Consider the following 144,179-nt stretch of genomic DNA (forward strand, 5'->3'; position numbering starts at 1 on the left):
ATAAGACTCATCTGTGTCGGTGCGACGTAAAGCAAAAAAAAAAAAAAACCTACCTCAACGAAAGATAGAGTGAATATGGATATTTCAGCAAGCACCGTATTTCTTCACAGAATGGGCGCCACTACACAATGGGCGCACCTTAATTTCCCTTTTAAATTGTAGAAAAAGACAATTCCACGCTTCATATACGCATTTAATTTTTAACAAAAATTATCTCGGTATACTGGAAGGATTACAGTCTATATTACAACTAGAAATCGAAGGTTAAAGGCTTGAGTCTCGGTTCTATTGACCACACAAAGTTTCAGCGAAGGATAGCAATTATTTCCACAGCATGTGTGCAGAGGAGCGACAGAGTGCACTATGTTTCAAGAGTATGTAATATTTATTGACAATGGCGAAAATGGAGGACGCGATGATCATGTTCAAATTCACGATTTTAAACGACAACGCGTGAAAACTCCAATTGCTATTGGTCCTTTATGAAAATGAAAAACCACAGCCTGTTCCAGTCATTCGACCGGTTCAGGAATGGAATGAATGAAGCTCCCATCCAGCGGCGAGGATAGGAATTGTGCCGGCTGCCGAAGCCTGTCGCACTCCTATGGGGCAATGATTAATGAATGAAAGATGAAATGAAATGATATTGGAGAGTATTGCTGGGATGAAATATGACAGGGAAAACTGGAGTACCCGGAGAAAAACCTGTCCCGCCTCCGCTTTGTCCAACACAAATCTCACATGGAGTGACCAGGATTTGAACCACGGAACCCAGCGGTGAGAGGCCTGCGTGCTGCCGCCTGAGTCACGGAGGCTCCTTGGTCCTTTATAAGTCGCAAAACACACACAACGGCTAATATATCAAAGGTACTGTGTATGAATAAGGAGAGAGAGAGAGAGAGAGAGAGAGAGAGAGAGAGAGAGAGAGAGAGAGAGAGAGAGATATTTGTTGCTATTTGCTTTACGTCGCACCGACACAGATATGTCTTATGGCGACGATGGGATAGGAAAGGCCTAGGAATTGGAAGCAAGCGGCCGTGGCTTTAATTAAGGTACAGCCCCGGCATTTGCCTGCTGTGAAAATGGGAAACCACAGGAAACCATCTTCAGGGCTGCCGACAGTGGGGCTCGAACCCACTATCTCCCGATTACTGGATACTGGCCACACTTAAGCGACTGCAGCTATCGAGCTCGGTGAGAGAGAGGGAGAGAGAGAGAGAGAGAGAGAGAGAGAGAGAGAGAGAGATACATCACGAGAACCGTTATTTACTTTGTGGGGAAATAATGGAAGAGGTGCATCTATTGAGAGTTTGTAGGGAGACAGTGCCAACTAGAGTAAAATATATAGGAAGAGAAGCTGAAGAAAAACTAGAACGAGAGAAAGAATTCTAAACAATCGTTAAATTATTAAATAAGGAACGGATTGCACCTGGAAGAACTGCAAAATTTGTTGTATTCTGAAGAGTATGTGGCAAAAGAAAATAAGAAAAATAAAACAAGCATTAACAAAAATATGAAAGGATATGATATTTAATAGAGAATATAATACTGTATTACATCTAGTGCCAAAAATTGCGGGGGGAGGGGGGTACAATGAGGGAAATTATTATTATAATTACTAGTAGGTTTACATATAATATTAAATGTAGCAATAGATAAATTGTTGTACTGTTGTATCGTCATTTTATTAAGTTAATTTTCAAAGTGCATGCGAACTGAACGAGAACACTCAATAATTCATTCATTCGTTCATTCATGTAACTCTCTCCTAAGTTAGGGGTTGTCAGTGACTGGGAGGGAGGGCTTTTTACTTTTTTTATACAGTTCATACATTCATTCATGCACGAGCACAATTCAGTCATGAAATAATTCACTCACTAATTCATTCAGGCACTCAGTCATTCTTTCAGTCATTCAGTTCATTCAAAATGTATGTTGTAATTGTGGTTCATTCAAAATGTATGTTGTAATTGTGGGATAACTCTATAAAGACCGATGAGACAAGAGTAAGCACTTATTCAACGCAGAGAGGGTAAGATACGTGTTTGTTCTACACTATACAACTCTGTTAACGTCTGGGACGTAATAAATAATTTTAAAGAAAAAACTATAATTCATAAAATGGATTGAAATAGTTAAAAAGTTTGATAGTAATGTTTAATGTAGTAATGTCAACCAGTCACTACTGATCTGCGTTTAGGGCAGGCGCCCAGGTGGCGGATTCCCTATCTGTTGTTTTCCTAGCCTTTTCTTAACTGATTGCAAAGAAGTTGGAAATTTATTGAACACCTCCCTTGGTAAGTTATTCCAATCCCGAACTCCCCTTCCCATAAAACAATATTTGCCCCAATTTGTCCTTTTGAATTTCAACTTTATCTTCACATTGTGACCCTTCCTACTTTTAAAGACACCATTCATATTCGTCTACTGATGTCATTCCATGCCATCTCTGCACTGACAGCGTGGAACATACCACTTAGTCGAGCAGCTCATCTCCTTTCTCCCAAGTCTTCAGAGCCCAAACTTTGCAACATTTTTGTAACGCTACTCTTTTGTCGGAAATCACTCAGAACAAATTGAATTTATATTCTTTGGATTTTTTCCAGTTCTTGAATCAAGTAATCCTGGTGAGGGTCCCATACACTGGAACCATACCATACCATACCGTACCATATCATACCATACCATACCATACCATACTATACCAGAGACTTATATGCCCTCTCCTTTACATTCTTACTACAACCCCAAAATACCCTCATAGCCATGTGCAGAGATCTGTACCCTTTATTTACAATCCCATTTATGTGATTACCCCAATGAAGATCTTCCCACCGAGCTCGATAGCTGCAGTCGCTTAAATGCGGCCAGTATCCAGTATTCGGGAGATAGTAGGTTCGAACCCCACTGTCGGCAGCCCTGAAAATGGTTTTCCGTGGTTTCCCATTTTCACACCAGGCAAATGCTGGGGCTGTACCTTAATTAAGGCCACGGCCGCTTCCTTCCCACTCCTAGCCCTTTCCTGTCCCATCGTCGCCGTAAGACCTATCAGTGTCGGTGCGACGTTAAACAACTAGCAAAAAAAAAAAAAAAAAGATCTTCCCTTATATTAACACCTACGTACTTACAATGACCCCCAAAAGGAACTTTCACACCATCAACGCAATAATTAAAAAATGAGAGGACTTTTCCTATTTGTGGAACTCGCAACTTGACTTTTAGCCCCGTTTATCATCACACCATTCTATACTATCCATCTTACAACATTATCAGGGTCATTTTGCAGTTGCTCAAAATCTTGTAAATTATTTATTACTATGTACAGAATACCTTGATTCCACTTCCTTACTCATATCATTTATATATATAAGAAAACATAAAGGTCCAATAATACTGCCTTGAGGAATTCCCCTCTTCATTATTACAGGGTCGGGTAAATCTTAACCTACTCTAATTCTCTGAGTACTATTTTCAAGGAATACAGCCATCCATTCAGTCATCCTTTTGTGTAGTCCAATTGCACTCATTTTTTCCAGTAGTCTCCCATGCTCTATCCTATCAAATTCCTTAGGTCTATCACGATACAGCCCATTTGATCTCCTGAATCCAATATATCTGCTATATCTTGCTGGAATCCTACAAGTCGAGTTACAGTGAAATAACCTTTCCTAAACCCGACCTGCCTTCTGTCGAACCAGTTATTCAGTTCGCAAACGTGTCTAATATAATCAGAAAGAATGCTTTCCCAGAGCTTACATGCAATGCATTTCAAACTGTTTGGCCTGTAATTTTCAACTTTATGTCTATCACCCTTTCCTCTGTACACAGGGCCTACTATAGCAACTCTCCATTCATTTAGTATAGCCCCTTCATGCAAAAGTATTGCCATTTATGGCGTAGTGTTGCTCAGTAACAGTTCCCAGATCATCAGTGTTTTAAAAATGCAAAAGGCGGCTATTCGCGTAATTGGAAATATCCTCAGAAGACTCACTTCTGCTCAATTAATCAACGGAAGGAATGCTTGTATCAAAACACATTTTGGATTACAATAAATTATTACCCTCTCCTCAGGTGAACCGAAACTAGGGGATGGGAGTATTCTATTCTAATGAATCACTGTAGGCTGCAATAGTCGGTTGTGTTGACGAATAGGGTTTTGAGTGAATAGAAATAGATCGAAGTAAGTCATTCGGTTTTTACCGTAATAGTAGCAATGAAACGCTGGACATTTTCTTTACCAGTAATTACTACTGTAATTTATTTACATAAGTTAAACAGCTTATGTTACTTATCGATTGATTCATCGATCGTAGATTAGTTTGAAATGCCTCCAAATACAGTAGAGACAATACGCGACATTTCGGATTTAGCCTTGTTGAAATGGGAGACAAGTCGCAAGTGGCGCTCCTAGTGGCTTGACCTGAAAATTCGTGCTAAATTCAAATATCAATGGAAATGTATATACGGAAATAAATAATTTACGTTTAGAAAGAATGTGTTACTAAGATTTTAACTTCAAAGTTGCTAAAGCAATTCTGGATAAATGAATGAAGAATTATTTAACAGGTTATTATTTAAAGACTGAAATTAGACATATAATCATGGACTGCTGTGAAAGGGCTTGATCTTTCATTTATGCATTACATTTTTAGCTGTAGAATTCCTGTCTGAACGTTCACGGCTAGATTTTTCTTTTTTCTCATTTAAAAGCATTGTATCATCATATTAAAACACTTATCAACAAAAATATCGGCACATTCCTTACACACATGATTCAATGAATTTACATTTAAGAGCTGGACAATTTTCCTTTTAACTTGAAGCCTACTAACAGAAAGAAAATCTATAAATTTAGCCTCAAAAACATTCAGACTTTCCCTATAAGCATTACTTGCCATAATGCATTACATTAGGGTAAGGCAAATTTGCATCATCATATTGTTTCAACAAAATATGTACATTTCTTAAATCACCCACATTTTCTTCAGTGCTTGACAACGCATTACGGCATTCCAAATGGGGTAACTTGGAACACAACCAGCCACACTCATATGCATATGTATTTTCCTGAATTAAATCAAACCCACAGATCACACCTACAACAACACATCGGTATTGAAAGTTAACTGCTGCACTATACAATAAAATATGTGCATTATATTTTAAGTCAGTTAAAATACGGGTCGAGCAGGTCAGAAGATTATGAAGTACTATAAAAATCGCTTTGTCACTGGAAGAATATGCATGCAAACACAATATTACTTACATTTTCTTGTCACGAGGCAAACGGAAGAAAGACCGCGCATTCTTCTCTACTTCATAGTTACTGCAGCCAAACACAGCACATATCTTTCCCCTCATGTTGAGAGGAGATATCACCCTACTTAATAATACTATATAATTATGTCAACTCACTGAAAACGCGTAAATAACACCAAAAACTTCACACACAAATACACGCGCTCTTATGACAGAATCAGTAGTTCTCAGGTCAATCCGCTAGAGAGAGCTCCAATAGTTGTCCCTCCATATCTCGCTGAGTGTCGCGTATTGTCTCTACTGTATTTGATGCAATTATTTAGTGTCGCTGCTTGGTTTGATATATCGCTATTCACGCTGTCGACAATATCACATTGAAGTTGGTGCATAGCTTAATACTTTTAATTTTTTCGTTACAGATTATTCCTTGCATAAATAATGAAAAGTTTTTGTTATAAAATTGGGGGAAGGGAAGAGTACATCCGTTACGCGGATACGGTAAATAAAATGGTGAAAATGGTGGGAATAAGTACAGATTTTAAGGAATGAACTAGATGCCTTTTAGCAACAGATATTCTTTCAGACCTCATTGGATTGTGGTTTCTTAGAACAAGATCAAGGGCTGTGGTGGTTCCTATTATAAGAGGAAGTACAACTGGCCACCACCCTCTCTTAAAATTAATCACCGGCCGGGCTGAGTGGTTCAGACAGTTGAGGCGCTGGCCTTCTGACCCCAACTTAGCAGGTTCGAACCTGGCTCAGTCCGGTGCTGAAATACGTTAGCCTCGTGTCGGTTTGCTTACTGGCACGTAAAAGAACCCCTAAGGGACAAAACTGCGGCACTTCGGCGTAAAGCCAATAACATCTTAAAAATAATAATCGTATGGCCTCAGCTATCGTGTGCTGACATTTCGATTTGACGCCGTCTGGCTGTCTTTTCGTCAATTTCGACGTTCCGTTTTACTCTAGGGCCACTAGATGGCAGACAGAGTAAACCGGAGCACTTGGGCGTCTCTGGCTGAGATTTAATGAATTTTGTCGGGTGAACACCAAATGTGTCACCAGAAATCTTTTACATGCCGACATCGTACGACATGGAGTATCGAATGGACTTTTGTCCGGTCTTCAAAAATCCGACTGCCTCTGCCGGGTAGGCCGACACTCTACCACTGATCCACAGAGGCAGTCACATTATAGAGATGAAAGTGAGGAGCCTGATAGATTGAGTGGAAGCAGTGGCAGACTCAGCTAGGTGATCCGTGGTCGTGAACACAAGTTAAGAGCCCCTCGTCATATGATACACAGGCGGGTAACGAAAATCCTCAGCCCGTTTCCAGTCATTCGAACGGGCTAGGAAATGAATCTAGCGGCGAGCATAGGAACTGTGCCTGTCGCACTCCTCGGCGGTAATGATTAGTAACTGAAAGTTGCAATGAGAGTGTTAGTGGAATGAAAGATGACAGGGAAAACTAGAGAACTGGGAGAAAAATCTATCCCGCCTCCCAGCACAATTCTCACATGCAGTGACCGAGATTTGAACCACGGAATCCCTCTTCCTTTCCTGTCCCTTCCAATCTGCCCATCCCCCCACAAGGCCCCTGTTCAGCATAGCAGGTAAGGCAGCCTGGGCGAAGTACTGGTCCTCCTTCCCGGTTGTATTTTCCGACCCAAAGTCTGGTGCGCTGCCGCCTGAGTCACGGGGGCTCTCATAGGCGGGGAATATCGTATATGTACTCCACTGCCACCCGCCCACAGGGGTTGCGACGGAAGATTCAGTGAGTGTAGCCCTATGTGTCGCAACAAGTAAATACACTAGCGTAGGGAGAGGGAACTCGTTTCGTGTGTGATGGTAACTCCACGGGAGTGATAACACAATGAAGGAAGAAACTCGATACGATTTAGTAACAATATTCCATTCCTGAATACCCTTCGGACTGTGATTACTTACTGTACAATAAGGTCAGAGGTTCACTGTAATGTATCTGATGCAACATTAATTGAGATATCATACCTTGCAAGTGCAAAATGATACTACTGAGATATTTGTAATGTAAGATTTAAATTAAGTTTTTAATATATTTTTATACATGTCATATGTTTGTATATTATGTCCTTTTTATATTTTTACATTGATATATTGCAATTTTCTCAGAAGTATCATTTTTGCATTTGTGGCCCTCTTCTTGCCATATGAGATATATTCATTTGGCAGTGGTGATATTGCTTTAATGGGAAGCACAATGAGATAGCTATCCTCTCGTAGCACACATCAGAGAAAAGAATGTGAGAATTTCGAATCCTAGAAGAATGAAGGTGTCGAAAAACACCGGGAAGCTTTACCAAGGCCGTGAGAATTAAAGACACTGATGATGTTCGTTATTGTCTTGAGGGGGAGTTTTTGTTAGTGGTTTAATGTCGCACTAACACATGGAATGTATACGGCGATACTTCTTCATCTGTTTACCCTCCAGGGTCGGTTTTTCCCTCGGACTCAGCGAAGGTCCCACCTCTACCACCTCAAGGGCAGTGTCCTGGAGATTTAGACTCTGGGTCGGGGGATACAACTGGGGAGGATGATCAGTACCTCGCCCAGGCAGCCGCACCTGCTATGCTGAACAGGGGCCTTGCCGGGGATGACAAGGCTGGAAGGGATACACAAGGAAGAGGGAAGGAAGCGGGCGTGGCCTTAAGTTAGGTACCAGGGAAAACCACTTCCAGGATGGCTGAGGTGGGAATCGAACCCACCTCTAATCAGTCGTCCCCCCGAGGCTGAGTGGAACTCGTTCCAGCCCTCGTACATCTTTTCAAATTTCGTGGCAGAGCCGGAAATCGAACCCGGGCCTCCGGGGGTGGCAGCTAATCACACTAACCACTACACCACAGAGGCGGACTATATAGTGACTTAATAACAAATTTTGGGATAGATAAGTTGCATACTAGGATAACAATAACGAGTGTAAAATACCTACATAGAATTCTCAAAGGTAAAGCAGATAACCAAGAGTGACTCCACCAAATAAAGTAGCATGCACCGTTTGGAAGTAATAGAATTAATTTAAATTTCTTTATTATAGGGTCAAACATAAATCACCATATGAATTCACCATAAACCAAATATGTCAGTCAATTAATAAAACCACGAACCTACTACGCTAGCGTAGCAGGGGGAGAGGTGATACTCCCACGTGGCGCGTCCCCAGGTGGCGGATAGTGGGGTCCTAACCGGCTTGCCGGCGGACTTGAGGGAAATAAAATACCTCTTGCGGGCCAAACACACTACCCCCTGCGGGTGGGGGACGCACGTGTAGAATATACCCGCGGTATCCCCTGCCTGTCGTAAGAGGCGACTAAAAGGGGCGACCAAGGGCTGACTGAATTAGAACCATGAAACTAATTTTGAATCGTACCATCACGCGGGGAACACCATAGGTTGCCTGTACCTGCGATTAGTACCACTAAATTCTGTACGAAATAGGTTTGTGATTAGTTGCAGTAAAAGCCTGGCCTGGTGGATTCCAGTACCCGTGCGTCGTACCCATGTGAGCTACACCGCGGGTCTGGGCGTAGCCTGTGAGTTGTACCACTATATGAGCAGCACCGTGGGTCTGCGTTGCCTGTGATTAGTACCCACTATGTGAGGAACACCACGGGAATACCGGCGCCCGTGTTTAGTACACCTAGGTGGGGAACCTTCTCGGTTTGCGTTGGCTATGAGTTGCGCCATTGTGTGAGACACACCATAGGTCTGCGTTACTTGTACGTATTGCAATACTTGTGAGTAGTACCATCTTTTGTGGACCACCGTGAGTCTTCGCTACTTCTGATTAGTACCCCAACATGACACATACCATAGTTCTATTTTACTCGCGACATGTGCCATTCTGTAGGGCCTTAGACGTGGATTTTTCACCCCTTTAGACACCAAGCATCATTGTGCTTTATAAGTGGTTCCTTGGTCGGTAATAATGTTATTTTCGATCTGTTTTGAGTCTGATCCACTGTATTTTTTTGTTTTTCGTTGGGTTCCTGTCCATCCATTCATTCTTCATGACATATTTTATTTTTATTTTGGTCAGTGGATGCCTTTGAAATTTTTGTTATTTCATTTCGTACTATTAGGGGCCGATGACCTTCGATGTTAGGCCCCTTAAAACCAAAATCATCATCATCATCATCATCATCATCATCATCATCATCAATTAATAAAATGCCAAACGTGAACATATTTTACGAGGAGAGTGCCTTGTTAAGGTCAGTCAGAGGGGAGCTCACACAGAGACAAGATATAAATTAAATATAGTAGCATACTTGTGTACCATGAATAATTTGGTCCTTCGATTAATTTAGATTAACAATGTACATTTGAGGAGAAATTAAAATAATAAGTTGAAACACACACTTACCACTGTCGATAGTTCGTAAGTATAGTATTAGGTTTCATATTTTAATTTTTATTGTACATTTTTATAACATTAGAAATAAGAAATGGAAAAGTTCTGTAAGTGGGCATAAATGCCCGTTGAACAGTAAATAAATAAATAAATAAATAAATAAATAAATAAATAAATAAATAAATAAATAAATAAATAAATAAATTCTGGAGAAATTGCTGAATTGTATGGACAGAGTCTTGGGTAAAGTGTACAAGATGAAGATAATTAAGTCCAAAAGAACAGTAATGGAGTGCAGTTGAACGAAGTCAGGTGATGCAGGAAATATTAGATTAGGAAATGAAGTCTTAAAGGAAGTAGATGAACATTCTTACCGTACTTGGGTAGTAAAATAACTATGGCAGAAGTAAGGAGGACATAAAATACAGACTAGCACAAGCAAGGAAGGTCTTTCTTAAGAAAAGAAACTTACTCGCTTCAAACATTGGTACAGGAATTAGAAAAATGTTTTTGAAGACTTTCGTGTGAAGCGTGGCATATATGGAAGTGAGACATGAACGATAAGTAGCTCAGAGAGGAAGAGAATAGAAGCTTTTGCAATGTGGTGTTACAGAAGAATGCAGAAGGTGGGATGGATAGATCGAATAGACCAAGGTACGAATATGACAAGCATATTCGAGCAGATGTACAGTAGTTACGTGGAAATGATGGGATAGGCTGGCATGAAGAGCTGCATCAAGCCAGTTTATGGACTGATGACGGAAACAATAACATACTTGTTCAAACTTTCAGTTTCTTTTATCGACCTTAAAACCTTTTCAGTTCTTTGCCAAGCATAAAGTACTTCTTGCAACAGAGTTCTTATCGGTTTCACCTGAAATTTTCAGAGAATGTTTCAGTATATACAGGAATTAAAAGTAGTTTTGCATTTTCTTATCAGTTGGATATTACTTACGTATTTTTACTCATGAATTAGCAAGAAACTAGAATTTTGCCTATTGAACGAATAATGAAGAATTAAAGAAATAAACTCCAATAGTTTATGATTATCTGACTGAAAACCTCGATTTGTTCGTATAAATATGAGTATTTTTGACAAGTCTGCCAAATTATAACCCAAAAATTGAAAACTTTACCACAAGGAGAATTTTCCATGCAACATATAAATATAGAATACATTTGTCAATAACTTTGCAACCAACAAACTTATCAACTATAAATTTTATGTGAGGCTATATCCTATTAATATATTCTTGTGTTTTAAATTTGGTTTCGACAAGAGGTAAATTGTAGAAGTTCAACATTTATATGCTTTTCGCAGACACCGAGGTGCCCAAATTTTGTCTTCTTTTACGTGCCAGTAAATCTACCTACACGAGACTCACGTATTTGAGCACCTTCGAATACCACCGGGCCGAACGAGCCAGACAGAAATGACTTTAGCGTAGTAGAAACTTATTCACTAATTAGAAATTGTTATAACTGCAGTGCAATTATTGGTTTACTGTTTGAGAAAATTTTAAGTGGTTGTTGATGCTCAAGCGGGCGGCTAACCAGCAAAACGACAATTTATTGTCACAGTGACTAGCGCAATAAACATCGTGACTCGGTGAATACACGACTCACTAGCTGACTCACTCTATATAAGAATTATTTTTATGAGGAATGTATTCAAAGAAATTAATACAAAAAAGTACTATTTTATCCGGTAGTAACCGGTGGATTGATATGCCAATCCTGTATGAGATTCTTCTTTTGCGGATACGTAATATCTATGTACCCTCAAGGACGGTGCTATACGAATATAATCAGCAGAGTGTAGAGGTGGCACCGAGGCCAAGGCCGCAAGGAAAGGTCTTCTTGTTATCCTGGCCCGCTGCGAGCAACATCTTCACCAGACCATACCTAACCTTCTTAGTGCTCACGTGTGGTGCGTTCTCGATCCTCAGTGGGTCGTGAAGTTGTTGTTTTAGTGGTACCGTTCGTGTGGAAAGCACCTGAACAAATAGGAACCCATGGCTGAGGAAGGTAAGGCTTTCACTATTAAAATTCTACGTGTAAATATTCATACCTGACTGCAGTGCGTGCAAATTTTATCTTCTATTTTTAAAATGAAACGTTAAACAATACACAATAAAATTGTTAATCCAAGACTAAGGCGAGAATTGAATGTGAGGTCGGGAACACAAAAATGGAACAGGTAGATCATTTGAAGTACTTAGGATGTGTGTTCTCTCAAGATGGTGGAGTGGAAAGTGAGATTGAATGAATATAGTGAGCTCATGTGTCACGAGCAATACTGATATACTGTGACATGGCGGAATCTTACTGACCATACTAGAGGGACAACACGAAGAAAGAAATAGTAGAGACCAATCAATCAATCAATCAATCAATCATGGCCACAAGATGGGCTAAATTTTGTAATTAAATATTCACTTATACTGTGCGTCCAGTATCCAGTATTTGGGAGATAGTGGCTTCGAACTCCACTGTCGGCAGCCCTGATGATGGTTTTCCGTGGTTTCCCATTTTCACATCAGGAAAATGGGTTGTACCCTAATTAAGGCTATGGCCGTTTCCATACTACTCGTAATAATTTCTCGTCCCATCGTCACCATAAGACCTATCTATGTCGGTGCGACGTAAAGCAACTAGAAAAAAAATTGTGCTTCAGAAACTTTGCATCTTTTCTTTGACCTTAGAGATCCCAGAGTCTTTAACTGTACTAAGCGAGTTGGCTACACGGTACAGCCATATTACTGCAAGCTTTCATTCGGGAGGTGGTGGATGGAACACTTCATCCTCCAGTCGACAGCCCTGCAGATGGCTTACCGGGTGAGTTGGCCGTGCGCGTAGAGGCGCGCGGCTGTGAGCTTGCATCCGGGAGATGCTGGGTTCGAATCCCACTGTCGGCAGCCCGGAAGATGGTTTTCCGTGGTTTTCCATTTTCACACCAGGCAAATGCTGAAGCTGTACCTTAATTAAGGTCACGGCCGCTTCCTTCCAACTCCTAGCCCTTTCCTATCCCATCGTCGCCTTAAGACATTATTATCTGTGTCGGTGCGACGTAAAGCCCCTAGCAAAAAAAAATGAAGATGGCATATTTTCACTCCAGGTGAATATTTTTTATAGAAAAAAGTGGGTGGTGATTGTTGATGAAGAAGGTATCTAATTCAGAGAGCTGGATACTCAAACACAAACAGTAACGTACGTATACTGCTAACGATTTTCATCGCTTCCTCACGGAGTTCTAATAAAGTCAAGAAACAATATTATAAAATACGTAGACAAAGTGAATCCGGCTTCTTGGCTAAATGTTCAACGACTTGGCCTTCTGTTCGAAGGGCCCTGGGTTCGATTTTCGCTCGATTCGGGGATTTTAGCTGCGTCTAGAATTCCTCTTTCTCGGGGACTGAGGGTTCAAGTTTGTTTAAATACACATCTGTTTATTTATACAAAGCGCACCCAGTACCTGCCACTACAGAAACAGGTAATAGTTGAATAGATACCTTTCGTAATTTTGGCTTTAGGAAGGGCACCTCACAGTACAAGAGGGCCAAGTTCGACACAGTGCATACCCACGACTCAACCACTATCTTACGGAACCCAACTATCGTCAGGAATAAATCCAGTATAAGAAATACTCAAATAAGTAGACAAGGGACATTAATAAACAAGAAGACAAAGATAAAATGCACACAAGGAAACACATTTGAAGACCTCCCGGAGTAAGGATGTAACCAAGAAATCAATTTTTCAGAAGAGAGGAATTTTTTTTTTTTGCTAGTTGCTTTACGTCGCACCGACACAGACAGGTCTTACGGCGACGATGGGACAGGAAAGGGCTAGGAGTGGGAAGGAAGCGGCCGTGGCCTTAATTAAGGTACAGCCCCAGCATTTGCCTGGTGTGAAAATGGGAAACCACGGAAAACCATTTTCAGGGCTGCCGACAGTGAGGTTCGAACCTACTATCTCCCGAATACTGGATACTGGCCGCACTTAAACGACTGCAGCTATCGAGCTCGGTGAAAATTATTTTTGTTGTTTATTTTATGGTATAAACTATTTGAACCAATTGCATATATAAGTGTACAAATGAGTTCATCTAGTAAAAACAACATGGTATTGTTATACGTTACGGTTTTAAAAATAATGTATGAATTGGAAGTAATGCAATGGAAAATAATCTGCAAATATGTCTTACGTTTGTTTATAACACAAGTGAAATCCTGTACATGCACTTGAAACAAAAATGATGGCAAATAATATTAATGTAATAATATATTTTTGGGTAGTGGCTTTACGTCGCACCGACACAGATACGTTTTATGGCGACGATGGGATAGGAAAGGCCTAGGAGTTGGAAGGAAGCGGCTGTGGACTTAATTAAGGTACAGCCCCAGCATTTTCCTGGTGTGATAATTGGAAACCACGGAAAACCATCTTCAGGGCTGCCGACAGTGGGATTCCCGGATGCAAGCTCCACAGCCGCGCGCCCCTAACCGCACTGTAAACTCGCCCGGTAGTGTAATAATAAAAATAAAAACAATAACAGTAAAATGCCAAGAGAATATTTACAAATATTGTGATTTCGTCTACGGCCTTCATTAAAAAGATCTGTCCACGAATCTACTACGCTGGCGTAGCAGGGGGCGTCCCAGGTTGCGGATAGGGGGTTCCTAACCGGCTTGCCGGCGGACTTGAGGGAAATAAAATACCTCTCGCGGACTAAACACACACTCCCCTGTGTGTGGGGGACGCAAACGAATAATTCACCCACGGTATCCCCTGCCGGTCGTGAGAGGCGACTAAAAGGGGTGACCAAGGGATGATCCAATTAGAACCACGAGACTACTTGTAATTAGTACCATCACGCAGGGAACACCATGGATTGCATTTACTTGCGCGTACTACCACTATGTTAGGTACGCAATAGGTTCGTGATTAGAAGCGACAGTGTGTGAATCAGGAGGTGGGTCCTACAGTACCTGTGATTCGTACCCTTATATGAGCGACACCATGGTTCTACCTTGCCTATGCTTGGTACCCACCATGTGAGGAATACCACGGGATAGTTCGAGTCCCTGTGGTTAGTCCACTTATGTGAGGAACGCCATAGGTTTGCGTTGCCTGTAAATAGCGCCGCAATGTGCTAAACACCATAGGTGTGTGTTACATGTGCGCATTACATTACCTGTGAATAGTACCATAATGTGTGGAATACCGCGAGTCTACGGTACTTTTGATTGGTATCGCACCATGACACATAGCATGTTTCCACTTTCCTAGCAATAAAAACCATTATGAGGGGCCGATGACCTGGATTTTGGGCCTGATTCGACTATAAGCATATTCGATTCAGCATCGTGCTATAAAAGCAGTCCCTTGGTCAGTAATACTCTTGTTTTGTGCCAGCTTCTGTGTATGTGAGGCACTGTGGGTCGGATCCACTGATCGTTTTAAATTCATATCCGTCCATCCATTCATTCTTCGCTCTCACGCTTTGAATTCTGGTCAGTGGAGGATTTTGGACTTTTAAGCTGTCACTTCATTTTGTCTCATTTCGTACCATTAGAGGCCGATGACCTCGATGTTAGGCTCTTTAAACAACAAACATCAATCAACAATCAAAAAGATTTGTTACACCTGGTGACGAACCAACATAAGCACTGTCCACCATGTTGACTGATGTTTCATCCTCACACCACGCAGCACGAAGTTCTGCTACCTGTAAACGAGCTGGAAGTTTAAATGTAGGATAAGACATAAGATGACACCACAGCATAGAGGAGCAATGATACACACTATTTCCACTGAAATCCCACAGTTGACCAAAAGAGATCGGATAGGGAAGTTGAAAGGGATGTGTAAGGCACAAGGAAGTAGAAGCAATATTAGATTTACGCAGGGGCTCTATTGTTGTCACTCCACGCTTCTAGATTTGGTGCTCATGGGGGCAAGAAAATACTGTGCTATGTTACAAGTAAAGAAAGACGAAAGAGAGAGCCTAATCACTATTGTCTAAGTCATCATCATCATCATCATCATCATCATCATCATCATCATCATCATCATCATCATCATCCAGTTATCAGTCCGAAGGTTTGTTTCCAGCACGGTAATCATTGTGTCACGAGCAAGTCCTCTCATATCTCCATTCTTCGTAATGCCTTTTTCGACATTATTCTATTAAATTCAAGGTTGTTCGTTGGGTTGAAGGCGGAATACCGATGGAGGTTACAATCGTCTTCGAATAGCAGTAAAGGGGGGGGGGACTGTTAATATTTGAACAGTACCGCGGAGTGTAGCGCATCATTTCACATCCTAAGGTGTTTTCTGGCATTTGCTATAATGTTTACTGTATTTTTCTTCTACTTTCGCTTTCTTGTTTAATTTCTTGCCTTTGCCTTGCCTCTTTAAGCTTTAGTAGTAACACAATCCTCGAAATCGGTTTCCGTGGTTTCCCACTTCTCTTCCAGGCAAATGCCGGAATGGTACCTAATTTAAGGCCGCGGCCGCTGTCTTCCCTCTTCCTTGTCTATTACTTCCGATCTTCCCATCCCCCCACAAGGTCTCTGTTCAGCATAGCAGGTGAGGTCACCTGGGTAAGGTATTGGCCCTCGACCTCAACCAAATGTCTCACGCTCCAGGATACTGCCCTTGAGGCGGTAGAGGTTGGATCTCTCGCCAAGTCCAAGGGAAAAGGCAACCCTGGAGGTTAAATGGATTATGAAACAGAAAGAAAGAAAGAAAGAAAGAAAGAAAGAAAGAAAGAAACGAAGTCATTTGTTGAAGAATACTCTGTCTCTTCTGCTGCCTCTAATCTCAACTAGATGGCATTACTGATCCAGTTACAAAATCTAACCCCTCAACGACGGATTCACGAGAGCTGCAGTAGTTACTACTACTCTACTGAAGATTTATCTTGATAGCGACCTTGGGTATGGTGCAGATCTGAACCCCAAGGACACCAATCAAATGAAGCTTATAGACGGGAAAATAGAGGCGACCGGTGTTGAAAGCAAGTGATCGCTTGTCGTTGAAACCTAAAGCCAGGCAGTTTACTTTGAGACACTTGAGAGGAAGCTTAGCTTAGCGAGCGGGTTGGCTGTGCGGTTAGAGTCGCGTAGCTGTGAACTTCCATTCGGGAGTAGTAGATTCGAATCCCTCCGTCGTGTCGTCAGCGTTCAAGATCTCTAGTCACTTAAACATATTTGTTAGAGGAAAGGTAGTGATATTTTAAGTTTGAGGTCCATTTATTAAAAAAGATGTTAGATACTTTTTATTGTTTGATAATATTCTACTAAAGAAAATATTTTCGCAGAGGATCCACAGCATTAATGTGCAAAAATTAATTAGACATATAACCAGTGGTTTCTTAGATAACGGGATATTTATACACAAAGGTGTATTTTGGAGTAAATTGAGCTTAAAATATAAAATTGCCACATAAGCTCACTTTGTGCAGAATAAAAATCAAGAACCCCCTCCTGGTTGGTAGTCCTCAACTTCGTTTCTATCTTGTTGACCCAAAGCTGCCCTTCTTCTCTTAGATGGAGGTTTTTGGTTATTTCTTATACTGCAATCTCCGTCTTCAAAATTTGCATTACCGGACGAGTTGTCCGTGCGGTTAGGAGCGCGCATCTGTGAGCGTACATCCGGGAGACAGTGGGCTCAAGTCCCACTGTCGACAATCCTGAAGATGGTTTTCCGTGGTTTTCCATTTTCACACCAGGCAAATGGTGGGGATGTTCCTTAATTAGGGCCACGGCCGCTTCCTTCCCACTCCTAAGCGTTTCCTATCCCATCTTCGCCATAAGACCTATCTGTGTCGGTGCGACGTGAAGCCAATTATAAAGAAAAGAAATTGTACAAAAAACCACTTTGTCCAACTCCTTCACACTCTTCATAGTATCGAATCCTGATGGCACTCAAAGGTGCTCCTAGACCCGTATTCTTTCAGTGGCATTATTAATTGTCAGTACAACATCAAACACACCAAGTTGTAATGATGATGTACCAACAAACACATTTTTAAGAACTCTCGACCGCACAATCCTAACCTTCCCTCAGTGACGTAACATTAGGACTTGCAAGGCCAGCAATACAGGCGGGCCCGCGGCTTAAGGAGCCCGCAGACTTCCCCACAAAAGTAAATAAATAATTTTAGCCGATTGCCACTCTGTACGGGAAAGAGGATATTGTGATATGTTTTAAGAATGGGCCTAAAAAAATTCGGTTTTCTTTCATAACACATGTAGAGTAATTGTGGAGCCTTCATGGCTCAGGTGGCAGTGCGCTGGCCTCTCACCACTGGGTCCCGTGTTTAAAATCCTGGTAAAACTCCATGTGATATTTGTTCGGAGATGGGACAGGTTTATATTCGGGTACTCCGGTTTTCCCTATCATCTTTCATTTCAGCGACACTCTCCAATAACATTCCATGTGTCAGTCTTTAATCATTGCTCCAGAGGAGTGCGACAGGCCTCGGCAGCCGGCACAATTCCTTTTATCGCCGCTAGAAGGAGGCTTCATTCATTCCATTCCAGACCCGATCAAATGACTGAAAACGCGCTACGGATTTTCATTTTTCATGTGGAATAATTGTCGGATGTTACAAATTATTGTAATTGTGTTGAGTCTATCTTTCGTAACACGAGTGGCACGCCATCTCACATATTAAGTCTGTTGCAAGTTATTTTTAAAGAAACAGTCAAAATGGGCATCAAAATACCAAATATTTAGACTAAAATATTAATGTTCCTGTTTCTTCCGCGAAACTGCAAATTACCTAAGATATATCGTGATCCAAGACAGATTTTGCAAACTCAGCCTCTTCAACATCAATACAATCGTCAATGACTTTGCATCCTACAAATAATTGCGGCCAGTATCCAGTATGCGGGAGATAGTAGGTTCGAATCCCACTGTCGGCAGCTCTGAAAATGGTTTTCCGTGGTTTCCCATTTTCACACCAGGCAAAAGCAACTAGCAAAAAAAAAAAAAAAAAAAAAAAAGCATCCTACAAAGTACGATACATGGTCCAGTGTCTTTAGAATCACTCACGTTTTATACAATTTACTTGGGGGGGGGGGGTAACAATTTTGTTTCCTGCAGACGGGCCCCTATCTTGTTCGTGACCTCTCTACCTGTCCCTACAGTTGCGTCGTCGAATACCTTCGATGTGTTAGTAAGACGTTAAACCACTAGCAAAAACAAAAACGAAAACTTAGGGAACGCTGTACATGTGTCGAGTTGAATGTGTAACACCGCATTCCTCATCTCATTGCTCGCGGACTGAGAATAAATTACCGTGGCAGTTTCCTTCGAGTCTGCCTCAAGCAACACGCAAGTGCACGAGTGTGTTCACCTCCTTCAATTATGCTCTGTACAGAATAAATACGGAGGAGTAAGATGGAGCCTTTATCAGAAATACATACACTGAGATGGAGGTGGTTTTTATCTTTAAGTAGTCTTTGTTGTTAATTGTTTCTTTTTTTTTGCTAGTGGCTTTACGTCGCACCGACACAGATATGTCTTATGGCGTTGATGGAATAGGAAAGGTCTAGGAGTTGGAAGGAAGCTGCCGTGCCTTAATTAAGATACAGCCCCAGCATTTGCCTGGTGTGAAAATGGGAAACCATGGAAAATCATCTTCAGTGCTGCCGACAGTGGGATTCGAACCCACTGTCTTCCGGATTCAAGCTCACAGCCGCACGTCCCTAAACGCACGGCCAACTTGCCTGGTAATTGGGTTATTAGTCCTTTGACAGGTTTGATGCAATTCTCCATGGCACCCTTCTTCTTCTTCTTCTTCTTCTTCTTCTTCTTCTTCTTCTATCATGGATTAAGCCCAGTTTTAGGGCCAGATGCCCTTCCCGGCGCCAAGCCAATGTGAAAGGATGGATTCGCTATTTCGATTTTCTTTCGTTGTAGAGAGTGTTAGATTGCGTGCAAAAAGCCTGGATTAAATTCCAAACCTCTCCGCAGTGCTCACATGAAGTGAGGGCATATGACGCTGTTGATGGTGATTCGTCAGTGGGATGGGGACGTTAAGCCTTTAGCAGACCCCTTAGTGCTATTCGACAGGAGTAGGCTATGTGCCGGCACCGGGTTTCACCCTCTCTCTACTATCATACATCACATCATTCATTTCATCTCATTAACTCCTCTAATGAGGTTGACGTCAGGAAGGGCATCCGGTCGTAAAAACCCGCCACGACAGATTCATCTCACCTCATACCCGACCCCGTAGGAAAACGGGACAAGCGTTGGACAAACAATTTGGTTGTAGAGAGTGTAATGTGTTGCATACAGTAAAGGAGGCGGTGATCATTGTTTTAATAATAATAATAATAATAATAATAATAATACAAGAAATACCATTTAATTTAGCACGGGGAAACGAAATAAAAATCGACACTGATCACTTCTGTTTCGTAAGTGCAGTTACTTCAAATCACATCCGTCCGACTCTGTGGTGTAGTGGCTAGTGTTATTAGCCACCCCCGTAGGCCTGGGTTCGATTCCCGGCTCTGCCACGAAATTTGAAAAGTGGTACGAGGGCTGGAGTGGGGTCCACTCAGCCTCGGGAGGTCAAAGAAGTAGAGGTGGGATCGATTTCCACCTCAGCCATCCTGGAAGTGGTTTTCCGTGGTTTCCCACTTCTCCTCCAGCCAATTGTCGGGTTTGTTCCTAATTTAGCCCACGGCTGCTTCCCTGTTCCTTGTCTATCCCTTCCAATCTTCCCGTCGCCCGCTAGGCCACCGTTCAGCATAGCAGGTGAGGCCGCCTGGGCGAGGTACTGGCCATCCTCCCCAGTTGTATCACCTGAAACAGAGTCTGAAGCTCTAGGGCACCGCTCTTGAGGCGGTAGAGGTAGGAACCCTCTCTGAGTCCGACGGAAAAAGCGAACCTGGAGGGTAAACAGATGAAGAAGAAAAAGAAGAAGAAGAAGAAGAAGTAAATCACATCCTCCGTCAGTAATGAAAATGAAGCACTAAAATGAATGTCAAGACTTTTTTATAATGCAATTAGCAAATAATAGCCTAGTTTTCTTATTGTGTAACTGAAACACAAAAACAAATACTAATCACTTCAATGTTTCAATTGTTCTGTATTGTACCCTAATGAATTGAATAATAATGATAATTATAATAATAGTGGCCTTTTTTATTTTATACGAGAGAGTAGTAGTAGTAGTAGTAGTATGTACAACCCTTATTCCGTTTCTCTGTGGGGTGGGGTATGGAATGGGATGAATCAGCGTAGCGAGGTTTTACGATCGGATGTCCTCCTCATCAGAGGGGTTAGTGAGGTGAAATGAATGACATGATATGTATATAATAGGAAGGGGGAGTGGGAAACTAGCTGCCGGCACATAGCCTACTCCTGTCGAATAGCACCAAAGGGTCACTTTTAGGCTTAACATATCCATCGGACGGACGGATCTCCATCAACCGCGTCATACGCCCTCACTCCATTTGGACACTTTGGAGAGGTTTGTCATTGAACTCAGGCTTTTGGCACGAAATCTAGTGATTCGAAATTATGTATCACCCTGCTGGCCAACATTCTGATGGTGAAAATCGACCAACGGGACTCGAACCGGCTAACCACGGTGTAAGACGCCTTGGTGATCATGAGCTCCAGGCCGGCTATTTTGTACGTGAGTGTGCTATGGAATCGATTCTCCCACCGGGAATTCAAATGTGTAGGCTACGCGAAGTAGGAGATTCCGTTTCACTCGCATTTACAGGCTGAGACGCAGTCATTAAACATGTCGTGTCCATCTCCACTTACCAGGTGAAAGCGTAAGGTTTTGCCCGTTTTTGTGGTAAAGGAAACATATAATTTTCAAGGGAAATTCATTTTTTGTTTATTCAAAATATTGGCCAACGGCTTTTACACACATCACCCATCTTTCAGTTAAGTTTTGAATACAATGCCAGAAAAACTGCTTGTCTTTTGCGGCAAACCATTCGTCGAGCCATTTTACAACTTCCTCGAAATTGCTGAAGTGCTGATCTGCTAGCGCGTGCCCCATTGACACGAAGAGGTGATAGACGGTGATTTCAAGGTGTCTTTCACTGGTTTTGCTGTGTGAGACGGCGGATTGTCGTGTAATAAAATCACTTTGCCATGTCTTCTGGCACATTCCGGTCGTCTTTCGATCAATGTGTGATTTAAATTACGTAATCATTTGTAGGCGATAGCTTTGTGCAATAACGGTTTCGCCGGGCTTCAAGGGTCCCCGCATTTTTGTGGTCTACCAGAGCGCGCTCTGTTTCTCACATTGAAATCACTACGTTTAAATTGTCGAAACCATGTCTCACACGTTCTAATCGATTGAGTGTGTTCAGCATATGTTTCTACCAGCAAATGATGACTTACCACATCATTTTTCTTTTGATTAAATCAGAAAAGCAATGCGTGCCGCGAATGTTGTTTTTCAGGTACAAATGTCGACATGATCAGTGAATGATACAAATTAGACGCTAGTGTTTGGCGGTCTCAACTTGTTCGTGTTGGTAGGTTAATGTCAGACGAACAAACTGACGTAGGCCTATGTGTCAAATTCATACGCTGCGTGCTGTTCGCTGGCGCCATCATTTAGTGAAGCCGGAAAAGACTTGCGCATACACCTGGTACTTTCGTGACGAGAGTTCTGGTTGGGGACCAATGACCTAGATGTTAGGCCTCTTTAAACATCAATCATCACCATCATCATCGTCCCGATCATCAGTTCTGGGTGGTTAAATGAGCGCGGAAGCTGCCAGCGGTCGTTTTTGACAACGTTGCGCTATCGAATACCAGTTTGTCGCATCGTTTCAAAGGCCCAGAGCTATCAATTGGCCAAAAGATCTAAAGATCTGAGGGTACCCATACTTAGTGGGCTTATTCAGTTGGCCGTACAGTTGGGGGCGCGCAGCTGTGAGCTTGCATTCGGGAGATAGTGGGTTCGAACCGACTGGTAGGCAACCTTTAAGAGGTTTCCCGTGGCTTCCCATTTTCACACCAGAAAAAATGCTAGGGCTGTACTTTATTTTAGGCCACGGCTGCTACCTTCCCACTTCTAGCCCTTTCCTATCCCATCGTCACTGTAAGAACTATCTGTGTCGGTGCGACGAAAAGCGACTTCTTCATTCATTTTGCTCCATGAAACTCCTCTGATCACGAGAAGGACCATAAATCCAAAATATATCCGAGACGTCCGTGCTGTACCTCGTTTCTCGACTCTGAGGTCCACTCACGATATCACCCAGCCGTTACTTATGACTCACAAAGTAAGACGGGAGTAGAGAAAACCTCACAAAAATATAGAAAGAGGAAGAAGAATTGCAGGTAAAATTTGAATCTAAAAGAAAAGTGCTCCATTCTTTAATATTAACACCACCACTAATGCCAGCATGCCTGTATATGCAGTATAGAGTGATGTTGATATATGAATAAAGGATCTAGGTACGGAGTGTGTGCCGTATGTGCTACAGTATATTGTCGTGGTAGATGCGAGGTCTATGGACAACAGAGAAGATGCATCTGGTATTTTCGCTCAAAAAGTTCTCAGTTCGCCGTCGCGCCTGCCTCTCACCACTGGGTTCCGTGGTTCAAACCCCGATCACTCAATGCGAGATTTGTGCCGGACAAAGCGGGGGTAGGACATGTTTAACTCCAGGTACTCCGGTTTTCCCTGTCATCTTTCATTCCAGCAACACTCTCCAGTACCATTACGTATCATCATCATCATCATATTCTTATTCTTCTGCCGCTTTTCCGACACTTGTGGGATCGCAGGTGCGAACTGTGTAGCACACGTGTGTTTGGCCCTGTTTTACGGCCGATGCCCTTCCTGACGCCAACCCTGTATGGAGGGATATAATCACTATTGCGTGTTTTCGTGGTGGTTTGTAGTGAAGTATATTGTGCGAATATGAAGAGGAAAGTATTGGGACAAACACAAATACGCAGTCCCCGAGACAGAAGAATTAATCAGACGCGATTAAAATCCGCGACCTTCCTGGGAATCGAATGCGGGACCCTCTGAAGCGAAAGCCTCAACGCTGACCATTCAGCCAAGGAGTCAGGCACCATTATATTTCATCTGTCAGTCGGTAATCATTGGCCCAGAGGAGTGCGACAGACTTCGGCAGCCGGCACAATTCCTATCCTCGTCCTTAGATGGGGGCATCATTCAGTCCATTCCTGACCACGTTGAAACTGGAAACCGGTTGGGGGTTTTCAAGTTCTCAGTCCGAACTGGAACATCGACTTCAGAGCTTTGTTTCTAAACTTAAAAATGTAATATTTTGAAATTTATGAATAAATTTGAACATAAATCCGTTTACCTTGGAGGGAGAAAATTGGTTTTCAATTTCTGGAATCATATACAGTACTAGCAAGATACCCGTGCTTCGCTACGGTATTATACTGAAATTTATAATTGAATGCTTATTGTTTTAGATATATAATCCGCCGAAATTCGCGATCTGACCCGTTTTCTGCGAGAATCCGCCAAAATTCGCGATCTGACTCGTTTTCTAATAGATTACGGCAAGTTTCCTCCCATTTTTCAATCTTTCTTTCCAGCAAACGATTTCGTACTTCCCGGGCTAGGTCCAGGTATTCCACCCAGTTAGTTGGGTCCCTAAATCTTTGCCATCTTTTCCTATAAGCATTTTTAATATGGATCAAATCCTTCAGGGGATCTGTCGTGGTGTCGTCTTGGGTGCCTTGGCGGTAGCCTACTGAACCCGCGGCCGAACTGCATTCTTAGTCATTAGCCGTCCAGGACCCGTTTCCAGCGTGGTCCGCACATGTGACGACGGTCCAGAACATTATTATTATTATTATTATTATTATTATTATTATTATTATTATTATTATTATTATTATTATTATTATCATTATTATTATTATTATTATTATTATTATTATTATTATTATTATTATATGTTCTGGACCCCACAGCAATATGCAAGACCGCTACTTGGCGGTAAATTACATCTGCTGCCATTGTCATTGTTGACAATGTGACCAGCACCATTGTCGCGCCTAGGCAAGTGTGAGGGATTTCTATCGATACGAATGACATACCTCCGTGTATTAGTGACCTTATTATAGAGGTGAACAATTTGACGGTCAATATCATTCCTATCGTTTATTTCAAATGTGTTTAAATTTTTATTGATATGCCAGGAGAATCTACTCTAATCTAAGAACGTTCTCCGAAGGAAAAGATGGCTGTTGAAAAAGAACCCAGGAAAGATTAAAAATGATCGGTTTATGATCAGAATAAGTACATCGAAAGTCAACAGCCTGTTTCCTATCATTCGACAGGATCAGGGATGGAATGAATAAAGCCCCATCTAGCGGCGACAATATGAATTGTGCCGGCTGCCGAAGCTCCCCTCTGGGGCAATGATCGATGAGTGACAAATGAAATGAAATATTGGACAGTGTTGCTGGAATGAATGATGACAGGGAAAGCCGGAGTATCCGGAGAAAAACCTGTCCCGCCGCCATTTTGTCCAGCACGAATGTCACATGGAGTGACCGGGATTTGAAACACGGAACCCAGCTGTGAGAGGCCGGCGCTCTGCCGCCTGAGCAACGGAGGCTCCTTATAAGTACATTATGAACAGTAAAATCAATTTGTCACACCGCCTTTTACACCCCACCGCCGTTAAGTTTATTTACCCCCACCCCCCAAAAAATTAAAAGAAGGTGTGTTTCTTTATGTTTAAAGGAGATTCCAAATACCAATGTTCACGTTTATTACCTTCAGTTTTGAGATATAAGTATCCCCTTAAAAATAATTCACTTTCTTTAACTTCCTTTCACACTTCCCCCCCCCCCCCCTCAAAAGTGATATTAAGGCAAAAAATACTTGTTCCTTTAATAGTAAAGGATCTTCTAAATACCAATTATCACCACTCTAACCTCTTTAGTTTTTGATTTATGTGTCCTCATGAAAGGAATTCAGCTCCTTTTCACTCCCCCGCCCCCCAAAACGCGCTTTTCTTTGTTTTTAAAAGAGATCAAAATACCAATTTTCACGTCTGTAACAACTTTAGTTTTTATTAGATGTATGTATTCTCATACAATTAAGTCAATTAATTTTTTCAATCCTTTAACCCCCAAACCCCCTTTTCCGAGAATACGTGTTTGTTTACGTTTAAAGCAGATTGCAAAAATCAAATTTCACGTGTGTAACATCTTCATTTTTGAGATATCAGTAGCCTAATTAAAAGAATTCAACACCATTTTCAGTCACTTTTACCCCCCCCCCCCACTTCCCAAGTGGTATTTCCGAAAACTAAAAATACACGTTTCTTTGTTTTTAATAGAATTAAAAAATTACCATTTTTCACTTCTGTAACATGTTAAGTTTTTTGAGATATACTGTATAAATTCTCATTTTAAAATTTCACCCCTTTTTAGTTCCCCTTAAGTGGAGTTTCCAAAGACAAATCACCTGTTTCTTTACACTTAGAGGAGATTCCAAATACCCACTTTTTACGTCTGTAACATTTTACTCTTCCCAGATATTCTGTAGATATAGTCTTTCAAAAAATTCACCCCAATTTGCCACTCCTGTTTAACCGCCATGAATTGAATTTTCCAAAATCAAAAATATACGTGTTTCTTTATTTTTAAAGGAGATCCCGTTTACAATTTTTCAGTTCTGTAATATGTTCAGTTTCTGAGATATATGTATCCTCATTAAAGGCATTCAACCCATTATTCACCACCCTTTTACACCCCTCCTATTGGGATTTAGAGAAAACAAAGAAATACGTGTTTCTTTATTTTTAAAGGAGATTCTAAATACCAAATTTTACATATATAAACTTTAAAAGTTTTGAGATATAGATACACTCATTTTAAAAATTTCATCCCCCATTTCACCCCCCCCCCATTATTTGGGTTTTCCCAAAACGACAAAATACCTGTTTCTTTATTTTTAAAGTAGATCCCAAATACCAATTTTCAGGCCTGTAATATATGTTTGTGGGTTACTGTAGTCACGTCCTAGTTCGTGAACCATGGGCAACGGCTGAGTGGCCTAGTAAGTGGTCCTGAGAGTCGGGATACCAGTTGCTATGGAATGGGAGTGGGCATCTCGGACATATTCTGAGTCGTGGCCCTCCTTGTGCTCAGGCGGCTAGGACTACACAATTCACCGGTGGTCCATAACCCGTTAGAGGAGAGATCCTCACTTGGACTATGTGCAAGTAGGGCAGCATCCTGCTTCATGAATTTACCGAGCTCAGAACACTTTAAGCAAGCCTCGGACCTATGGGAGTAATGGAGTCCCACTCCCATTTGACAGGCGAGGGACTCCTTGGAAACAACTTGGCGAACGAAATGGAATTCGATGGGGAGCTATCAATATTAATGGGGCTTATGGAAGAAAGAAGGTAGAACTTGCTGAGTCAGCAAAGAGGATGCATCTGGATGTGCTAGGAGTAAGTGATATTCGGGTAAGGGGAGATAAGGAGGAAGAGATAGGAGATTATAAAGTGTACTTGACGGGTGTTAGAAAGGGAAGGGCAGAGTCTGGGGTAGGGCTCTTTATCAGGAATACCATTGCACGCAACATAGTTTCTGTTAGGCACGTAAGTGAGCGAATGATGTGGGTAGATTTGTCTGTGGGAGGAATTAGGACAAGAATTGTGTCCGTGTATTCACCATGTGAGGGTGCAGATGAGGATGAAGTTGACAAGTTTTATGAAGCATTGAGTGACGTCGTGGTCAGGGTCAACAGCAAGGATAGAATAGTGCTAATGGGCGATTTCAATGCGAGAGTTGGGAATAGAACTGAAGGATACGAAAGGGTGATTGGTAAATGTGGGGAAGATATGGAAGCTAATGGGAATGGGAAGCGTTTGCTGGACTTCTGTGCTAGTATGGGTTTAGCTGTTACGAATACATTCTTCAAGCATAAGGCTATTCACCGCTACACATGGGAGGCTAGGGGTACCAGATCCATAATAGACTATATCTTAACAGACTTTGAATTCAGGAAATCTTTTAGGAATGTACGAGTTTTTCGGGGATTTTTCGATGATACAGACCATTATCTGATCTGTAGTGAACTAAGTATCTCTAGGCCTAGGGTAGAGAAAGTGAAATCTGTCTGCAAACGAATAAGGGTAGAAAATCTCCAGGACGAGGAAATTAGACAGAAGTACATGGATATGATTAGTGAGAAGTTTCGAACAGTAGACAGTAAGCAGGTTCAGGATATAGAAAGTGAATGGGTAGCATACAGGGATGCTGTAGTAGAAACAGCAAGGGAATGCCTAGGAACAACTGTGTGTAAAGATGGGAAAAGGCGAACATCTTGGTGGAATGATGAAGTGAGAGCAGCCTGTAAACGTAAAAAGAAGGCTTATCAGAAATGGCTCCAAACAAGGGCCGAGGCAGACAGGGATTTGTACGTAGATGAAAGAAACAGAGCGAAACAAATAGTTGTTGAATCCAAAAAGAAGTCGTGGGAAGATTTTGGTAATAACCTGGAAAGGCTAGGTCAAGCAGCAGGGAAACCTTTCTGGACAGTAATAAAGAATCTTAGGAAGGGAGGGAAAAAGGAAATGAACAGTGTTTTGAGTAATTCAGGTGAACTCATAACAGATCCCAGGGAATCACTGGAGAGGTGGAGGGAATATTTTGAACATCTTCTCAATGTAAAAGGAAATCATCATGGTGGTGTTGCAAACAGTCAAGCTCTTGGGGAGGAGGAAAATGATGTTGGTGAAATTATGCTTGAGGAAGTGGAAAGGATAGTAAATAAACTCCATTGTCATAAGGCAGCAGGAATAGATGAAATTAGACCTGAAATGGTGAAGTATAGTGGGAAGGCAGGGATGAAATGGCTTCATAGAGTAGTAAAATTAGCGTGGAGTGTTGGTAAGGTACCTTCAGATTGGACAAAAGCAGTAATTGCACCTATCTATAAGCAAGGGAACAGGAAGGATTGCAACAACTATCGAGGTATCTCATTGATTAGTATACCAGGCAAAGTATTCACAGGCATCTTGGAAGGGAGGGTGCGATCAGTCGTTGAGAGGAAGTTGGATGAAAACCAGTGTGGTTTCAGACCACAGAGAGGCTGTCAGGATCAGATTTTCAGTATGCGCCAGGTAATTGAAAAATGCTACGAGAGGAATAGGCAGTTGTGTTTATGTTTCGTAGATCTAGAGAAAGCATATGACAGGGTACCGAGGGAAAATATGTTCGCTATACTGGGGGACTATGGAATTAAAGGTAGATTATTAAAATCAATCAAAGGCATTTATGTTGACAATTGGGCTTCAGTGAGAATTGATGGCAGAATGAGTTCTTGGTTCAGGGTACTTACAGGAGTTAGACAAGGCTGTAATCTTTCACCTTTGCTGTTTGTAGTTTACATGGATCATATGCTGAAAGGTATAAAATGGCAGGGAGGAATTCAGTTAGGTGGAAATGTAGTAAGCAGCCTGGCCTATGCTGACGACTTGGTCTTAATGGCAGACTGTGCCGAAAGCCTGCAGTCTAACATCTTGGAACTTGAAAATAGGTGCAATGAGTATGGTATGAAAATTAGCCTCTCGAAGACTAAATTGATGTCAGTAGGTAAGAAATTCAACAGAATTGAATGTCAGATTGGTGATACAAAGCTAGAACAGGTCGATAATTTCAAGTATTTAGGTTGTGTGTTTTCCCAGGATGGTAATATAGTAAGTGAGATTGAATCAAGGTGTAGTAAAGCTAATGCAGTGAGCTCGCAGTTGCGATCAGCAGTATTCTGTAAGAAGGAAGTCAGCTCCCAGACGAAACTATCTTTACATCGGTCTGTTTTCAGACCAACTTTGCTTTATGGGAGTGAAAGCTGGGTGGACTCAGGATATCTTATTCATAAGTTAGAAGTAACAGACATGAAAGTAGCAAGAATGATTGCTGGTACAAACAGGTGGGAACAATGGCAGGAGGGAACTCGGAATGAGGAGATAAAGGCTAATTTAGGAATGAACTCGATGGATGAAGCTGTACGCATAAACCGGCTTCGGTGGTGGGGTCATGTGAGGCGAATGGAGGAGGATAGGTTACCTAGGAGAATAATGGACTCTGTTATGGAGGGTAAGAGAAGTAGAGGGAGACCAAGACGACGATGGTTAGACTCTGTTTCTAACGATTTAAAGATAAGAGGTATAGAACTAAATGAGGCCACAACACTAGTTGCAAATCGAGGATTGTGGCGACGTTTAGTAAATTCTCAGAGGCTTGCAGACTGAACGCTGAAAGGCATAACAGTCTATAATGATAATGTATGTATGTATGTAATATATTAAGTTTCTAAGATATAAGTATTCTCTTTAAAGGCATTCAACCCAATTTCACCCCCTTTTCACCCCTCCTATTGGGATTTTCCGAAAACAAAAAACTACGTGTTCCTTGATTTATAATGAAGATTCAAAATACCAATTTTTACATCTCTAAACTTTAAATCTTTTGAGATATAGATGCACTCATTCTAAAAATTCACCCCCCTTTTCACCCTCGCAATAATTGGATTTTCCAAAATCAAAAAAATATGTGTTACTTTATTTTTGAAAGCGATCAAAAGTACCAATTTTGAGGTCTGTAATATCTTCAGTTTCTGAGATATAAGTATTCTCTTTAAAGGCATTCAACCCATTTTTCACCCCTTTTTACCCCTCCTATTGGGATTTTCCGAAAACAAAAAGTACGTGTTCCTTTATTTTTAATAAAGATTCTAAATACCAATTTTTACATCTCTAAACTTTAAAACTTTTGAGATATAGATGCACTCATTTTAAAAATTAACCCCCCTTTCACCCTCGCATTAATTGGATTTTCCAAAAACAAAAATATACGTGTTATTTTTGACAGCGATCGAAAGTACCAATTTTGAGGTCTGTAATATCTTCAGTTTATGAGATATAAGTAGCGGTATCCTGATTAAAGGCATTCAACCCATTTTTCACCCTTTTTCACCCCTCCTATTGGGATTGTCTGAAAACAAAAAAATACGTGTTTCCTTATTTTTAAAGAAGATTCTAAATACCAATTTTCACATCTGCAAACTTTTAAAGTTTTGAGATATAGACACACTCATTTTAAAATTTCACCCCCCTTTTCACCCCCTTAGCGACGGAATATCCAAAAATCCTCTCTTAGCGAGCACCTACATTATAATATGAATATATCCCCAAAATTTCACTTCTTTATGTCCAGTAGTTTTGGCTCGGCGATGATGAATCAGTCAGTCAGTCAGTCAGTCAGTCAGGACAAGCTACTTTATATATATAGATAATATTTAAGTAGTATAGATCCGTTTTGCGGTGCTCACAAGTAAGCGATCGTGACAAATGAGCACAAAAGAAAGAGAATATCATTAGCAGTGATTAATTGCACTCTGATTTTATAAATATAAAAACAATCTTTAAAAATGAGTTTAAAAAATTGTACGAAGTGTGCGATTTGCAAATACTGTTGCTGTAGGAAAATACGCACCATCATTGCTGTTCACTTCACATTTTGGCCGCTGGGACGCTGGTTTTATGTCGTTATAATATGCTGTAATTATCAGTTAAGAAAAGAATGATAGTAAAACCAAAAATTACTTCCGGAACATTCGTCAGTATAATAACGTACTTGCACTTGCTTCCATTTGCGATCAAAAATATTAAAAATTCAAAGATTACGTTATGTGATAAGTAAGACTGTCTAATATTGTACTGATTTGTGTATTCGTTAGTTCACCAAGGGGCTACTCCACCACATACTTTATGAACATGCGAGATTTCTCGCACAGGTCCGCTAGTCATGTAAAATTAGTCGCAATTAATGAACTGACGCTCAAGTTTCTTCATGCCCTTTAATTTAATATTAATTCTTTTCAATAAAATCAATTCTTTTTTAAAGTTCGTGCTTCCTTTTCTTTCTTACTTTTACTTCCTTTCGTGCCGATTCTAGCTCATGAAAAATCAAATTTGTGTTTTGAGGCACTGGAATTCTCTTTCTCCACAAAATATCGAAATCTACCTGGCCCTTTCGAAATTTCTTCGGTTCGATACTTCGTGTATATTTTGCCCAGTTTTACGTCTTTTTTCGGACTCAGCGAGGGATCCCATCTCTATCGCCTCAAGGGCAGTGTCCTGGAGCTTCAGACTCTGGGTTGGGGATAGAACTGGGGAGGATGACCAGTACCTCGCTCAGGCGACCTTAAGTTAGGTGCCATCCCGGTATTTGCCCGGAGGAGAAGTGGGGAACGATGGAAAACTACTTCTAGGATGGCTGAGGTGGGAATCGAACACGGACCTCCGGGGGTGGCAGATAATCACGCTAACCACTACACCACTGAGGAGGACAGAATATCATAATATGAAGATAAATTTGTAGTTCAGGGGAACAAACTGTGAAAATACTCGTTTATAGAAAGATAAATTAGGGATTAGAATAATTTACCAAAGATGTTCGATAAATTTCCAACTTTTTTGATATCATATAAGAAAAGATTACGTAAACAAACGATAGAGAATCTGCCACATGAGTGATGGCCCTAAATGCAGATCAGTGGTGATTGATTGATTGATTGAAAATTAACAGTGTTTAAAACAATTGTCTAAGATTGAGAAACACAAGATTACGTGTTCTGAGCCCGTTGCGGACTCCTCCAGGAAGAAAGATGTTAAGATAGTGGTATTTGTGGAAAGGTGAAGGTTAAAGGCGTTAGAGATACGTGATGCCTTGGAAACAGTAGAGAGACTTGATTGTTCGACTGAGTGAGTGAGTGAGTGAGTGAGTGAGTGAGTGATATTTATTTATTCTGATAAAATTAAGGCTACATGGACTTCTATTACATCTATTGAGGCTACATATTATCTATCTCATTTTCCATTTCTCCCTCTTTAAAAAAAATGCTTTACATCGCACCGACACAGATAAGTCTTATGGTGATGAAGGGACAGGAAAGGGCTAGAAGTGGGAAGGAATTGGCCGTGGCCTTAATTAAGGTGCAGCCCCAGCATTTGCTTGGTATGAAAATGGGAAACCACGGAAATCCATCTTCAGGGCTGCCGACAGTGGGGTTCGAATACTGGATAATGGCCGCAATTAAGCGACTTTAGCTATCGAGCTTGGTAATAATTAATGCCTTAGAGCGATTACAGATCAGATTCTCAAAATGGGCCAGTACGATGTGTGAGTGTATCAAACTGTCAGCATAGATTAGGATCTGTTTTGTATAAAGATGCACATTGAGTCACTTTAGAAGTATGCACGTTTCGGACACAGTTGTATCGGTAATTTGCTTGACTGTCTTAATTTACTCCAGTTCCTGACAATTCGTGTTTTTTCCCGTAAAACTAGACAGTCTGTCACTTTTCACTTACCCAGGTGTAGAACTGAATCACACAGGAACTCTTGGTTTACGCAGGCCATAACATTCCCGAATGAATTTAGTGGAATGGTGGATGTATTCCACACGTCAAAGAGGGAAATTCATAGATATCTTATGGTCGCCTCATTCCTGTATCCTATTTTGCGTATTTGGTAAATTAAAGTTAAATCTCCCTCTTTCTTCTATCGGTCATTTCAAGTGTATAAGTATTTTTCGGTTTCATGTTCTCTTCTTCCGTGTGAGTTTTGTTTAGTTATTATTATTATTATTATTATTATTATTATTATTATTATTATTATTATTATTATTATTATTATTATTATTATTATTAGTTGTTGTTGTTTGTTACCGAGCAAGTGCATGTGTGGTTTGGGTGACGTAGCTATCAGCTTGCATTCGGGAGATAGTGGATTCGAGCCCTACTGTTGGTGCCTCTAGGATGGTTTTCCGTGCTTTCCCATTTACACACCAGGCTTTACCTGGCCACCACCACTTCCTTCCCACTACTAGTCCTTTCCTATCCCATCGATGTCATTAAGACCTGTGTGTGTCGGAGTGACGTAAAGCAGAATGTAAAAAAATAAAATCAATAAAAATAAAAACTTGTTGATGGCAGTATTGTTATTATTTGTATTTATTATACCATCTGTATTTGGAGAAGTAAAAACTCTGTTGATAATCAAATCAAATCAAATCAAATCAAATCAAATCAAATCAAATCAAATCAAATCAAATCAAATCAAATCAAATCAAATCAAATCAAATCAAATCAAATCAAATGAAATGAAATGAAATGAAATGAAATGAAATGAAATGAAATGAAATGAAATGAAATGAAATGAAATGAAATGGGGGAAACTACCGTTCAGGGATAATTTTCCAAAATTCTTCTTCATCACGCTCTTACATCGAGCGTTTATTTAATACTGTACTTCCGAAACTCTCCCCAAACAGTTATTAATCCATTTCACTCAAAATTATTTTTATTATATGTTCGAGGCTTAACGTTTCCATCCTTGACGCTTTAACGATCGTGGCCACCAGGGGTCTTATGGGGACTTTTTATTTTTTACAATAATTTGCTTTACGTCGCTCCGACATAGATAGGTCTTATGGCGGCGAAGGGATAGGAAAGGGCTAGGATTGGGAACGAAGTGGCCGTGACCGTAATTAAGGTACATCCTCAGTATATGCCTGGTGTGGAAATGATAAAGCACGGAAAACCAACCTAGAGCTGCCAACAGTGGGTCTCGAACCGACTATCTCCAGAATGAAATCAGGTAGCTACGCGACCCAAGCCGCACGGCCATCTGCTCGATCTTATGGAGATGGTAATATACTAAAGCCTATTTTTCTTTCGCTCTCCCTCAATATTGTTGTAAGTATTACATACTCTGATGAGCTGTGAATTTTTGTGTGTTTCTGTTTTTACAAATTTTTGTCCTGAAAACTTGGTCTTGACGGTGGTGGCACATTGAGATTATCCTTGGATAGAAGTTCAGAATTTTTTGCCAATATATTAATTATTTGATATAGAAATTTGCCTAATTAGCTTTCCGCCTGTTCTCTAGTGTGTCACATCTGAAACCTACCTGTAATTTAATATATGTTATTTTAAAGGGAAAGGAATCAGTGACTTCAAAATTTGGTGGTGTAGAAGGGTGGTACAAACACCGTGGACAGCTAGGCGAACAAATGATTCTGTCATCCAGGAAGTTGGAATACAACACAGTCTATGTCAAGTTGTGTACGAGAGAATCCTGAAATTCTTTGCCCACATTATGAGGAGAAAGGATGACAATCTGGAAAAAATAATTGCCCAAGAAAAAGTTTATGGCAAGAGGTCAAAAGGACGAGTCGCAAAAGGATGGGCTGATGAAATCATGGAAATCACTTAGTTGCCATGTACGGAGGGCGCAAGATCGCACGGAATGACGTCTACTTATAGGAGCAACCAAGTCCTTACGTCACGATACTCAGTCATGAGTGAAACGACTGAGGAGAGAGGGAGAGAGGAAGAATGTTTAAGGGGGCAACTATAATTTATTGTATAATACAGAAATCTTGAAAAAGACTACGGTAGACAGTTTTATGTATGTGCTTATTCCTACCACGTCTTCATTTCTGCGTAACAAGACTCGAGTGATTAAAGAATAAAATTCACTTACTGAGATTGCGAAATGATTTTTTAAAAAATAATTATAATCCACAGCCTGTTTTCTAGTCATTCGACTGGGTCCGGAATGGAATGAATGAAGCCCCACCTAGCGGCGAAGATAGGAATTGTGTCGGCTGCCGAAGCCTGTCGCACTTCTTTGGAGAAATAATTGACTGACAGATGGAATGATATTGGAGAGTGTTTGTGGAATGAAAGATGACAAGGAAAACCGGAGTTCCGGAGATAAACCTGTCCAGCCTCTGTTTTGTTCAACACAAATATCACATTTACTGACCAGGATATGAACCACGGGATGCAGCGGTTAGAGGCCGATACCTTGCCGCCTGAGCCACGCAGACTCCTTTTATTTTTAAAATACTTTTAAAAGCTGTCCTTAAAGTAGGAAATTGTTGAGTAAAGGAGAAGTTCTATAGTAGGAGGCAAAATACATGATCAGTCGCACTAAGCATCCTTTCATTTCTCCTCGGAGTATGCCGACAGCAGTTTGTGCGGACAGAAAGGCTGATGATAACAGGTTACGAACTTTGAACTGGTGGGCCTTGAGGTTATGCGTTTTCTGAAGGTTGTAAATAATGACCCTTACTGTAGTCATAAGGTGCAATCTGAGAAGATGACGCAATGAGAATTTATACTAACCTGGACTATTAAGAGTCACTTTGAGATTTGTACTCACTGATTTATATTAATTAAAGGATGTTACTGGGTTTACGTCCAACTAACTACTTTCACGGTTTTGGGAGACGCCGAGGTGCCAGAATGTTTGTCTCTCGGTGGTTCCTTAACTTTCCAGTAAATCTACTAACACTGGGCTTACATATTTGAGCACCTTCTAAAACCACCGCACTGAGCCAGATTGAAACCGCGAACTAGAGTTGAGATAACCAGCGTTGTACGCCTGAGCTATATAGCGTGGTTTAGCTGACCGGTTCACTCATGTGCGGCGATTAGATCGAGATGTTGGAATGTTCGCAAATTGGTGGTGGTAGTGGTGGTGATTTGGAAGAAAAATGCAAGAAGGCAGCCACCTCCAAGGGGTAGGTGCTTTAAGACGTATCATTCATTAACCACATTTCTTTTATGAATATTTGTTTTACCATTAAACTAATTATTAGGCTGTACCTCACGGTAGCTCTTGAATAAGGGCAGCTATCCTATGAGTAAAGAGCTGTAATCAGACATAAGGAATTTTGTGGGTGATGTTATTCTGTATAGAGTAATAAATAAGTTACAAGATTGTGAGCAACTGCAGAAAGACCTCGACAATATTGTGAGATAGCAGGAAATGGTATGAGGATAAACGGGGTTGAAAGTCAGGTTGTGAGTACGTGGTTATGAGGGTATTTAGGGGCTGTAGTAAGGATATAAGTACCCAGAAAATATCTTCATTGGAGTAATCACATACGCGGGATTGTAAATAAAGGGTACATATCTCTGTTTATGGTTATGAGGGTATTTAGGGGCTGTAGTAAGGATATAAGTACCCAGAAAATATCTTCATTGGAGTAATCACATACGCGGGATTGTAAATAAAGGGTACATATCTCTGTTTATGGTTATGAGGGTATTTAGGGGCTGTAGTAAGGATGTAATGATATGGTAAGGTAAGGGTGTTTTCTGCCCGAAGGTAGGTCCGAACCTCCGCAGAGGTGTGCCTGAGCCGGAGTTTACTTACGGTAGGGCGGCCAGTTCCTTTCCACTCTTCCATTCCCTTACCCCCCACCAACAGCGCGTGGCAACCCATCCAAATCATGACCACGCTCAATGTTGCTTAACTTCGGAGATCTCACGAGATCCGTTGTTTCAACATGGCTACGACCGATGGTGATATAAGGATATGAGTACCTAGAAAATATCTTCATTGGGGTAATCACATATGCGGGATTGTAAATAAAGGGTACAGATCTCTGTACATGGTTATGAGGGTATTTAGGGGTTGAGTAAGGAAACTAGAGGGTAAGACGCCAAGTAGAATATGGTTCCAGTGTATGGGATCCTCACCAGGATTACTTGATTTGGAAACTGAAAAAATCCAAAGAAAAGCAACTCTATTTGTTCTGGGTGATTTCCGACATAAGAGTAGGGTTACAATAATGTTGCAAAGTTTGGGCTGGGAAGATTTGGAAGAAAGGAGACGAGCTGCTCGAATAAGTGGTATTTTGTGAGCTGTCAATGGAGAGATGGCGTGGAATGACATTAGTAGACGAATAAGTTTGAGTGGTATCTTTGAAAGTACGGAAGATCACAATATGAAGATAATGTTGGAATTCAAGAGGACAAATTGGGGCAAATATTCGTTTATAAGAAGAGGAGTTAGGGTTTGGAATAATTTACCAATGGGGGTGTTCAATACATTTCCAAATTCTTTGCAATCATTTAGTAAAATGCTAGGAAAACAACATATAGGGAATCTGCTACCTAGGCGACTGCCCTGAATTTAGACAGTGGTGATTGATTTATTGATTGGTTGGTTGGTTGATTGATTGATTGATTGATTACTTTCTCTCAGTAGTAAGACGGAAAAGCTAGAAGAGGTCTGACACTTCTAAGAAGCAAAAGAAAGGGAATTACCGTGGAGCGTGTGAACGTGAAACGCTCCGTTGACCTCACAAATATAACGCCGTCAGGATCGAAAGAGAAAGAGAGTTGCTTAAGGGAGGTCGGATTGGGAAAGATTAACGGTAGGAACATGGAACAAGTAAGTGGAAGCTATACGAATAACAGACTCAGAGGTCCCGTGGTCACTAGTCCCTGGCACTGACCCCTTTTTAGTCATCTCGCACGACATACAGTGGATATCATGGGTATATTCTGTGTTCCCACCGACAGTGTGAAATAGCATCCTTACCACAGTGAAAGTGGAAAATAATATGCCTATTTAAAACATTTGCTTTTCTACCTTGTTAATAAAGATCTTCACCAGGAAAGTAAAAAGAATGAAATAAAAATGGCGGCAGCTGTCACTATTGTAAATGCCACATGGTTTTGACGGTTTCGTAGACTATTAAATTGTTTTCGTTGTTTCAATTCCTCATAGTAACGTCTATTACGCTTTTTTGGTTACATTTATTTTACTCCCTCATAATTCACTTTACTCGTTTCACCTATTACTTTGTCCGACTCGTTGGCTGAACAGTCAGCGTACTGGCCTTCAGTTCAGAGGGTCCCGGGTTCGATTCCCGGCCGAGTCGGGGATTTTAAACTTAATTGGTTAATTCTAATGGTCCGGGGGCTGGGTGTATGTGTTGTCTTCATCATCATTTCATCCTCATCACGACGCGCAGGTCGCCTACAGGGGTCAAATAGAAAGACCTGCACCTGGCGAGCCGAACCCGTCCTGAGATATCCCGGCACTAAAAGCGATACGACATTTCATTTACCTATTACTTTTGCACGTTTTTACGGAATCCTAATCAAATCTTTCTTTTCCATTATCAAATTTGTTATTCTATAATTCACAAGGACAGCAAACGTCCAACTGGGCGCACGAGTGAACACAGCGCCATCTTATAACAGAGTATGCGTGTGATGTCACGTAGTTAGTACATATTTTGCCTTATTTTGAAGCGCTATTTCATGAAAACAATTTTTTAGGTTTTACATTATTTTTTGATACTGGTTGCCTCCTTTATTTTCTGTCAGTTGAGACATTAAACATGGTCGTAAGTTTAATACTTTGGGTGATATAACTTACGCGTTCCACCCAAACACTAAAAGTGACTTAAAACTTTTTCTTATCGAGGAACGTAAGTCAGTTGGTAATGTTTTATTTTACCTGGCCTTCAGGTCTTCTCTTCCATCTAACCGGGCACTGAGGTATACAGTACATATATTACATTGTATTACTGTACACTAATTAAATACAAATTTAATTATATTAATAATAATACAAGAGTGATGAGTGATGAGATTGAATTAAGATGAAATAAATTAGGTATAATAATGAAAGGAAAGATGAATAAATCTAATATCCTACATGTAAAAAAGAGGTGGTGCATATAATTTAATAACATTTGAAAAATAAAACGATTAAGAATTTTAAACTAACCTTCTACCAGTCAACGTTAAAAGAAACCACTTTTCCCTTTTCGGAAATTAAATAATCATAAATATGTCTTCCGGTCGTGGCCATGCATAAACGTCTGCTAATTTCAGATGAACACACGCTATAAGACGTAGTCTGCACGGTTGCTATGGTTACACTTCTGTCACATATTTTGTGACGGTAATTTCGTAACGCACATTTTCAGATTACTCCCAGCCATAAGACATGACATAACATCTTCCATTAATACTTGACACGAGAAGGCCACGTGAGAGATGTAATTTGTTACTCTATGGTGTGCGGGAAATTCTATCACCTTTCGATGGTTCTACAAGAGCCATATTTCTACTTAAATTAACGATAGATGTCTCTTCAAACATGATTTACTTCAATGGCCATTAGGCTGTCACTGCCTTCGTGATGTACAGGTCGTACTGTAGAAAGCGCTCCAAGGCCATCAGCTTCTAGTTGCTTTACGTCGCACCGACACAGATAAGTCTTATGGTGACGATGGGATAGGAAAGGCCCTGAAGTTGGAATTAAGTGGCCGTGGCCTTAATTAAGGTTCAGCCCCAGTATTTGCCTGGTGTGAAAATGTGAAACCACGGAAAACCATCTTCAGGACTGCCGACAGTGGGATTCGAACCCACTATCTCCCAGATGCAAGCTCACAGCCGCGTGCCCCTGACCGCACGGCCAACTCGCCCGGTGGGGCCATCAGCTGATCGATTGGGGCGCCTGAACGAATGCTACGAGTTGTATGTGCGAATGTAATACATAGTGACTGAGAGCAGTTTTTCATTTTCAATTGTGGCTGTTGAGAGACAGACCTTTATTTTTAAGTATATTGCATGCCTTCTCTATATTTTTAACTTCAGGATTTTACGTAAACAGCTCTTATTGAGATAATGAGACCTCGTAGTTTAGGTTAGGTATGTTGTTTTCACGTCGTGAGTAATGGAAATTCAACGAACGTAATGCTTCTCGTGGAATTTATGCAGTTAATTGTTATTGTATATCACGTTTTTGTGGAAATATATACCAAACCAAACTAAACCCCAAGGCACTACAGCCCTTGAAGGGCCTTGGCCTACCAAGCGACTACTGCTCAGCCCAAAGGCCTGCAGATTACGAGGTGTCGCGTGGTCAGCACGACGAATCCTCTCGGCCGTTATTCCTGGGTTTCTAGATCGGGGCCGCTATCTCACCGTCAGATAGCTCCTCAATTCTAATTACGTAGGCTGAGTGGACCTCGAACCAGCCCTCAGGTCCAGGTAAAATACCGGGAATAGAACCCGCGGCCTCCGGGTAAGAGGCAGGCACGCTACTCCTACACCACGGAGCCGGCGTGGAAATATGTAGTGTTGCGAATTTAAATTTGTCACAATGCCAAGAAGTTGTGTGCACCCCGACGAAAATTCAACTATACAAGTGACTATACAGCAATATTCTCACTTCCTTCGAATGAGGGCAGGAGACAAGTATGGATGAAGAAAATCAACCGAAAATGTAACTATTACGAGTTTCACTCATTTTTCCGAACAGATGGTGAGTTCTACTTTTGACTTTCTTCTTCTTTTAGGTATAGATTTGTAGTTTTATTGTTGATACACCAGTCTAAATGTAACCCCGATGATTAGTAACCAAATGAACCTATATTTGTGTTCCTTCTTGCATTAGTGAACATTGAGAACGTGTGAAGTAAAAGCAAAACCCAGTCTAAAATGTGGATATAAATGCAGTTTATAGAACCCAGCATTCGATTAAACGATTTTGGCATTATTATACACACACTTTACCGAGCTCGATAGCTGCAGTCGCTTAAGTGCGGCCAGTATCCAGTATTCGGGAGATAGTGGGTTCGAACCCCACTGTCGGCAGCCCTGAAGATGGTTTTCCGTGGTTTCCCATTTTCACACCAGGCAAATGCTGGGGCTGTACCTTAATTAAGGCCACGGCCGCTTCCTTCCCACTTCTAGCCCTTCCCTGTCCCATCGTCGCCATAAGACCTATCTGTGTCGGTGCGACGTAAAGCAAGTAGCAAAAATAAAAAAATAAAAATAAAATAAAATAAAATACATACACTTTAAACAATTTAAATTAAACTATTGCTGGTGGAGGTTGTAGTGGTGGTGGTGATTATTCTTTTAAGAGGAAGTACAACTGGGCAACCATCCTCTATATAACACTAATCAGAGAGAAAATGGAAGGGATCCGACACTTCGAAAAATGAAGGTATAGGCCAAAGAAAGACAAGGGCCACGAAGGGCGTGAAAATAAGACTACCTAGGCCTCGAGTGTTCTAATACCGTCGGGGTCAGACAATATTAGGTGTAACAAGCTATGCAATGCAACTTAATTCCTTGAAGGATAGTGCCAGAAGTTCCAAGAAAAGAAACCCACGAATGTTGTTGTTGTTGTTGTTGTTGTTAGTTGCTTTACGACGCACCGACACAGATAGGTCTTATGGCGACGATGGGACAGGAAAGGCCTAGGAGTTGGAAGGAAGCGGCCGTGGCCTTACTTAAGGTACAGCCCCAGCATTTGCCTGGTGTGAAAATGGGAAACCACGGAAAACCATCTTCAGGGCTGCCGACAATGGGGCTCGAACCCACGATCTCCCCGATGCAAGCTCACAGCCGCGCACCTCTTCGCGCACGGCCCCACGAATGTTGCACTGTATTTACTGTATGATCATCTGGAGGTACGGTGGCAAAGCCTTATTGTTGTCTCTATTTTTGTACGATCGTTGTCTCCATTTCTTTATTGATGTACAATAATTATGAATTGTTGGGCACATGGTGGAGGAAATTAATCGTTATCGTTGATCACATTTTAAGCCTACTTCTCCTACGATTACCTAGACCTAACTTACGAGATGTTAATGGTCTCACGTGTTGTAAAGACACAATATTTGGGAATATTTCTTAATTATAAGGCACGGTCGTATCATGTGATTGTATTGTGCGGGTCGGACGGAGGAAACTATTCGCCTTGTTGCGTGACGTGTTCGGAGCTACAATACGGCCATTACGTCATGAAGGCAGTGCCATTATGTATAGTCATCAGGAGGGTATTATTCAAAATAATAAATTTACACACCCAACGATAGTGGAATTCTCTTCCAAGAAACATCTGTCAATTGTTAGGAGGAGCATTTTACACCTATATTCATCTGAGAGGCAATAGCAATTTTTAATCACCCAAATAACTTCATCAGAAGTGACGCTTATATTATACAGAGTGACTGGAAACAAATTAATAATAATAATAATAATGATAATAATAACACCTACTAATCGATCTCGATATTTTCACTATGTAGGTGCCTACCCATGGGTTGCCAACGCCCGTAGCCATGTTGACACACCAGATCCCGTGAGATCTGCGAAGTTAAGCAACATTGGTTGTTGTGAAGATGTGGATGGGTTACCACGCGCTGTTGGTGGGGGTGGGGGGGTAAGGGAATGGAGGAGCGGAAAGGAACTGGCCACCCTACCGTACGTAAACTCCGGCTGAGGCACACCCATGGGTTTAAAGAATTGTTTACTAGTCCATAACACACTTTCAGCATCATGATATTACTTTTTTCCTTCGATTTATTGAAACACTTTATTTCGCCTGTGGGTGGAGTCGAAGGATGTTTTATCTGTACCCCTTGTATGTTGTAAGAATTTCGTAAGAGGGGAACACTCAAAGAATATGTCTTCGCTCTCTCGGACCCCCGTCCCCTCCCCAGCCCCAGGGTTTTGGGGGTGGTAGAATAACACCCACGGTATCCGCTGCCTGTCGTAAGAGGCGACTAAAAGGGTCCCCAAGTGCTCTCAACTTGGGAGCGTGGTTTGGCGACCATGGGGCCCTAGGCTGATTCCCTGGCATTTTTTTTACTTATCTTGTGCCAGGCTCCTCTCTTTCATCTATCCTATCCGACCTCCCTTGGTCAACTATTTTTCTTTTCCGTCCTAGACGGTATTAGGTTGCGAGGCCTAGGGAGTCTTTCATTTTTACCCCCTTCGTGGTGGTTCTTGTGTTAGCGAGCTCGATAGCTGCAGTCGCTTAATTGCGGCCAGTATCCAGTATTCGGGAGATAGTAGGTTCGAACCCCACTATCGGCAGCCCTGAAAATGGTTTTCCGTGGTTTCCCATTTTCACACCAGGCAAATGCTGGGGCTGTACCTTAATTAAGGCCACGGCCGCTTCCTTCCCACTCCTAGCCATTTCCTGTCCCATCGTCGCCATAAGACCTATCTGTGTCGGTGCGACGTAAAGCAACTAGCAAAAAAAAAAGGTTCTTGTCTTCCTTTTTTGGAAGTGTCGGATTCCTTAAATTTCTTTTCTCTCTGATTAGTGTTAATAGAGGATGGTTCCCTAGTCGTACTTCCTCTTAAAACGATAATCACCGCTACCACCACCTCTCTCGTTTCCCAAGGACCCCCCAAAATTCATCGTTCTATGCCTTTTGGTGTAGCGGAGACATTTTCATGAAAATATCCACAGCCTGTTTCCAGTCATTCGACCGTGTCAGAAATGGAATGAATGAAGCCCTCATCCATCGTCGAGGATAGGAACTGTGCCGGCCGCCGAAGCCTGTCACAGTCTTCTGGGGCATTGGTTTATGTCTGTCAGATGAAATTAAATCATATTGGAGAGTGTTTCTGGAATGAATGATGACAGGGAAAACCGGAGTAATCGGAGGAAAACCTGTCCCGCTCCCGCTTTGTCTAGCACAAATCTCACATGGAGTGACCGGGATTTGAACAACGGAACCCTGCGGTGAGAGGCCCGGTGCGCTGCCGCAAGAGCTACGGAGGCTCAGGGAAATGTATGTATCTATCTCTCTTTTTGTTTGAGTCCTGATGACCGGGCGAGTTGGCCGTGCGCGTAGAGGCGCGCGGCTGTGAGCTTGCATCCGGGAGATAGTAGATTCGAATCCCACTATCGGCAGCCCTGAAGATGGTTTTCCGTGGTTTCCCATTTTCACACCAGCCAAATGTTGGAGCTGTACCTTAATTAAGGCCACGGCCGCTTCCTTCCAACTCCTAGGTCTTTCCTATCCCATCGTCGCCATAAGACCTATCTGTGTCGGTGCGACGTAAAGCCCCTAGCAAAAAAAAAAAAAAAAAAAAAAAGAAAAGAAAAATGAATCCTGATGAAGATCTTGGTAAGAAAATGGAACTGTTGGTGTTTGAAACATTATGACATAACCTAAAAACCCCATCATTATTAATATGCTTTGTTGATAAGTGGAAAGCTGTGTACGTTATCAGTACAATTGTATCATAATCATGAAGTGTGGACAGTGTAATCTTTCTTTCTATGTAAAGGCAACATCATAATGGAGTGACCTTTCCCTCGTTGTGTGTCCGCCAAAGCTCCGACCAGGCGTAAGGTAGCTTTGATCAGTGGCACGTGCTAACCCGGCTCTGGAACAAAATATCAGAGCCTTAGCCACGCCACCACCTTTTTTGTTTCAATACAGACATAGTAAAAGACGACAACTTGTGGAAGATCCACAAAATGTCACGCAAGTTGACATTTTCATACAGGTTGTCAGTTAGCAGCTCAACGAATATTATTTTGTTTTTAAGATGGAAATTATTACTTTTATACCTCTTTTACCGGTGAATGGGGGTGGTAGAATACATCCAGAGTATCTCTTGCCTGTCGAAAGAGGTGACTAAAAGGGGTCCACTAGGGGCTTTCAAGTCGGGTGCGAGGGTTCAGACCACGAGTCTCCTAGCTACCGTAAGTCTGACTTTGCTTTCACTTACTCGTGCCCGTTTACTCTTTTTCAGATTTTATATTCGACCTTCTTTGGTCAAGTCTTGTTCTCTTCTCACCCTGAGATGATTAGGTTTCAAGCCCTTCGTGGCCCTTCTCTTGCTTTTATGGATACCTTCATTCTTCGAATCTTTTATCTCTTCCACTCTTTTAATGTTGAAAACAGTCATTAGCAGACAAATTAGAGGTCTCCATACTACGAAAGACATAAAGTTAAGCAATTTACTCAATTGTGCCAAACTTTGAAAGGTTAAAGGATAGCTCCATCAAAGTAAAACAATATTCAAAAATCACTTCTGGCCTAAATGTAGTTCCGGAAAAACAGCCTAAAATCACTTGTTTCTTTATTCGTTTTCTTTTTTATTCAAATCCTAGTCAATTTAGCTTATTTACATAATTCTTTATGTAATGCGTACCGAGCTCGATAGCTGCAGTCGCTTAAGTGCGGCCAGTATCCAGTATTCGGGAGATAGTAGGTTCGAACCCCACTGTCGGCAGCCCTGAAAATGGTTTTGCGTGGTTTCCCATTTTCAAACCAGGAACATGCTAGGGCTGTACCTTAATTAAGGCCACGGGCGCTTCCTTCCCACTCCTAGCCCTTTCCTGTACCATCGTCGCCATAAGACCTATCTGTGTCGGTGCGACGTAAAGCAACTAGCAAAAAAAAAAAAAAAAAAAAGTAATGCGTTCCTTAGTTCAATACCCGCAGTGATTTTTTGATTTTTGAAAAATGTCCATACCGAATGTAAGGGCTAATGTGAAACTCTGCATTGACTCACAGTAGCGCTCGTAGTGGTGCTTAAGTGAAACTCTGCATTGACTCACATTAGCGCTCGTAGTGGTGCTTAAGTGAAACTCTGCATTGACTCACATTAGCGCTCATAGTGGTAGAAAAAGGCAAATTGTTAATCTGAAACCAGAACTTTTACATACGGAAATACGGTGTTGAAATGATAACTGTCTTACCATGTTAACAGCTGAGATTCAGACAGGCTGATGCTCGCCAGGTGGAACACGCGCAGGCTGGTTGCAAGGTGAGGAACTATGCGCTCCCATACTGCACCTCCCTTAGCGCAGAGTAAAAACAGAGTGCGTTCGGTCTGGGTTTATATGAGAGACCACGTATTCTGTAGATAACCACCGGACTAGTTTTTTGCTATTTCATGATGGGTGTCGTATTTTTCATCTGCCTCTTAGTGCAGGCCAGTGTAAACTGCAGAGTCGACCGAAGTCTCAGTCTCAGTTTAGTGCCAGTCTTGTTTATAGCTGTGACAGTATAGCGCGGAATTCCATCTCACCAAATGACATATAGCACCTGTACGACACAGTGCATGCACGTTTGCATGGTTGCATTCAAACAGGGGCGACTACAGCGTTTATGTTTGGAGAATATGTATGCGTGGTAATGACGTAGAGTCCGGATTGTTAGGTGCTGATAGGTTAGAATGAAAACTTACTTAAGCCAGTAACAAGTATACCCTACACTGTACAACGGTTGTGCTATGAGATTTACATATATATTAGGGGTACAGTCTATAGAACTCCTTGAATTTATGCTACTCTTCCTACATTATGGTACAACGGGTTGCATCACACTTCGTACAAACCAAATTACTTTGCATTCTAACCTATTACTACCTAAAAATACGAGGTATAGGAGGTAGGGAGCGGTTCTCCATCCATTAATACTGTTGGTTAGATTTCAACGAGTTGAAGACATCCTCTACCCAACATGAAAGTTAGTAGGAAAAGTTGTATAAACATTAGGTTTTTAAAGTGCTGGCCTCTGATGATTACGCATACTTGGAGCTATGATGTGGAAACAGATACATTTGGACTGATAGGAGAGTGATTTCGATTTGTAAGTGTTAGCAGATAGTCTGAATGTTGTCTCTATCTTTCTCGCTCGTTCTTCAGTCACTAATTTTCTATTATTATTAAAGTCTATAACTATTATTGTGATGATTGTTGTTCAAGTGTGAAAACAATGGGATGATCAGGCTATGCAAAAACTGATGAAAAAAATGGGAAAATTTGTGTAATGAAAATGGAAACAAATTGCGTGAGTGAAGTCGAAAGTGTTGTTGTCTGAACCCTGTAACTTAAAAGCAACGCTATAAATAAAGATTCGGAAAATGCACTTGGGATATTTTAGAACATAGTTATAACCTTCAGTTCTGTGACAAATAGGCTACACATTTATTACAATGTAGACGAGGCTGTGAGTCCAGTGCTAAAGCAATCGTTCCCTGGTTTATCCTCCAGCTATGTGAATTTACTGTGAAAGCTCCACGTCCTGCGAGTGATCTATGTAACAGTGCAGGTGTTGCTATAACATACGGGTGACTACATAAAGTGTCACCTGCGGCACGAGCTGGAATTTAACTCGCATGAACTGTGTGGGAATGAACCTCGTCGCAGAGTTCAAATTAGGAATGTGAGTAGAGTTGTCAGGCTCTTGAGGACTGCAATAAGGGTAAGTCTAAATTCCCACCCCCTGTGATGTTTTATTAAAAAAAAATCGTAATTTTAGTGTTGTTATCAAAAGTGCAACTTTAACGTAATACCATTCAGAGGTGATATTCTACACCATTCTGCTTTCTTCGAACAATTGAAATTGTCTTGTCACAATTTTCTGGCGATGTGTAGTGTTTATAGTGCACTATGTCTTCTGGTATGGGCTGGAATAAATGTGTTACTTTCACTCACCTGTCTCAGTCTCATCCTTGGCTTTGACAATATGAAGGTGACCGAGGAGTGAACGATGCTAGTAATACCATTCCTTATGCAGCCAGTCCCTGTTATGATTGGTGTAAAAATATCGCTCATAGGGTGGGTTGGTGCATGCATTTCAGTGGGCTTGGCAGACTGATATGTAATGGCAACTTCTGGCTCAGTGAGGAAAGCAACGGGAAACTATCCCATTCCTCATTTCCCTAGTATGCTTCTTCAGTGACGCCTAGGATATGTATGACAGCTGTTGGTGGAACTGTGGAGGATCAAACCAGCCTTCGGGCTGAATATCCAGCATAGGAATTGTGTCCTATGGCGGGAAGCCAAGAACTCAACACAGAGGGAGCAATCTGGTTACTCCCCTGTGGGTGAGGGCTGTGAAACAAATCCACGTCATCTCCTGCATGTCCGGCTCCGGTGGTGGTGGTGGTGGTGGTGATTATTGTTTTAAGAGGAAGTACAACTAGGCAACCATCCTCTATATAACGCTAATCAGAGGGAAATATAGAAGGGATCCGACACTTCGAAAAATGAAGATATCGGCCAAAGGAAGACAAGGGCCACGAAGGGCGTGAAAATGAAAGACTCCCTAGCCCTCGCAAACCTAATAGCGTCGGGGTCGGAAAAGAACAAGAGTTGACCAAGAGAGGTCGGATAGGATAGATGAAAGTGAGGAGCCTGGCACAAGTAAGTGGAAGCAATGCCAGGACTCAGCTAAGGGCCCCGTGGTCGCCAATCCACGCTCCAAAGTTTAGAGCCCCTGGGGCCCCTTTTAGTCGCCTCTTACAACAGGCAGGGGATACCGTGGGTGTTATTCTACCGCCCCCACCCACAGGGGGATGTCCGGCTCCATGGTTAAATAGCGTGCTGGCTTTTGGTCACAGGGGGCCCGGGTTCGATTTCCGGCAGGGTCGGGAATTTTAACCGAAATTCGTTTATTCCCCTGGCTCGGGGACTGGGTGCATAATCATTCCATCTCTCATTACGACGTGCAGGTCGGCTACGGGCTTCAAATCAAAAGACCTCCATCAGGCCTCTTCGAAGGACACACGCCAGTATCTCTTGCTTGTCGGACGAGGTCACTAAGAGGGTTCTGGAAACCACGGGGCGTATTGTTAGGTCTGAAATGGCTCGTCACTTACAACTTTCTTATTCGATCTCCTTTCGTCAACTCATATTCTTTTTCGATCCCGACGGTATTAAGTTTTCGAGGTCCAGCGTTTCTTTCATTTCCCACCCCTTCATGAACCTTCTCGTTCTTTTGCCGACACCTTCATCTTTCGAAGTGTCTGGCGTATTCCAATTTTTCTTCTGATTAGTGTTAATGGAGGATAGTTATCCAGCTGTACTTCCTCTTCCTCAGCACCACGAGATAATAATAATTTCGTGTGGCTATTACTAGCCAAGTCCAGACCCTCCGATGAGGGTGGGCGGCATCTGCCATGTGTAGGTAACTGCGTGTTGTTGTGGTGGAGGATAGTGTTATGTGTGGTGTGTGAGTTCCAGGGATGTTGAGGACTGCACAAACACTCAGCCACCCGAGCCATTAGATTTAACCAATGAAGGTTAAAATCTCCGATCCGGTCGGGAATCGAACCCGGTGCCCTCTGAACCGAAGGCTAGTACGCTGACCATTCAGCCAATGAGTCGGACCACCACCACCATGATATTGTTATTTTATCTGAGTCTGCAGTAAATCTGGACAAAGTGCTGAATGTATGATCACATTCTTGGAGAATAATGCAAGATGAAAATAAATATATCCAAAAGTAATGGAATGCAGACGAGGTGATACAGGAAATATTAGATTTGGAAATGAAGTTTTAAAGGAAGAGATGAATATTCCTACTAAGGCAGTAGTAGAACTAAGGATGGCAGAAGTAAGTAGGTCATCAAATGTAGACTAGCAGAGGCAAGGGTGGCTCTTCCCAAGAAAGGAAATGAATCCATTTCAAACATTGGTATTGGTAGTCATATAGAAGATGAGAAAGGTATTGAAAAGTCTTGTGTTTAGCGCGGGATTGTATGGAAGTGAAGCATAAACAATAGATAGTACATTAAGAAGTATAACAGAAGATTTTGCAGAAGGATACGGAAGGGGAGACGGATCGAGTCAGAAATGAAGAGATCGAGTTGGTGTGAGGAAAACTAATAAGCAACATTTTGAACAGAAGAAGAGACCAAAAGACTCTCGAGACTTGTTCAGTTAACTTTATAGCCCTTGGACTGTCCTTCTCAGTTGATCTTCTTCACATTCCAGGGAGGTGAATATAGCTCTGAATGAGACTTCTAGGATTGTGTCTGGATGTATTAAATGTATTTAGAGGATCTGCCTTATTGTTAGAATTTCTCCACCTCATACCCCAAGAATGGCAGCTGCGGCATCCGAGAAGAACCGGCGGTAAACTGACCCAAAACATCGACTTTTTCGCCATCAACCAACCCGACAGAGAGTTAAGTCCTGAGCAGCTTTTTGAGCGGAGTAGCAGCCTAAAGATTCACAAGAAGCTACCCTTGTGAACATATGGAGGACATAAGTCAGAGATGCCATCATCTATTTCTCAGAGGAAATGGCACCAGGCCACAACTTGCCATATTTAATATAGAAATCGTTGAGTACATGGAGGACGTGAGTTTTACTCTGTAGGACCAACATGAAGAAGTGGAACATTCTCAACAAAAAATTGATGTCAAATTTCTCTATGGGAAAATCAAATGATAATATATGTCTCCCGGTCATGGTCATTCATCAATGACTGCTAATTTCAGATGGCCACCATCCATAAGACATAGCCTGCACGGTTGCTAGATTACACCACTTTCGTCACACATTTTGTTACACAAATTTTCGGATGACCCGCACCTCTAAAATATATGACAGCAATGGGCTGTACGATTGCGGTATCTTACAGGAGGCAGATCACTTGCTGGTCTGCCCCACCATGAAGGGCAAATATTCAAGTTAAGACTGTTGATACTCACTTGTAAAACGTTATGAATCAATAGGGAAGTTTAGAAGTTAAGACCAATATGGGAGACAAGGCATGAATATGAGAAACTTATTACCGGGTCATTATAAATTAGTTACCTGAACTACTCATCGAATATTATTCAGATGTTTGTCAAATTTCATGCCATATCATTAAATTTTAGACCTAGCCAACTGATTTCGTTTCATACGCTCTCATCGCTCGTCTGGCGGCAAAAGCGACGCAGTCGTCAAGGAGGTGTACAACGGTGCGGAGCACGCGTCGTGTTGTCTGTGGTTTCATGAAACGAAATCGAAAATTACAGTACAAAGACGTTTCAGAGCGAAAGCTCGGCGATATGTGAAAACTATCAAAGCATGGTACAATCTGTTCGTGGAAACAGGTTGTGTGGCACACGGAGAGGAGGGAAAGGGACGACCTCGTGCAGCAGACCACGCTGTGGAAGCCGTGAGAGGAACGTATGCTCGAAGTCCAAATATGTTTGCACTTAGAGCAAGTTTGGAGCTGGCCAATCCACAATCTACGGTATGGAGAATTTTAGACGACGACTGCAGTAACGGGTATAGATTGCAACTGGGTCAGGCATTCAATGCTTATGACAAGCAGAATCGCACCGTTTTACACCTCCATGGCGACTACGTTACGATTCCCGTCAGACGAGCGGTGAGATTGCTTTGAGTGAAGCCTGTCGGCTAGGCCTAAATCTTGATGATATGGCACAAGGTTTGACAAGTATCTGAATAAAATTCGATCACTAGTTTCAAATTTATTAATTTATATTATCAGGTAACTAATTTAGGATAACCCTGTGGATTAGATGTAGGATGTAGTAGTTACGAAGGAATTAAAACGTTAGTACGGCATAGAATGGCTACATCAAGCCATCGATAGGATGAGGAGACAAACAAGGAGGAGAAGAAGAAGAAGAACCTTCTTCCGTAAATTGTTGACAGCGAATCACGCACAGATTAGGGCAATAAGGGCAGGCACGCGCAGTAACTCTACAGGTTTCACTCCCTGTGACGTGGTGGGAGCGATCGATTGCGCGCTTCAGTACGCGCTGAGAGGCTCTCGGAGGAGGAAGCTGCGTTACGTCTTCCACTGCGGCATTCTGCGATCTTATAATGAGCCGTTTCCGGGGATTAAGTTTCAGTTAGCTATATATAAAATTAACATTGTTCTTTACCATTCTCCTAAAATAAATAAATTGGATTTCTTCTAACGGCGAAATATAGGATCACTCGCCCAAGATATTTCACCAAAATAATTTCTAATATTCTGAAGACAATGACATTCTGTTTTAATATTGTTAATGGTACTAGCAGTTTCAAGCGTTTACCTCACGCAATGTATCATATTGTTTATTAATATCTTCACGGATGTATTTGAAATTCCGAGCTAATGAAATAATCCACATAAACTGTTGTGGTAATAGAATGTAATATTGTATCAACAAACACTTGGAAATACATCACAAATACGAATAGGTAGTTAACTCTTTGAACTTATTGCGAATTATTGATATCAATTCGTTAACTTTGTACAACTTAACTAACTGTGAAACGATTAATCCAGTGCCATAGGATAAACAATATTACTTGTCACACTATTAGGAGCGTATATATGTACAATGCTCAGAGTCCTAACCCTGGAACAAGGTTCAAGAAATTGATCGTGAGGGAAACACAGAGTTTTCAAATTAGTCCTTGCTACTTCCAACGATTGTCCTTGAGCCTTATTTACGGTCATGGCAATCTCAATCTCATAAACCAGCCACAGTTTCTGCTACTAAACATGTAGTTATGATTTCACGCAATAATGAAGTTGAGGTGGAAGACTCAGAATAGACTTCCAAATTGCTTCAGTCTAAGACTGAAACGAAGTCTGTACAGATTGGATTAAATAGTGTCAAGAAAATACGTAATAAAGGCATCGTTTCAGAAACAAGAAATGAAGATGAATGCAAAACTATGGTAAATACGATTGGAGCAAGTAATCTGCACCTGAAAGCAAACATTCTATACTCATTCATGAAATGTAGCTTAATTTAAAAGAGAATGAATTGATAGATTCTCTCATAGAACAAAATGCAGCTGTAAAGTAAGCTGTCACATCAGCTTTGAAGACTTACAGAAGCGTTTTTTAGCACGTTGAAAGATGGCACCACAAAATATGAAAGTTGTCGAAGTTAGCCTCGCCATTCATGGACAGTGCCTCTTGCGGAGCTGGAGGGAAAGTCGAATGGGACATCTTGAGGAGGCGTTATTAATCTATATAAATAAAATCGTAACGACCGTGTGTCTGTACATTGATCATTTTGGCAAAGTTTCCGTACAGTTATCCGTTTCAGGTGTAATAATGACCATCTGCATAATTTTTAGCTTTGGTGTTTGTTTGTCTGTCCTTCTATAACTTGACAATTACTGGATATATTTCCACCAAACTTCATATTTAGAATCCACCTGTCCTTGGGTAGGTTTTAGCGCAAATATCGTTTCTAAATCCCTGAACTGAGTGGGGAATTTTACGAAACCGAAACCGTGATTTTGCACTCCCTCAAAGTATACACAAGCGAACTTAATGGAAATCTACCTGCCTTATTTAAAATTAATTTCTAAAACTTTTCTCATGTGTATCATTTCGATAACAGGATTTAATAAGGGAGATATCATTAACGGGCCGTTTTTCGGTACAAATCCCAGCGGACTTAACGCAAGAGCGAGTGCGTGTAAAGCGTATTTCTTACAACTTGAAAACTACTGAAGATATTTGAACCAAACTTCATATATAGACTCCATCTGCCCAAGGGTAGGTTTCCTTGGTGTCAGTTAGTTAGTTAGTTAGTTAGTTAGTTAGTTTGTTTGTTTGTTTGTTTGTTTGTTTGTCTGTCTGTTTGTCTGTTTGTCTTCCTATAACTTGAAAACTACTGGATATATTTCCGCCAAACTTCATATTTAGAATCCACCTGTCCTTGGGTAGGTTTTAGGGTAAATATTATTTCTAAATCCCTGAACTAATTGGGAGTTTATACGAAACCGAAACCATGATTTTGCACTCCCTCAAAATATACACAACCAAACTTAATGGAAATCTACCTGCCTTAATGGAAATTAATTTCTAAACTTTTTTTTCTCATGTGCATCATTTCGATTCCAGGATTAATAAGGGAGATATCATTAACGGACCGTTTTTCGGTACAAGTCCCACCGGACTTAACGCAAGACCGGGTGCGCGTAAAGCGTATTTCTCACAACTTGAAAACTAGAGATATTTGAACCAAACTTTATATTTAGCATCCACCCCTCCAAGGGTAGGTTTTAAGGTTTATACCATTTCAAATTCCCGGAATGGACTGGGGTTTTATAGGGAACCGAAATGGTGATTTTTACTCTCCCACAATATATAAAGTACAAGACCAACCTGACTGGAAATCGATCAAACTGTTTGGAAATCCAATTCTAATTTCTTTTTCTCATGTGCATTTTTCAACGGGAGGATTAATAAGGGAGATAACATGAAAGGTCGGTTTTCAGGCTATGTCTAGCGGACATAGCCCAAAAGGTGTTATACGTGGAGCAGATTCCTTATCTATCTAGATAAATCATATCGTAACGACCGTGTGTCTGTGCATTGAATATTTTGACGAAATTTTCGTACAGATTTCCGTTTAAGGGGTAATAATGACCACCTGCATATTTTTTAGCTATAGTTTCCTGGAAGTCCTAAATTTTACCCCACCCCCTCGCCCAAAATCAAGATTGCCTCACAATCTGCCACATGAGCTGAAAAATTGAAATTAAGCAAATTTAGCCGGTAACCTACAAAAAACTTCCAAGATCTTTAAATATTTTACTTTTTATGCCGAATAATATCGAAATATATGCAATTTAATGACGGTGCAGACCTTCGTTTCGAGGTATTTCGCGGCTAAACGGTAAGTCCTATCACAAAACGGATGGCACGATCTCCGTTCGATTTCGAGTGATCTACAACTTTGGTCCTGTGATATTTTGTCGTCTCTCTCTCTCTCCCTCATAGGGTTGATTTGGCTGTATATTTCGATGGTTCGTAAATTTTGTGCTTTTTACGCGTGTATTACTTAGTTTGACACACTTATTGGAAAGGTAGTCATCTAATTTGGCACGCACATTGACAGGACCAATGGCTATATGCGAAGCCAATTTCATGATTCTAGCTTCCACATAAGTATGTGAAAATAATGTAAAATGATGAAAATGTACCCAAATTTAACCCCATTCAAATATCGTAACTCAATCGAAGCCATAAATATGTGAGATACGAGAAAATATCTTAACACCAAACATGTAGAGCCATAAAAGGGAAGTCCGAGGATGCAAACCGTTTGTTGGTATGATGTACCGTTTAGGAGCAGTAAATTTCGAAATGAAGGTTTGCACTTTCAAACGTGCTCATGCTTATCTGTCATGTATATAAATATAATCGCAATGATCGTCTGTCTATACATTAGCTATTTTGGCGGAATTTCCGTACAGTTATCCGTTTCAGTTGCAATAATGACCATCTGCATATTTCTTAACTTTGGTGTCTGTTTGGCGGTTTGATTGTATGAATTTTTATAACTTGAAAACTACTGAATATATTTCTACCAAACTTGATATTTAGAATCCACCTGTCCTTTTAGGGCCAATATTATTTCTGAATACCTTACTGGGGGTTTATCCGAAAGCGGAACCATGATTTTGCACTTCCTCAAAATATGCACATCCGAAATTAATCGAAATCTACAATCCTTAATGGAAATCCATTTCTAAAACTTTTGTTCTCATGTGAATTTTTCGAGAGGAGGATTAATAAGTGAGATATCACGAAAGGTTGGTTTTGCAGGTTAAGTCCAGCGGACTTAGTCAAAATGTGTTGTACGTGGAGCAGATTCCTTATCTATCTATATAAATAAAATCGTAACGACTGTGTGTGCCTGTACATTGACTATTTTGATGAAATTTTCGTACAGATTCCCGTTTGAGGGGTAATAATGATCGTCTGCATATTTTTTGTTTAATTTCCTGAAAGTCATAATTTTTACCCCCGCACCCAAAATCCAGATTGCAGCATAATCTGCCAGACAAGCAAGAAAATTGAAATTTGGCAAAATTATACGTTTCAGCCTGTAACGAACGAAAAACTTCACAGATCTTTCATTTTTTCATTTTTTATCCCCGAAGAATATCAAAATATGGAAGCAATTTTAATGATGGTGCAGACCTTCGTTTCGAGGTATTTCGTGGGATAAACGGGAAGTCCTATCACATAACGGATGGCACAATCTTCGTTGAATTAGGAGTGATCTTCAACCTTGGTCTAATGACTTTTTGTCGTATCTGTATCGCTTATAAGTTACGTTAGATTCGTCTCTATTTCTCGATTTTAAGTAAATTTGTACTCTTTACCTATATACTTCATACTTTCAATCACTTGCAGGAAAGACAGTTATGATCAAACTCTACACGAACATTGGCCCACCCAGTACCCATATGTGACCCAAATGCTATGTCACATAATTGTCCGAAAAGTAATGCAATGTAAGATAATCTTAGACAAATTTCAACCAATTCAACGTTTCTGACTCAATCTGACCCATTAATAGATGAGATGCAAGAAAATATCATAGGACCAGCCATTTAGATCGATAAATACTGCGCCTTACGGTACAATCCTTTGTCAATATGACGTACCATGTAGCAGCAGTTAATCTGTAAATGAAGGTCTGCAACATTGTAAACATGCAAATACCTTCGTATGTCCATCTATATATATTCATTGATGTCGATTTGTAGCAATCGAGAAAGGGTGTGTGTGCTATTTTAATCAGTACTCCCTACACCGACCTTGACTGCTGGCAGTGGGAAAGGGGTCCTTCTCCAACTCATGTGTAACTGGCATTAGTAAGGAGGGCCTACCATTTTAATGAATAATTCACTTCTCGATTTGTCTTGCAGAAGGCAAGGGATCATGCAGTGTTGTTCGAAAGTCCCCTACCCTATTGTGTTTGGTTCTAGGCCAGGGTGCCCGCCATTATAAACAAATATTCAAATCTAAAATTTGACTAGCATTAGGCATAGTGGTCTGCTATTTTCATGGAAACTCACTAATTCTGTGTGACTGGCAGCAGTAAAAAAGGGCCTGTCATTATAATGACAACTGCACAACTCAATTTTGACTGGTGGTGGGAAGTTGCCTGCTATTATAATAAAAAATTTCGACTGGAGGATTAGTAAGGGAGATATCATAAACGGTCCGTTTTTCCGGTTAAGTGCAGCGGATATAGCCCACAAGGTGTTGTACGTGGAGCAGGTTCCTTATTTATCTATGTAAATAAAATCGTAACTACTGTGTGCCTGTATATTGACTATTTTGTCGAAATTTTCGTACAGCTACACGCTTAAGGGGTAATAATGATCTTCTGCATATTTTTTGGTTTAGTTTCTTGAAAGTCCTACTTTTTACACTTCTCGCCGAAAACCCAGATTGCGGCATAATCTGCCAGTCGAAAAAGAAAACTGAAATTTGGCAAAAATTTACGTTTTAGCCTGTAACGGGCGGAAAACTTCCAAGAGCTTTAAATTTTTCCCTTTCTATCCCGAAGAATATCGAAATATGGAGGCAATTTTAATGATGGTGCAGACCTTCGGGAAGTATTATCACATAACGGATGGCACAATCCCCGTTCAATTTGGAGTGATCTACAACCTTGGTCTTACGACTTTTTGTCGTATTTATATCCATTTTACGTTTGATTTTTCTCTATTTCTCGATGTTAAGTAAAGTTGTACTTTTCACATACATAATTCATACCTTCCATCACTTAGAGGAAAGATAGAATCATCATACTCTACACGAAAATTGGTCCACCCAGTAGCCATATGTGAGCCAAATGCTATGTATGTAGCTGTCACTTAATTATCCGAAAAGCAATGCAATGTGAGATAATCTTACACAAATTTTACCCTATTCCAAGTTTCTAACTCAATCTGACCCATGAATAGATGAGATATCATAAGACCAGCAATTTAGGCCGCTAAATCCGGCGTCTTATGGTACAATCCTTTCTCGATATGATGTACCGTTTAGAAGCAGTTAATCTGTAAATGAAGGTCTGCAATATTGTAAACAAGCACATACTTTCGTATGTCGAACTATATATATTCACTGATGTCGATTTTGTAGCGATCGAGAAAGGGTGTGTCTGCTATTGTAATCAGTACTCCGCACACCGACTATGACTGGCAGTAGGAATGGAGTCCTTCTCCAATTCCTGTGTAACTGGCATTAATGAGGCAGGCCTACCATTGTTATGAATAATTCACTTCTCGATTTGACTTTCAGAAGGTAAGGGAGCATGCAGCATACAGTCTTTGGCTGTAGGCAATCGTTCCCGCAGTTATAAACAGATGTACCCATCTAAAATGTGACTGGCATTAGGCATACTGGCCTGCTGTTTTGATGGAAACTCATCAACTTGGTGTGACTGGCAGGAAGCTGGCTGGCAGTTGGAAAAGGGGCCTATCATTATAATGATAACTGCACAACTCAATTTTGACTGGTTGTAGGGAAGTTTCCTGGCATTATAATAAAAACTCCTCAATTTGTAATATGTCTGGAAGTAGGAAAGGGGGCTGCCATTGTAACGGAAACTCCCCAAATCGATTGTGACCGCGCAGTAGGCAATGGGGCCTGCAATTATAATGTAAACTTCCCAACTCGATTGTGAATGGCAGTAGGCAAGTGAGCCTGTCGTTATCATCACAAATCCGTAACAAGCACTTTACACTGGAAACAACGTATGGGGACCTCTCCATATTGTTTCTCGGATAACGCTAAGAGACATGCTATTTTAAAACAATTTTATTTACTGCATGTACAGTATTTACTTCAATATTCGTATACAATGCAGAATACCGTAGCGAAGCACGGGTACATTTGCTAGTCTTGTATATAAAAGGCTAAGACTTCATACCTTGACGCTCATTTCTTGAGTTCCAACGGGCCGATTTTAATAATATTTATGCCATTCGAAACCACATGCGGAGCGAATTCGATGATAAATATTTTCCCAGAAAAACTCACCAGAAAATTGGATGAAACCCTAACTCCTTAACCGTTAAATGCATCATATTGGGGACTTTTTCATTTGATTCCTCGACGCAGAAAATTAGAGAATGTATGATTTTAAAAATAAATTGGGAGATTGACAAGGAAATGAAATGGCGTATGCCTTTTAGTGCCGGGAGTGTCCGAGGAAAGTTCGACTCGCCAGATGAAGGTCTTTTGATTTGGCGCCCATAGGCAACCTGCGCGTCGTGATGAAGACGAAATGATGATGAAGACGACGCATACACCCAGTCCCCTGTGCTATCGAAATTAACCAATTATGGTTAAATTTCCCGACCCTGCCGGGAATCGAACCGGGGACCCCTGTGATTTAAGGCCAGCATGCTAACCTTTCAGCCATGGAGCCGGACTGTTGAAAAACTATTCTCTGTTTGATGCTTATCGTTAAAATAAATAAATAAATAAAATAAATAAATAAATAAATAAATAATTAAATAAAGGTCCACCTCTGTGGTTTAGTGGTTCGAAACCCGGCTCTGCCACGAAATTTTCGAAGTGGTACGAGTGCTGGAATAGCGTCCACTCAGCCTCAGGAGGTTAACCGAGTAGAGGGGGTTTCAATTCCTACTTCAGCCATCCTCGAAGTGCTTTTCCGTGGTTTCCCACTTCTCCTCCAGGCAAATGCCGGGAGGGTACCTAACTTAAGGCAACGAGCGCTTCCTTCCCTCTTCCTTATCTATAACTTTCAATCATCTTCCCATCCAACGCAAGGCACCTATTCATCATAGCAGGTGAGGTCACCTGGGCAAATTACTGGTCCTTCTGTACAGTTGTATCCTCCGGATCAAAGTCTCACGTTCTAGGACACTGCCCTTGGACCGGGAGAGGTGGGATTCCTGGCTGAGTCCGAGGAAAAAACGAACCCTGGATCGTAAATCAGTTAATAAATAAATAAATAAATAAATAAATAAATAAATAAATAAATAAATAAATAAATAAATAAATAAATAAATAAATAAGAAAAGACAACCAGTGATGATAAACAAGTACTTATACCCTAACTACTTGTATACTTTACCGTAATATGCCCAGACACTTACTTCGGTGACACTCTTCAAACATACTTTTGATAGCTTCTACGTACTTAGAGTCCATTTTGCGTTCTTGTCAAAGGTTTATAATAAGCTCTTTGTGCCGCATAACTATCTTCATGGCCATGTTTATATCGCTATCATTGATCAACGTCTTAGATGGAGGAAGTGAAGTGAAGTTCTCTTATGTTATCTCTCACAAGTTTTTAAAATCTTGATGTTAAGTATTCTGAAAGAGAAGACGGATAAATCTAGATTTGACCGCTCAACATGGTATAGCTACCAGGAGAACTGACTTAATAGAAGTGGTTACAGTAGCTATAATAGCACGCTCAGAACTATTAACTCGAGCTACAGCACGACTCATAAAGAGAGTTACTTATTTAATGTTCGGCGCGTGAACGATTACACACACTGGGTTTATAACGAGTTACGGCGAACAGTTTAGCTGTCATTATCTCCACAAGTCATTTCAGTACGCCTTTAGTATTTGTGTCGTTAGCTGTGCACGAGGACGCCGTACAGAAGTTCACGATAAAGCTGACATGACAGAATAACACGGAGGAGAGATCAGGTAACGAATGATACTCTAAACACATTTCTGAAAGTAGAATATGCGTTTATTCATTTTAAAGGCAATGAAAATCTATGGACATTCCAGTCAAAGCTATTTCTTTTCCTTCATGATCTTTACCCAGTTACCTGGGGTCGGCATTTTGTATGGGTGGATGCCTTTCCTTACGCCAAATCGAAGCAGAGGGATTATTCACTATTGAGCGTTTCTGTGGCGATTTGTAAGTAAGTAAGTAAGTAAGTAATTATTTATCTATGGTACCAGTGGCTTAGTACCAGTGGCAGAAAAAATCACAATAAAAAATACGTACAGAATAAAATGAAATGAATAAACTACACTACTGATTCTGGATGTCAAGTGAAGATCAAAGTAATAATGATACCGGTAATGATCCCTTATATGAAATTGATATTAAAGATAATACCAATAATGCTTATCTTCTTCTTTATCGGTTTACCCTCCAGGGTCGGTTTATCTCTCGGACCCAGCGAGGGATCCCGCCTCTACCGCCTCAACGCAGTGTCCTGGAGCTTCAAACTCTAGGTCGGGTATACAGCTGGGGAGGATGACCGGTACCTCGGCTAGGCGGCCGCACCTGCTATGCTGAACAGGGGCCTTGCGGGCGGGGGGATGGGAAGAGAAGGAAGCGGCCGTGGCCTTAAGTTAGGTAGCATCCCGGCATTTGCCTGGAGGAGAAGTGGGAAACAACGGAAAACCATTTCCAGGATGGCTGAGGTGGGAATTGAACCCACCTCTACTCAGTTGACCTCCCGAGGCTGAGTGGACCCTGTTCCAGCCGTAGTACCACTTTCCAAATTTCGTGCCAGATTCGGGAATCGAACCCAGGCCTCCGGGGGTGGCAGCTAATCATACTAACCATTACACCACAGAGGCGTACCCAATAATACTTATGCTAACGATAAATATGAGAAACATTAATAAAAACCTGTTAAGTTAGTAAATTCAGAGGTAAATGACACCACCATATTTCTGTAATAATAATAATAATAATAATAATAATAATAATAATAATAATAATAATAATAATAATAATAATAATAATAATAATAATAATAATAATTGTACCGGGAGGTACACCTCAACTCCGCATATTTAAAAGAAGCGTCTTAAGGAACACTATCTATCGAACAAAATTTAAAACAGCTAATGCATAAAGTTAGGACATTGATCAGAAGATGTCACTACTAAATAATAGAGTAATATGTTACGTTAAAGTTTCCTAAACTGACTGGATTTCTTTGTTTTGTTTTGGTGTACATCAAGAAATTATCTTTTTTCTACATATATATCTGCACAAAAAAAAAAAAAAACTGATGTCATGCAATTTGGTGCAAGGTGGAAAAATCATTGATTTAAAGAAGTTTTGTGTTCATAGGTTTTCTCAGCTGAATTGACTTTCATTTATTTTGATACTTCAAGGTTTGGAACACTTCATTCTCCTCCCGCCAGCTTTGAGTCTGGCCAATAACAAATTTTCTGTATTTATTTTTCAGCCAATCATAGGCTTCTTGTAGTTTTTTATTTAGCCAATAAAAATGAGAGGGTGTGTCCGGATTTAGTCCAGAGCCTTGTCATAACCTCCTCTCGGGCATGAAAGCTGCGGCTTTTTCAAGTTACGTTGTCTTATTGATCGTCGAATTTCTGAGTGTGTTAAGACAGGAGGCGGGGTGCCTCATTCTTTGGCAGGCAGAACATCAGCCCAGGTAATGGACACCAGTTTTCTATCTCTGTACCTATCTCCGCAATCTGACCCGAGGGGAAGGTTCTGATCTTTTACTATGTAACTGTCCGTTTTCTAAAATGTAAACTGCTTCTTCTCATGTAAAATTTCATAAAGACAGACTGTAGTTCGGGGATAGAGAGTGCGTTACCCTCTCGAGTTCCCCTTCAATTTGTCTTGAGGTGACTACGATTTTGTAACTGTTTCTCTTCCTGTAAAGCATTAATTAACCTTTCTTTCTAGTCACCTCAGTAGTCTCTGTATCATCGGGCTACAAGCCCAAGTAGGGTTTTAAACTTGGTTTTCAAGGAGTGAAAGGCGAAACGAAGGCCCAGTAGTATGGGTGCTAGATACCCCTGTGTTAACTAAATTGTAAACTGTAAGTTGTGCCTAGAGGCCATTAATTGAAAGGTATTATGTAAAGTTACCTTTAGTAGGCTGTAAGAAATTGGGAGCCAGTCTCCTTTGTTGAATTCGGAGAGCGTGTAAGCTCTTTTCTCGTATTTGTGTACTATTGAGTGGTGCCTTTGGAAAGGCCGTAAATTGTTACTGTTGGAGTCAAGTGCTCTTGAAAATTGTGTATTGGGAGACATCTCCTCTTATCTAACCTAAAGTAACATTAGCGACGTTGTGAACTTGTAAATTTGGAGCCTGAAGCTCTAAAGAATGTAAATTACCTATCCTTGGGTTTTCTATTCTAGGGTCAAAATTGTCATTGTACCTGATACATTGTTGTTTTCACTAAGTGAAGAATTTTGTTGGTTGACAGTTGATTTTCTGGAAAGAAAAATAACCTTTATTTTAAAATTTTAAATAATTCTTGACTTTCGTAGAGAGACCCATTCCATCCCGCACCTTCTTTCACCTCTCTGCGTTCCACAGATAGGCCCGGAACAATAATAATAATAATAATAATAATAATAATAATAATAATAATAATAATAATAATAATAATAATAAACATCAATTGTAATAAAATGTAATATTTCAAAAAGGTTCCTAGAAGGAAACCATAATTTAATTTTGTCGATTGGAAATGTTAAAAACATTTAAACTCTTTAGGTTTTTCAATCGCGAAACGCTGGTAATTTCACGATTGAAAAAACCTAAAGAGCTTAAATGTTTTTATGATGAAATATTAATAATAAAGATATTTATAATAGTAATTAAAATAGAAACCTTAATAATAACATTAGTTGATATGAATAAAATAACAATACGATGTAGAGCCTCCGTGGCTCAGACGGCAGCGCGTCGGACTCTCACCGCTGGATTCTGTGGTTCAAATCCCGGTCACTGCATGAGAGGTTTGTGTTGGACAAAGCGGAGCCGGGACAGGTTTTTCTCCCGGTACTCCGGTTTTCCCTGTCTTCTTTCATTCCAGTAACACACTCCAATATTATTTTGTCTGACAGTCATTAATCATTGCCCTCGAGTGCGACGGGCTTCGGCAGCCGGCACAGTTCTTAACCTCGTCGCTAGATGGAAGATACATTAATTCTATTTCTGACCCGTCCAATGACTGGGATCAGGCTGACGATTTTTTTATAGTGCGCCTTGTTGTGCATAAAATAATGATATGTATTAAGGCGGAGCTTGTGGAATTAATCAGACTGAGTTTAATCCCACAAACCTGGCCGGGAATCGAATCAGGGTCCCTCAAAATCGCCACTGTGCGCAGAGTTTTCTTCTCTTATAGACTGTAGCCCTAACATAATTTCAGGTAAAATAGAGGCTACCTTCCTTGGAGAATAAATAATAATAATAATAATAATAATAATTCTGGATTTTCTGTTTCTCTCTTCTTTAAGAGGCTTTTTAACATTGGGATGTAATGACTGGAAAATATTTTATCTATGACTGCATGTTTCTTTTTTTTTGAGATCTGGCAAAGAACATCGTTTGATTTTGGATTTGGTGACTTTCGTGAAGAAAAAAAAAAATGCTCACTCACGTATGTCGATTCAAACACACACAAAAATTGAACAGCTAATGCATACAATCCTGCAAACGCGTGCACTTGACTGACGTACTTCCTTCACGAACATCACAATCCAATGAAATGTCCTACGCTGTTCTAATTTATTAAAATAGTTGAAAACATCTTAGGGGTATGAACTACGAATTTTATGTAGGCCTAAATAAAATATAATAAAGTATGAGAATATATTATTTATTCCTAAAAATGATAATCCTCTTCTTAATCATCGTTATTCGGTCGATTAGATTAGCAGTTTACCTTCTCTACTACTAAGAACGCTAATATGAGTTAATGCAGAGTTTCACTTAAGCCCTTCTTCGAACTAAGAAATCGGTGTACTGCGCGAGTTGGCCGTGCGGTTAGGGCCACGCAGCTGTGATCTTGCATCCGGGAGATAGTGGGTTCGAACCCCACTGTCGGCAGCCCTGAAGATGCTTTTCCGTAGTTTCCCATGTTCACTCTAGGCTGTACCTTAATTAAGGCCACGGCCCAATCCTAGGCCTTTCGTATCCCATCGTCGCCATAAGACCTATCTGTGTCGGTGCGACGTAAAGCCAATTGTAAAAAGAAAATGGTGTGGATATTTTTCAAAAATCAAGAAACGCCTGAGAGTATTGAACCAAGGAACATATTACAGAAAGAATTATGTAAATACGTTAATTTAGCTTGAAATGAATAAAAAATGAGTAAAAAACAAACGATTTTAGGCTGTTTTTTCGGAATTGCATTTAGGCCGGAACTGATTTTTGAAATTTGTTTTCTTAGTTTGATAGAGCTATTAAAGACTCACAATTTGAAACCTTTCCATGCCCTTCAAATTTTGGAAATTACCTAATTTTTTTGTTTTTCGTAGTATGGCGACCCCTGCTTTGTCTTCCAAGAAATTTTTTCAATATTAAAAAAAGAAACAACACTTCTGTCCTCATCAAGAGATGGTGCAGTTCTTTTCCGACACCCCCCCCGTTGGAAGTTAACTGAATGTACCACTTCAACCACATATCATCCAACCTGTCATTTTTAAAATTCTGACAATATCCGGAATCGAACCCGCGCTATAGAAGACGGCAGCTAATAGTAATAACCGTTCCGCCACGCTCTGCAGAAATAAGAAAGGCGACAAAACAAACTTTGAAAATTGTTTGTTCTGCCTCGAACTTCAGAGTGAGCTGGTCTAAATCCACCTTTCCCAGCTTACTCAGCTAAAACGCTCCTGGTTAATCGGAAATGCCTTAATAATTCTCAATGCAAGTAAACGTTTTAAAGGCTATAATTTGAACCATCTGACTGGGTGAGTATATCTAAGTTTTGCTAGGATTTCTCAAGGCTAATAAAATAACTTTGAGGTATGCTGGTAATTTGATTGGTTTCGAACAAGTTTGAACACTTCGAACTTCTTCACACATCCCTGGCAGTTGTGTTCCGTGAAAGATGGTGAGAAGTTGGCGAACTTTGTGGTGTGGGAGTGTTACGATAGTATGTAAATTATAAACATTACCGAGTATAGGGGTAAAAGCTTTTAAAGTCTGTTATAAGGAGTTTATTTTTAAAATAATTATAGAATTTAAAATAGAGAATGTGAAGAAATTCGTAGGTATGGAGTTTACGAACGTTTTGCCAATAAGTCTTTTTGAATTAACTAACAGCCTCAACGACTACTCTGTGACTTCCTCTAGTTCCACACTCCTCACTAAGAAATTTGCCTAATCATCGTCAAATTTATCTACCGTCCATGGCCGAATCTATTTTTCTCCTAGCTGACCTCCTGTATTCGCCTCAAATAACCCACCACTGAAGGTTACTTATACACACATCATCATCCACAGAGTTCATTTCATCCAGCAAGTGGACGTGAAGTCAGGTTCACGCAGCTGCGAGCTTATATTCGGGAGATAGTGAGGCCGAATCCTACTTTAGGCAGCCCTGAAGATGGTTTTCCGTAGTTGCCCATTTTCGCACCACGCTTATACTGGGACTGTACCTTAAACGAAGGCCCGGACCGCTTCCTTTCCACTCCTAAACCTTTTCCTAACCCATCGTCGCAATAAGATCTATCTGTATCCGTGCGACGTAAAGAAAATTGAAAAAATGAATGAATAAATAAATGAAAAACCACCTCTGTGGTTTAGCGGTTAGTGTGATTTTTTACCACCCCCGGAGGCCTAGGATCGATTCCCGGCTCTTCCATGAAATTTCAAAAGTGGTACGAGGGCTGAAACGGGCTCAACTCAGCCTCGAGGGGTCGACTGAGTAGAGGGTAGTCCCATCTCAGCCATCCTCTAAGTGGTTTTCCGCGGTTTCCCACTTCTCCTCCAGGTAAATGCCGGGACGATACCCAACTTAAGGCCACGATCGCTTCCTTCCCTCTTCTTTGTCTATCCCTTCCAATATTCCCATCTCCCACAAGGCCCCTGTTCAGCAAAGCAGGAGAGGCAGTCTGGGTGAGGTACTGGTCCTCCTACCCAGTTGTGTCCCCGAACCGAAAGTTTCACGCTCCAGGTGGTAGAGGTGGAACCACACTGAGTTCCCGGGGAGAATACCAATCCTGGAGGATAAAGGAATTAAGACAGAAAGAAAGAAAGAAAGAAAGAAAGAAAGAAAGAAAGAAAGAAAGAAAGAAAGAAAGAAAGAAAGAAAAGTAAGAGTTCAATCTGAACTTCACTTTTGTCTCCTCATTCCAAATACCCTCATTCCATTGTTTCCACCTGTTTTGTCCAGCTACTTTCAAGGTTATCACTTGCAATTTATGAATATGATGTCCTGAGTCTGTCTGGCGTTCACTCCCGCACAGTAAGGCCGGTCTGAAAACACAAGTATTTAAAAGATAATTTCGTCCGAGAACTCAGTTCCTTCTAACGGAATACTTCTTCTTGTTAGGGGCTTTACGTCGCACCGACACAGATAGGTCTTATGGCGACGATGGGATAGGAAAGGCTTAGGAGTTGGAAGGAAGCGGCCGTGGCCTTAATTAAGGTACAGCCCCAGCATTTGCCTGGTGTGAAAATGGGAAACCACGGAAAACCATTTTCAGGGCTGCCGATAGTGGGATTCGAACCTACTATCTCCCGGATGCAAGCTCACAGCCGCGCGCCTCTACGCGCACGGCCAACTCGCCCGGTAACGGAATACTATTGACTGCATTACCTTTCCTACACATTGATTCTATTCCACTCGATATACGACCGTCTTGGAAGAATACACATCCAACGCGTTCCAGTATTAGATTTTATACCTGGCATTCATTCCACGTAGTTTTTCTTTCAATGGACTTAACTTCAGTCTTGCAAATGCTAATTTTTGTATCATATTCGATGGACTTCATTTCATACTCCGAGCCACTAGATTGCAGGTTTTCAGCACAGACTGGCATTAAGACCAAGTCGTTGGTATAGGCTAAACTGTTTAGCTGTACTTCCACCAAACTAATTTCATCCTTGCCATCCTATATTTCTCACCATCTTTCATGAGGTAAAAGTTTTAAAACATTGCAGGCAAAAAGTCTACTGAAATTCTCACAATGGCCAGATTGTCAACAACAAGAATAATAATAATTATATATTAGCCTCCGTGGCTCAGACGGCAGCGCGTCGGCCTCTCACCGCTGGATACCGTGGTTCAAATACCGGTCACTCCATGTGAGATTTGTGCCGGTTTTCCCTGTCATACTTCATTCCAGCAACACTCTCCATTCTCATTTCATAGCATCTATCAGTCATTAATAAATCACTTTTTGAGTGGCGACCCCATCGTACTAATAGCCTATATATGATTCATTCGTTACATCCCTGACCCGGTCAATGACTGGAAACAGGTTGCAGGTTTTTAAAAATTATATATTCATGTTGCAAACATTTCTAAGCGGACGAAGTAGGGTACTACGAAAAACGTAAAATTAAGCAATTTTCTCAATTGTGCCGAAAATTGAAGAGCTAAAGGGCCCGCAAGTGTTTAAAATTGTGAGTCTTGAATAGTTCTATCAAAATAGGAAAAATAAATTTAAAAAATCACTTGCGGCCTAAATGCAGTTGCAGCCTAAAATCACTCGTTTCTTTACTCGTTTCCTTTTTGATTCAAATCCTAGCCAAATAAACTTATTTACATAATTATTTTTGTAATGTGTTCCTTGGTTCAGTACCCTAAGCCGCTTTTTTTGATTTCTGAAAAATATTCACACCGAATGTAGTTATAAGGGCTTAAATGAAACTCTGTATTGACTCACATTAGCACTCGTAGTAGTAGAAAAAGGAGAAATGTTAATCTATTCGACCGTATAAGGATCATTAAGAAGAGGACTGTAATGTTTAGGAACAAATAAGGAATATATTCTCATATTTTATTTACTTAAAATTCATAGCTTATATCCCTAAGATGTTTTCTACATTGAGTTTCCTAGTGTGAAAATGGAAAACCACAGAAAACCATATTCAGGCCTGCCGACAGTGGGGTTTGAAGCCGCTATCTCCCGGATGAAAATTCACAGTTGCGCGCCCCTAACCGCTCGGCCAACTCACCCGATAATTAAGGTACAACCCCAGCATTTGCCAGGTGGGAAAATGGGAAACCACAGAAACGCATATTCAGGGCTGCCAACAGTAGGTTTCGAACCAACTATCTCGATGAATGCGAACTGGTAGCCACGTGACTCAAACCCGCGCAGTCTTTTGTTCGGTTTCCACTGTCGGCAGCCCATAAGATGGTTTTCCGTGGTTTCCAATTTTCACACCAGGAAAATGCTGGAGCTGTACCATAATTAAGGCCACGGCCGCTTTGTTTCCACTCCTAGGCCTTTCCTGTCCCATCGTCGCCACGAGACCTACCTGTGCCGGTGCGACCTAAAGCAAATAGCAACCTTGTTCGGTTCTCTGTTTTTACCAGCTTTTCAGTTTGCTGAGCTCATCTGCTCGGTCTATATACTGACCTTTCTTCAGTTTCTTGTTTCATGTGGTTAATTTTTTCTCTCCCTTTTCCTAGTTTTCTCTTATCATGTGCACTGCAGATATCGAAACATGATCACTCCTTGGCTTTTTCAATTTACACCAGATATTTTTAGTAACTCCTATCTGTTGACGGGATATAATTGAAAGTAACACAATACTACAGGTCAATTGAATGTCATTTATTGTTTGAAATTGGCCTTTGTCAGCTGCCAACGATGAACGTGTATCTTGCCTCTCTAGCCACGAAACAATATCCACGGAAGAAATAAAAAGAGAAAACAGAAGAATTGCGTTTCCTGTTTCTTGGAATTAAGAACATCCATGGTCAGGTATGATTCTGTCAATTTCGCAGCCTTCGCGGCGCTTTCGTTTCTTTTGCCGATATCTTCATTATTGGAAAATGGTATTTCTTCTGACTGATATCTATAGGAGAGAGTTGGCTAGTTATACTTCCCCTTAGTACGAAAACTCACAGAGAACTACTTAGGCTTCCCAACAGGATTGTTACCCAGCTAGATGGCCTGCAGATTTTGAAGTTCATGCTCCGTATTTTTTGATTTTCCTTCCTGGATTCGTTGCACCTTATAACAACGGCTTCTCAGTTGGTCTTTCGAGTCTGATTGATCCATGCTTCAGCCCTCAGTCTAGGATTAAAATTCTTGAAACAAATGGAGTCGGAGACAGGGATCCCAATTATCTGGTGCGGACAAAAGACCTTTCGTATCGCCATTTAGAACGCCTGGAAAGTATGCATGGTCACATGACGGCGTAGACGGACAATTTGCCGGCTTAACTTTTAGACATTCTAGTGCAAGGTACCTGTGTTATCGCTCCTGTAGAACGGGTTGTGGCCTACCCAGGATGAATACAGGTTGACCCAAAAGATCGTAAACATATGACGAGACAGTATTCACGGGATATTGGAGGTAGAGATTTAATAATTGACACACATGATTGGCAATGCACGGGGTTTTATTGACACCAAAATAAAATACGCAAAATGACCATGGCGCTTCAGATGATACACAAGCAATAATTAACATAACAGTCGAGGTTTAGCAAAGATGATGTTCTTTATAACACATGTCGCCTGTCATTCATCAACATATCTGTAGTCGGGGGACAATGTTTTAAACAGAACTGCACAGCACATCCGTAGGTATGGTGAGGAATTGCCGTCGTATGTTGTCTTTTAGTATCTCTGACGAGGTCGGACGATCGCGGTAGACCTGCGACTTCAGGTAACCTCACAATCAATAATAACACGAATTGAGATCGGGGGACTGGGGAGGCCAAACATGAGATGCCACGATGAAGGTGAATCTGACACCCTCTCTCATGACAGTTCCTTTTATACCATAAACGGTTCTCATGCAACATCACTGACGTGTTGCTGTCCAGCGCCATCTATTGGTCTGTCTGTACACTTGTTGTCGGTGTCAGTAAAACCCCATGTCATGTGAAGCATGTGTAGCCATTTGTACCTGACGTGTTGCTGTCCAGAGCCATCTGTTGATCACTTTATGTGCTTTATTTTGATGTCAATAAAACTCCATGTCATGCCGATCATGTGTGTCAATTATTACCTCTCTACCGCCAATATGTAGTGAAGTATTGCGTCTTCAAGTGTTAAGGGATTTTTGGGTCACACTGTATTTTTACTGTATGGATTATGATGGGAATGGGCTTATGTCTCCACCAGACGAGAGTAAGACACTTACCTTACAAAGCGCGGTTGGTATAATATATTCTATTTGTTGCATGATTCATTGTCATTTGGTTGTGAGGTCAGTAGTATTGTGTTATTGTGTCGACAAGAAGTGGAAAGAGGATACGTTATGATGTGTTCGCGTTAGGACCAATTTGCCGTTGGAGTGGGGCAAGGAGGGGGAATAAGATTTTTAAAAACGATTCCATTCGTTTTCTTTTGTTGCTCGTACAATTATTAGGTTCAAACGCAGTCTTCTGAAAAATGCGTAATTTCACAGAATGTTCGAAATCTAGGTATTAAAATTCGTTCATTTAATGCGTTTAGACAAAAGAGAATGGTTTGAGAATAAGAGCAGTGAAGGGTTTAAGACTCACCAGTAACTCCTCTTCTTCCTTTGGATATTTTAATGCTTACTATTCTTCTTACTCAGTTACATTGAATGTGTAAAATGTGCGACAGGAATGTCTGCAGCCGTACCGTCGAGACAGTAACATTTTTTTTTTTCAGAACGTCAAACAAGAAGAGAAGAAGTTATCACTAACGCCCTAAAATTGAATCACATCGATAATTACACTAAAATGTACTAAACTTACCTTTGTACAGGTATTGCATTGTGGATTACAGCTATGCCCATTAACAATTGCACTCCCACGTGGCGCGTCCCAGGTGGCAGATGGGGGGGGGGGGTTTCTAACCGACTTGCCGACTGACTCGAACAAAATAAAATACCTCTCGCGGAACAAGCACACATCTCCCTGTGGGTGTGGGACGCAGGCGAATAATACACACACGGTATACCCTGCCTGTCGTAAGAGGCGACTGAAAGGGGCGACCAAGGGATGATCAAATTAGAGCCACGAGACTATTTGTAATTAGTATCACCACGCGGGGAACACCATGGGTCGCCTTTACTTGCGCGCAGTACCACTATGTCAGGTACACAATAGGTTTGTGATTAGTAGCGCCAGTGTGTGAATCAGCGTGAGTTTTACAGTACCTCTGATTAGTACCACTATATGAGACACACTCTGGGTGAGCGACACCATGGGTCTGCCTTGCCTATGATTAGTATCCACTATGTGAGGCACACCACGGGATAGTAAGAGTCCCTGTGATTAGTACACCTATGTGAAGAATACCATAGATTTGCTTTGCCTGCAAATGGCGCCGCAATGTGAGAAACAGCATAGGTCTGTGTTACATATGCGCATTACATTACCTGTGAATAGTACCATAATGGGTGGAATACCGCGAGTCTACGCTACTTTTGATTAGTACCGCAACATGACAAATACTATGGTTCTACTTTCCTAACGATAAGTACCATTATGAAGGGCCGATGACCTGGATTTTGGACCCCTTTAGACTACAAGCATAATCGATTCAGGATTGTGCATTAGAAGCTGTCCCTTGGTCAGTAATACTATTGTTTAACGCTAGTTACTGGGAATGTGGGGCATTGCGGGTCGGATCCACTAATTGTTTTAAATTCATATCCATCCATTCATTCTTCGTCCTCACGTTTTGAATTCTGGTCAGAGGAGGATTTTGGACTTTTAATTTGTCATTATATATCGTCTCATTTCGTAGCATTAGGAGCCGATAACCTACATGTTAGGCCCCTTTAAACAACAAGATCATCATTATTAACCATCGCCTAGCTACTACTAAAACCAAATTTTAAGTACACAAGCCCACCTCAATACTGTAATAATAACAATAATAATAATAATAATAATAATAATAATAATAATAATAATAATAATAATAATAATACCCAAAACAGGAGAACAAATTACCTGGAGGAAACAGGAGGGACCTGATCATGAGATCACGTGAAGTCTTCACGACCTCAGTAAATAAAGATATATTTGTGGTGTGAACGAGCAGCGGGACTGGTACAATGTGGTGAGCAGATCGGAAGAGACAGCACAGTGAGTTCTTGAAGGGATTTTGGAAGAATTGGAAGACAAAAGTCATCACGCCAATGAACAAGTTCTAAAACACTGTACGAATTGGCGCAACGAAATAATAATTGTACCCGGAGGTACACCTCAACACTGCACATTTAAACGAAGCGTCTTGAAGAACGCTATCTATCATATAAAAATTGAAACGTCTAGTACAAGAAGTTGGGACGTTGATCAAAGGTGCCACCACTAAATGATAGAGTAATATGTTATTTTAAAGTTTCCTAAACTGACTGGATTTCTTTGTTTTGTTTTGGTGTATCACTGGTTACAACAACTATTTCAAGAAATTTGGACTCTTCTCCATAGATGTCTCTATTAAAGAACTGAGGTCATACACCCGGGTACAAAGTGAAATAACTAGAAATTTAAAGAAGTATTGTGTTTGTAGGTTTTCTGAACTGAATTGACTTTCCTTATTTTTGATACTTCAAGGTTCGCAACACTCCCTTCTCATCCCGCCAGCTTAGGAGCTTGGTCAATCACAATTTTTCTGTATTTATTTTTCAGCCAATCATAGGCTTCTTCTAATTTTTTGTCTATCCAATAAAATGAGAAGGTATGTCCGGATTTAGTCCAGAGCCTTCTAGAAGCTTCCTCTCGGGTACAAAAGCGGTCGCTTTTTCGACTTAACTTGTCTTACTGATCTTCGCGTTATTGAGTGTGTGTGCTAAGAGAGGAGACGGGGGTTCTCATTCTTCGGCAGGCAGAACATCAGCTAAAGTAATGGCCACCATTTTCTATCTCTGTAGTTATCACCGCAAGCTGAACTCGAGGGGAAGGTTCTAATCTTTAACTATGTAACAGTAAATTTCCTAAGATAAAACTTTCTTCGTTCTCATGTAAGATTTCATGTAAATTTTAAGGACTAAAACTGTAAATCGGGGATAGAGGGTGCGTTATCCTCTCGAATTGCTCTTCAATTAATCTTGAGGTGACTACGATTTTTTAACTGCTATTCTCTTGTAAATTGTAAATTATCTTGTCCATCTAGTCACCTCAGTAGTTTGGGATTAGCATCTGCATCATCGGGCCGCAAGCCCAAGTAGGGTTTTAAACTTGGATTTCTAGGATCGCAAGTGTGCGCCCCCATACATTTTTCAGTTTGGACCAGTAATTTTACCTGTTCTTTTCACGAAGGCCCAGTAGAATGGGTACTAGATACTCCGGTGTAAAGTAAAAGCTAATTAATATGGTGTTGTAAACTGTAGGTTGTGCCTAGAGAGGCCTAGAAATATAATTTTATTGATCAAAGACGCTCTTTTCCGTCTTGTAATAGTTAATGGTTGCCTTGAGTAGGCCGGAAGAGTTCGGGAGCGCAGTCTCCTTGGTAGAAGTTGTAGAGCATGCAAGCTCTTTTCTGGTAATGTAATAGTTAATTGTTTAATATTGAGTGGTGCCTTTGGAAGACCTAAATTGTAACCATTGGAGAATTGTGCTCTTCAAAATTGTGTTTTGGGAAATATCTCTCCTTGCCTATCTAACTGAACGCAACATTAGCGATGTTCGGACCTTTGTAAATTACGAGCTTGAAGCTCAAGATTGTAAATGAACAATTCATGGTTTTTCTGTTTTGTACCAAAATTGCTCTGTACCTGAAATCTTGTTCTTTCACCAAGTGAAGTGTTTTGTTAAAATTTGAGATCTGTAAATAAATATAACCTTTATTTTAATATTTTAAATTATTCTTGGACTATCGTAGCTAGTCCCATTCCAGCCCGCACCTTCTTTCACCTCTGTTATCCAGGAAAACTTGGTGACAATAATAATAATAATAATAATAATAATAATAATAATAATAATTTCGTGTGGCTATTCCTAGCCTGCTGCACCCTTGTAAGGAAGACCCTCCAACGACGGTGGGTGGCATCTACCATGTATAAAAATGCGTGTTATTGTAGTAAAGGATAGTGTTGTGAGTGGTATGTGAGTTAGAGGGATGTTGGGGACAGTACGTACATCCAGTCCCCGTGCCCAGGGCAATAAAATTTTAAGTTAAAATCTCCGGACCGGCCGAGAATCAAACCATGGTCCCTCTGAACCGGAGGCTACTACGCTGACAATTCGAAAATGAGCCACACTACAATAATAATAATAATAATAATAATAATAATAATAATAATAATAATAATACCGGGCGAGTTGGCCGTGCGCGTAGAGGCGCGCGGCTGTGAGCTTGCATCCGGGAGATAGTAAGTTCGAATCCCACTATCGGCAGCCCTGAAGATGGTTTTCCGTGGTTTCCCATTTTCACACCAGGCAAATGCTGGGACTGTACCTTAATTAAGGCCACGGCCGCTTCTTCCAACTCCTAGGCCTTTCCTATCCCAACGTCGCCATAAGACCTATCTGTATCGGTGCGACGTAAAGCCCCTAGCAAAAAAAAAAAAAAATAGAGGCGGATGACAAGCAGAAGCGGTAAAACAGTCAGAAACCATCTTGAGGCAACCTCTAAGGCTCATTACCTTAGTTATAACATCGAGATCGACAATTGGCGATCTCCCCATTACCTTCAACCTTTTAGCATGATGGAAATGTCAGCTGACATGGAAACTACCCCAGGCCCTAGTGACTGCAGTAGGTTTTCTCAGTCATCGGATTCGGGGGGACCGAGAGCATTATGCGGGAATGTATCTGAGCTTCCCAAATTTCGTCCCAACGAAAGCATTTTCTTGGCACCATCAACATCAATACACTTCTCAAAACTGGCAAATTGAGGAAATTAACGGACATTTCGGACATACTAAATATCTTAATTTTTGCTCTTCAAGAAACCAGATATACGGATGAAAATCACTTCGAGTCAGGCAACTTCAGAATATACAAAGGTAAACCAGCAATTCCAGTCTTTAACACACGATTGCAATTTGGCACCGGGTTTGCAGTAAGAAAGAACATCATAAATTCAGTCATGAGTTTCACATCTTCCTCTGAAAAAAAATTCAGTGCTGGCAATCAAATCAGGAAACAAAGCCTATTCACTAATCAATACTCGGATTACAACCAAAAATCTCCAGAAATGTGGAAGGATTCTGGGAAGTTCTAGAAGAAACAGTATCCCAAAATCCTAAACATCATGTCAACGTTTTTATGGGAAATTTAAATGTACAAATAGGCAAAAAATAAAGAAAAGTACAAAGCCAATGTAGGACTCTACGCTGCCCATAAAAGAACCGCTAAAAATGGAGGAAGATTAATCAACTTCTGTGAGACCTTTGATCTGAAACTAATATCAGCTCATTTTCTAGGACGCCCACAGAAGGAAACAACCTGGAGGTCCCCGAACATCCATTTAGGGGAATTTCAGATACACCATGTGATTTTTACAAAGATAAACCAAACGGAGATCATGAATGTAAAAGTCAAGAAGGGTATCATCGACTCTGAACACCAGCTATCTCTAATCAGAATGAAATTTCAACTTAACAGACCCAAGTGTATATCAGGCGAAACCCACGAATCGACTCAGAGATTATGAAGCAAAACTCAAGCTCTTTCATGGTCAATACCTCCCAGCAAAATGCTACTAGTTGGTCAGAACTTAGAGACGAAGTTGTAAAAGCAGCCACGTGCATTAACATGTCGCGGAGGATACATAAACATAATTGGTGGAACGATACCTGTGATAGGGCGTTTGAACTTCGCATTAAAGCATGCCAAGACTAGAATTCGGAAAAAAATCACAGAGAAGTGGCATGCCCTCATTAAAATCAAAAAGGAGACATCAAAGATTATAAGAGTCCAAAAAAAAGTCGTTATGATCAGATCAGACCGGCAGAAATCGAGCAAGAGTTCAAGAAAAACAATTCTAGGAACTTTTACAGAACCTTTAAAGAAGAACTGACGGGTTATAGGGCACCCAATCTATGTTTTAAACGGTGGGAGGGGACTTTAACAGAATGTGGAGAAAACTGTAAACTTGTGGCAGATCATTTCAAAGACCTTCTAAATTGCGAACTCCTACTGACCAGCTCACTTTCGAAACATCAGAACCAAATGTATAGTCAGAGCCTCCAACAATGGAAGAAGTTGTACAAATAATGCACGAGTTAATAAACAACATAGCCCCAGGGGAAGATGGTATAATTGCCGAAATGTGGAAACTGGGTGGCAGAAATCTCGCTCAGAAAATCCATACAATTTTTACAGATATCTGGATCAGCCAAACAGTTCCTGAAGACTGACAGTGTGCAATAATTCAACCGTTACCTAAGAAAGGGGATAAAACTGACATAAGAACTACAGAGGTATTTCCCTACAAGTAGTCACCTACAAAATTCTTTGAAAATTCCTACTGGAGAATATCAGGCAAGGTTCAGGAAAGGCCGGTCGTGCTCAGAACAGATTCTTAACCTCAAAGCCATCCTAAAAAATCGTAAAAGGTTGAAAACGGTGATTACTTTTATGGACTTCAAAAGGGCATATGTCGCTTAAGTGCGGCCAGTATTCAGTATTCGAGAGATAGTAGGTTCGAACCCCACTATCGGCAGCCCTGAAAATGGTTTTCCGTGGTTTCCCATTTTCACACCAGGCAAATGCCGGGGCTGTACCTTAATTAAGGCCACGGCCGCTTCCTTCCCACTCCTAGCCCTTTCCTGTCCCATCGTCGCCACAAGAACTATCTGTGTCGGTGTGACGTAAAGCAACTAGCAAAAAAAAAAGCATATAATTCTATAGACAGACCAATACTTTTCGGTGTACTGGAAGAATTCAATAGAATTAATCGTGCAAGCACTAACAGGCACCACTTCCAAGGTTAAAAGGGGAATTGTCTGAACTATTTTGATGCTAAAACGGGAGTCCGACAAGGAGATGGGTTCTTACTGTTTAATATTGTTTAGAAAAAGTGATTAGGACTTGGAAAGAAGTAGTTACAGGAATAACCCTTGGCAGATTACGTGAAAACAAAATTAATTTACAGTGTTTGGCTTTCTCTGATGACTTAGCAGTGTTGTCCAATAACAGACGGGAAGCGATTGCATCCAGAACAGGACTCCAGATTTCATATCAGAAAACTCACTACATGGAAGGTTCTCTTCGGCACCTAGATGGACAACCAATGAAAACCCAATATGAAATAATATCTCAAGTGTCTAAATTCAAATACCTGTAAGGAGTCATCCAACCTTCAGGACTCAATCGTGAAGCAAATAAAGAAAGGGTTTCTAAACTACAAAGAACATACTGACTCAATTGGAGCAAATATAATAAAATATCTATATCCCGAAATGCAAAATGTTGGAAATCATATAGTAGAGAGAGAAGACAGTTTCCGGTACCTAGGTGAGAATGTAACAGATAAACTACAGAATAATGATAGTACGTGAGACAAAGAAACTACGATGCAGAGACAAGATGACTTATGGGAAGAAGAACCTATCGAGGAACGCCAAACTGCGACACTATACGATGAACATTCGGAACGCTGCATTGTACGCTACTGAGACCATGGCATTGGGCAAAATAACTTGTATTCTATTGGAAAAGGAGGAAAGAAAGATCCTGAGAAGATAAATGGGGCATAAAAAAGCAGGGTGAAAAATGGGTGCATAGATCAAGGCAGGAGATATTCGAGAAAGTACAACCAATTTCAAGTATTTCGGAAATTAAGGTTGAGTTTCGTGGGACATTTGATGAGGACGGATGAGAACAGGTTAACAAAGTATATATGGAATGCGACATGCTTAACAGGAAAGTACTGGATGAAGGAAGTTAGGGAGGACTGGAAGGCCATTGGCACACTAGATAAATATCCACTTATGGCTGTGCAGGATAGATCAGTTTACAAGAAGCTCGTCGAAAGTCACAAATGGACCGATACTAAGATCAAGATCCAAATCACAGAAGCAGAGAGAAATAGGAGTGAAAGAATGAAGAGGTATTGGGAAGAACGAAGACGTGCTGAACAAGACACTCTAGATCCTAAGGGTCGAAATAAATAAATAAATAAATAAATAAATAAATAAATCTTATGGCTTCACCATCCGAATGGATGTCATTTTAAGTTGATGCCAGTAATGAATTCCGTATAATTTTTGACCTCTCATTTGCACGATAGATTTTCAGTCTTTCATCACAGTCTGTCGTTAAGACGAATTCATCAGTACATGTTGAATGTCTTACTATATTTCCTTATAACTGAATTTTATACCTTTCTGTAAACAATCATGTTGACAACATAACTACCTTTGATTGCCCATAACAACGTACCCCTAATCCCGCAATCCCTTGGTACGTCGAACATGTTTTCCGTTGGTACTGTGCCTTCTCTAGATCTTCAAACAACAAAAACAAAGTTCCTTTTAATCTTAGATGGCGCTGGAGGATAAACAATTTGCTTGTTGCGTCGGGCGACGTTCGTCCTTGACATGTTACCGTCCGCTGCACTTCTTATTACCCTCGTATCTCTCAGAGATGGCGGATTTAGGTCATCTTCCTTATTCCGTGTTTCGGCCCGACTGTCTGAGGACGCAATCAGAGAGGAGGGCTTATGTGAATGGGAGCACCTTCTAAAGACTTTTGTGTGCCACATCCGAGAGTGGCTCGCTGGTCAGCATGAGATTAGCAGCGCGCTTTACATACGGGCCGCGGAGTCCATACAGAGAAAATTGACTGTCAAGAGAAGGAGCACACAAGCAAAACGATGTAATCATAAGGAAGATGAATCTTTGTGAACCTATGGTGCTGGACTACGCTGAAAAACCATGGGAGTAGAGAAACCGCCTCAGAGATGAAGTACCTTCGGAAAGAACTGATTAAGACCACATAATACAGTGCAAAATATGGCAAACGGAGAAATGTAAACGGCGAAATCGTCAAAGAAAATAATCTAGAAGTAAATTCTAAGATTATATAGGCACATTATGAGGACATATGAAAAGAAAGTTGCTCAGTTCGAGCATTTTATTAATAACTTTCTGTACATGGCTTGGCTCAGGCTATGAAGCCTGCTGTTGTACCAAACCATATAATTATACACCTGTACAAACATAATATATTGAGCATGATAACTACTTAAAATTAAAAGTAAATTATTGTAAAAGTAATTTTAAAAGTATTAAATGAATGCAGAGTATTTACTATAATTAAAACTAAATCTCAAAATATTTTAAATATGATATTACTAACCTTACATTCACATATCATTTATTTAATAATCTAACATTTTAGGGTCCTTCTTTGAGTAATTAATCTCAATGTAGGCAAAATTTCCAGCACATTCTTCTGAATTTCTTTAGGTTAATTATGTCTCTAATTTCAGCCGGGAGAGAATTCCAGGAACGTATTGTCCTAGGTACAAATGAGTTGTTATACGTACTACTGTGATGAGTGGGGACGGACAGCAAGGGTCGTAATGATGACCTTGAGGGTGCTTTAGGTAGTTGAAATCTATTCTGAGGTGATCTGGTTTACCTGTTTGCAATATTTTGTGCAGAAGAGAAACAGCATGGTACTTACCTCGATACAGGAATTAGAAATACGTTTCTGAAGACTTTCGTATGGAGTGTGAAATTGTATGGAAGTAAAATATGGACCAGGACTTGGTCAGTTGGTTTTTGAGGGAAGTGTACGGAGAAAAAGGTTGCGAGGTTTGGATCTCGTAGCTAAGAGATTGGATTTTGGAAACAGTGGGTTCGAAGCCCACCTGTCGGCAGCTCTCAAGATGGTTTTCCGTGGTTTCCAATTTTAGCACCAGGCAAATGCTGGGACTCTACCTTATTTAAGGCCATAAGACCTATCTGTGTCTGTGCGACGTAAAGCAAATTGTAAAAATGTGAGAGAAGTGTAGGTGGTAAAACGGTAGGGGTGGACCAAGGTATGAATATGACATACATATTACAGTAGATGTAGGATGCAGTAGTTACGTGGAAATGAAAAGGTCAGGAAAGGGAGAGCTGCATCAAACCTATCTATGGACTGATGGCTGAAACAACAAAAGTGAAGAAAAGAAGTGGAAGAAGGTGTTTGAAGCCAATTCCGAACTTTCTCGTCCCGGGAAACACTGGAGAGGTGGCAGGGAGGAAGGTAAACACTGTATGCCAGGCAGCTCACCGAGGATAAGAACTGAGTACAGGAAGCGGATGACCTACTCGATGGCGAGGAGTAGGAGGAATAGACAAGTAATCATAAGAATAAGAAGGTAGGTGTGATGGAGACCTAAGAATGTCACGTAACAGAGATGCATGCTGTGAAATCACGTAACAGCCCTACACCTGGAGGTTATGGTGTCCTCCATGGTATTCGCGCCCACGATACCTTCCAGCCCCATTTTATGTAATTTCTCCTGCGTGCGCCGAATGGTATTTAGCAGCACGACAACGCTCTACCACGTTCCCCAACCCTCTTGGTAATTTACATATACAGTCTGCAATTAATTATCTTCAGAAGTACTTAATGTTCTCCGCATCTTCATGACCATTGTATCTGGTTTGTATACCTCCTTCTTCGTTTCATATTTCTTGTAATAATCATGACTATCTTTTCACAATACTTATTCTCATTCATTGGTGTTCAGCCTTCCACTCACTGTAACACGTTATTACGAGATCTTCTTCACTATCATCCTTTTCTTCTGAATCACAATGCTATCGGTATTCATTATTTGACCTCTCAAATGCGGATTTAATGTGCTTGGTGGCCCCTCTTATTCTACTATAACAGACACCTATAATATAGTGTGAAAAGCTAATATTTAAGAATTAAGTGCAAATCAGCAATTGTTGGGTTAGATTATGAAGTTATTGTTAAGACAAGTTTTTCCTTTAATTTTTGGTATTATAATAATAAACTATGTCTGTGTTAATTATTAATTCTAATTTTAAAAATTAATTAACTCAATGAAAAAAGTTAATCATAAATAATTCCATGCTTTGTAGACACATATTGACACATATTGATTACATTTGTGTGTATTTAACGTCAATTTTTGTTTAAATGGTCCCAAATTCTGCCATACTTGCATTTTAGTAAGTGATAATTATTGATTTTATGGCTCCATGGCTAAATGGTTAGCGTGCTGGCCTTTGGTGACAGGGGTCCCGGGTTCGATTCCCGGCAGGGTCGGAAATTTTAACCTTAATTGGTTAATTTCGCTGGCACGGGGGCTGGGTGTATGTGTCGTCTTCATCATCATTTCATCCTCATCACGACGCGCAGGTCACCTACGGGTGTCAATTCAAAAGACCTGCATCTGGCGAGCCGAACATGTCCTCGGACACTCCCGGCACTAAAAGCCATACGCCATTTCATTTCATTTCCATTTCATTGATTTTATCATTAAAAATGTGGTAATTTTATTGTAGAATAAATGAATAAGTACATAAACTTCAATTTAGATTAAAATTTTAAAAAAAATGTTTATAGAACAGCAAAAATAAATTACAGAACTTGGGTAACTTCATGGCACTCGAACATTCAGCGCCATAGGGGCCATTTATATATCCGGCACTGGATCTTCTGCTTATGCTTCTCTCGTATCTCCAACGAATTTTTCTGTTACTGCTATTGGCCAGCAGTTAACGCCACACTTTCGGTATTATTATCAAATTTTCATAACCTCTCTCCGTTTGAAAATATTAACTATTAAATCTTAAAGATCGTGCACGTTTGTTACCAGATCATGGAAGAATCGGAACGTATTATTTGGTACATATGCTGTCTAAATGGCATCAATTTACAAAACGTCTAGAACCTGTTAACTGAAGACTTGAGCCTTTATATGTATAATCAAATAATGAACTATGCATGCAAATATGCGCCAAATATTTTAAATTATACGCGTCATTAAATGAACAAGAAAATGAACGAATATCAAACGAAATTTATATGGTTTACTTTCTTAGTGGATGTAGGGAAGGTTGACTTGATATTTTAAGCTCACATGTTTGTCAGTAAATAATGTCCTATACAATGGAAATATCTTGCTTTATGTCATTACTATGCCCACGTGATCATGGTACCTTGTCTAGGAGTAAGCTATTACATGATGATTGATAAACAATTTCACAATAATAATAATAATAATAATAATAATAATAATAATAATAATAATAATAATAATAATAATAATAATAATAATAATACTAATAATAATAATAATACATTTTCAAATCCATATTTTGAAATACAACATTGGCCTACTAGTTCTTGTGACAGAACCTATGGGAATGTTTCTGCAAACATTTATGGAATTCCGCCGAGCTGTTGAGATAGGTTATCTTCTCGGAGGACAGACGGACGGACGGACGGACGGAAGGATGGACAGGCAGACGGACAGACAGACAGAATTATTTTATTTATAGAATAAATTATGATTCACTCATATTGTTTTGATAAATTTAAAAAAATCCATTTTATGCATCTCGCTGAATTTTATGAGACAGTCTGAATATAAAAATGGATACTGTTGTCATCTTGATGAAAAAATGTGGCTCTGGAAACTTTCAGATTACTATTCAACAGATAAAATTACTTTACATCTACCGAGTTTTGCTTTTAACAAAATGGCACTTTACAACTGAACCCAGTGAAGAAAATTAATTTGATGTTTGATACTAATATTTTCATGGACTGTTTAAAATTACGCTTCCGATAGGTATTGGGAATATCTTTTCTATTATTTAGAAGATATACCATATATCCGATTCCTTGCCTAAATGGTCAGCGCTGAGACCTACGGTTCAGCGTGTCCCGGGTTCGATTCCTGGCCGGGTCAGGGATTTTAATCGCGTTTGATTAATTCTTGTGGCTCGGGGACTGGGAATTTGTGTTTGTCCCAACACTTTATTGTTCACATTCAGACAACATACTACACTAATAACCACCACAGGAACACGCAGTAGTGATTACATCTCTCCATATAGGGTTACGTCAGGAAGGGCATCCGGCCGCAAAACAGGACCAAATATATATATGCACACATATATATGTGTGACACAGTCTGCACCCACGACGCCACAAGTATGTGAAAAGCGGTACAAAAGAAGAAAAATGTTTACCATGTGAGGGTATTTGGGAGTTGTAGTAAGGATGTAAGCGAAAAGGCATATAAGTCACTGGTAAGACTGGAATTAGAGTATGGTTACAGGACTACCTGATTCGAGAATTGAAAAAACGCAGAGCAAAGCAGTGCGTTTTGTGCTTGATGTTTTCCAACAAAAGAGTAGTGTTACGAAAATGTAGCAAACTTTGAGCTGGGAAGACTTAGCAGTAAGGAGAGGAGCTTCTCGACTAAGCGGTATGTTACGAGCTGTCAGTGGACAGATGGCATTGAATGACTTTAATATTCGAATAATGTAGAGTGAGTGTTTCAAAAGTAGGAAAGATCACAGTATGAAAGTGAAGTTGGGATTCAAGAGGACAAGTTGGGGGAAATATTCATTTCTAGGAAAAGAAATGAGGGATTGGAATAATTTACCGAACAAGATGTTCAGTGATTTGCAACTTCCTTGAAAGTTTTTCAAAGATGACTAGGTAAACAACTGATAGAGAACTGCCACCTGGGTGACTGCCCTAAATGCAGATCAGTGGTGATTTATTGGTTGGTTGTTTGATTAATGATTGATGATATAACCTGAACATTTCAGGAATAAACATATATTTAACTAGATATATCCAGACTCTCTCCTTAAAGAAAAAACAAAAAAAAAATATATTTCAACATATACAGGGTGAAGCGAAATTCACGCACTCGGGCGTCGCAGCGCGACTCCTCATGTGCCAGCAATAAAAAATTGTCTCTCACAAAAGTTCGTCCTGCGAGTATATCCGGGAGAGAAAGGACGTTGAAGAGTGGCAATCTGGCAACACTGTAACCACATGTAGGGTAACTACCTCTGTCAGCAGTTACCAGTCGTGCTGTACAGTTGGTGCAGTGGATCGAGTTTTGGGTTAGCATGCAGGAGGTCGAGGGGGTCGATCCTGGTTTGAGGCGTATGTTTTTTATTTCGTAGATGTAGTCCAGGTGGTATGGTATCTGGCATCTTAATCGTCAACAGCGACTGCAGCGGGTACTCTAGAAACCATCTGCACCTACATGATGTGACCGTTCACAACGTCACCTATGGTATGTCATGATATCCAGGAGATGAAATATGCCGTTTTCCGCGTCATTCTACGATAAAAACTGCCCAAGTTGGAATTTTTCCACCCGCTCCAGGACTCGATTTGCAGTATCCAGAGTCGCGCGACCGAGCTCTAGTTGCTGGTAATTAGCAGCAAGGCGGTGCCAGAGCGCTTGTATTCGAAGTTTTCTCACTCCAACCACGAGCGAGATGAAAAGAGACGCGTTATCACGTGACAGAGAATCTAGGTCACTAGCTGAGCCCAGAGAGGATATCCAACGTGAAAACTAACATTATACCCTGTTTTCCTCGCTCATTCACCACTGCCAACTTAACGCATTCAGCTGTTTTATTTCTGTTAATTTTTATAAATCGCAAAATACCCAATAGATAATTAAGTGCAAACATTCATTTGAATCAGGGAATTTTACGCATAATTATGAGACCGAGAAGTCCTCTACTTAACTGACAGAGCGGTAACTACGCTGTAAACAAGGGCGCGTCTTAATGACTAACAGATGTTGGACCTTAACCGTGACAGCGAACACAAGGAATCCCCTGTGCTCGTCATCATACACCGCCAGAGACAAAAGGACGCTTTTAAGATTGCTTGAGAATCTACGAAGTTATTAAAATAACATTCATTTAGTGGAAATGGGAATACCAGAGCTACAATTTGATATCCTGTTCGCCACGCTACGTTGCGTATTAACGGACCATCGTGTGAGAAAGGTTTGTATTTTTCCCCCTCTCTCAGCATCCCGACAGCTTGCCTATATAGGAACGAGCTGAAGAACAGTCACCATCCAGTGCATTCTCAGTGTAACGCCAATACGGTAGTATTTCGTCGTGGTTTGTGTGTGAGTCGTTTGTGAAGTAATAATCTTGTAATTTGAGCAGTGAAATGCAGTGATTCATTAAAGTCTGTGAATATATGTGGAAATAATCACCCTCTGAGTGAGATGTTAGCCTGTACAGTGTGCCGCAAATTAATAAAATAGGAACGGTACGAAACCGCAATAACCGATGTCCGTGTGTAGAAAAGGTCGTACATCGAGCCTCCTATGTGTCTAAGTTAATACGGCTCGGTTAACATATATAGGGACGTACTTAGCGAAGTGTGTGGAGCGAACGTGCTTGATATAAATATGAATTACCAAGAAAGTCAGTGAACGGCTCACTGTCGACCTAATTGAGGACAGTGCCACGTTAAAGTAATCCGTAGTGCAGTTGAGAGCTCGACTCACGGCTAAGTGCATTAGAACAGGCCTGAACTAGTATCACGAATACGAGAATGCTAATACATTAGTGGCCTAACCACTGTCGTTTCTAGGGAAACTAGTGAAATTTCTGGGCCTATAATAGCTGCCTACAAGAAGAATAGATAAATGAGAAGGGATTAATGTCGGGGTTCTGGGACAGTACTGACATTGTGTTGGAATGCTCGTGCTAATGAGTATATCCAACCATATATTTAAATCGTGGTGTGTAATAAACTAACGCATTCACTTGAGATAATTTCCCCTCATTTACATGTCTACGAGAACGCCAGAGTGAACGCCGACGTCCAGCTGAATGCCAGAATTTTGCCTGTATATTAGAGAGAACCAGACGCCTAGCTGTCTTCGCCTGGTGTAGCATAGAACGTCGAGAACGTCATACCAGATCAAGCCGTCATGTTCGTGATTTGCCGGGAGGTCATCAAAGGTCTTCACATCGCCGATGACGTGATGCAAGCAGCTTAAGCCCATGGTGTGCCCTCCTGTAAAGCTGTGAACGTGGTATCCAGAAGGCTGAGTACATTTCCAAGTATTTATATCTTTGAAGGTCGTGTCCCATTGTAAATATGTAGATTTTTCACTTAGATGTAACGTAGACTGCAAGCACGCCATTTCAGAGGGATAATAATAATAATAATAATAATAATAATAATTTCATTTTCATTTGAGTCTTTTATAGACTACTTTCATCATGGTTTTGGGACGACCATATTTTACTTCCATCCTTGTATAAGGGTTCGATAATGCATGACGTAATTATAAGGACCTTGGCTTAATTAAGTGTGAAGCGCTGTCAAGTAGAGAAGGCTTAAATATTCTGTAAAAATGACTCCAGTTATCGTCTTTCCATAGCATATACGAGTCATCAAAATTTTTCAGTAATTCATTTTTTTTGGTGCGCTTCACCTGGTAGAGATCCCTCCTAATTAGTAACTAAGGCACCTGGAACAAGGCATCGAGACAGTGGGTATATTACATCGTTAATTAATTAGTTCGCGAATGCGCAAGTTAATTTGGACCCGTGTGGCAGGAGTTCATCAATAAATAGCACGGTATTCGAGGTATCGAGAGGAGAAACGAATCGAGTGAGTAGGCCATAGCCGTGATATATACTGTGAGATAAAAGTGTGAAGTTCCCTTGGAACTCTTTAGTAATGTACACGAAGTGGATCTCATGTTGTGAATATGTTAATTACGGCCGGACATAGCCGATATTGAATGTGAGGCCATTGTGGCTCGAGAAAAAGAAAGCAAGGTCGTTTACCGCGAAGTCATTGTATGACGGCGGCCCAGTGGCCGCCCTTTAGAAATGGGCCTTGGAAGGCCATCAGCTGAATAGATTTACGAGCCTGGCTGTAGGGACGAAGGAAAGTGTTTTCTACACTGAAAGTAAACATATACAAGTAGCTATTTCGTGCCTCTCGGTGCAACGATTACGTGCATTGATTTAAGTATTATCAACGTCGCGGTGATTCCAGATGAGCATTAAATGAAGGACCCCTCCAATTTATTTCTTTAATTATTCACAGCGTGTAGGGAATTCCAGGTCAGATATACCCTGTCTCAGAAGGTCCTGAGTTCATTGCAGGAGACAGTAAAGCTTACTGTCACAAGCGGCAGGTGACTAAGGCCACCTGTGATTCATTGTGTGTATGTGAAATGTATTTGTTTTTGCCCCTTTTCTTGCAGGAAATGTTATAATGCTATGTTTATAATGTTTTGGTATTGAAGTCGCTAAGTGCTTGTCCATAGGTAGCAAAGTTGTGTGAATATTGTCGTGTCATGTGTATTGATAAAAATCCTAATGAAAGGAGCGTGTTTATTTTATTGCCTATTCGGCAATGATTAACATAGAGAAGTGTTGTAACACGACTTTCAAAGGCTTGGGAGTGTACACACAAGCAACCATCGTACATTTCAGTTCATATGTGTTCGTAGGCCTATATCACAACCTGATATAGTTTGAATATATTAATTCTCGACAAACAAACAGAATTACAGCAGGGTATGCCTATGTTGAATAGATTTGTGTGTAAAGATAATCTCCAATATTACATGTATAGAGTGGTATGGCATACCCATGTAAATAAAGTGTGTTTCACTAGTATAAGTAAAAATTTGTTATACAAGATATTGTCTCTCTTCTCATTAGTAATGAAATAGTATTGCTCTCATAATTAACTTTTCCCCCTACTATAGAGGGACGAACTTTTGTGAAAGACATTTTTTTATTGCTGGCATATGAGAACTCACCGCCCCATCGGACATTCCACAGACCCGAAAATGCGATATCGACTCGGCTTGCGAATTATTCTAGTAGGGGAGGGTGAGGCTTCGACAAACCGGGATGAGTTCGAGGCTCACTGATGGTGCACCATTCTAACGTCATATTTATGAACAATGGTAACTGGTTCATGTACTGATGCCTTGGAAAGGTACAATACTACGATCCTAGATATGTACAAACATTCGTTTTCATTGGTCAGCTTGAAAGACGCCCTTTCCACGTCGTGGGCGTGAAATTATTCGCACCATTCCATTTACTAGATGCGCTACAACGTGTTCAGCGTTACTAAATTTTGTAAATGTAGGATACATATGACCTAGCAAATAAAAAAGTGCGCCTCAACCCAGGAACGAACCCTTGACCTCCTGCATGCTAACCCAAAACTCTATCCACTGCACCAACTCTACAGCACAACCATTATGTACTGATAAAGGTAGTTACCCTACATGTGGTTACAGTGTTGCCAAATTGCCACTCTTCAACGTTCTTTTTCTGCCGGATATACTCGCAGGACGAACTTTTGTGAAAGACATTTTTTTATTGCTGGCATATGAGGAGTCGCGCTGCGACGCCCGAGTGCGCGAATTTCGCTTCACCCTGTATATTCCACCACGAAAACAGTCAGTCACCTACAGTTTATCATTTCCGGCTTTATTGCTATTTCTGTGTGTGTGAATGCAACTGGCTCTTAAGTTATGAACGGTGAGACATCATTCATTGTATCTCCGGTAATAAAAGTCATACGTCGATAAACGGAGCTCATTAAATTGACCGTTAGGTTCAATATTATTTCCATATTTTGTGGCTGATATACATTTATGAACTATTCTGAGTCGCCCATGAACCGCACGCTTCGGGATTTTTGTTTGTATCTTTTATTTCTATGACTTTAATTACCTCTCCTGTACGGCGCATCTCCAATGGGAGACCTCGACTCAATTTCATTTTTCTGTTTAGTCTCCTTTGGAATGCATAAAAATACGCATGGCTTAACGAATGTCATTAGATAACGTAACATTGCCATTTCTTTGGGGAAATAAACATACACAATCCAATCTAAATGTTCCACCATTCATTAAAGAGATCATAGGAACATAAATAAAGCTTATTTTCAAAAGGCTTCCATGATGGTGCCAATAATAGTGAGGTGGGCTTTGAAAGAATACGCATACATTTTCTATGCAGAATGAATATGCTGAAAATGAGAACCTGGCAGCTATGAGCTCGCAAGTTCAAAAATTTAAGCGGAAAAGGTGCCTCTGTTGCTCAGGCGGCAGTGCGCCGACCTCTCACCGCTGGAATCCATGGTTCAAATCCCGGTTACTCCATGTGAGATTTGTGCTGGACAAAGCGGAGGTGGGACAGGTTTTTCTCCAGGTGCTCCGGTTTTTCCTGTCATATTGAATTCCAGAAAAACTCTCCAATATCATTTCATTTCATCTGCCATTTATTAATCATTGCCCCAGAGGAGTGCGACAGGCCTCGGCAGCCGGCACAATTCCTGTCCTCGCAGCTAGATGGGGGCTTCATTCATTCCATTCCTGACCCGTTCGAATGACTGGAAACAGGCTGTGGATTTTCAAGGTAATGTAAAACCTCTGATATCCCTCACTTACAGGAACGGAACACATAAATTAATAGGATAATCAGAGGAATAAATAAATTCCCTTTTTATAAGACACAAACAATTGCAAATTAAAACACTTCACATAATACTGTGACAGTAACAACAAAGCCGAGATGTTTAGCTAGTAATAGGTTAGAATGTGCACTAATTTGTCGAGTAGACGGTGTCGTCTTGACCGCTGTTCCGTAGTGTAACGTGAGTAACATAACTTTTAGGATTTATAAGAGGCCGGCCTCCTAATGTTTATGCAAATTTCATAGCAGAACTGTTATCCGAGCTAGTATATACTTGTTACTCCCATCATAAGTTAGTATTCTGTCCTTTAAATGCCTAAAAATCCGGGTTGTAAATAATGATAGTACATTTCCGTACTTGTTATTTTGTATGTTTGATGAAACGAGTACGAAGAGAGTACATTTCTCCAGCCCTACTAGTCATTGTACCATATTTAATAAAGTATTAAACCGTATAGTTCTGTAAAAAGTTACTTTACAGAAACTAATTCACTTGAGAAGCTTGTCATGTTCCTTTGTTTCAAGTGATTCATTCTTCATCATGAGGATTCATTCATCCATTTCCATAGATATTACTGCTGTTCGATGTATTTTATCGTGAAAGCGAACGCTTCCTGAGACACAGAGTGACTAATAATTTCATTTCCTTCCTTGTTTTTATCTTCATCTGTCCGTATTGCCTTCATTAACACCAGCTTGAAGAACAACGGTAATGAACTGAGCATCGTTAAGTTATTCGCTGCTCGTGACCACAGTGATGATCGGACATCCCAAAAATTCTGATGTGAGAATGTCTACTGAAATAATTTATAAGTAGACCCCAAATTTGTAAGTGGAATGCATATTATTTTCATTTATTTATTTAAATGTATGAGGTAATGATATATCTGGTGGGGACCAACGTCCGTTCGTATCACCATTTATAACGCCTGGATGGTATGCATAGCCACTTAACGGCGTGGATGGATAAGTTGCCGCATTAACTCCTAGCCATTCCAGTGCAAGGACAACTGTGTTACTCTGCTGTAGAGCGGGTTGTGGCCTCCCTAGGCTGAATATTCCTGCTGTATGGATTAAACTGAAAAAAGATCTATGCTCTACTAGATACTATGTAATGATATATACATTTACAGACAATTTGATCAGTGGATGATAGTGCATGTAACTGCATATTCCAGGAAAGATGCACATTTAAAATTTTTAATGCAAAAATGAATAATTTACTTCAGTCTGTCACATTGAACTATTACTTTTATCCCGTCTGTCATCGGCTAATTAATAATAAATAATTGATATCTCTGTAGTTAATTGGTATAAAATTAAAAATCCACAGTTCTAGCCCTTCAGACATACAACTCAATGTTGAAAACTTCCTCGGGATATGAGCTACGAACATTAGGCAAATAAAATATAATAAAGTATGAGACTATATTCTTTATTTATTCCTAAAATTACAATCCTTTTATTAATCATCGTTATCCTGGCGGTTAGATTAGAAGTTTGCCTTTTTCTACCACTACGAGCGCTAATGAGAGTCAGTACACTGTTTCACTTAAACACCACTACGAGCGCTAATGTGAGTCAATGTAGAGCTTCACTTAAGCACCACTACGAGCGCTAATGTGAGTCAATGTAGAGCTTCACTTAAGGCTTTATAAAGCGAGCTTGATAGCTGCAGTCGTTTATGTGCGGCCAGTATCGAGGTATTCGGGAGATAGTGGGTTCGAACCCCATTGTCGGCAGCCCTGAAGGAGGTTTTCCGTTATTTCCCATTTTCACACCTTAATTAAGGTCAGGGACGCTTCCTTCCCACTCCTAGCCCTTTCCTATCCCATCGTCGCCATAAGACCTATCTGTGTCGCTGCGACGTAACGCAGATTCCAAAAAAAGGCCTTATAACTACATTCGATGAGGGCATTTTTCAAAAAACTCAAACAACGCCTGGGGATATTGAACCAAGGAACACATTAGAGAAAGAATTATATTGGAATAAAAAACTAGTAAAGAAACAAGTGATTTTAGGATATTTTTCCGGAACTGCATTTAGGCTCGAAGTGATTTTCGAAATGTGTGTCTTTAGTTTTATAGAACTATGTAAAACTTAAAATTTGAGAAATTTCGGGGCCCTGGAACGTTTGACAAAATTTTCGAAATTGTTTAATTTTACGTTTTTCGTAGTATGGGGACCCCCCACTTTGTCTGCTAAGAAATGGTTTCATTAAAAACGTAGTTTGTATCTGTGTAACTGGGGAATACCCATGATTGTTGCGAAATAATACTGAAAATGAAAACCTTGTATCTGTGTAACTGGGGAATATCCATGATTGTTGCGAAATAATACTGAAAATGAAAACCTTGTATCTGTGTAACTGGGGAATACCCAATGATTGTTGCGAAATAATACTGAAAATTAAAACCTTGTATCTGTGTAACTGGGGAATACCCATGATTGTTGCGAAATAATACTACTCAGATATATTGTCTTCACAAATCCACGGTATTAACTAAAATAAACTCAGTCAGGTATTAAATAAAATCCTGTATGTAAAACAACCTGAAAAATTAGCAAAGCGCTCTCTGTTGGGTAAACTTATATGGAAGAGGAGTTCACCGAAGAAGAATCGTACCGAGATCGATAGCTGCAGTCGCTTAAGTGCGGCCAGTATCCAGTATTCGGGAGATTGTAGGTTCGAATTCCACTTTCGGCAGCCCTGAAAATGGTTTTCCGTGGTTTCCCATTTTCACACCAGGCAAATGCTGGGGCTGTACCTTAATTAAGGCCACGGTCGCTTCCTTCGCACTCCTAGCCCTTTCCTGTCCCATCGTCGCCGCAAGACCTATCTGTGTCGGTGCGACGTAAAACAACTAGCAAAAAGAAAAGAAGAATCATGGTTATATAAACATGCCCTCTGACATCTGAGTTTATATGTATGAAGATGGCAAGCGATCTATGGTTTGCCGAGCATGATGAAACTTCGTCGGCCTGTGTAAGGGTTTCTTTCTTTCTTTCTTTCTTTCTTTTTTTTTTTGCTATTTGTTTTACGTCGCACAGACACAGATAGGCATTATGGCAACGATGGTATAGGTAAGGCCTAGAAATGGGAAGGAAGCGGACGTGGCCTTAATTAAGGTACAACCCCAGCATTTGCCTGGTGAGAAAATGGGAAACCACGGTTAATCATATTCAGAGCTGCCGACAGTGGGGTTCTAACCCACTATCTCCCGAATACTGGATACTGGCCGCACTTAAGCGACTGCAGCTATCGAGCTCGGTGAGTGGGGTTTCCTAATTATCTTACCTAACTCAAAATTCAGTGAAAAATGAAATTAATACTTACTACTACCGTTATATTTGTAGTTTATCATTTTTAAACTCCGGTTAATTTGAAATTCGAACCGTAGTATATTCAACTTGCCGGCTCCGTGGTGTAGGGGCAGCGTGCCTGCCTCTTACCCGGAGGCCCCGGGTTCGATTCCCGGACAGGTCAGGGATTTTTGCCTGAACCTGAGTGCTGGTTCGAGGTAGACTCAGCCTACGTGATTAGAATTGAGGAGACATCTGACGGTGAGATAGCGGCCCCTGTCTAGAAAGTCAAGAATAACGGCCGAGAATATTCGTCGCGCTGACCACATGACACCTCGTAATCTGCAGGTCTTCGGGCTGAGCAGCGGTCGCTTGGTAGGCCAAGGTTCTTCAAGGGCTGTAGTGACGCGGGGTTTGGTTTGGTTTAGTGTGTTTAACTTAGTGAAATTTAGAAATTAATGATTCCAGGTACATAGCTGTAGAATTTAAAATAACTCCGATGTAATACATTACAAAAAAGTTCCGCAAGAAATTCAGATAGCTCCTAAATTTTTCTCACTTTTATCTTAATGGACCACAAACTAGCTTTAAGATCCAGATAAAATTCCCAGACCTGGTCGAGAATATACAGCTCGGCTCTTCCAGTAACAAACAGACCCACGACCCCCAAAACAGCGGGGCGAACAGATTTTGTAAAATGTATGGATATTTTCTTCACCTCCTAATTATTCTAAATCTATAAAAGCCGGGGTGAGTGGCTCAGACGGTTAAGGCTCTGGCCTTTTAACCCCAACTTGGCAGGTTCGATCCTGGCTCAGTCCGGTAGTATTTGAAGGTGCTCAAATACGACAGCCCCGTGTCGGTAGATTTACTGGCACGTAAAAGAACTCCCGCGGGACTAAATTCCGGCACCTCGGCGTCTCCGAAGACCTTAAAAAATAGTCGGTGGGACGTAAAGCAAATAACATTATTATAATTATTATTAAATCTATAAAAAATAAGAAAATCATAGACAAAATACAAGTACGCTGACTGTCAAAGTGTTAATAAATAAGATTTCCCACTGTAGTTTTATCGGCAATAATTCAATTATTTATGAAGACAAATAGAGTGTAGGTTTATTATCTTCTTTCTCACATTGTTTTCTTTCTTCGGCAAAACCTATACAGTGATACTTTTCATTGAAGTTTCATGAGTCGTAAACTTTGAAGCTTTTGTCTGCGGAGTGTCCGATGGTCGAGTTGATAGCTGAAGAATATGCTACTTCGATCCAAGAGGAAGGTAACATTTAGATCGGTTTACTACAAAAAGGCGTGTCTGATGAAGTCCTGGGTAGAGGAATCGAGGGTGTTTTTATTGATCATGGCTCGGTGAAGGCCGTACTGGTCTCTCTTACTATCTTTATCACGAGCACGACTGAACTAGGACAGTGCTTCTGAAGAGGGAACCATCTACTCTAAGAAAGAACCTATTTGCTGTTAAGTTTTCTTTCTAAAGAAACATCTCCCACTTCTTACCATTGCAGGCTATTAAATTCCGATCGTTTCTCAAGACATTTAACATTACCTTTACATGACTGTAAATTTTATTGCTACTAAATTTTTCAATATCCATCATCCCACGTGACAAGTTGACCACAATGGTCGTACGGTGTGGTGGTTAGCTCAGTGTGTTGCGAGTCGGCGAGTTAGCCTAGGCACGCACTTGCGATTTATAATCGCGCATTTGTTTAGTCGCAAAAATGAAACGCATTGCTACAAGTACGAATGCACGTAAATGCGACCGTATAATCGCAGCGTTTAGGAAGATGCAACCCCACTCATTTTCTTGGCGACGCGATTATCGCTCTCTCGGAATGAGCCACATAGAAAGGAATGAATCTGTGCTCACAAGCGACCATTCAGTCGCAGTCGTCTTCACTGTCTGACTGCATGAACTTTAGAATAGCGCCAGAAATATTTGGCAACGAATCAAACGGTGATGACAAAATTATAAATACGTAATGTGACCGATACCGAACTCAAAGAATATAGTGATACTAACATAAATACTTCAGGGAGAAGTATGTTTATATGTCTGTGGAAATTGGAATGAATATTCCGGGACAAAGAAGAAAAATAAAGGTGTGTTTATCACCGTATTTGAGTGCAGTTTAATTATATTACCTTTACTACGACGGTGGCGGTTGTGTAGCCATAGATTCTTGTAGTGTTTCAAAGTTGACGAGTGTAATGGCCTTTCCGGGTAAATGATATTAGGATCAAGTTATTTTATATGTTATAAGTACCGTTTCGCACATATTACTTTTGGATAAAATGAAATGAAACCAATAATTAGGATAATCGATGGGGTAATATTATTAGCATATTAAACATTGAAATGAAATGAAGTGGCGTATGGCTTTTAGTGCAGGGAGTGTTCGAGGACAAGTTCGGCTCGCCAGGTGCAGGTCTTTTGATTTGACTCCCGTAGGCGACCCGCGCGTCGTGATGAAGATGAAATGATGATGAAGAAGACGACACATACACCCAGCCCCAGTGCCAGCGGAATTAACCAATTAAGGTTAAAATTCCCGACCCTGCCGGGAATCGAACACGGGACTCCTGTGACCAAAGGCCAGTACGCTAACCATTTAGCTATGGAACCGGACATATTAAACATTGAAAACAATAAATGGATCCAACAATAATAATTGTGATCGGCGGAGGTATTCCTAGTATATGGGGCACTCCTAGTAATTAGTACGACTGAAACACTGACAAATTAATGACATGAATTATGTGCATCATAAGACACTCAAATAACTGAAGTAAGAGATCAACAGTCTTACTTCAATATTATTTGAAAAACATATTCTCCAGGGAAAGTTTTTAAATTTTATCAAGAAGGCAAAATTTAGAGATGAAAGTATCAACAGTTTTTTCTTTATTTTTTAAAAAATTAATACCGAGCTCGATAGCTGCAGTCGCTTAATTGCGGCCAGTATCCAGTATTCGGGAGAGAGTAGGCAAATGCTGGGGTTGTACTTTAATTAAGGCCACGGCCGATTCCTTCCCACTCCCAGCCCTATCCTCCCCCATCGTCGCCATAAGACCTATCTGAGTCGGTGCGACGTAAAGCAAGTAGCAAAAAAAAAAAAAAAAAAAAAAAAAAATTTCTGATTTAGTAAAATTTTAGGTATGCATAATTCCACAAATTAAAATACTACCCATCGTGCAACTGCACAGAATCAACGATTTATCAGTTGTAGTGCGCACATAAGAATAAAATACTGTGATGGTGATTTTACTGTCACAGCGACGGGGAAACCGCAAGTGTGCTCCTAGCCTGATAGCTGCTAGCTCTGTATTCAGGAGACGGGTGGGCTATCCTTGAAATGGTTTTCCATGGTTTCTTATTTCAATTCCAATCTCAAGGCCACGGTGACAGTCACTTCCTTCTCATTCTTAGCTCGTACAATTACCTAATCTACATCCATAAATAACACCCTCGCACAGCGGTACATGTAGCTCACCCTCGTTGGGTGTACCGGGCAAAGCAGCTGCACAACTGGCGAGCCGAACATGTTCTCGGACATTTCCCGGTACTAAAAGCCGCACTGTAAAAAATGGTGCTAAATTTCCAATACCGGCTCCCTTCTGAATGATCAGGGCTGCGGTCTTCGGTTCAGAGTCGCCAGGACGAATGCTAGTGATTATTGTTTAAATTATTATTATTATTATTATTATTAGTATTAGTATTCGTCTTCTTATTATTATTATTGCATGGTCTTTTCGCCCGGTGAAGGTAGATAGCTTTTAACAGTTGGGAGAGAATTCATTTGACACTCCATGTGTACCATATCGCCATGTAAATCATCTCTTGTGATATAATTGGTGTATATCCGATATAATTCATTAAACCTCAGCCATAGACGCCCAAGAGAGACTCGGTTTACTCTGCTCTCTAGTAGGCCCAGAGTAAAATGATCGATATTGACGAACAGGCAGCCAGATGGCGTCAGATTAAAATATCTGTATACGGTTATTTCTATTGTTATTATTTATTTATTGAGTTTGTTTCGATCACATACATGTAAAGCAAATTATGATTTGTTGTTATTTTTCTTGTTCTTCCAGAATTCTTTCATAATGTCGCTATGTTTAGCTCGACGTTCGTCAGTCCATTATTATTATTATTATTATTATTATTATTATTATTATTATTATTATTATTATTATTATTATTATTGTTTTAACTTTGGAGAATCACAGGAACATATTAGGGATGAGTAACGATGGGATCCAAGCCCATATGTCTACGAAGTTCATATCTATAACCTAGAATTTGAATGTATTTATCCACTTTGTTCGATGTTTTATTCTGTGTCAGTTCTATTCCAGTACAGCTTACTTACTTCGAATGATGTCACATACTTTAGATAAAGTGTTATTTATAATATCAGGAAAGTGAATTTCATAAAATATAATTCTTCTTCGTAGAGTAATTCAGTCTAATGACTGGTTTGCCCCTATGATGAGTCTTCTCCAACCGGGTTGATCCTGTGCAGTACGTTTTGCGTCTGCACAACTCCTACATCCTGAGTTCACAAGAAATGTTATCTTGAACGTCTGTCTTGGTCTTCCACGAGGGCGTTTTCTGGTATTTTACCTTCCAAAATTTCCATTAGCACATTTCTATGTCGAAGCCTATGTCCCATAAAAGAAAGTTGTCTCTTCCTAATCTGACTCAACAGCTGTCTCCTTTCTTGGGCAATGTTCAATAGCTCAGTGATGGTCGTCTTCTCCACCCAACTTATTCGCTGCAGCCATCGCCATCACCACATCTCAAAGGCTTCTAGCCTCTCAATACCACTCTTTATTAACGTCCAGGTCGCAGCACAATACAACGCAAGAGACCAAACATAAGATTTCATTATTCTTTTACGTAAGATGAGGGGCATTGTTTTCTGACATACAAGGGGCTGTTTATCACTGAAGGCTTGCTTTGATCTTGCTATTCGTATTTTTATTTCAGTGTGGCAATGAAGTTTTTCTGCTATGGAATGGCCAAGGTATTTGAACTGTACTACCTGTTGTACAGGCTCACCACTGATTATCACGTGCAGTAGACGTGGAATCCTACTAAACATCATGACTCTTGTTTTGTTAATATTAATTTTCATACCAAATTCCTTAGTTTTATTTCAGTTTTGGCAACATTTTGGATAACGTTGTCGGACTACCCGTAACTATAGCTTGATCATCGGCAAATTTGATGATCTGCGTTAACCTTCCTCGTACTTTCAAGCCAAGCTTGGTTTATCAATCAATCAATCAATCAATCAATCAATCAATCAATCAATCAATCAATCAATCAATCAATCAATCAATCAATCAATCAATCAATCAATCAATCAATCAATCAATCAATCAATCAATCAATCAATCAATCAATCAATCAATCAATCAATCAATCAATCAATCAATCAATCAATCAATCAATCAATCAATCAATCAATCAATCAATCAATCAATCAATCAATCAATCAATCAATCAATCAATCAATCAATCAATCAATCAATCAATCAATCAATCAATCAATCAATCAATCAATCAATCAATCAATCAATCAATCAATCAATCAATCAATCAATCAATCAATCAATCAATCAATCAATCAATCAATCAATCAATCAATCAATCAATCAATCAATCAATCAATCAATCAATCAATCAATCAATCAATCAATCAATCAATCAATCAATCAATCAATCAATCAATCAATCAATCAATCAATCAATCAATCAATCAATCAATCAATCAATCAATCAATCAATCAATCAATCAATCAATCAATCAATCAATCAATCAATCAATCAATACTGATCTGCATTTAGGGCAGTCGCCCAGGTGGCAGATTCCCTATCTGTTGCTTTTCTAGCCTTTTCCTAAATGAATTCAAAGAAATTGGAAATTTATTGAACATCTCCCTTGGTAAGTTATTCCAATCCCGAACTCCCCTTCCTATAAATGAATATTTGCCCCAGTTTGTCCTCTTGAATTCCAACTTTATCTTCATATTGTGATCTTTCCTACTTTTATAAACGCCATTCAAACTTATTCGTCTAATAATGTCATTCCACGCCATCTCTCCACTGACAGCTCGGAACATACCACTTAGTCGAGCAGCTCTTCTTCTTTCTCTCAGTTCTTCTCAACCCAAACATTGCAACATTTTTGTAACGCTACTCTTTTGTCGGAAATCACCCAGAACAAATCGAGCTGCTTTTCTTTGGATTTTTTCCAGTTCTTGAATCAGGTAATCCTGGTGAGGGTCCCATACACTGGAACCATACTCTAGTTGGGGGTCTTACCAGAGACTTATATGCACTCTCCTTTACATCCTTACTACAACCCCTAAACACCCTCATAACCATGTGCAGAGATCTGTTCCCTTTATTTACAATCCCATTTATGTGATTACCCCAATGAAGATCTTTCCTTATATTAACACCTAGATACTTACAATGATCCCCAAAAGGAACTTTCATCCCACCAACGCAGTAATTAAAACTGAGAGGACATTTCCTATTTGTGAAACTCACAACCTGACTTTTAACCCCGTTTATCAACATACCATTGCCTGCTGTCCATCTCACAACATTTTCGAGGTCACGTGACAGTTGCTCACAATCTTGTAACTTATTTATCACTCTATAGAGAATAACATCATCCGCAAAAAGCCTTACCTCCGATTCCACTCCTTTACTCATATCATTTATATATATAAGAAAACATAAAGGTCCGATAATACTGCCTTGAGGAATTCCCCTCTTAATTTTTACAGGGTCAGATAAAGCTTCACCTACTCTAATTCTCTGAGATCTATTTTCTAGAAATATAGCAACCCATTCAGTCACTCTTTTGTCTAGTCCAATTGCACTCATTTTTGCCATTAGTCTCCCATGATCCACTCTATCAAATGCTTTAGACAGGCCAATGGCGATATAGTCCATTTGACCTCCAGAATCCAAGATATCTGCTATATCTTGCTGGAATCCTACAAGTTGAGCTTCTTGTTATAGGAGATATAATTAGAGGTAGATAAAGCTAAACCCTCAACTGATTTTGGAATCTGCAGTGAAGATTACTATTTTTTCGGTTTTGACGAGTTACCCTCTACGGTAATTCTCAATGTTTCACTATAGCTTAGAGTCTGACTGGAAACAAGAAATGATCAACCAGACAGAATATTTCAGCGAAACGTTTAAAACGCACAGTAGTGAATTCATGCATCTTGTGGGAAGGAACAAATTCTGTAGTATGGTAAGTTTATGTTCAGCTCAATTGTATTCAGTACTAGGTAACAGTGAAATCCGCTGGGAAATATGATGTATTTTAAAATTAGTATAATAAGCCGGTTCGGCCGCCTCCTCCTCCTCCCGCCGCCTCCTCCGCCTCCTCCTCCGCCGCCGCCGCCGCCTCCGCCGCCGCCGCCCGCGGGGAATTTGAATTTTGGCGGGAAATTTGAATTTTGGCGGGAGATTTGAATTTGTAAACAAAGCCACGTGCTTTTTGACAGCTGTCATCGCCAACAACGCAACGCTAACCTCACTGCTGCCATCTTGACGGGCCTAAACCTCACTAGTGCCAACTTAACCTCACTAGCGCGAGGTAAACAAAGCCACGTGTTTTTTGACAGCCACGTGCTTTTTGACAGACAACAACGCATCGCTAACCTCAGTACTGCCATCTTGACGGGCCTAAACCTCAGTAGTGCCAACTTAACCTCACTAGCGCGAGGTAAACAAAGCCACGTGCTTTTTGACAGCCACGTGCTTTTCAACAGATTTGTAAACAAAGCCACGTGCTTTTTGACAGACAACAACGCATCGCTAACCTCAGTACTGCCATCTTGACGGGCCTAAACCTTAGTGGTACCAACTTAACCTCACTAGCATGAGGTAAACAAAGCCACGTGCTTTTTGACAGCTGTCATTCGCCATCTTTGAGCACAGTGCTGCCCTCTTTAGCTACTTACCTTTGACAGCTGTCATCCACCATCTTTGAGCACAGTGCTGCCCTCTTTAGCTACTTACCTTTGGCAGCTGTCATCCGCCATCTTTAATCTAGAGAGAACAGTGCTGCAATCTATGTGGTGGCGGCAAATTCCACGTGCTCTTGTTTGGAAACAAACTCACGCGCTTTTTTTTTGACAGCCGTCATCCACCATCTTTAATCACCGTGCTGCCCTCTATGTGGTGACGGCAAATTCCACGTGCTCTTATTTGGAAAAAAAGCTATGTGCTTTTTTGACAGCTGTCATCCGCCATCTTTAATCACCGTGCTACACTCTATGTGGTGGCGACAAATTCTAAATGCTTTACAAACCTATATGCTTTTCTGACAGAGCTGTCATCCACCATCTTTAATCACCGTGCTGCCCCGGTGACGGCAAATTCCACGTGCTCTTGTTTGGAAACAAAGCTTTTAATCCAGAGAGAACAGTGCTGCCCCGGTGGCGGTAAATTCCACGTGCTTTACAAAGCTATGTGCTTTTTTGACAAAAAAAAAATTCTGCTCTCGAGATACTTACCGAACTATACTTACGAAACTGCTCATCACCTTCTTTCTTCTTCTATGAGTAATAAACAAAAACTCTATCTTGCAAATAAGGAGTGGGAGGAAGGTAATACCTAACCTAAAATAAAAGAATATGCTAATTCTACATTATTTATTTACATCTCGTATGTACAAGTTTTATCTCGAATCATTTTACCCTAGTGATGTTTTGCGTACTTCTCGATGCAATTCTTGAATGTACAAATTTAGACTTGCCGTACTACACTCTCAACGTACCACTTTGTGATGTAAGACAGCGTAACGTAAGTACACACACCTCTAGCATAATGTTTATGTAAAGTAGTACTTATCAATACTACTATGCCCCCAGGCTAGCGTGTTGGTAGAATTTGGGATGACAAACCGTTTACAATCATCGCTATTAAGGGCTACCTTACTAATTAAATGTGTGTACAACTGGTGCTTCTTGCTTCTAATGACAGACATTTGCTTATGCAAAACAGGTGGATTACTTTTAATGCAATTGTTATAGTTTCCAAAACTTAGCTGATTCTGAACGACATTCTTTTTAACCCCCTTCAATCTCTTTATTTGTAATTCATTTAAGAGTTTTATGCAATATGACTTGGATTTAGTACCTACAAATGAATCGATAATATTCCCAGCACATTCATCTTTAATTTTACCTAGAACCTTTTTGTTCACTAGCGGTAGATGATATTGATTATCTGCAGGATAGTTACTCGTATCAAACCTACCCAAGTCTGGCTTTATATCATTGTAATAGTCATCAGTTTTGATTTGATAAATAAACGAATCGGTATCTGTGTAGAGCAATTGCGCATTATGCGCGTACTTCTTCATCATATAATCGTAATGGAATTCATACATGAGTGTTTTAGCCAATTCAAGTACTGCGAAGCCGACGTAGGTAGGTTTGTCATACTTAACCTTGACACGATTCATCTGTATAATAACTAAATTCTCATGTATGATGGTGCAGCTGTGGAAATTTGGTTTACTTATTAAATAGTTAGCACCATACCTTTTCTTAATATTATCCCAGTTTGTAATCAATTTTACATCAACGCGTTTGTCAACATTCTCCATAGTCTTACCAAACACACTGTTATTCATAAGCTTGTAGAAATCTTTTTCAAACTCGTTAACCGCATTCGTTCTTAAATTATTGTTCAGATCGATATATGGCTTTAGCCACGGTGACTGATTAAATTCTAGTACGCGATGAATTTTGGATAACTTCAAACCATGCTGCAAACACTGTTTTAAATTTCGGTAATGAATGATATACTTAGATTTATCGCATAAATTAGCAATGAGCATTTTCGTCGTTGATGCAATGTACGGGGACTTCATATTTTCAGGGCAGAACGGTAGGTCATTATGAGAAGTGTGTAACTCTTTAGGATACTGTAAGTCAACTTCGAGGAAATAACCTTTATCAGCTTCATCACCTAGGGCGTGTAGCTGTAAAGCATCAATTTCGCACTGCGTCAGCCAGCGGAAACCACTCACCGGTAGATGCTGACTCATCGCCCACCCATACTGATTATTAGCATCGAGGTAAACGATATACCGAGATTCCTGACTGGAATCGAAACTCGGCATGTACTTATTATTAGCACTCGAATACCGGCCGCTGCACTGACTCAGACCGCCTCGAATGGATGCTTTTATAAGGTGCACCATATCGATATCGGACAGCAGTTCCAAATTCACACGCGTGTATTTTAACATCGCGTCCCAACTTAACCCAGGTGCAGTAAAATACTGACATGGGTCAAGGCTGTAGGTGTTCATGCAAACACAGCGAAAATTTTCAAAAACATCAGCTAACAAAAGTACATCTGTCTTTAAATATAAATCAGAGTATTCACCCAGCGTTTGAATGTGGAACTGCTCCCAGATATGTTGCGCATGTAAATAGTCATCATCACTAATATCTGCTGAATTCAGCGAGCTGTAAAAGGATTGTTTCGATGGTAAGGCACGTTCTTCGAGGCGGTCTAAGCAGTCGAGATATTCATAACAAAAAACACCCTTACGCCGAAGTAAATTAAACTGCGCTTCTTCAGGGAAAACGCGTCGAATTTCTGTAAATTGTTCAGGCTGTAAATGACTAGAAAGTTTATCGAGGCTACTCGCCATAAAGCGAAACGAGTCAAGGAATCTCAGTTTTATAGAATGCTCAGCATCTACTTTTACAGACTTTGCAAACGCAATGTACCGCTCTTTATTCTGAGGGATTATATCTACTTTTTCATCCGAAGCTCCAAATTGTGAAATGATGAAATGAGAGTCGTAACCAGATAAGTTATGAAAAATTACAGGGATAAATTTAGGAACTCTATACTTAAGATTACAGCTATAATGAGCGGCACATCTGTAGAAACCAGTTAAATGATCATGATCAAAAACTTTAGGGTCATTTTCGGAAAATTCCCCATCACAAATGCTACACTTTGTAGCACGTTCATGATCATTTAACTGAATTTCGGTGAGTGGCTTCATAGGAATATTACTATTCAGAATACGACCGAGACGAACTGCATCACTTTCAAGTCTTTCTAAAAATACTTTAGCAGCATCATGTCCTCGATACAGCTCTAACTTGTTAAGCGTACTATCGTAACTACACTTGATGTAATACGCGAAGCTATACGGGACATGCATGTGCGTAGTATTAGTGAAAGAGTTGTCAGGATTAGGTGAGCATGTGTTGCATGGCGTGAGGATGGCTTCAAAGTCTGCATAAATCACGAACGGTACCCACATCTGCTTGTGAAAATTTGTAAATTTTAAAACATTATTGCCTGTAGTAGGTATCTCTGTACGTACATGATTGCAGTCATTCTTGGCATGCTTCGTTAACTGATCTTCATTTCTGAAATACTGCAAGCATCCATCACATAGCCACTTTTTACACTTATCTTTTGACAATTGACTACCAACAAGTCTACTCAGATTTTTAATCCAGCAAAAGTGGCTATTCACACTGTTTTCAATATAGAGTAAATTAACGTGAGTACTCTTCTTATGACATGTATAATACAGAGGACCTACTACAGACTTTTTCTCTACACCATACACATTAATACTAATGTTATTTAGTTCCTCAAAGCGCTTAATATCCTTTATTTGCACAGGAAATTCTATACTATCGAAATTTAGCTGCGTTGAATAGTGCGGATACGATGATGTTCTATACGCTACATTCGATTTAGCAGGATTTAAAGCTGACATCACCGCCCAAGCAAAACATGCTTCGTCATTGTTTTGGATGTTTACAACAGCTTCTTTTCGCTGAATCCATGTCGGCAGCTCAATGTGCGAAGATCCACGCATAGGATTGTACTTATTGATGTTAACTTCTAGATACATTATTTCAACTAAAGCCCACCCTGATTCCTTTTCCTGAAATTCCTCGCTCTTAGTTGAAATAATGTTAGAGACATCCCTAAGTACATCACCAAAATTAGTCGACTGACTTATGATAAAATTCTTCGTATTAAATGATTTAATGTCCGTTATTTCGGATTCATCCGTGCTTTTAATGTACAAGGCGAAAAGTTCAAAATTAACTTTAAATAAACTATGATTGGACAAAGATTTAGCAAGAAGCTGTTGTACATCCGGTTGAACGCAATTTAAAAAGTTTGAAGTGCTCTGAAACTTTTGACTGGTGCGAATTCGGTAACTAGCAATCCTACTTTTAAATGCTGTATTAATTTCCTCGATGTTTGCGTTACTACCACTTCTACACGCATTATTTTTATGCGCATTATTCCGTAAGTGCCCCTGAAAATGCGAAGATGGAACATCAGTGTTACAGTGCTCGCAGTGAATAGTTTGAAGTTCATGATTTTTTTCTAGGTTTTTTACTACTAGTACTTTCTACAGCTACATCAGTAGCTGCACGCTTTTTCCCTACTACTACCTGAGGGCAAGTAGATATTTGATGTACCTCTGCTAAGTGGTCCTCATATCGCTCTACGTTAGCGAAATACACACTACAAACTTTACATAAAGCAGATGTTATGCTAGGGTGTTTTGATTTCATATGGCGCATGAAGTTATCACGCCTTGAAAACGTTACATTACATTCCTCGCAGCAGGGGGACATCTGTTCATGATTTTTTCTAGGTTTTTTACTACTAGTACTTTCTACAGCTACATCAGTAGCTGCACGCTTTTTCCCTACTACTACCTGAGGGCGAGTAGATATTTGATGTACCTCTGCTAAGTGATCCTCATATCGCTCTACGTTAGCGAAATACACACTACAAACTTTACATAAAGCAGATGTTATGCTAGGGTGTTTTGATTTCATATGGCGCATGAAGTTATCACGCCTTGCAAACGTTACATTACATTCCTCGCAGCAGGGGAACATCTGAAAAGAGAACGACCGATAGAGATTAGGTGAAAGTTACGGAAGAAACCAAGTTTCAACGTATAGAGGTTGGACATGGCTGTGAGTTAGGCCTATAGCATGAGGATTGAAGAGAACGACTAAAGTTACGATGTTCGGAAGAAACCAAGTTTCAACCTGTTGAGGACAGACATAGCTACGTGTGCGTGTTTGAAATTATACCACGTCTATAGTATGAGGATTAAAGAGAACAACTATTTATCAATTGCTTAAAGTTACGGAAGAAACCAAGTTTCAGCCCGTTGAGGGCAGACATAGCTATGTGTGCGTGTTTGAAATTATACCTCGTCTATAGTATGCGGGTTGAAGAGAACAACTATTTATGATTAGCTTAAAGTTACGATGTTCGGAAGAAACCAAGTTTCAACGTATAGAGGTTGGACATGGCTGTGAGTTAGGCCTATAGCATGAGGATTGAAGAGAACGACTAAAGTTACGATGTTCGGAAGAAACCAAGTTTCAGCCTGTTGAGGGCAGACATAGCTATGTGTACGTGTTTGAAATTATACCACGTCTATAGTATGCGGGTTGAAGAGAACAACTATTTATGATTAGCTTAAAGTTACAATGTTTTAGAAGAAACCAAGTTTCAACCCGTTGAGGTCAGACATAGCTATGTGTGCGTGTTTGAAATTATACCCCCGTCTATAGTATGCGGGTTGAAGAGAACAACTATTTATGATTAGCTTAAAGTTACAATGTTTTAGAAGAAACCAAGTTTCAGCCTGTTGAGGTCAGACATAGCTATGTGTGTGTGTTTGAAATTATACCTCATCTATAGCGTGATGATTAAAGAGAACAACTATTTATCAATAGACTAAAGTTACAATGTTTTAGAAGAAACCAAGTTTCAACCCGTTGAGGTCAGACATAGCCATGTGTGCCTGTTTGAAATTATACCCCGTCTATAGCGTGAGGATTAAAGAGAACAACTATTTATCAATACTCTAAAGTTACGATGTTTTAGAAGAAACCAAGTTTCAGCCTGTTGAGGTCAGACATAGCTATGTGTACGTGTTTGAAATTATACCACGTCTATAGCATGAGGATTGAAGAGAACAACTATTTATGATTAGCTTAAAGTTACGATGTTTTAGAAGAAACCAACTTTCAGCCTGTTGAGGATAGACATAGCTATGTGCACACCTCGTCTATAGCGTGAGGATTAAAGACAACAACTATTTATCAATAGACTAAAGTAACGATGTTTTAGAAGAAACCAAGTTTCAACCCGTTGAGGTCAGACATAGCTATGTGTACGTGTTTGAAATTATACCACGTCTATAGCATGATGATTGAAGAGAACAACTATTTATCAATAGACTAAAGTTACGATGTTCGGAAGAAACCAACTTTCAACCCGTTGAGGTCAGACATAGCTATGTGTGCGTGTTTGAAATTATACCTCGTCTATAGTATGCGGGTTGAAGAGAACAACTATTTATGATTAGCTTAAAGTTACGATGTTCGGAAGAAACCAACTTTCAACCTGTTGAGGGCAGACATAGCTATGTGTGCGTGTTTGAAATTATACTACGTCTATAGTATGTAGATTAAAGAGAACAACTATTTATCAATAGACTAAAGTTACGATGTTCGGAAGAAACCAAGTTTAAGCCTGTTGAGGACGGACATAGCTATGTGTGCGTGTTTGAAATTATACCACGTCTATAGTATGTAGGTTGAAGAGAACAATTATTTATGAATAGCTTAAAGTTACGGAAGAAACCAAGTTTCAGCCTGTTGAGGGCAGACATAGCTATGTACGTACCCCGCGTGAGGATTAAAGAGAACAACTATTTATCAATAGACTAAAGTTATGATGTTTTAGAAGAAACCAAGTTTCAACGAATAGAGGTCAGACATACCTTAAAATCTTCGCGCTGCAAACTGTTACTCGGATGTATAAAATGCGTGCGTTCAAGCCTGAAACTCGAATAATAATATTCTGCTCGTACCTAAAAAAAAAAGAAGAAACATATATGAATGTAGTGTAGGGTGCATCATCTAACCTAATTATCTTTACAACTCAAAGTTCGAAAACATACCTTTTAAAAAAATGCACGTGCTGCAGGCTGTTACTGGGATGAATAAAATTGCGTACTTTCGAACGGTACCTAAAAAAAGAACAAACATATATGAATGTAGATGTCCAGCGTAGAAGTTGCTTTGCAAATAAAAAAAGTAACTAACAGTTCTACCTTACCTTAAGATAAAGGCTGAAGAATAATATTCACTGCAGACGGGAGATGTGTGTACGTACGTAATAAACGCATACAGAGAACTGTGAGCACTTCGCGCAGACTGCAGCGGCTAAATATTCTGCTTGTTACCAAGCGGATGTGAAAAAATCGCTGACAACTGCGGTACAGTCGGAACGAATGCAACAAGAGCACCCACCTGCAGGCTGACGTATTCGAACCTCCTGTTGATGCCGAGGTGTCAGAATTTAAGAGTTCGAGCCTTGGAAAGTTAGCGTGTGATCCTCGACTTCTCGAGGGTACATCCGCGGTATTCCTTACCTGTAGGTATTGAGCTAAAGCTAGATCATGTAATGACGATCGCGCAGGCCCCTCGCCTAGCATTTACGGCTTCTAGTTCGAACCCGCTATCTTCCGAAGTAGCGAGAATGATTGAAGAGTGTTTGAGGGTGATTCATTCGTCGGATGGAGGCGTTAAGCTATGTGCAGGCTTCTTCTAGTCGGGGTACGCGATTCAAATCCTAGCAACTTATACCGTCGGGAAGGGCATCCGGCTAGATCATGCATTGACGATCGCGCAGGTCCCTCGCCTAACATTTACGGCTTCCAGTTCGAACCCGCTATCTTCCGAAGTAGCGAGAATGATTGAAGAGTGTTTGAGGGTGATTCATTTGTTGGATGGAGGTGTTAAGCTGGCTTCTTCGGTAGGAGTAGGCTATGTCGGGATATCGATTTAAAATCCTAGTCAGGAAGGGCAACCGGCCGTATAAAGCTATGGTGTGAGGCGGGGTGTGCAAAAAAGCTAGCTATAAGTAAGGGCTGTTGATGGGGACGTTAAACCTTGTGCAGACTCCCTCGAAAATGATTTTTTGAGTACAAGACTTGACGGTGATTCATTTGTCGGATGGAGGCAATAAGCCTTGTGCAGGCTTCTTCAGCGGGAGTAGGCTATGTGTCGGTACCGGGATATCTAGTTATAAAACCCGCTACAACAAATTTATCACGTATACTGCGATTTAAAATCCTAGTCAGGAAGGGCAGCCGGTCGTAAAACTATGGTGTGAGGCGGGGTGTGCAAGAAAGCCAGCATTAAGTAAGTGCTGTTGATGGGGGCGTTAAACCTTGTGCAGACTCCTTCGAAAATGATTTTTTGAGTACAAGACTTGACGGTGATTCATTTGTCGGATGGAGGCAATAAGCCTTGTGCAGGCTTCTTCAGCGGGAGTAGGCTATGTGTCGGTACCGGGATATCTAGTTATAAAACCCGCTACAACAAATTTATCACGTATACTGCGATTTAAAATCCTAGTCAGGAAGGGCAGCCGGTCGTAAAACTATGGTGTGAGGCGGGGTGTGCAAGAAAGCCAGCATTAAGTAAGGGCTGTTGATGGGGGCGTTAAACCTTGTGCAGACTCCTTCGAAAATGATTTTTTGAGTACAAGACTTGACGGTGATTCATTTGTCGGATGGAGGCAATAAGCCTTGTGCAGGCTTCTTCAGCGGGAGTAGGCTATGTGTCGGTACCGGGATATCTAGTTATAAAACCCGCTACAACAAATTTATCACGTATACTGCGATTTAAAATCCTAGTCAGGAAGGGCAGCCGGTCGTAAAACTATGGTGTGAGGCGGGGTGTGCAAGAAAGCCAGCATTAAGTAAGGGCTGTTGATAGGAGGCGTTAAACTATGTGCAAGCTCCTTCACCAGGAGAAGCCTACATGCCGGTACCGTGCAGGTTCTTTCGATAGGAGTAGGCACTGTGTGTGTTTTAACCTCTCCGTACAATCATGATATTTTACGTTAGGAACTTACATAGGCTAAATGCTACACATTCCGTGGCAGAGCCAGGAATCGAACTCGGACCTCCGAGGGTAGCAGGTAACTACTGCACTACAGAGGAGGACTATTTCAGAATATTTTACAACCTTAATTAGTACTGTGTTTTAAGAGCTTGAATGGTACTCAGCTAAGAAGACGTTCGCGAGTTACAAGCACGCCGTGTCCTCGTTCAAGGTCGAGCCGGAAGATACGTGTACAATTTCAGCTAACACACGCATTCCGCTGCTCGCTCTGCGCTGATACGACTTCATGGACAGTAGAACAAACCCATAGCCTACAGTATGCATGCCTCTCACCCGGTAGTCTCGGGTTCGATTCTCTTGGGAATAAAAATGTGTTTAAATCGCAAGAATTTGTTGAGTTATCCTTCCTGATGCAAAACTAGCAGTATCTAACCTCTTACACTATAGTTTTCAACCGGTTGCCCTTCCTGACAACTCGGATTAAGAATCTGTTTTACAACGTCTAACACGGGAATCGGGGATTTACAGCTAGATGCACTTCTTAGATTTTAAATCACGAACTATTGTTTTACGGCCGGATGCCCTTCCTGACGCAAAACTAAGATTTTAAATCGCAAGAATTTGTTTTAAGACCAGTCACCCTTCCTGATGCAAAACTGGCAGTATCTAGCCTCATACACTATGGTTTTCGACCGGTTGCCCTTCCTGACGTCAAAGAACTCGGATTAAGAATCTGTCGAGAATCGGAGAGGATTTACAGTTAGATGCTCGCCGGATGCCCTTCCTGACTAAGATTTTTAAATCGCATGAATTTGTTGGGTTACCCTTCCTGACGCAAAACTAGCAGTATCTAGCCTCTCACGTCATACACTATTGTTTTCGACCGGTTGCCCTTCCTGACAACTTGGATTAAGAATCTGTTTTACAAATTCTAACACGAGAATCGGGGATTTACAGCTTAAAGATGGCGGATGACGGCTGTCAGAAAAGCACATAGGTTTGTAAAGCACGTGGAATTTGCAGGTCCCTCGCCTAACATTTACAGCTTCTAGTTCGAACCCGCTATCTTCCGAAGTAGCTAGAATGTTTGAAGAGTGTTTGAGGGTGATTCATTTGTTGGATGGAGGTGTTAAGCTGACTTCTTCGGTAGGAGTAGGCTATGTCGGGATATCGATTTAAAATCCTAGTCAGGAGGGGCAACCGGTTGTATAAAACTATAGTGTGAGGCGGGGTGTGCAAAAAGCTAGCAATAAGTAAGGACTGTTGATGGGGGGCGTTAAACCTTGTGCAGACTCCTTCGAAAATGATTTTTTGAGTACAAGAGTGTTGACGGTGATTCATTTGTCGGATGGAGGCAATAAGCCTTGTGCGGGCTTCTTCGGTGGGAGTAGGCTATGTTGTAATGTTCGGAAGAAACCAAGTTTTAGCCTACTGAGGTCGGACATTGTCGTGAGTTTTACTAAGCTAAGTCTACATCTACCGTACCCCCTACCTGTTAGCAATAACACGAAACGCTGAGGTACCGAAATATACAAGTTCTACAAGCTGACGTACTTGTACAATGATTGAACTGGGGGAGCTCAACTCGAGAAGCTGCTAATAATTTTAATGCGAACTGTACACGTGTAGTGGACTCTGTACCCTGCTGAGGCAAACGCATTCCAGCGAGGAGCTAGCGAGCCGGATGCAGCTTGCGTGCGCGCGTGTGTAGGCATGCTATCCTAGAATATTTTTTCCTCGTTCTAGAGTCTGTTACCCTCCTGATGTAACAAGACTAGGATTTATTTTTTAGACTGCACTTGGCTAGAAATAGCTACATGAAATATCGCAAGAATTTGTTGAGTTGCCCTCCCTGATGCAAAACTAGTAGTATCTAAGCTCTTGGTTGCCCTTCCTGACAACTCGGATTAAGAATCTGTCGAGAATCGGGGATTTACAGCTAGCTTAGATTTTAAATCACGAACTAACAAGAGCACGTGGAATTTACCGCCACCGGGGTAGCACTGCTCTCTCTGGATTAAAAGCTTTGTTTCCAAACAAGAGCACGTGGAATTTACCGCCACCGGGGCAGCACTGTTCTCTCTGGATTAAAAGCTTTGTTTCCAAACAAGAGCACGTGGAATTTGCCGTCACCGGGGCAGCACGGTGATTAAAGATGGTGGATGACAGCTCTGTCAGAAAAGCATATAGGTTTGTAAAGCATTTAGAATTTGTCGCCACCACATAGAGTGTAGCACGGTGATTAAAGATGGCGGATGACAGCTGTCAAAAAAGCACATGGCTTTGTTTCCAAATAAGAGCACGTGGAATTTGCCGTCACCACATAGAGGGCAGCACGGTGATTAAAGATGGTGGATGACGGCTGTAAAAAAAAAGCGCGTGAGTTTGTTTCCAAACAAGAGCACGTGGAATTTGCCGCCACCACATAGATTGCAGCACTGTTCTCTCTAGATTAAAGATGGCTGATGACAGCTGTCAAAGGTAAGTAGCTAAAGAGGGCAGCACTGTGCTCAAAGATGGTGGATGACAGCTGTCAAAGGTAAGTAGCTAAAGAGGGCAGCACTGTGCTCAAAGATGGCGAATGACAGCTGTCAAAAAGCACGTGGCTTTGTTTACCTCATGCTAGTGAGGTTAAGTTGGTACCACTAAGGTTTAGGCCCGTCAAGATGGCAGTACTGAGGTTAGCGATGCGTTGTTGTCTGTCAAAGAGCACGTGGCTTTGTTTACAAATCTGTTGAAAAGCACGTGGCTGTCAAAAAGCACGTGGCTTTGTTTACCTCGCGCTAGTGAGGTTAAGTTGGCACTACTGAGGTTTAGGCCCGTCAAGATGGCAGTACTGAGGTTAGCGATGCGTTGTTGTCTGTCAAAAAGCACGTGGCTGTCAAAAAACACGTGGCTTTGTTTACCTCGCGCTAGTGAGGTTAAGTTGGCACTAGTGAGGTTTAGGCCCGTCAAGATGGCAGCAGTGAGGTTAGCGTTGCGTTGTTGGCGATGACAGCTGTCAAAAAGCACGTGGCTTTGTTTACAAATTCAAATCTCCCGCCAAAATTCAAATTTCCCGCCAAAATTCAAATTTCCCGCGGGCGGCGGCGGCGGCGGCGGCGGAGGAGGAGGCGGAGGAGGCGGAGGAGGCGGCGGGAGGAGGAGGAGGCGGCCGAACCCGCTTATTATACTACTTTTAAACAATACTTCTTTCTCTTTGATACAATGTAGGCGTGATGTGAAATGCTCTATACTCCAATGTGATCTCCCAAATGTTGTGCTCTAGTTAGTTCCATCAATTTCAGATTCAGCTGTCCTTCTCAGATTAACTTGTTCACCATTTATTTGTTGGTCATGCTTTCTGTCATTTACATTACCTTGATTTGTTGAAACCAACAGACAGAAAATACACATTTCATCAACAGTTTTGTTTACTGCACAAAGTGTAGGCTGTTTGTTGATCTTCCAGTTACTCCTTTCTATGTAAAAGTAGATTTGTTTCCCTAGGAAATGAATTCCCTGATACAAATTTTATGTGCATGGGATCGGCTGTCGCCTATGGGAGCCTAAGCTGTTATACAAACACGTAAAGTTTATTAGAGGTTATTTATGATTTTTTTAGAAGTTTAATGTTGTCTTTATCTTTCTCTTCCAGGTAAGGGTTTCAGTTGCAGTGTTCATGATGAATCAAGAACGAAATCTGCTGTCAGTGAGTTGTTATTATAAATTACTTAAAGTATCTTCTTATACATTTTAAAAGAAATGCAACAATTAATACTGGAATGTATAACAGCACGGCATTCTGCAACGTCAATTTCATTTCCCCCTTTGCATGATTGTAGCAACGTTGTTGACAGTTTACGAACCTCCTCACAAAAATGAGTAATTTACGCTGTACAAGGTTGCCTGTCTAATCATATCGAATTCAGCTACCGTATACCTCCAATCAGAGCAAAATTCATTAAGGGAAGCTATTTCTGAACCTCTTCCAGTGTCACAGGGAATGTAACGTCGTTCATTGGTTCATATTATCCGAATGTACTTATAACCATTAACAGAGGGAAGCAGTAAGGGCTGAGTGGAATCAGGTTGCAGTTAAGTAAATGCGGAAAATCCACTGCGAGCAGCGGGTATGAGATAGATTTTCTACATGCTTGTTTCTGTGGAGCTGGATTCCAAAATCCATAATTAAAAGAAGAATTATTTGTAAGTTATTTACAGCAGCCAGGAACTAATTTGTGGGAAGAAGATGTATGAAATCTCACTCGCCGACAACCTGCCTGTATTAGTTTGACCTTTATGGATGTACAACTGGCTTTGGTAAGGAGAGAGTTCATTTGTGATGACGGCAGCGTACGTAGATGTGCAGATTATCCTTGCGTTTTCATGTTTGTCCTTGTCTCTTTTCTCTCTTGCTTCATCTCTTCACATTGAGCAATATCAACCCTGTAGGCCGACATCCTCAGTAAACCGCGTCTTCTAGTAAGAGGTGACTAAAACGGACGGCTTCCCCGTAAATTTCAGCTTTGGAGCGTGACGTGGCGACCATTGGACCTGGACTACTGATTTTCATCTTTCCTGTTTGGCCTCCTTTGTTCAACTCTTGTGAGGCCTAGAGAATCTTCCCTTTCCATGCCCTTCGTGGCCCTCCTCTATCATTTGTCTCCATATTCTTTTATAATCACCAAAGTTACTGAAGCATTCGTCTTAGCATAAAATACGTTTCTCCTTTCTCAGATGGCAGAGAGAGGAGTTCTTTTGGTTGAACCACTTCATTGATTAAAACGTTCACTCCATTTAAATGAAATCTGTGTGGTAAACCATTCAAGACGATCATTATTCTCCACCTTCCTGCTGATACCCCAGACTGCATATTAACCTCTCCTAGGAAACTAAAAGAACGAGATGTTTCTAGAGAAAAATGGGAGGTGATGTCACAGCATCTAATAATTTTAGGAAATTAATCCATTGTGAAAAGACATGATCTGGATGATGAACAGAGGAGTTGCATTACAGAGCTTTGTCTATCCAATGTAACATAGGAACTTAACAAAAATAGCAAAGCATTAGCACTTACCTGGTGCGGGTTCACTTTTGTATCCCTTTGTGTCCCTGGGACCCAGTTTAAATTTCGAATTTAAATACAAAAAGTATTACATTTTATTATCATACAAATTTATTTAGCTCAACACACTGTTTGTTTCAGAAATAAACAACTTTTATATATTCTTCAACTTACTGAACCAATTAATGATTGAGTCTTTTTGTTTGCTTAAATGTTCTAAGGACTAATGTTGCCAAGTCGAATCTGATCAAAAATGTAGTATTATGATTCAATATTTTTGAATAAAATGACACAAAATGACAAAACAATGTTTATGTTGATTCGTCTTATGGTAGAAAACACTTAACGAAAATTCTGACAAACTACCATCTTATGGTTATAGTTGTCTCTTGATTGCTTACGTCACTCACTATTTGCACATACTTTACACACCTTTTGTGCACATTCATTGCATATTGGCTTGCTGTACATCCTGCAAACAATTGCTGTTTTTCTGTTCTTGATCTATGGGTAGGTGGAATATCTTTTGCGTTTGGATTTAAGTGTTTCGGAGGCTTGAGCATGGCGTTCCTCTGATACCTCCATTTGCAGAACAATGCCTACCTTAATTTCGTTTGGAATTGTTTTGGTGTAGAAACGTTTCTTCATCTGCAGAACAGTCAGTTCACTGGAAACACCCTTCATTCTGTGTGAAAAAAAAGCAGAAGAAAGTCAAACATGAACTTCGGAATACCTAAAAAGTATTGCATTAATGATAGCCTACTCCAGGGTCCCAAGGATCCTGTGTTACTAGCTTACCCGGGTGTGCAGAAGACCACGTCCACATCTCATAGCTGCTTCTTATCAACTGAAATGAATTTACACGGAACAACAGTGAACTACCGTTACAGACACAAGAGTTACGTAAATTCAAAAGTTGCGCAGGGCCCTCAGGACCCAGCTGAACCAGTTAAGGGTTAAGAGGTTTGTTAACAAATAGTACTATAAATGGTGTAAATCGAGTGTTCACAGGAAAGGAGCTATACTTTATGAATAATATGCGCCATCGAAGCGCTGGATTGAGACCCTGAACAGTTTGTCGACATCTGTGTGGCCAAGATGCAGTGTAATGTCGTTCCAGTGCCTACCCTCCTAAGACAAAGCTGAAATGGAACCCGCTGCAGACACGGCTGTGAGACTAAAACCCTGTCATATATTCTCTGATCTTGTACAAGATGGGAGCTCGCTTGATTCGTTGAAACACCAGACTTCACAGCATCTGTTGATGTGGTATCCGGACACAGATCACAACTATAGTTTCCCAGGAAGACCTGCAACGTGATGCTTGGCCTAGAAGTGACATGTATCGCCAATGGAGAGAGCAACAGACGGATCGAAAGTATCAATATCGAGCGCAGAAAGGAGAGTGCTGTGTCTTAGATCCAACTGTCAGATTCGATTCGAAGCGACCTAAAACCAAGCTGAGAAGGTATACCAACAATATAATATCTCAAAGGCTCCTGTAGAATTTCTACCATTAAAGTCGTTGGACAGTTAATCGGCGTCAGAGCAATATTGACGTAAGTTTGTGTGAAATATCTGGAAAATACCAATAGCATAGTCCTAGATGTATATTAGCGATCAAGGGATCAGTTCAAATTTATAGGGAAATATTTATATGGCAATAAATAAGAAGAAAGTTATATACGAGTATGTATATATGGAGTCAAGCTTCGCACCCCTACAATGATGCACTGTAACAACCACTTTTAATTATAGGTTTTGTTTAACATTGTTGATATGATATCCGTTGTCATATTAGGCAAGCCAGTAAACTGGGAAGTAATAAATAAATAAATAAATAAATAAATAAATAAATAAATAAATAAATAAATAAATAAATAAATAAATAAATAAATAAATAAATAAATAAATATTAAGGGTAATTACATGTGCGATTTTCGGGAACTGTTGCACATTTGATCGTACCGAGGAGTTTAATTTTCATTCAGGTGGAATGAACCATTGTGTGTTTAAGTGCAGAGATTTGTTTCTCGTTCGCTGCGTATTCTACAATTTAAATGTCTTTCATCATTTTGTGGCGATGAACTACTTACGAAATGTAACTACTACGTCCTGTACGGCGATCATCATACAATTGAGAAGCAGTTGATTTTTCACTGCACTCAAAGATTATTTTTCCATCGTTCTCCCGTGGACAAGGCTTTCCTTTTGCACCTAATGCTGCGCATGTAACGTAAACATTGTGTGGCGCCTTTAATGATATAAATAACATTTTGCTCTTCTTCCTCCGTTATTTATTTATTTATTTATTTATTTATTTATTTATTTATTTATTTATTTGTATTTTTAGTAGTGGCGGATTTAGGGTTCCTGACCGTCTATAACTCTTAACCACGTAAATGACAGTGTAATAAGGGAAATATACAATTATAAAATCAAAGATAAGTAAGCTAAACAAAAGATATAAAGATTATGCAGTGAAGACAGAAAATAATAATCAATAAACAAAAGACCGGGTGAGTTGGCTGTGCGCTCAGGGGCGCGCAGCTGTGAGCTTGTATCTGGGAGACAGTTGGTTCGAACCCCATTGTCGGCAGCCCTGAAGATGGTTTTCCATGGTTTCCCATTTTCACACCAGGTAAATGCTGAGGATGTACCTTAATTACGGCCGCCGCCGCTTCCTTCCAACTCCTAGGCCTTTCCTATCCCACCATCGCCTAAGACCTACCTGTCGGTGCGACGTTACTTGTGTTACATTATCATCATTGTATTATACTTGATACAGACACAAACTGTTAAATTTCTTGCGATGTGTTTTAAAAATGTATTAAATTTCGCAATCTCGTCTTATTTAAAATAATGATTTATAATCAATTAAGGAGGGAGACCCAGCTTAACAAAGAAAAAATGTTAATATTCATTCGATTGTTACATATGCTACAATAATTGTTGTTGACAAATGCTGCACATATTCCAGTATTGTCATGCTTACTGACAACCAGAAGCAATTTCAATAATGTCATAATTCCCGCCTTTTTAACAATACATCACTGTTTTCCTTATAAATTCCAAGTTTATACGAATTTTCGTATTTTTCCTTTTTTAAAGTGTGTACCAAACCTCCACCTACAAAATGAACCTCAATCACTAACATAGACTGTGATTTAGATATTTTTGTCGAAGTTTTATTCCGAGCACCTGAAAATATTTTTGTAAATAAATATGTTATATGAAATCTAATATAAATACTATTGATCTGAATGAGGTACAGATTGTAGTACAACATTATGGGAGGAAACCCTGGAAAAATCATAATTATCCGTGAAACAGCAGCATATTTAGCATATTTAACAGTCGAAATATTGGCCTATTTTCCCCGTGTTAAGCTGGGTCTTCCCCCTTAAAATGCCTTAATAATTAACCAAGTAGGCCTACTCATATTTTTAAACCTATAATTTAGGGACTTTTTCTTGAGGGATACAATATCATAATAGTTTGAGAACCTATGTCTTAGATGTATTCTATTCACCACTTGCGTTACGTTCTTGATGGAAAGATTACAGTTATGGGCTCTTGCTTAACAAATGTCTGTCCAGCCATGAGCTCGGAGTCTCGCTGCATCTTCATATAGCACAATTTAAGGTCATGTTATAATGGGGAAACCGAAAACAAATGTCTAGTGGGCCTGTAATGAGGTGTACTGCACAAGGTGGGAAGGGAGGTAATTAGCCATTGATTTCCTCACTGAGCCAGAAGGTGTTATTACATCACAACTGATCCTGTTAGTAGCACTTACCACAGTATCCAGACGCACAAGTCGTGATCCGAATGTCATTGCTCAGCACACAGCAGCTTCCATACTGTCAAAATCATGGATGAGGCTAAGAGTTCGGTGCAAGCTAAATTTTTATTGTGGTTTGTGACAAGAAACAGATGAAGAATACTAGATCCATCAAGAAATGGGTACAGAACGAATAAACGAAACACTGTATATTCCTATATAAGTTTTCTATAATCCTTTTCACCTTCGTTACGGTCCGAATCTATGGCTATCTGGTTAGCTTGTTGGTTTTTGATCCAGAGGGCTCTGGGTTCAATTTAGTGCCAGGTTGGGGATAATAACCTTCACTTTGTGAATTGGGTGTTTATGCCTTCTTCAGCACCATATTTCATCCTAGGTAGGGACTTATTCACACCGCCAACCAGAAAGATCAGTATCAGGGCCTCCCCAGAGGTCGCATGCTCCTTCATTATTGAGATCAAAGCCCCGCCTGGTAGCCAAGATTGTTAAGACGTCATGTCTGTACCGATCTGACACCGTGGTTAGCCGGTTCGAGTCCCGTTAGTCCCAAACCGTTTCACCATCAGGATGTTGGTCGGCAAGGTAGGAGAGATGGTGGAATACAATTTCTAATCACTAGATTGCGAGCCAAAAGCCTGGATTGAAAACCATACCTCTCCGCGGTGATTATATGGAGTGAGTGCATTTGACACTGTTGATGGTGACCCATCTGTCGGATCGGGATGTTAACCTTTGAGCACACCCCTTGGTGTTATTCGACAGGAGTAGGCTACGTGCACAAGGCGAGCGGAACATGTCCTCGGACATTTCCGGCACTAAAAGCCATACGATAAGTAAGCAGTGAGCATGAAACTAATAATACTAATAAAACTTTATATGCTTAAATCAGTTTTGTTTAATCCCTTTTCACCTTCATTTTGTAACTGATCGTCTCTGACGACTGTAGACTGGGGAGTGGCCTACACTTCGCGAACCGACTGACAGCAGAATCACGTCAAGCCATCCTGTCTCCCTTGAAACTCAATTTAGCTTGTCAGCTCCGGATCAGCGGTGAAGCATGTCTACTTGAAATAAATCTGCCACTCGCGGTTCACAGTTACTAGCTCTTGTTAGACTAGCTTGACTGTTTCCGGAATTAAAATATATTATTATTAACAATCAAAATAATTATTAATGATATTAGTAATAACAATGACCGACTTCTTGTCTGAAATGTCGGTGCCGTGGTCTTCGATTCAGAGAGTCATAGTTCCGAACTCGGGAATTTTTATTGCATTTTGTTCATTTTTCTAGATGGGGACTAGGTTCGGCTCAATAAACAACACAACGCACTGCAACACAAAACAACGCAATAAACACAACGTAACATATCACAACGCACCGCAGCACAAAACAACGCAATAAACACACCGTAACACAACAGTACACCGCAGCAAGCGAGAAGGGAGTCAGGTAAGGCTGCAGATTGTACCTCCTCCTTTTCAAGGTCTATATAAAACAGACTGCAAAGGACATCAAAGGGGAATTTGGAAAGGGCATCAGAATCTAAGGAGAGGAAATCAAAACCTTGAAATTTGTCGATGATATTGTTACTTTAACTGAGACTGCAGGAGATCTGGAGAAATTACTGAATGGAATGGACAAAGTCTTGGAGCGGGAGTACAAGATGAAAACAAATAAGCGCAAAACAAATGTAATGTATTGCAGCCGAACAAAGCCAGGTGACGCAGGAAGTATTAGATTAGGAAATTAAGTCTTAAAGGAAGTAGATGAATACTACCTTAAGAAAAAAAATATGCACACTTCGAACATTAATATAGGAATTGCAAAGACGTTTTTGAAGTCTTTCTTCTGGAGAGTAACATTTTATGAAAGTGAAACATGGACGATAACTATCTCAGAAAGAAAGAGAATATAAACTTTTGAAATGTGGTATTACAGAAGAAGGTGAGATGGGTAGACGAAATCACGAATGAAGAGATACTGAATCGAACTAGTGAGAGGAGATAGCTTTGGCTAAATATGACGATAAGGAGAGGTACATTGGTAGGGCACATCTTAAGACACCCGAGACTTGTACAGTTAATTTTTGAGGCAAGTGTGGGTGGTAAGAACGGTAGGGGTAAACCAAGGTATGACTATGACAAGCAGATTAGAGCAGATATAGGACGCGATAGCTACGTAGAAATGAAAGGAATAGCACAGAATATGATGGCATGGAGAGCTGCATCAAACTAGCCTCTGGACTGATGACACAATCAACAACATCAGTATTAGTTGTAGTAGTAGTAGTATCGGGCTAATATTCAAGAATTACAGACGGGCGTATAAAACTCACGACAGAGCTAGTTATCGGCTATTTAACTTAAACGTTCATACGATCGCCACTAATATTGCGCATATGTTTTATTGTATGAACAAACATGATTTCCTGTAAAAACAAACGTAGGATATGCGCATAGAGTTCATACTAAATTGTTGTTTTTTTTTTTTTTACCGGGCGAGTTGGCCGTGCGCGTAGAGGCGCGCGGCTGTGAGTTTGCATCCGGGAGATAGTAGGTTTGAATCCCACTATCGGCAGCCCTGAAGATGGTTTTCCGTGGTTTCCCATTTTCACACCAGGCAAATGCTGGGGCTGTACCTTAATTAAGGCCACGGCCGCTTCCTTCCAACTCCTAGGCCTTTCCTATCCCATCGTCGCCATAAGACCTATCTGTGTCGGTGCGACGTAAAGCCCCTAGCAAAAAAAATTGTTTTTAACAGTACATAGCTCTGATTCTGTTTGCCCTCATTCTAATTTAAATACCAAGTTCCATCTAGATTCACCTATTTATTTTCTCATGATGATGTAACAACAAACAGGCATAAAAGTCCACAGTTCTAGTCCTTCAGGCAAGCAACTCTGTAGAAAACATCCTAGCGGTATGAGTTACGAAGAAAATACACTCATGTTCATAAAAAACAGAACACCTTGAAAGACTAGAGATAGGAAGTTCATATTCACAGGATATGTTCATTAGTATCTTCTGCAGAAACGATTAGCATTTCAGTCACCTAGGTTCAGCATGTGGACTAGTAGACACTGGGTCCTCCATGGGCACTGATAACTTGTTTCCATGCTTGGTGCGTATAAGGCGCGAATGGCGTCCTGGAGTAGAGCCATACATGTTGCATTCACCTGGTTTCACAGTTCATCTTTGGTGGTTGGCATTGGGTCACAGCACCGCACCCGTCGTTTCACCATATCCCAAACATTTTCGATTGGCGACAAGTCCGGTGATCCGGCGGGCCAGGCTAACAGTCTGACATCCTGTGACAACAAGAAGGCACGTCTTCGTGCAACAACATGTGGTCGCGCCTTGTCCTGCTGAAATATTGTGTCTGGATTGTCGTGCAGAAAGGGTGTGGCTACGGGTCGCAGGATGTCATTCACGTAGTTCAAACAGGTCACTGTGCCCTGGACACGCACCAACTGTGATTTGTAGTTGTACACAATAGCACCGTACACCATAAGGTCTTGAGTTGGCGCTGTATGTCTGGTGCAAATGCAGTCAGTGTGATGCCTCTCCCCCTGTCTACGGCGAACCAAAATGCGGCCATCATTTTCAAGCAAACAGAACCTGGATTGATCCAAAAACACTACCTGCTGCCATTTCTGTCCCCAGTGACGTTGTTCCAAACACCACTGAAGTCTAGCACGTTTATGCACATTAGCCAAAGGTGGGCGGAGAAGTGACCGACGCGCCGATAGCCCAGGCCATAATAAAAAAGCGACGGACAGTCACTCCTGATAGTGCACGATGTGTTACACATTGTTGTGCCAGAGCCGAGGAGGACGCAGATTTGTCCTGCAATGCCATTCAGATGAGGTGTCGATCTTCTCGGGAGGTGGTCTGGGTGGTGTGACCAAACCCATCTCGTCGTGTTCTATGAGCTTCTATGAACTATTCTGTACACACCCGTTGCACTGTCGACACACTTCGTATCACATGAGCAGCGATTTCCCAGATTGATGCATCACGTTCTCTCATGCCAATAATGCTTCCCTTTTCAAACTCACTCATATGCAGGTACGGTTCTCGCATACGTCTGAGTTACACTGATCCATTACCTTCGATTTACAGCGACAACGACAGTCGCAAGCACATATTGCCAGTCGGTGGTAGTGCGTCGACATATCGATGTGGATCTTTAACCTCAGAGCCAACATGGTTCAAATGCTAATCTTTTCTTCAGAACATACTAACGCACATGTCCTGTGAATATGAACTTCCTATCTCTAGTTTTTCAAGGTGTTCTGGTTTTTATGATATTGAGTGTCTTATAAAGTATGAGTATATATATCCCTTATTTATTCCTAATAATTACAATTAATTTCGTTATTCGGTCGATTAGATTAGTAGTTTGCCTTTCTCTACCACTACGCGTGCTAATGTGAAATTTGAGCCCTTACAACTATATTCCGTGTGGATATTAAAAAAAAATCAAAATATGCCTGAGGGTGTTGAACCAAGGAATACATTACAGAAAGAATTATGTAAATAAGTTAATTTGACTAGGAGTTGAATAAAAAGCAAAACGAGTAAAGAGACAAGCGATTTTAGGCTATTTTCCGGAAGTGCATTCAGGCCGGAAGTGATTTTCTCGAAATTTGGTTTTTAATTTGATAGAGCTATCCAAGACTCACCTTTCCGGACCCTTTAGCCCTTCAAATTTCCTCGCAATTGAGGAAATTGTTTAATTTTAAGTTTTTTGTAGTATGGTGACCCTTACTTTTTCTATTAAGTAATGTTTTCAACATATCTATAGCAGATATTGTAATATGTCTTGAATCATGACTAAGAAATGATAATTATAATGGATGCAGAAATATTCTCATGGAACTGGAGTGTGTATCGTAGAGGTAGGATAGGAATGGGGGGAAGCGAAGTATTCATTCTGATGAAAGAAGAATTTGTAAGCTACGAAAAAGTTAAAGATGACAAACATGACATTCTAGTGTAAGGCTCATCTCTAAAGGTAATAGGCAACTTGAAGTCTTTGTAGTGCACAGAGCTGGAAAGGGTAGCGCTTACGCTGATTCAGAATTATTTGAAAAGATAATGAGCTATGTGGGAAACAATATGGAAAGGAACGTGATAGTAGCGGGTGATCTCAATTTACCAAATGTCACTTGGGAAGGTAGTGCGAACGACAGGAAGCATGACCAACAAATGGCAAATAAGTTAATACGGGAAGGGCAGCTGAGTTAGAAAGTGATGGAACCAACTAGAGGGAAGAATATTCTGGATGTGGTGTTGGTAAAACAGATGAGCTCTATAGAGAAACCGAAGTAACAGATGGTATTAGTGAACACGAAGCTGTTTTTGTGGTGGTAAAAAATAAATGTGAAAGAGAGGAATGTATTAAAATTAGGACTATTAGGCAGTATCATATGGCTGATAAAACAGGCATGAGGGAGTTTCTAATAAGTAACTATGATCGGTGGAAAACGGTAAAAAACAATGTAAACAGATTCTGGGATGGGTTTAAAACAATTGTTCAAGAATGTGAAAATAGGTTTGTACCTTTAAAGGTTTTAAGGAATGTTAAAGATCCACTATATAATAACAGAGAATAAAGAGATTAAAAAGGATGTGCAGGTTGGAAAGAAATAGTTAGATAAAGCTGTGGAAGTAAGGAGAAATTTAAGGAAATTCAATGCAGCAAAGAGGTCAGCTAAGGATAACATGATGGCAAGCATAACTGGCGGTCAAACAAATTTTATTGAAAAATGTAAGAGTATATATATGTACTTTAAAGCAGAAACAGGTTCCAAAAGGACATTCCAGGAATCATTAATGACCAAGGGGAGTGTGTATGTGAGGATCTTCAAAAGGCAGAAGTATTCAGTCAGCAGTATGTAAAGATTGCTGGTTAAAATGATAATGTCCAGATAAAGGACGTGACTAATACTAAAGGAGTATTGAAATTTACCTATGATAACAGCGACATTTACGGTAAGATACAAAAGTTGAAAACTGGAAAAGCAGCTGGAATTGATAAAGATTCTGCAAGCTGCTTTACGTCGCACCGACACAGATAGGTCTTATAGCGACGATCGGATAGGAAAGGTCTAGGAGTGGGAGGAAGCGTCCGAGGCCTTAATTAAGGTACAGCCCCAGCATTTGCCTGGTGTGAAAATGGGAAACCACGGAAAACCATCTTTAGGGCTGCCGACAGTGGGGTTCGAACTCACTATCTCCCGAATACTGGATACTGGCCGCACTTAAGAGAAATTTTCAGGGTCTATACTAAACACAGTGGGTTGGGATATAGTACCATATCTGAAGTACTTATTTGATTATTGTTTGCATGAAGGAGCTATACCAAATGAATGGAAAGTTGCTATAGTAGCCCATGTGTATAAAGGGAAGGATGATAGCCATAAAGCTGAAAATTACAGGCCAGTTAGTTTGACATGCGTTGCATGTAAAATTTGGGAAAACATTCTTTCTGATTATGTTAGACATATTTGCGAAATGAATTACTATTTTGATAGAAGGAATTTTGGGTTTAGGGAAGATTATTCTACTGAAGCTCAACTTGTAGGATTCCAGCAAGGTATAGCAGATATCCTGGATTCACGAGGTCAAATATACTGTATTGCGATTGACCTATCTAAGGCATTTGATAGGGTAGATCATGGGAGACTACTGGCAAAAATGAGTGCAATTGGACTTGACAAAGGAGTGACTGAATGGGTTGCTATGTTTCTAGAAAATAGAGCTCAGAGAATTATATTAGGCGAAGCTTTACCTATCCCTGTAATAATGAAGTGGGGAATTCCTCAAGGCAGTATTATTGGACCTTTATATTTTCTTATATATATATATCAATGATATGTATAAAGAATGTGAAGGAGTGGAATCAAAGATAAGGATTTTTTGCAGATGATGTTATTGTGTATAAAGTAATAAATAAGTTACAAGGGAAAAGTTAAATATTTTAATTAATGCAGGTAATATCACATCCAGAATGAATGTTATCATCTCTATTCCTATACTGTCATTTCCTTTCGCGGTTGATGTTATCCGATTTACAGAAAACCTTACTTGTGAGTGGGTAGCTAGAAGGAAATGGAAGTTTTCTCCATCCGTTCGCATCTTTGCGTAATTCCCGTGTAGAAATTCCTGTTTCAAGGCTGCATTTAATGTGCAGTTAGATGAAAAATAATCGTTTAGCTTTTCAAAGGGTTTCGTTGTTGTCTCGTCCTTTGGTAATGCCAATCTCTTTATGGATTTCCACAACACACCTGTTGAATCATTTGGTTGAATTAATTTGTGAGCGTGTCGTAGTTTAGCGTTTCTAATCTGCTGGGTCGTAGCATTTCTTAGTCTCTTATAGTTAAGTAGATTGTCTGGAGTGCAATGTTTTCTAAACTCGTCTACAAGCAGCATCGCGTTCAGCCATTATTCTAATCTCATCTGAGTGCCTGGAAGCTGGCTTCCGTGAAACTCGAGCCTTCTTTCAGGGGCATGTCTATTGTACAGATCAGTCATACGTTGATTGAGGTTGTCAGTTTCACGAACAGGAAAAAGTCTTCTCAGTTTTAATTACTGCGTTGATGGGGGTGAATGTTCCTTTTGGGGATCATTGTAAGTATCCACGTGTTAATATAAGGAAAAATCTTCACTGGGGTAATCACATGAATATGACTGCAAATAGAGGGTACAGATCTCTGCACATGGTTATGAGGGTATTTAGGGGTTGTAGTAAGGATGTAAAGGAGAGGGACCCCAACTAGAGTATGGTTCCAGTTTATGGGACCCTCACCAGGATTACTTGATTCAAGAATTGAAAAAATCCCAAGAAAAGCAGCTAGATTTTTTCTGGGTGATTTTCGACAAAAGAGTAGCGTTACAAAAATGTTGCATAGTTTGGGTTTGGAATACTTGGGAGGAAGGAAACGAGCTGCTCGACTAAGTGGTATGTTCCGAGCTGTCAGTGGAACGATATCAATAGACGAAGAAGTTTGAGTGGTGTCTTTAAAAGTAGGAAAGATCACAAAATGAAGATAAAGCTGGAATTCAAGAGGACAAATCGGGGCAAATATTCGTTTATAGGAAGGGGAGTTAGGAATTGGAATACCTTATCAAGGAAGATGTTCAATAAATTTCCAATTTATTTGCAATAATTTAAGAAAAGGCTAGGAAAACAAAAGATAGGAATCTGTCAGCCGGGGGACTGCGCTAAATGTAGATCAGTAGTGAATGATTGAAAAAAAAAAGTCGCACACGGTCTTGGCTAATAAATGTGATGTTCTGTCTGTTCTTCTATAGAGTAGAAAATGTTGAGTGTGATTTACTCAATTCATTAGTGAAGCTCACGTTTGTTTCCCCACTTTATAGTCGCCATGTTATTTGTGACTTTTCTTCAATATCAAATCATTTCCCTCTCTTTTGCAACATCTTCACAGCAATTCTTGCCTGGACTCTTTAGCAGGCGGACTGATTTGAAATGTACAGTCTACTAAAGATAAACGTTTTTACATTGTTCTCAACAATCCCCGAATGCGTAACAAACAAAAATTGGATATTATAATCGATACTTTTATCCGAAAATGTGTTAAAAATATGTCGTTGTATACGATCTGTCGTAATAACCGATGCCGTACCAAGCTATTTTTAAATATAGTGTTTTATGTAGGATTTAGACAGGACCCTTAAAAGCGATGTCGTATGAAACGCTTTACACTTTAGCAAAGACCATAAAAGAAGGAAGACGGTATACTTTGGCCACATTAAGCGTAACGAGAAATACCGAAGCTAACAACTCATAGACTACTTCAAGGAAAAGTTAAAGCAAGAAGAAGCCCTATGGTACGACGCATTTCCTAGTTGGGAAACCTCCGCCAGTGGTCCAGTTTATCATCAACTGGTTTATTTAGAGCAGTTACTATTAAGGAGGTCTGGACCAGATAGACGGGCAAAGTCCATTGAGGATATGGCACTTTCAGAAGTAGAAGTAGTTTATAACATTATAAACGAAGAAGAATTTTTGAAATCTACGGGAGCATGTGTCATAGCCTCGAAGAAGAGACCAGGAAATAATGACTTTAAGTTGGACAGGATGTTCTCAATCACAATCACTACTGATCTACATTTAGGGTAGTCGCCCAGGTGGAAGATTCCCAATCTGTTATTTTTCTAGCCTTTTCTTAAATGATTGCATAGAAATTTGAATTTTATTGAACATCTCTATTGGTAAGTTATTCCAGTCCCTAACTCCCCTTCCTATAAACGAAATTTGCCCCAATTTGTCCTCTTGAATTATTATTATTGATCAATTGAAATTTTATTGATAAATTTACATCTTTCCTACTTCTTTCTTCACTCATTATTTCATATTTTGTGACATATTATCGCTTCTACGTGCACTGTAAACATTCCTCTCGGTTCCACTACACAAATACTGTATTGCAAGTACAGTACGTTCTTTGAGTTTAAACTTTATTCTGTTAATTACCCACGTGCGTGTACAGCTTAAAACTTACAGATATGACATTTTTTAGCAACAAATAACAATGGTTTGTGCCGATATCGCCTATAACGAGAGTTAATGGGTGGTCCCTTCGGTGTCTTACAACCAGTTTCGACTGTACTTCTACCTGTTTTCTCGTGCGCTGCATAACCACTTCCTTCGTTACGTGATACAACCAAGATATTGTCCGACTCGTTGGCTGAACTGTCAGCGTACTGGCCTTCGGTTCAGAGGATCCTGGGTTCGATTCCCGGCCGGGTCGGGGATTTTAACCTTAATTGGTTAATTCCAATGGCACGGGGGTTGGGTGTATGTGTTGTCCTCATCATTCCATCCTCATCACGACGCGCAGGTCACCTACGGGTGTCAAATAGAAAGACCTGCACCTGGCGAGCCGAACCCGTCCTGGGATATCCCGGCACTAAAAGCCATATGACATTTCATTTCACCAAGATATTAGAGCACACGGCGATAACACCAGAGCTCAAGGGCAATACACAGTAGAGAAGACATAACACTTAAGGACTCGGGTTCTAAGTTGAAGGTTTAAGTTCAGATTACAGAATACTTCCTTCATCCGATGGAATTCCACCCGTGCTTTCTCAATTCGAATTTTTATTTCTTGATATTGGTCCCTTCTCTCATTTAGTGAACTTGGTAAATAATCTATCCTCTGTAGTTCTTACTGATTGTTTACCACTGACATGGATCGGATTATATTTATCACAGCTCTTACTTATGACCATACTATTTTTCAGTGTGTTAAGATGCACTTCACATCTTTCACCGACATTTACTAATCCATCAGCCGGGCTGAGTGGCTCATATGGTTAAGGCGCTGGCCTTCTAACCCCAACTTGGCAGGTTCGTCCCTGGCTCAGTCCGGTGGTATTTGAAGGTGCTCAAATACGACAGCCCTGTGTCGGTAGATTTACTGGCACGTAAAAGAACTCCTGCGGGACTAAATTCCGGCACCTCGGCGTCTCCGAAGAGCGTAAAAGTAGTTAGTGGGACGTAAAGCAAAATAACATTATTAACTAATCCATCAATTATTCTTTGCAGTCCTTCCGCACTATCAGCGAGTAGTATTGTATCATCAGGAGATCTGAAGTTGTTATTAATTACCCCATTTGTAGAAATGTCATCCTCTACACCTTCTAGAGCTTCTACGAACAACTTCTTGGAGTAGATATATTAAACAATAATGGAGACAATATACATCCTTGTCGAACTTGTTCACAAATGTGAAATTCTTCAGATGTTTGGTTGAGTATTCGTACTTTATCCCTTTGATACCAGTAAATACTAGCAACAATTCTTAAATTTTTGTCATCCATGCCAGATACTCGTAGAATTACCATAGGCTTCCCACTTTGGACCTTGTCGAAAGCTTTTTCAAAGCCTACAAAACCAGAAAATACATTCTGGTTTACGTCTTGGCATCTTACTCCCAGAACCAACAAACCAAACCCCATGGCACTACAGCCCTTGAAGGGCCTTGGCCTACCAAGCGACCGTTGCTCAGCCCGAAGGCCTGCAGATTGCGAGGTGTCGTGTGGTCAGCACGACGAATCCTCTCGGCCGTTATTCTTGATTTTCGAGACCGGAGCCGCCATCTCACCGTCAGATAGCTGCTCAATTTTAATCACGTAGGCTGAGTGGACCTCGAACCAGCCCTCAGGTCCAGGTAAAAATCCCTGACCTGGCCGGGAATCGAACCCGGGTCCTCCGGGTGAGAGGCAGGCACGCTACCCCTACACCGCGTTACTCCCAAAACACTAACACTAAATAAATCATCTCTTGTGCCAAAGCCAGTTATGAAACCAAACTGTGTGTCACCAGTTCGTTCTTCTAATGTCCTATATATACGTTGATGGATCACTCTTAGGAGATCTTTAAAATATAGGTCATCAACCAAAGGGCCCGGCATTCCCCACATTTCTTTCCCCTATTTTTGTTTGGTATTGGTATAAACGTTGACATCAACCAATCACCTGACATTTTCAGAGTCATATACAGGTGTATCATAACTATATCGATGTCAGGGATGGAGAACATTTTCATTTCCGAGAAAACGAGGTAACTTTCTTACTTCCGGGCTCACGATTCAAAATGATGAACCCGCCATATTTGCTAAGCCAGAGAACCAGCCGCTGCCTGTTGCTGTGCGCCGGAGGAGGGAAGGGAGGGGAAGTGGGAAGAGGGAGACAGAGATAATGCGTGACCGTTGCTTACGCCGTTATACAAGGCCTCGCTGGTCGTGAAACTGGTTCCAGCTTGGGCTCGTGAAACACATCATTTTGCCGCTAGGTGCGCTCTTCTTAGTCATAAAATTGTGCGGGCGAAGTACTCATTCAAACATTCACGAACGTGTCAAGACGTATTTTTGTACTTTGTGAGATTTCTTGTGCTGGTGCGGGTGATTATAATTTAGTGACTGAAATTAATGATGTATTTACGCAATGCGAACATCGGATAAACTTATGTAAATTGTAAATCATTGGCCTCAAAAGGATGTGGTATTACATTTCACGGATTTCAGAAAGACGAGTAACTTAGAAACTAAATGGTGTTTGCCAATTTCTCGTCAAGGAAATAGACCGGGATCTCTGTGGAAATCTAGTGTACATTCCACTGTTTGTAGTAGGCATGTTAAGGACTCCGATTGGAGTAGCACAGCTCTAAATATCCTACTTCCGAACGTCATTCCATCCATATTTCAAGATTTTCCCGGACACAAACAAACACAGTCACATACAGGAATACCACATAAGAGGAAGGCTACATAATTGGGAAATGAAGCTAAACCCTACAAGAAAAATGAACTTCATATGGGAACGAACAACATCCACAGGCAGTGAAGAGAATAACCCTCCAGCTGTAATTATCAGTGAACCATTATATAAAAACCACAGGCATGCAGCGTTTTGAAAAAAAAAAAAAAAATTAAAATCCGCAGCCTCTTTCCAGTCATTCGACCGGGTCAGCAATGGAATGAATGAAGGCCCCATCTAGCTGCGAGGATAGGAACTGTGCCGGCTGCCGAAACCTGTTGCACTCCTCTGGGGCAATGATTATGAATAACATATGAAATGATATAGGAGAGTGTTGCTGGAATGAAAGATGACAGGGAAAACTGGATTACCCGGAGAAAATCCTGTCCCAGCTCCGCTTTGTCCAGCACAAATCTCACATGGAGTGACTGGGATTTGAACCACGTGGACCCAGCGGTGAGAGGCCGGCGTGCTGCCGCCTGAGCCACGGTGGTCCTTTAAACTGAAACTATATTGCACTAAAATAGGTTTGAAACTGAAAAGAATAGTCAGAAAGTTTAGGAAGCAAGAGCACTTATAATAAAGCAGAAAACTATTATTACCACTTGAAATGAAGTGATGCAACTCAAAAATGGAAACAATTAACAAGGACTTGACAGTCAACTAAATAACATTACAGGGCTAGCTGAACAAGGTGATTTGGAAGCAAATTTCTTGAGTGAGCAGATTCAAGTTTTTTGTAAACAAACATGGAAATTTAAGGAGAACACTGTAAAGGTTTGCATATTACTGTCCAACAGGTCATCCACAGGCTACAGGTTCATAAGATCTCTTAACATTTTGCACCACCACTTTAAAAACTTTCATCCGCCATTCCAGAGTAGAGACAGGAATAACTTCTTTCGTACGAGCATGGCTGATTGCAGAAAATAAATCCTTACAGCACGATACTGAAAAGGTAGGTTCTCTCATCATTGATGAGCTGGCAATATAATTAAAGATGGTCTATGTCAGGAATCGGGATATGCTTCTTGGTGTGACTGATGTAGAGAGAGATGTTGTCGCTATTGCTAATAAATTGCTCTGTATTCTGTTCAAAGGTCTTTCCACATATTATTTTACACATATCACATATCACCCAGCCAAATTAACACCTGAGGCCTTACAGGTTGTTGAAGACTGTGAATTCCAAGTCGTTGGAATTGTGACAGACAATTGTCAAGTGAATATTGCCATGTTTCATTCCTTGTGTGGAAAGGAGGCAGACCTTGTACATCAAATTCACCACCCATTAGACCCATAAGGCCTATATTTTTTAGTTTTGACTCTAACCATACAACACTCGAGCAGGAATTTTAAAGTAAATTGTAACTTAGTAGCTGCAGAACATGTGAAAAAGCTCTATCACCTGAAAAAACGATTGGTAGTGAAACCCCTATGCGGAAATTAGTTAAGAAAGTAGTATGCTCTATAAAATTGGAATAACATGAATGTTGCATGGGCTAAAGTAATATTCTCGACATACTATTGCTAGCCTAAGAAATTTGGAGAAAGTAACCCCAGAAGAAATCGGTGCCAGGAACAGCTTCAATGCTACCATACATTTTCTTGAAATGTTTCAAACATGGCATGATATTCATGATTATTTGCACATGGTTTCTCCGTAACTATCATAATTAGCTATACATTAGCGAATTTTCACAAACACTTGTCACAAGATCCATCCTTATTCCACTGAAACCCAACTTGTAGGATTCCAGAAAGATATAGCAGATATCCTGGATTCAGGAGGTCAATTGGACTGTATAGCGGTTGACCTATCTAAGGCATTTGATAAGGTAGATCATGGGAGACTACTGGCAAAAATGAGTGCAATTGGACTTGACAAAAGAGTGACTGACGGGATGGCTCTGTTCTAGAAAATAGAACTCAGAGAGTTAGAGTAGGCGAAGCTTTATCTGTCCCTGTAATCATTAAGAGGGTAATACCTCAAGGCAGTATTATTGGACCTTTATGTTTTCTTATATATATCAATGATATGTGTAAAGAAGTGGAATCAGAGATAACCGAGCTCGATAGCTGCAGTCGCTTAAGTGCGGCCAGTATCCAGTATTGGGGAAATAGTGGGTTCGAACCCCACTGTCGGCAGCCCTGTAGATGGTTTTCCGTGGTTTCCCATTTTCACACCAGGCAAATGATGGGGCTGTACTTTAATTAAGACCACGGCCGCTTCCTTCCCAGTCCTAGCCAGTTCATGTACCATCGTCGCCATAAGACCTATCTGTGTCGGTGCGACGTAGAGCAAATAGCAAAAGGAATCAGAGATAAGGCTTTTTGCAGATGATGTTATTCTGTACAGAGTAATAAATAAGTTACAAAATTGTGAGCAACTGCAAAATGACCTCGATATTGTTGTGAGATGGACAGTAGGCAATAGTATGATGGTAAACGGGGATAAAAGTCAGGTTGTGCGTTTCACAAATAGGAGAAGTGCTCTCAGTTTTAATTACTGCGTTGATGGGGTGAAAATTTATTTTGGGGATAATTTTAAATACCTAGGTATTAATATAAGGAAAGATCTTCATTTGGGTAATCACATAAATATGATTGTAAATAAAGGGTGCAGATCTCTGCACATGGTTATGAGGGTATTTAGGGGCTGTAGTAAGGATGTAAAGGAGAGAGCGTATTTGTCTCCGGTAAGACCCCAACTAGAGTATGGTTCCAGTGTATGGGACCCTCACCAGGGTTACTTGATTCAGGAACTGGGAAAAATCCAAAGAAAAGCAGCTCGATTTGCTCTGGGCGATTTCCGACAAGAGAGTAGCGTTACAAAAATGTTGCAAAGTTTGGGCTGGGAAGACTTGGGATAAAGGAGACGAGCTGCTCGACTAAGTGGTATGTTCAGAGCTGTCAGTGGAGAGATGGCGTAGGAGGACATCAGTAGACGAATAAGTTTGAGTGGTGTCTTTGAAAGTAGGAAAGATCACAATATGAAGATAAAGTTGGAATTAAAGTAGACAAATTGGGGCAAATATTCATTTATAGGAAGGGGACTTAGGGATTGGAACAACTTACCAAGGGAGATGTTCAATAAATTTCCAATTTCTTTGCAATTATTTAAGAAAAGGCTAGGAAAACAAGAGATAAGGAATATGCCACCTGGGTGACTGTCCTAAATGCAGATCAGTAGTGATTAATTGATTGATTGATTGATTGATTGATTGATTGATTGATTGATTGATTGATTGATTGATTGATTGATTCAAAACTTATGTCTAAGAAAGGCGATCATAGCGGGAGAACTGAAAACTAATTTCGGTGACCCCCACCACTCATTGCTCATTTACCAGCCTTGTATAACAGAGTAAACGACGTGCATGACAACACCACACATCCTGAACAGAGTCCAAAGGTCACTGCTATACCGTAGTGAACTGTGCATCGATGTAGGAGAGGGGCATATTGAACATCTACACTAGTCAAACCATTGTGCGTATTGTTTTCTTCGTTCAGTATTTCATTCCATATACAATGTTGTGAATGAAAGAATACACAATCGTGGGGCAGCAGCGTTGTTAAATAATATAGAATGTTACTGCGGCCAACAGACGAGAGGAGAGACGATCTGGAGAATTCCTTGACTGACAAATGTGTCTTAATTACAGTGTGTTCTTGTACTGTGTATGCAGTTACTTACAGTACTTACTTACTTACTCCTCGGCTCTATAGCCTTGTAGGGCCTTGGCCTCTCTGACGATTGTAGCCCAATCTTCACGATATTCCTCCATCTTCTTATTCCCATCTTTCTTAAATCCTCCTCCACATCATCCAGCCATCTTTTCCGGCGTCTTCCTTTCCATCTTCTACCAGCTGTATTTCCTTTGTAGATCTTCTTAACAGCCCTATTATCTGGCATTCTCTCCACGTGTCCCAGCCACCTTAATCTGTTGCTTTTTATTTCGGTTGCGACACTCGGATCTCCATAGAGCCCTTCCAATTCCTCGCTTTATTTATTCTCCACAATTCCCTTTCCTTCACTGGGCCAACAATCTTTCTCAGTATTTTTCTCTCCCATCTGTTCAACAGTGCTTCATCTACTTTGGTCATTGTCCATGTTTCAGAACCATAAGTTACCACTGGTCGTAATACTGTTCGATAGACTGTCAACTTTAATCTTCTACCAAAGGCTGCGTGATCTAAACACTATCAGTAAAACTAAGTAAGCCATATTGCCTGCAGAAATCCTCGCCTTTATTTCCTCTTTCATTTCATTATATTTTGTCACCAGCACTCCTAAATACTTAAACTTTTCACATCTCTCGTAGTTCATCCCATTTAATTTTATGCACTTATCTTCCCTAACTATGGTCCTCCTAGATGCAAACAGGTGATGAGTTTTGGCACTATTCACTCTTATGTGTGTACAGTTACAGATGTTTAATTGCCTGTAAGAGACAAGGACAGTTTTGCGGGAGTCGAACGAGGAAATTTGTGCATACGCCCCACTTCCTCTCCCTCCCTTTCTGTTCCTTGAAACATGGCAGCGGCTTCTGCTCCGGCACAGCAAATACGGCGTTCGTCAATTTGAATCGCGCGCCAGGAAGTAACAAGTAAACTCGTTTTCACGGAGAGAAAAACATTTTCTCCGCCAATACATCGTTCTTAACATAACACGATGAGCATTCCTGATTTTTTGTCGGTATAATTATGGTACACCCTGTATATTACCAAATAAGTTCACTAAAATATCCACGTGGTCTTCATTGAGTAGTTTAAGAATTTCACCTTGTATTTCGTCCGGACCAACGGCTTTGCCATTCATTAATTTCCTTTATTGCCTTTCTTGTTAACATTATAAACAGCCTGCCGTAAATTATTCCAGGGAACATTCATACGTACTGTATAAAAAATGTTCAGTATCTCAAGTTATCCCATCTAATTTTTACTATTCTCATTTAAGACACGAATGAATTGGTTCCTAACAATATTAGAGATGGCAGTAAAATAACGTAGCAGTTACTTTATCACAGTTACATGCCTGTCACTGTTTCAAATGTAACAAGGACAAAAGATAACAGATTACCGAGTAACGACAACAGAATAACCTACTAGTGAAAACAGTAACTGGGAAGTGGGAACTGTCACTAGTAGTAGCTTACAGATACAGAATGTGACCTTCAGAGTTCAGAGAGTACGCATGTCTTCCAAGTGAGAGTGTTTTCGTGGAGATTGCTTTAAGTCAAATACACTACAGTGTATAATATACTCTATGTGTTTAAGTTACTGCTGTCATCTCGTAACTAAAGTGTAAACTGTTATGACGTATTCAACTGCTCAGGGGTTGACTCAGACATCGCGCAGGGCTACCTACATTATAATATTATTATGAGTTTCACCCGTATAATTTTTCTTGTACCATAAATACATTAGTATTCTAACTTTCCATATTGACATTGTAGATAACTTACCTATAATAAGATAACATTACTTCATTTTACTTAATCGATCCTCTTGTACCGATTTGTGTCGAGGTTTGGCAGACAGATCATCATGTTTTCTTGTCTTCTATCCTTCATCGCGGTATTTTCAAACTCACTCCTCTAGATTTCAGACAATACGCTATGTTGTCTTCTCATTTCATCCGTTGTCCGTCTCTCGATAACTTTATAGCAAACAGGAATGCGTGTCTTGCTGCACCGACTTTCAACAGTGTAGAGATGGGTGCGCGCATGTGCGAGTGGGACTCCGCAACACAGCTGTAAGCAGGCAAGCTTGAAGCCGTTACCAGCTGTAACCAATAAAATGTGAGTAACGTTCGACGTTATTTTTAACAGTTAATTTATTGTAGCAGTGACAGATTTAGCAGCCACACAAAACTAATCGTTTGTCAGACCTTTACTAGCAATAGAGATTGTAAAATAGTAATGTTCCGTCTATTTATTTCTTTTCTCGTTACATTCTCACATTCATAAAGCAACATAGGCCTTATTGGCTTTACTTCCCACAGGCGAAGCATTACATAAATGCATCAGTGTCACTGTATTTCCTTAAGTATTATTTACTTAGTAACTTATATTACTCCCTATTTAACTTAAGAGTGTTTTATTTATTACAATTAACTGTACTACTTAGATTGATGCTTTAACGGGCCGTTTTGATCCATGTCAAAATATTCTGGGATTTTGCCGTGTCAAAGAAAACTAAAAGAAATGCTTTATGTTTCGTGGGGACTTTATTCTACGTCTTCAGAAGAGAAGACGTGTGTGCTGACGACGAAGACTTCTCTAGCAACGGTGGTTTGAACTTCAAACTACTTGAACATTGTTCTATTGTAAGTGTTACTCGTATTCGCCACCAGATGGCTGAATGTGCGCTATCCTTCCGAGTGGGAAATGACGACATCATCTTAGCTCGAAATAAGGTGTTCGCACTCAATCGTCTGACAGCCCAGTTCGATCCCCATCGCCAGCTCCCTCCCATAAATCAATTTCTACATTCCATTCATATTCTGACACTGGCTCCCGCGACCATGCATACTATTTCCGCTACGTCATGAATGACGCTTTCTTTCCAGTACCCCCTCATTCCAAAATCCTCATATCTTCCTTCTATCCCAGAACCAGTGGCATTGATGCTGTGCACTATACTGGAGGCCATCACCGACATCATCCCAATGCACATAGCACTGATTGAAGATGGAGTATGACAGTAGGCAAGATGAGATGGGCAGCAGGCAATGGCATGATGATACACGGGGTTAAACGTCAGGTTGTGAGTTTCACAAATAGGAAAAGTCCTCTCAGTTTTAATTAATGCGTTGATGAGGTGAAAGTTCCTTTTGGTGATAATTGTAAGTACCTGGGTGTTAATTTAAGGAAAGATCTTCATTGGGGTAATAATATAAACATGGTTGTAAATAAAGGGTAATGATCTCTGCACATTTTATGAGGGTATTTAGGGGTTGTAGTAAGGATGTAAAGGAGAGCGGGTATAAGTCTCTGGTAAGACCCCAACAAGAGTAAGGTTCCAGTGTATGGGACCCTCATCAGGATTACTTAATTCAAGAACTGGAAAAAGTCCAAAGAAAAGCAGCTAGATTTGTTCTGGCTGATTTCCGAAAATAGAGTAGCGTTACGAAAATGTTGCGAAGTTTGCTGTGGGAAGACTTGGGAGAAAGGAAACGAGCTACTCAACTAAGTGGTATGTTCCGAGCTGACCGTGAAGAGATGGCGTGGAATGACATCAGTAGACGAAGTAGGAAATAGCACAATATGAAGATAAAGCTGGAATTCAAGAGGAAAAATTGGGGGAGGAAAAGTCCTTTATAGGAAGGGGAGTTAGGAATTGGTATAACTTACCAAGGGAGATGTTCAATAAATTTCCAATTTCTTTGCAAACATTTAAGGAAGGCTAGGAAAACAATAGATGGGAGATCTGCCACTTGAGCGACTGCCCTAAATACAGATCAGCAGTGAGTGAGTGATTGAAGAATCGCGTAATAATTTGCTAATGATCACCTCAAATCGCAACTACTGCCCAAAACTGGGATGGCAAACCTATGACAGGTCGAATACCTGGCAACGTAGGATATTTTAATATTACGCGTTAATAAACAAGTATGTCTCAGTTAATTCTACGGCCATATTTTTTATAAATTTTATTACGTTAAAGCAAAAAATACCTTATTCTTAAAATTCATCTGTTTTTAAAAATTAATTTCCAGTGATGTTTCTTCTTCTTCTTCTTCTCCTCCTTCTTCTTCTTCTTCTTCTTATTCTACTTCTTAATTTGTTTACCCTCCAGGTTCAGTTTTTCCCGCGGACTCAGCGAGGGATCCCACCTCTACCGCCTCAAGGGCAGTGTCCTGGAGTCTCAGACTCTGGGTCGAGGATACAACTGGGGAGGATGACGAGTACCTCGCCCAGGCGGCCTCACCTGCTATGCTGAACAGGGGCCTTGCGGGCGGATGGGAAGATTGGATGGGACAGGCAAGGAAGAGGGAAGGAAGCGGCCGTGGCCTTAAGTTAGGTACCATCCCGGCATTTTCCTGGAGGAGAAGTGGGAAACCACGGAAAACCACTTCCAGGATGGCTGAGGTGGGAATCGAACCCACCTCTACTCAGTTGACCTCCCGAGGCTGAGTGGACCCCGTTCCAGCCCTCGTACCACTTTTCAATTTTCGTGGCAGAGCCGGGAATCGAACCAGGACCTCCGGGGGGTGGCAGCTAATCACGCTAACCACTACACCACAGAGGCGGACTTCAGTGATGTTTACAAAATGAAATCTCGAAACAATCAGTTAAGAAGATTTGTGCGCAATGCGAACTCGAACCTAAACGAAGTTTCGTGATAATTTTAAAGAAAAATAACCGATGGCACACTAGACAGTAAAATGTAATAATGCCTCTTACCCGGTGGCCCCGGGTTCGATTCCCGGCCAGGTCGGGGATTTTAACCTGAATCTGAGGGCTGGTTCGAGGTCCACTCAGCCTACGTGATTAGAATTGAGGAGCTATCTGACGTTGAGATGGTGACCCCGGTCTAGAAAGGCAAGAATAACGGCCGAGAGGATCCGTCGTGCTGACCACACGACACCTCGTACTCTGCATGCCTTCGGGCTAAGCAGCGGTCGCTTGGTAGGCCATGGCCCTCCGGTGCTCTTTCGCAGTGGGGGGTTAATTGACACACTAGTTGGAAAAGGTTTGCTATCCCTGACCTAAAAGATAACCTATAAAGACATCCCCAACCCACAGCGACTACTGAAATCCAAACCTCACCTCCCCTCACCCGCCTGGCCTCCATACAAACCAAACCTACCAAAACCAAATGCAACCATCAGGAAATACTGTCAGAAGCCCACACTACTCATCCCCACAGTCTCAAAAATCACTCAATCAGATGAACAATCTCCTGTCACTCCACTACAGCAACTCACTAATTCCAAAACCCCGCAGGTAAATTCCTCTACACAAGCCACCGCTCCTCCCAAGATTCGATCCCGCACTAACCTCAGGAAGCCTACTATCTGCCCTACCCTGGTGACAATGTGCTACGACTACTTTCAACTGCACCATTCAGATACAGAATGCACCGATGATACCCCCAGGAACAAATGTGGTAATCATCACCACCACTCTGACTGTACGGTTCCACGGGAGCAGGGGAAGAGTAAAAATTACACCGGCAATCACGCAGCTTCGTATGCTGGCTTCATCTCCTTCAAGAAGACAGAAGGTATCAGGAAGGCAACCATAAGATCAAACCTCCCCCACTCTCATAAGTCTCAAAATTAGTTGCTCTGTACACCCGACCACAACCAACCTACCACACCACACCGCCTACTCAAGTCTCTACTATCCTTACTAACAAAACCTAGCTACCTGCTCCTCCCCTGGAAGAAATACCCCTCCCCTCAAACACTGTATGTATAAAACATCTCTGCATCTCACTCTTGCCAACGGCCGTAGCCGTGTTGAAACACTGGATCCCGTGAGATCTCCGAAGTTAAGCATCATTGGGCGTGGTCAGGAGTTGGATGGGTTGCCACGCGCTGTTGGTAAGGGAATGGAGGAGCGGAAAGGAACTGGCCACCCTACCGCACGTAAACTCCAGCTCAGGAGCACCTCTGCGGAGGTTCGGACCTGCCTTCGGGCAGAACAACCCTTACCTACCATCTCACTCCTCGTACCCTCATAAGCGTGCAAGTACGGATGGCAGACGCCTTTCTTTATGCTCTAATAGTCCTATGTCTCTATATCAGGAACTTGACCCACACTTAGCCACCACCATATTTAACTAACTCCATTACGTTAGAGGAACTAATCTTACCTGAAACAATGAAAACTAAGGGCCTGTAATTGTCGCAATGACGTCTGCACGTCTTCCAAATCATCGACCGACCGACCGACTTAACCACTTGTGTGCCCCCTTGGGAGTGACATATGCCAGATTTAGTTTCCTGTTATGCAAAGATGGTGGGGGTGGAATAAGGCAGAAGAAATAAACAGACAAAATAAAGTACAACGAACGACTGACAAAAAGAAAAGAAGAGAATACAGATGTAGAAGAAAAGAATGTAAAACATTAAAAAGGGAAAGGTGTGTGTGAGTCAGTAGGGGACTGGAGGTAGGAAGAAGGACATGCCACAACGAAGTTGAAGAAACAGGAGAAAAGTTCCCGCGAAACGTAAATAATTTTTGTTTCTTTCTTTGGCACGGACAAATCCCAAGTGCAGTATTATCATGTCTAAGTGCTTTTTTGTTCACTTGCAGTTTAAATTATGGATTTTTCATTAATTTATTGTAATTGATGCCCCGACATTTAAAGTAATGTCGTAAAACTTAAAAACATTATATGGCAAAGCGTGAGGCCCTAGAGCCATATGTTCGCCATTTTATGAATAAATATATATACGAGAAAATAAGTAAATAAATAAAATCTGTATCGATACATTAGTAGGCATAACTAAATTTTGAAGTCCGTTGCAGGCTCTAGATTGAGTAGCGCTTGGCAGACGTGCCAAAGACAAACAGCTTGCCATCGTATGCTACGTAGACAAGTCAAGGATTGTGGGAACAGTTCAGCTGATTCCAATCATCGAGCTATCCTTCTGATGATTCGGTAATTTCGTCATGTAGACTGAAGAGAACGGTAGGATAATTTTTAGCAAGAACACTACCTTTTACTTCTCAATGTACGAGTCTTATATATATTAATAAGAACTGCGTTTCCCCACTGTCGGCAGCCCTGAAAATGGTTTTCCGTGGTTTCCCATTTTCACACCAGGCAAATGCTGGGGCTGTACCTTAATTAAGGCCACGGCCGCTCCCTTAACACTCCTAGCCCTTCCCTGTCCCATCGTCGACATAAGACCTATCTGTGTCGGTGCGTCGTAAAGCAACTAGAAAAAAAAAAAAAAAAAAACCCTGCGTTTACTGGCTAAGACATTATTGTACCATCGATTATCACGCAAATTTCTGATAGCCGCAATATCCACAGGTGATGAGGAGTATATTTCAAGCGGGTAAATTACAACAGTACAATATATTTAAGAGAATATTCAACATAATATAATTACTGCTGATTTTGAATCACAAGCTGAGAATTTGGATTGGTAGGCTACATAGGAGCCTAAAGATAGGCAGACGTGAATGAGTGCTTTTCTACAGTGGTTGAGAGCTAAATATACGCAAAGTAGCTGCCTTTCACACTAATTATGTGGTCGGGCGTTTATATGGCGGTTGCCCTCTAAGTGGACACGAAATTACTACCTTTCTCATCAAAGGGAATCGAGTGGTTTTACAGTCATTGAAAGCTAAAAATGGTTTCTCGCTACTCGTGTAATTATTTTGCCTATGAAATATGTCACAGCTCACCCCTTCCTTCTCTCTCCCGCTCTCTGTCTAACTACCACAATTCTGCAAGATGACGTCGCTCAACAGTCAGGTTATACCATAATAATTTCTGGCTATACTTAGAGTCTGAATTAAACTGAATTGTATTCTGTGATTTTATTATAATTTTATTTTTATCTAATCACGATTCTTATATTACATCAATGTTCTAGTTCATAAAAAATTGTGAGATTGCACTGTTTATTACTTTTCTTTACGTCTCACCAACACAGATAGGTCTTATGGCGACGATGTGATAGGAGAGGCCTAGGAATGGGAAGGAAGCGGCCGTGGCCTTAATTAAGGTACAGCCCCAGTATTTGCCTTGTGTGAAAATGGGAAACCACGGAAAACCATCTTCAGGGCTGCCGACTGTGGGATTCGAACCCACTATCTCTCGGATGCAAGCTCACAGCTGCGCGCTCCTAACCGCACGGCCAACTCGCCCGGTGTTTATTGTTTTAATCTGTCTCTGGTTAAGCATTGCTATGTCTCAGCACTCTCGTAGCTCGCCTCGATATTTCCTGGAACGAGCTAATGCGTGAACTGGGAGCTCCCAGCTTCTCCCTTCCAATTTTTATCTTCATCCGGTTTCATCGTGCACCTTCTGGAACATGAAACAAGAATATTCCGTCTCTAGTCGAGCCTCGAATATTCTAGGACTGTGTTATCGCTAGCCGCGACCATGAGTCATTGTTGAAGTTCGGTACTCCGATTAGGGTGGCAGTAGTGATGGTTCTGAGCGGAGTACGGTGTGTGTACTGCATTGGAGTACGGACTGGACTGCTGTGTGTGTACAGTACTACCGTGATCGGTCGCAGTGTCAGCGTTTGGAACAACTATTGTGAGTAGAACTGAAGCAGTGTTAGCTGTCATGATTGTGAAGAGTATTGTAATGCTGCCTACCGCCCTTGAGTTGTTGGGTCGGCAGCCCTGTGTTCAATCCTGTCTGCGTGCAGCTGTTGTGTGATGGAACTGAGCGTTCTAGCAAAAGTGCAAGTTGGATTCTGTCAAGAAAGATTATCGCCCGTCCTGGTAAACACTGCACAGCTGGAGTTCTGCTGTGAGAGACTTCTAAGTAGACGGCAATTAGTGGAGTCTGGTCATTCATGGTTAAATAGAATAGTGTTTATATATGTGTGCGTATTAATTCAGGCCATCC

The sequence above is a fragment of the Anabrus simplex genome, chromosome 8, assembly GCF_040414725.1.
Source record: "Anabrus simplex isolate iqAnaSimp1 chromosome 8, ASM4041472v1, whole genome shotgun sequence".
Lineage (NCBI taxonomy): Eukaryota > Metazoa > Arthropoda > Insecta > Orthoptera > Tettigoniidae > Anabrus > Anabrus simplex.